The sequence below is a fragment of the Mytilus galloprovincialis genome, chromosome 4 (assembly GCF_965363235.1).
Source record: "Mytilus galloprovincialis chromosome 4, xbMytGall1.hap1.1, whole genome shotgun sequence".
NCBI lineage: Eukaryota > Metazoa > Mollusca > Bivalvia > Mytilida > Mytilidae > Mytilus > Mytilus galloprovincialis.
Window position 1 is genome coordinate 56,914,904 of NC_134841.1, and position 144,179 is coordinate 57,059,082.

The 144,179-nt window shown below is 31.8% G+C and overlaps 2 protein-coding genes and 1 long non-coding RNA gene across 5 annotated transcripts in view; 1 reads left to right on the plus strand and 2 right to left on the minus strand.

Annotated features, from left to right (window-relative positions):
* Positions 1-17,197: 17,197 nt before the first annotated feature.
* Positions 17,198-38,435, minus strand: LOC143072509 (transmembrane protein 128-like). Of its 2 annotated transcripts, none has more exons than XM_076247457.1 (4): positions 38,365-38,435; positions 27,965-28,178; positions 26,934-27,101; positions 17,198-21,576 (listed from the first exon to the last, which is right to left on the minus strand). In XM_076247457.1, the coding sequence occupies exons 1-4, from the start codon at positions 38,396-38,398 to the stop codon at positions 21,471-21,473; spliced, it is 522 nt and encodes a 173-aa protein (XP_076103572.1). In that variant the 5' UTR covers positions 38,399-38,435; the 3' UTR covers positions 17,198-21,470. The 2 variants fall into 2 exon arrangements, with proteins under 2 accessions (XP_076103572.1, XP_076103571.1); XM_076247456.1 differs by having other exon boundaries at positions 38,290-38,431.
* Positions 38,436-38,500: 65 nt separating this feature from the next.
* LOC143072508 (sideroflexin-1-like) lies at positions 38,501-93,326 on the plus strand. Of its 2 annotated transcripts, XM_076247453.1 has the most exons (12): positions 38,545-38,563; positions 38,689-38,826; positions 61,165-61,326; positions 67,511-67,687; positions 70,476-70,574; positions 76,286-76,361; positions 77,247-77,332; positions 78,912-79,039; positions 79,748-79,797; positions 81,256-81,299; positions 86,382-86,429; positions 89,841-93,326. In XM_076247453.1, exons 3-12 carry the CDS (start codon positions 61,169-61,171, stop codon positions 89,932-89,934), a joined length of 960 nt encoding a protein of 319 aa, XP_076103568.1. In that variant the 5' UTR covers positions 38,545-38,563; positions 38,689-38,826; positions 61,165-61,168; the 3' UTR covers positions 89,935-93,326. The 2 variants fall into 2 exon arrangements, with proteins under 2 accessions (XP_076103569.1, XP_076103568.1); XM_076247454.1 differs by lacking the exon at positions 38,689-38,826 and having other exon boundaries at positions 38,501-38,563.
* Positions 93,327-142,297: 48,971 nt separating this feature from the next.
* The window catches only part of LOC143072510 (uncharacterized), a 3,441-nt gene continuing 1,559 nt past the window's right edge, over positions 142,298-144,179 (minus strand). Inside the window, exon 3 of the long non-coding RNA XR_012977214.1 lies at positions 142,298-144,148. This is a non-coding gene — a long non-coding RNA (uncharacterized LOC143072510). The remainder of the gene's footprint in view (positions 144,149-144,179) is intronic.

Here is a 144,179-nt window from a genome sequence, read left to right on the forward strand (position 1 = left end):
CATCGTCCGAAGACAACTTTATAGAGTTTACGTGAATGGATCTCTTTTAAATTTAATAAGAAGGTTCAATACCACAAAAGGATGGTTGGGTTTGATTTTGGGGATGATGGTCCCACTGGTTTAGGAATAAGGGGACCAAAAGGGCCTCAAAAACAAGCATTTTTCTACTTACAGGATAAAAACTTATATTATGGATTACAGATGTGTTGAGGTTTGTGATTGGATAACAACACAGAGATGTCAGTATATATTCAGGAAACTGCGGGGTATATACGACATTTTTATCCCCAATTGGAACCTCAAAAACGTCATCATAACATCAGTTACTATTGACGTAGTCATAAGCTATCAGACTGTCAGAGGCTCACAGAGGGAAAATAATGACGTGCTTCAGTCAATAATACATTTTTGATACAAAATAACGCAATTTACACTTTTAATACTTTAATTTAATGTTAAAAGTGTTATTATAAATTATTACATACACGATAAAATTATGTTCACAGCAAATTAGAAAATCCTTCACGTATGCCGAACATACTAGGTTGGGTTTTTTCAATATATATGTGTTTTCAACAAATACCTGCACTGAAAAATAACATTAAGTCAGGGGTAATCCGTAATATATGTGTAATTCAGGTCCCAGAAAGGGTATATACTGTGACATTCCCGGCTTAGGGCTTATATCCCCTTTGCCTTCGACAGACAGTTTAGGATTTAAGGGCCCAAAAGGGACCAGAAACGAGCATTTTTGTGGTTTCTGGACTATAACTTGTGTGTAAGAGTATGGATCTCTCTGACATTGTACCACAAAGTTCAATATCATAAAAGAAAGGCTGGAATTGAGTTTGGGGGTTATTGCCACATTCATGCAGGAATAAGGGACCATAAAAAGGGACAAAAACAAGCATTTTTCTAGTTTCCAGACAATAACTTGTGTATAAGTGTATAGATTTTTCTGAAGTTGTACCACAAGGTTCCATACTACAAAGGAAAGTCTGGGATCAAGACTTGGGGTATTTTTTTCCAAAAGGGATAGGGGATTGGGGGTCAAAAAGTTTAGGGGGTTCCAATTTTTTTTAAGGGTTTTAATTTTTTTTTCAAAATTTTTTAAATTTCAAATTTTTGAAAAGTTTCAAGAAGAAATCTTTAATTGCTCAGTATTGCCCAATAGATTTGTAAGACCTTGACATTTGTTTTGTGTCAGAAACCTGTATTATGTCAAAAATTTGATCACAATCCAAATTCAGACATGCATCAAGCTTAAATATTGTGTTCAAATTTGCCCCAACTGTTCAGGGATCAAGCTCTGCGGTCGTATCAGGTTGTGGTCATATCAGGCTGCGCACAGCAAAGCATTTTATTTGATTTATATTGCAATAAAAGTATTTGATTTGAATTGATTTGATATAATAACAGCTATCAATAATGAATATTCATGCAAACTGCTTAGTTATACATCCTAATATGGTTTTCTTAACTGCTAATAACTGCTGTGGAATACTATCAGATATGTCAAAAGTTGCTATACAAAGATACACATGAATGTTACACTCAGTGTACAAGATATGAAAGAAAAATAAATTCTTTTATTTAACTGTAAGTCTTTGTAAAATTTCAAAAAGTTGTTACTAATTTATATTTGTAATTAGAGCAGTAACTATACAATCCAATAACAGACTTGTTACAGGAATATAAAAAAAATTGTGAGTACTTTACCTGACCTTAGACCCCTTACTAATTATGTAAGTGGCCGTAATAATAGAAACAATTAAATATGCACTTTTAGTATCAGGGCTTTTAAAAAAAGCAACTTATTTAATAAATATTAACTAATAAATATTGTCTATTGTCTATTTAATAAGAGTGGTTCATACTAGAGACTATTAATACGACCTTGACTAAGTGATTTTCAGATTAAAATTTATTTCATTTTCATCATTATTTTATAACCAAATGTACTATTTTCTCTATGTCTATTATGTTTAATGTGGACCAAAAGTATTTCATTACAATCCTGTCAATATCAGATATTCTATTTGAATTTTCCCCCTTTTTGGGGGTTTTCTGTATGATTTGTCAGAATATACACAAGCATCTGTAACTTCAACTTACTGTACTGCAGGTGTGTGAAAGTATTCCATTTAGCCTAAATTAATTTTATAATTGACAAAAATACAGTTTTTCACTAGCAAATATTTACACACAGAATTGGAGCCAAAATGCATTTGAATGTTTAGAATAGCTGAAGGACTGCTAAAAATATGAAGAACTAATTTTAGCAGTTCAGTTTGACTTGGGATATAGTTAAAAATTTCTATCATTTGGTCTCTTTTGTGGAGAGTTGTCTCATTGGCCATCCAGTCTGATTAAACCTATACTGGTTTAAATCAGACTGATTGGCAATCATACCACATCCTTTTTATACTAACTTCATTTCAATAGATTTGGTCAAGCAGTATTATCATTAAAACCCTTATTTAAGCAGTAACTAAGGCATATCTTGTTCAACTTTAATGTCAAAACCATCAAAATCTAACTTACCCTAAATTTTATGGTCCATGACATTGCCTTGATATTTCATAAAGATTTGTTTAAGCTGTACTTGAAACCTGGAGTGGAAATTATAGTTCTAACAGAAGTACATAGGGATGGATGGACATGTGCATCACTATATGGCGCTCTTTATAGTAGGGGTTTATCATAGGTTTTGTCAAATTAATTTTATTTATGAATCTATTCACACACAAAAAATATAAACAAGTCTAAATTGAAAACAAATTTCAAACATGATTGCGTTGGATAATAACCGCAATTTTTATACGACATTACATGTGCATGCAAAACAAATTTCTTGGCAGAGGGGTCTAAATACAGCACAAACAGTATTTTCCAAAAGACCAAAACATTTTTACTAGCAGGTTGAACAAGACATGTTCTTAAACCCTGCTGACTGCCATTTGCAATTGCCAAACAAACAGCTCACCAGATGTACTAAAATGAACCTTAATTACCAATTATCAAACAGAAAACAGAAAACAATAAACTAGCAGATAAAATGGTATACATATACCGGTACTCACATCTGGCGTATTAAATTATAAGCCTGGTACCTTTGATAACTATATTTATAACCTTAACTTCTTTCCCTCAAAAATATAGGCTTAAAAAAACAAATGTTTCAATTGTTTTACATTTGTCATTTCAAGGCCTTTTACAGATGACTTTGCGGTATGGGTTTTTCTCACTGTTGAAGGCCGTACTGTGACCTATGGTTGCTAGTTTCAGTGTCATTTGGTCTCTTGTTGAGAGTTGAGTCTGAATGGCAATCATACCACATCTTATTTTTATCAACAACTCACACAGCTTGAAGGACATAGGATCTTCATATTAGTCTTCTTTCCACTAAATACATTTAACCTTTAACTCCTTAAAGAAAAACACAACACAAACTTATGTTTGTTGACTAGCTCGAGTACAGCATATTGTGAGCTGCCAATTTAATAAGACAAATAATAAATATAAACATACACTATACAATATGAATTCAATAACTTGTACCGGTACTAGAAAAATAATCTCATGTGAACCTTATGCATTTGAATAACTATACAATACAATACAATACAAATATTTTTATTGGCACCAACTCATTAACAATAAATGGACTATGGCATAACATATAATTATATTAATTGACATGGTAGAATAAAAGGTTAGGCAGCAACCATTTGATTTTCTGGGGGGGGCTATGGTTTTTTTTGGAAAAAAAAGTTTGTTTCCAGTTTTTGGAGAAAAAAATAATTTGTTTTTGATTCTGAGAAAAAAAAATTGTTTGTTTCACCCTCAGCTGCCACTATATGTAATGCTAAAATTGAAAGAAAAAAATTGTTTTCGACTTGTCGCGAAAAAAATAGATTGTTTTTCGCCGCAGGCGAAAAAAAAAGTTTGCACAGAAAAAAAAACCATAGCCCCCCCCAGAAAATCAAATGGTTGCTGCCTTACATAACATATGCTAGAATAAAAAGTTACATATTGATGTATCATCTCGGTTCACTATTTTTTATATTTAGACACTCTGCTATGAAAGAGGAAGACAGTCTAAGTAATAATGCTGAGCTATTATTAACCAATAAAGATATTTTTTCATCAGTGGTAATGTTACGATGTATTTGAAATACAAAATGTATAACATTTATTTTATTTTCTAATATTTCTCGTTTTGAAGTAAATCTATTACATTTTAATAAATGTTGTTCACCCTCAATTTCCCCATTTTTACAAACAGGACAGTATCTTTCCTCTCTAGGAATGTTAAGATGTCTTCCCCTATCAATCATTAAAGAATGTGCACTTATGCGTATTTTGCATATTGCTGCTTTATCATTTAAATTGTTTAGTGAATCAACAAAATATGATGGTCTTTTAACAATTTTGTAGACTTGACGAAAGAAGCTGAGCTTAGAAGATTCTTGTATGTTTGCATTTTGATTTTGCAAGCACTGATCATAAGGCAGCAACCATTTGATTTTCTGGGGGGGGCTATGGTTTTTTTTGGAAAAAAAAGTTTGTTTCCAGTTTTTGGAGAAAAAAATAATTTGTTTTTGATTCTGAGAAAATAAAATTGTTTGTTTCACCCTCAGCTGCCTCTATATGTAATGCTAAAATTGAAAGAAAAAAATTGTTTTCGACTTGTCGCGAAAAAAATAGATTGTTTTTCGCCACAGGCGAAAAAAAAAGTTTGTACAGAAAAAAAAACCATAGCCCCCCCCCAGAAAATCAAATGGTTGCTGCCTAAATTCTGTGTTTTACTTGGCCCAAGTGCTGCTTTGTTAAACAACTTTTTTTCAGCAAGATATGAATATCATAATTTTTGTAAAATTGCACTTTGTTTTTATGATCCAGAGGTTTGAAAATTTTGTTTCACAGAAAATTTGATTTACAAGTGTATTTTCTGATAAAAAAATTATGCTTGAAAATACAATTTTATATAAGGGTGGAATTCTACCAAGCTCAGCACGACAAGCATCATTTGAAGCCTTGCAATGAACACCAAGTGCTTCTTTGATAAATTTAATGTGTAGTTTTTCAAGGGGTTCAGAGTCCCTTAAGGATGAGTAAATGCCCCAAATTTCACAACAGTACATAAGTATAGGTGATATTAATGTATCAAACAATTTTTCAAGTAGTCTACATGGATTATTGAGACCAACAGTTTTCTTTATTTTGAAATAGGCCTTTCTTGTCTTTTCCATAAGAACATTAATGGCTAAATTGAAATTACCATTACATTTTATAACAATACATAAATAAGAATAATGACTAACAGTTTCAATACAAGAATCATTGTAAGTCAATTCGTCCAAAAAAGTTTTACTATTTGAATTAAATACAATAACTTTTGACTTATCTGTGTTGTGTTAACTTATAGTTTCCAACAATCGCAATTATCATATACAGCATCAATTAGATATAGGAAGATGTGGTGTGGAGTGCCAATGAGACAACTCTCCATCCAAATAACAATTTATAAAGGTAAACCATTATAGGTCAATGTACGGCCTTTAACACAGAGCCTTGGCTCACAGCGAACATAAAGCTATAAAGGGCCCCAAAATTACTAGTGTAAAACCACTCAAACGGGAAAACCAACGGTCTAATCTATATAAACTAGAGGCTCTCAAGAGCCTGTGTCGCTCACCTGTTACTGTATTTACTGATGTCGGCCATCTTGGTTGGCAGGCAGGGTTATTAGACACTTTTTTAAAATAGATACACTTGTAATGATTGTGGCAAAGTTTGGTTAAATTTGGCCCATAGTTTTAGAAAAGAAGATTTTTGTACAAGTTACAAAAATGACGAAAAGTTGTTCAATATTGACTATAAAGGACAATAACTCCTTAAGGAGTTCTCTGACAATTTTGGTCATTTGACTTATTTGTAGATCTTACTTTGCTGAACATTATTGCTGTTTACAGTTTATCTCTATCTATAATAAAATTCAAGATAATAACCAAAAACAGCAAAATTTCCTTAAAATTACCAATTCAGGGGCAGCAACCCAACAACCAGTTGTCCGATCTATCTGAAAATTTCAGGGCAGATAGATCTTGACCTGATAAACAATTAAACTCTGCCAGATTTGCTCTAAATTCTTTTGTTTTTTAGTTATAAGTCAAAAACTGCATTTTACCCTTATGTTCTATTTTTAGCCGTGGCGGTCATCTTGGTTAAATGGCCGTGTCACCGGACACATTTTTTAAACTAGATACCCCAAAGATGATTGTTGCCAAGTTTGGTTAAATTTGGCCCAGAAGTTTCAGATGAGAAGATTTTTGTAAAAGTTTACGGACGACGGACGCCAAGTGATGAGAAAAGTTCACTTGACCTTTCAGGTCAGGTGAGCTAAAAACAAGAAACGAGAAACACGTATAAATTACATAAACAAACGACAACTACTGCACATCAAAAGGTGTAAAGCATTAGCAGCGGGATTAAAACGTTTTATAAATGGTACCAAACCTTCTCCCTTTTTCTGAAACAATTAAAATCTCAACTCAATCAAAAAACGTAAATTAACACACTATGAACGAATAAATTTGATCTGCGATACCTGAATGCAAATGCACAGTTAATTAAATATTTAGAACAAACATACAAGGCCAAAAAGCAAACAAAAAAGTCCAAACAAAGCCATGGCAAAACACCACTGCGAAATATTTAACCTTTCGGAAATAATCACTTTTGAAAAAACGGTTTTCATAATATCTACAGGTAAATGAAAAATAACTTTGTCGTTTTAGGTATATTACTTCTGTGTATAAAATTCTTCCAATAATTAGGAATACCAAGAAAGTTATGTCATATGAATACATAATTTAACACTAGATACAAATTGGGGTGAATATCAACAATAAAACTATACAATTAGAGCTATTAAGCTAAAACTTCCCTGTACAGATTTATGAAGAATAATCTTGAGGTTCATACAAATGTAGTACGGAGAAGTCAAATTTAGAAGATATTCCAAATAATCAAAGCTGGTATATAGACAAGATCCATATTAATATAAAATAATAAAAAAGCATTATTAAAAGTATCAACAGGTCGAATTAACAAGAAAATATGATTTTCGTAGTTACTGACAGCTAGTTAAAAGCCAAAAACATTTAATAATAAAAAATCATGCATCAGAGACTAAAATCAACTAAAACACATCCCAGGGATTTAGTATTTTAATGTCATGAACAGTCAGAGAAGACATGACTTGTGCAATGCCAAAAATATAAAATGAATCGACAGGTATAGTAGGATAGTGAGGAGCAACTTCTTTACAGATAAAAATTAACGTGTTTGTGTCTCTATACATCCCGCCTCAAAAGAAGATACAATTTAGTTATGTTTTAATTTGCTAATGACAAAATCAATATTAGTGCCAATGTAAACTATATTCAGAGATCTAATTACAAAATTGGTACGATAACCCTTACTTATAAGTTTGTTTAAAAGGATCACATAGCAATTTCCTCGCTTTATGTACAATATGTGAAATACCATTTTTAATAAGTTTTCTACAGGTACAGCCAAATATACTAATCAAATCTGATTGCAAAACCAAAACATAGTCTCAGCAAATCATACCGTCTTAAAGCAGAAAGAAAGTTAGAATAGATAATAATATTTATTAAAAAATCATTTAATTTTGGCCCTTGAGAAACACTCAGCATACAAACGGAATTTTGAGTTCCTGCCTGAGCAAGTCAGCTTGCAACCTTCAGTGTAAGGAAGAACCTACCTGCCCGACAATGTGCCAGCCGGGGAATGTGAAGCGAGGGTTCTCCACTTAGGTGATGAGACTAGGCGTCTCATCGGCAGCCAGATAGTGCAAGGGTCTGCCTGGGGGATAGCCCATGTACTAGTGAAGTAGCAGCGGTCTATAAAACTGGCACTGGAATAAATTTGATAAAATTTGCCCCCGAAATGCTTGGGGATGAATGAAATTTTAGAAATGACCAGTGATAAAATTCCATTAAGGTCCAAAAACTCAGATGGAAACTATTTTGTGATGATATTTTGTTCCATTCATATATGTACATTTGAAAATTTAGAGTATGTGTGGTGTCTGTGTCTCATCCAAAATTGTTGGTCGGAGGTAAAACATATTGTCATCTCACAGTACAATAGTAACCAGATGCTCCGCAGGGCGCAGCTTTATATGACCACAGAGGTTGAACACTGAACGGTTGGGGCAAGTATGGACACAACATTCAAGCTGGATTCAGCTCTAAATTTGGATTGTGATTAAATAGTTGACACAGCAAAGGTTTCTGACACAGAATGAATGTGGTCTAATGAACTTAAAATATTTTTTTTGCCTTTGAGCAATTCGCTATGCTGTTGAATATTAATCCTCTCAAAAAAATGTTTGAAAAAAATTTTCTTTCTATTTATGAAATCTGAAATGAGAAAAATTTAACCCCCCACCTCCCATTTTTTTTCAAATCCCCCTTTCCCTTTTTCCAAAACTGATCTCAATTCAAATTTCTAATGGAGTTTGCAACAAAACTACTCATTTAAATACATCATAAAATATTAAAATGTAAAATCAAGTGCTTGTTATCACTGAATGGTAAAGATTGTTTTAATTTATCAGTTGGTAGTAAAAGTGAATATACATTGTATATTGTATAAAACAATGATTTCAGTTCATTCAACTACTATTCTGGACAAAGAAAGATAACTCCAATTGAAAATTTCTTGCTATTGCACAATATTGTGCAATTAGATATTTCTTGCTATTTTGTGATACTGTGCAATTGAAAATATTTGCTATTGCACAATACTGTGCAATTGAAGATTTCTTGCTATTGCGCAATACTGTACAATTGGAAATTTCTTGCTATTACACAATATTGTGCAATTGAAGATTTCTTGCTATTGCTGAATACTGTGCAATTGAAAATTTCTTGCTATTGCACAATACTTAATATAATAATTTTGGATCCTGATTTGAACCAACTTGAAAACTGGGCCCATAATCAAAAATCTAAGTACATGTTTAGATTCAGCATATCAAAAAAGCCCAAGAATTCAATTTCTGTTAAAATCAAACTTAGTTTAATTTTGGACCCTTTGGACTTTTTAATGTAGACCAATTTGAAAACGGGACCAAAAATCTAAGTACATTTTTATATTCAGCATATCAAAGAACCCCAAGGATTCCATTTTTGTTAAAATCAAACTAAGTTTAATTTTGGACCCTTTGGACCTTAATGTAGACCAATTTGAAAACGGGACCAATAATTAAGAATCCACATACACAGTTAGATTCGGCATATCAAAGAACTCCAATTATTCAATTTTTGATGAAATCAAACAAAGTTCAATTTTGGACCCTTTGGGCCCCTTATTCCTAAACTGTTGAGACCAAAACTCCCAAAATCAAACCCAACCTTTCTTTCATGGTCATAAACCTTGTGTTTAAATTTCATAGATTTCTTTTCACTTATACTAAAGTTATAGTGCGAAAACCAAGAAAATGCTTATTTGGGCCCTTTTGGCCACTAATTCCTAAACTGTTGGGACCAAAACTCCAAAAATCAATCCAACCTTCCTTTTGAGGTCATAAACCAATTGTGTTTAAATTTCATAGATTTCTATTTACTTAAACTAAAGTTATGGTGCGAAAACCAAGAATAATGCTTATTTGGGCCCCTTTTTGGTCCCTAATTCCTAAACTGTTGGGACCTCAACTCCCAAAATCAATCCCAACCTTCCTTTTGTGGTCATAAACCTTGTGTTAAAATTTCATAGATTTCTATTCACTTTTACTAAAGTTAGAGATAAGTGATACCAATATACGACCAAAAAATTTTCAATTTTTGCGGTCGTATAAAAAGTAAACTTGCACCAATTTTGACTCAATAAATGTGGTTTTTTTTAATAGATTTATTTTTTTTTTATATATTTCACAAATAACAAAAATCCTTCCCTAGGTTGAAGCTGTTTCTCGTTTCTCCTAGTTCTTTACAGCCTTTACAATGAACAAAAAACAGCCAACAGTTTGCACAGAAAAGGGGCAAAAAAGTATTAAACAGGCTTACATACTTTGATAAACTATATATAAAATTGTAAACTTTGAATCCAACTTCTCATCTCTGATCATCTCACATTATAGCTACATGTAGCATTGGCAGTCATATGAAAGCCAATAAAGGTATTTAAAAAACATGAAGTATTTTTACATTTGTTTATTTTTTAAGCATATTCACAATTTAGTAAGACTACATTATTAGATGTGTATCTGATTTAGTAGATACTAGATTTCACTTTTTTCTTCATGTCAAGGAACACATTACTGGATCCCACTTTTTTCTAAAAGTATCCCCCCCCCCATTCAAATAATTTTAGGGAGACAAAAAAAAAAAAGAGAAGAAAAACTCGATCCTCCCTCTTGTATAAAATTATAAAAACAAAGCCTGGCCTCTCATTCAAAAAATTAGGAAATTGTTTAACTAAAAAATTTGTAAGGGTTCCGTGGAACCCAGTGTCTCGCCTATTTTTGCTGTAAATTGCAGACTCAACAACAATGAGGGAAAAAATCAATAAAAATATTCCTCTTGTTACATGTACTATTTTATGATTGCAAGAAAATCTAAGTCCATTTAAAAGTAAATTACAGAAAAAACTGAGTAATCTTTTTACAAACTTTACTTCTGGATACAATATTATGATCATAAATAAGCTTCTGTCCAAGTTTGGTACAAACCCAGGATAGTTTAAGAAAGTTATTAAAATTTTTAAAACTTTAACCACAGAGTGAATGTAATGGTTCCCTGGAGAAAAACTAAGTCCATTTAAAAGTAAAATATGGAAAAAATGGATTTATTTATTTACAAAATTTACTTCTGGATACTATCTTATGATCATAAACAAGCTTCTGTCCAAATTTGGTACAAACCCAGGATAGTTTAAGAAAGTTCTAAAAACTTTAACCACAGAGTGAATGTAATGTTTCTCCGCAGAAAAAACTAAGTCCATTTATAAGTAAAATATGGAAAAAATGGAATTTTATTTTTTCAAAATTTACTTCTGGATATTATCTTATGATCATAAACAAGCTTCTGTGCAAGTTTAGTACAAACCCAGGATAGTTTGAGAAAGTTATTAAAATTCTAAAAACTTTAACTACAGAGTGAATGTTTTGTTTCCTCGCAGAAAAAACTAAGTCCATTTATAGTAAAATACGGAAAAAATGGAATTTTATTTTTACAAAATTTACTTTTGGATACTACCTTATGATCATAAACAAGCTTCTGTCAAAGTTTGGTAGAAATCCAGTATAGTTTAAGAAAGTTATTAAAATTTCAAAAACTTTAACCACAGAGTGAATATTTGTTGACGCCGCCGACGACGCCGACGACGACGGAATGTAGGATCGCTTAGTCTCGCTTTTTCGACTAAAGTCGAAGGCTCGACAAAAATTGTAACTATAAATTATTATGTTCTTGAAATGAAGTATATATATGTTATAAATTATAAATTATAAATATAAAACTACTTACATGCACCAATAGGCACTACAAGGCCAGTTGAAGTAAGAATTTTATACATTTTATTTTTCTGTCTCCTTTTGCTAGACCTTTGTGTGCTGATATTGATGATGGAATGCAACTTTCTTCTGACCCAAGAAAAACGATTTTCTTCTTCTACATACTTTAAATGTTCACCACAAATGGTATACTCCTCTGTTTTGTAGGTGTTTAACAGACCGATTTCAGATAACAGAAGATCTGCATTGTTGGATTTTTGGAAATGCTAGTAGAATAATCTGTCCATCACAGATCTTAATCAGTGAATATTTACTAGGCCTAGCTTTAAATTTACAACTCATGCAAGTCATATATGAACTTACAGATTAATTTTTTTCTACTTTTGTGTCAACAGCTTCTCATATGGCTTTTAACTAGGATCTCTTTTGAAAAATTAACAAATGTTCCAAGACATTAAAATCATTAAATTGCAGGAGTTTCATTCACAAGATATTAAGTAAATTTGAGTTTACAAAAATGTTGTAGTTTGTTGCTATACATATGAATAGCTATAACCTGATGTTCTGTTGTTGTCGTTCATTTGTTTCATGAGTGTTTTTCGTTTTTTAAAAAGATTAGACTTGATTTTCCTATTTGAATGGTTTTACATAAGTCATTTGTAGGGCTCTTTATATCTTACTATTTAGTGTGAGCCAAGGCTGTGTATTGAAGACCTTACTTGTGACCTATAAAGGTTTACTTTTAAAAAATTGTGACTTGGATGGAGAGTTGTCTCATTGGCACTCATGCCACATCTTCTTAAATCTATATTTAACAATACAAAGTAAAAATATATCATAAAACTGTCAGTTTTATTTGTAAAATGGTTTATAATAAAACAAACTATTACAAAATAAATTACATGTTCTTTGTACAATTTTATCACAGAATTACAAAATAAAATATGCTAATATACTTTTACAGAGTTATAATCATTCATGTCAGAATTATAGAGAATATTCTTTCTCATATAAATTAGTACATAATGGAAACAAAATTTGTTCATTGTTCTTCCCTTAGCCTACTTCACCCTGCTCAGTCACTCTGTAATTCTCATATCTGGGCCTTTTTAAAAAAAATGTGGATTTTCTTGTACAATCAATATTTCTAAAAAAGTGTAAATATTTTTATCCAATTTTTAGATACACAATTTAGTTTTTGGTGTGTGTAACAAGTTCCAGCAAATTCAATATGAAATTTAGCTACAGAAATTGCTTCCAGTGGGTTTCAAAGGGTCCAAAAACCCCAAAATTGCTTGTACGAAATTGAAAAACTAGTCTTTTTTAAATGCTGGTTTTAATACCCAGCTGAAATTAATATTTTTCTTTTGTTATTATAAATATATAGGTATCACTGCAGGTATGTATACACAAATACAGGGAATTATTAGATTTTATTAGCATTTTTTTTTAATTTTCATTTCGTACTTAAAAAAATGTCAACTACATAACACAAATGAAATAATGTTGCCAATAAACAACTGATTATATCCCGTGTAACTAAGGAAGTGCTCTCTACTTACTCTTCATCCTCTGATGACGTGCTTAAAGTTACAGGATGACATCATTGATTCATTTCATTATAGATTAGTTTTGGTGAGTACAAATTACTCCGTAATTTTATTCTATGTCAACTTTGTAACGGCAAAAACATTGATAAATTTTGGCATAAATATTTTTTTTTACATAAATTATTCAAAGTCTGTAATACTGACTCTAATTCAATAAAAACCATTTATCTGGTAGTATTAGGGTCAAGAAAAACATCCAAAAACCACAAATAGGTCAACTACATAACGGTCAACTACATAACGCAGTGAATCGTTATGTAGTTGACAAAAAGCATTATGTAGTTGACAATGCTGAATTAAATTCACTTTAAAATATGTTTCTAAAAAGTGTTATTTCAACCATGTTAACTGTTTTGAAAAAAGTGTGATGATTTTTATGGAAATATATATCAAGCAAAATGTAAACATTATTAAAAAAAAATTAGGGACCGAAACTAAATCCGTTATGTAGTTGACATATGTCCCATACTTGTTTCTATGTTATTTTTTAAAATATTTTTGTAGTAGCATTTAAGATTGCATATTTTTATTTCAGGTTGTATTGTTGTTAAACTATTCAATTTCACATATTAAAGTTGAAAATTGAATATTTTTTTGTATTGTTATTTCACAACTGAAATATCCACATTTTTTGAAAATGACCCATCTAGGCTTTGAGACTAGAGCAGACATTATCAGCCACGTTACAATGTGTTGGGAGTCTTTATCAAGCTTAATTTCGTCAAGTGTATAACTGTCTATGGGACTGGGAAAAACAGTTATAGAATGATAAACAGATGATTGAATTTTCTACGTATAGATTTTTGTAAAATATCCAGCTTCTCTTAATAATGTGAAGCTTTTCCTCATTTGTCGCACACACTCGATTGTGGCTGATATTTTACAATGTCAGTGTAGTTAACTGAATAATCTATACTTATCTGTCAGAAATAAAGGCAATAATAGAAATGATGTTAATCAGACTGAGATCAGGTCTTAAATATATTTTTCGGTCTTTGAAAAGTCACATACAAGCTTATATATAGGATGCTAATCCCAACAGCACTTACATAATGATATATTATTGTAAAATGGTTTGCATTAAATACAAACAATATTGCTTTTATTTTAGTGCAATCAAAGTAGAATAAATATATTATACAAATACTCATAGTATGGCTTTAGGCATAAGCTGAAAAATTTCTAACATAGTTATTTCATCAATGACTCTTACACAACAAAGTATGATACAGTTCCTGAGATAGAGGCAATCAGGCTTTGCAATCATAAAAATTTCAAGTACAATAACAGCACTCGAACTCAGAAATCAAAATACTGGATTTGCTGATTCGCGAACAAAAGTTGTATTTGTAGTACTTTGAGAACTGAGTTGAGTTTATTCATCTGAAGTCTAGGATTTGAGGTCTATATTTGTTTTACTATTTCTATCATTTTGTCATAAGAATCTGATTCTGTACTCATGTTTATTACGTGAAATGTTATTTGTTTTATTTTCACATCAGTTTAAAATTGAATGAACAAAAAGTAAAATCAAACTGAGGTTCACATTATCCATATTTGAATTATTTTTTTTGGGTCATGTGAGTTAACCGTTACTTAACGGTCACATATGAAATAAATATTAAACATCTTTGTTTCAATATTACAGTCTTACAAAACTGTTACTTTAAATATATAATTTCATATATAATAGAAGTATAAAGATGACTCTTAGCAATTTTGTTGTAAGAGCTACAATATGAAATGTTGACCAAATTCAACAACATGTATTCAAATCAACCCTAAGACAAATCTGTCTGTGTTGTCAAATCTTTGGTTATCTAACTTCCTGAAATATTGAATAGTTTATAGATCTTTCTTTATAAAGTAAATGCATTATTTACTAGTAATCTCTCTTATAAAGTTTGCTTTGTCTTTTGTTTTCAGAAGGTTACCAATTTAAAATGGTTCAACTGTACTTAAAATGCATTTTGAAACATATCAAACTGATCATGTGTAATTATTTTATATGTTAGGATATGTGTAATTATAACATATGCAAATCACAATTGTAACAAAATTGCTCCTAAATTTTGTTTTTTTGTCAATATACCATGAATTAGAAAATATCTGGTAAGTGTGCCATGATTATAATGAAGAAAAGAAAGGAGATTTTCTGCAAGCTGATCAATAAAAAGCAACAATCACTGCACAGTATACTGTAAAAAAACCCTGGTTAAAATAAACAAAAGTTCACAGTCAGCATTAAACTGAGCTGTGAGAATACAAAAAGATTAGCAAACACAAGTGTCCTATCCCAGGTAGTGACAAATGGTATGTGCATGGCCTGAATAAACTCATAGCAAATACAAGTGTCCTATCGCAGGTAGTGACAAATGTTAAATGTATGGTCAGCATTAACACATCATACAAACATGTACTTCCACCCTACAGTAAGTACATGGGCCTTATAAAAAGACAAAATTTACAAATCCATAAAAATAATCACAACTTTGGAAAACAAGTACAAAAAAGAGACAGTTATTCCTTATATTGGATATTCTTTTGTTCAATTTAAAAGCTCCAATTACCATTGGAAAATTTCTTTCCAGTAAATCTCACTGAATTTTAGCAAGCAATGTTAGAAAAGTAATTTTAAACTTTGTTATATACAGTATTTGACCTTGTTTTTAAAATGTCTGACATTTGTGACCTCTTTGATATATCTAGGTGTGACATTAACATGGTTTTTGCAGGAAGATTTGGCTAATCACTTTTGAAGTGATTAATATTGCATCTATTTCTAGATAAACTTAATTCAAACTGTCCTATTTTGGATAAATATCAGTTAAGTGGAATAATTTTCTTAGTAACAGCTGCAAAATGTTTGCTTTACATAATATACAATCTAGTAATCTGTGATTTTGTAATAAATTTATCAATATATATGAACTATAACAACAATCACTTACTAACATTGGGAATTGAACAAAATTTTCATCATGGACTTTAGGTGAAAAATGAGACCAATCGGAATTTATCAATTCTATAAAAAAAAATATGATGATGAAATAATGCTGATGATGAACAAAATCAAAGAATATATCCAAAATGAAAAATTTAACTAACAAATATTCATTTACAGTTTTCTCTCGTGAGCTCAATTCAGATTAATTTAAGATTCACGAATTTATCTACAGTTATGTATCTGTACAAAGTTAGATTCAACAGGGAATGCATCCAATGATATTACGAGAATTTTTAAAATGTCTATGGTTTACTTCTCCAGCATGGCAAAAACTGTTGGGTGTTCAAGTTTTAACAGCTTTAAACTTGATGGGCAAATATGTTAGTGTTGAAGCTTTAAATTCATTTAACTTCATACAAATATGAACAGTAAATTTTCAAATTAAGTCACAATAATGTAATCTACATTTTCAATTCATTTATATTTGGACTCTTAAAGGATTATGGAAAATTTTATTCTGTATACCCAATAATGAAAATAACATTACATTGTGTTGAATTTACATTGTTAAAGACTTTTTGGTGTGTGTTTTTAAAAACATTACCATGAATGCATTAGATTCTGAAAAAATGAATTGATTATTTGGTTAACTCATGAATGAATCTAACTGTTAAGAGCTTCTGAATATGAAATGATTAAAATGATACATGTATGCATATAAAATAATACTGAGGATTATAAAATGATTATTACAACATTAACAACACACATGGTCTGGCATTCAAGCCCTAACTATATAATAAATATCTTCTCTATGGAAAAATAATATATCTATTGCTATCTAAAACTCTGAACTCTTTATTCTAATTGTATAAAAATAAATAAAATTAAGGAATGTCGCACCATCTATTTGAAAAAAAAACTATCTAAATATTTTAAATCACTATCTCCATATCTCCATGAAGCAAGAACATGAGCAAGAATTAAAAAAATAATTTTGTGAGCAAGAATCCACACTTAACGAAAAATATTTTTTTACTTTAACTTAGCAGTTTTTTTTTCATCCCCTTAAAAGGTAGCATGACATCATCAGTTTTCTATCGCATCTGACAGAAAATATAAACCTTGAGAGTGAAATGTAATAACAAGGCAACCAGCATTCTTTTCTGATATAAATAATTTTAAAATATAGCAAGTTTACAAAACCAATAAATGAAATATCCTTTTGACAGGTATTAATTATTTTTTCTTGTTTTTACTGCCACTTATAATAAAAAGAAACAAATACATTTTATTTCACTTTTACAAAATAACTTCTTCAACTTTTTGTTTGCATACTCTAATGCTGAGTTCACACGTAATTCGAATTCGATTCGCATTAACTGATTCCAATTAGTTTAATTCGCATTCGAAACGTTTTACATCTTAACGTCAATTCTAATTCGTATTACAAAGCGCATCAAATTTGCTAATACTGTCTAAACGATGTTAACTTTTAATTCGTATTAACAAAAACATATTTCTAATTTAAATCATAAAGTTCTTATATCAAATCTATACATAGCCGAAAGAATCTGACAGAATTACCATAATAATACTGATCTATCAAAATGTACTTACAAAAAAAATATCTCTGAATATACTTCAGGTGCTTTTTGTTAATGTCTCATAAAATTTAGAAGATAAGTTTGTTTTATTGTAGGTCAGCATCGCAATGATACGATATATATATTTCTAACTTAACATCAGCTTTGCAATGATAAGATATATATATTTTCAACTGGACAATCAATCCACCAATTTAAGTATGGTATAAAATCAGTAATGAAAGAAGAAGTTTAGATTTCTTATTTCAACCAGGGCGCAGCTTTATACGACCGCAGAGGTTGAACCCCTGAACAGTTGGGGCAAGTATGGACAAAACATTCAAGCGTGATACAGCTCTGAATTTGGATTGTGATCAAATTTTTGACATTATATGGGTTTTTTACACAAAACAAATGTCAAGATTTTACAAATCAATTAAAGATTTCTTCTTCAAACTTATTTGAATCTAAAATTAAATAGTTGACACAGAATAGGTTTCTGACACAGAATGAATGTGGTCTAATGAACTTAAAATTTTTTTTTTGCCTTTGAGCAATTCACTATGCTGTTGAATATTAATCCTCTCAAAAAAACGTTTGAAGAAATTTTCTTTTTATTTATGAAATCTGAAATGAGAAAAATTTACCCCCCCCCCCCTTTTTTTTTCACATCCCCCTTTCCCTTTTTCCAAAACTGATATCAATTCAAATTTCTAATGGCGTTTGCAACAATAACTACTCTTAAATACATCATAAAATATTAAAATGTAAAATAAAGTGCTTGTTATCACTGAATGGTAAAGATTGGTTGGTAGTAAAAGTGAATATACATTGTATATTGTATAAAACAATGATTTAAGTTGATTCAACTACTATTCTGAACAAAGAAAGATAACTCCAATTGAAAATTTCTTGCTATTGTACAATATTGTGCAATTAGATATTTCTTGCTATTGCGCAATACTGTGCAATTGAAAATATTTGCTATTGAACAATACTGTGCAATTAAAGATTTCTTGCTATTGCGCAATACTGTACTTAATATAATAATTTTGGATCCTGATTTGAACCAACTTGAAAACTGGGTCCATAATCAAAAATGTAAGTACATGTTTAGATTCAGCATATTAAAATAGCATAAGAATTCATTTTTTGTTAAAATCAAACTTAGTTTAATTTTGGACCCTTTGAACTTTAATGTAGACCAATTTGAAAACGGGACCAAAAGTAAGAATCTACATACACAGTTAGATTTGGCAAATCAAAGAACCCCAATTATTCAATTTTTGATGAAATCAAACAGTTTAATTTTGGACCCCGATTTTGACCAACTTGAAAACTGGACCAATAATAAAAAATCTAAGTACATTTTTATATTCAGCATATCAAAGAACCCCAAGGATTCAAGTTTTGTTAAAATCAAACTAAGTTTAATTTTGGACCCTTTGGACCTTAATGTAGACCAATTTGAAAACGGGACCAAAACTTAAGAATCTACATACACAGTTAGATTCAGCATATCAAAGAACCCCAATTATTCATTTTTTGATGAAATCAAACAAAGTTCAATTTTGGACCATTTGGGCCCCTTATTCCTAAACTGTTGAGACCAAAACTCCCAAAATCAAACCCAACCTTCCTTTTATGGTCATAAACCTTGTGTTTAAATTTCATAGATTTCTATTTACTTATACTTAAGTTATGGTGCGAAAACCAAGAATAATGCTTATTTGGGCCCCTTTTTGGCCCCTAATTCCTAAACTGTTGGGACCTCAACTCCAAAAATCAATCCCAATCTTCCTTTTGTGGTCATAAACCTTGTGTTCACATTTCATTGACTTTTATTTACTTATACTAAAGTTATTGTGCGAAAACCAAGAAAATGCTTATTTGGGCCCTTTTTGGCCCCTAATTCCTAAAATATTGGGACCTCAACTCCCAAAATCAATCCCAACCTTCCTTTTGTGGTCATAAACCTTGTGTTAAAATTTTCGTAGATTTCTATTCACTTTTACTAAAGTTAGAGTGCGAAAACTAAAAGTATTCGGGCGACGACGACGACATTGCCAACATCATACCAATATACGACCAAAAATTTTTCAATTTTTGCAGTCGTATAAAAAGCTAGTTGAACAGACTAAAACCTTATAGTTACATTTTAAGCATCAAGCAATATTACACTTTATTAAGTTTCAGTGACAAATAAATACCACTGAAAATTTATCCCTGATCACTAAACAACTGTACACACAGGGTTTTGACTTGAACCAGATTATTACTTAATTATTGTAATTTTAGGAAATTCTGCACACAGATGCATACATAAGATTTCGGAATGCTATTTCTATTCATTGCAATACTATCATAGTCACACTATTAACATTAAAAAAAAATGCGATAAAGGCTGAATTTACAGTTTATGCTATTAATATAAGTTCAACTAGCATCATGTGACTAATGTCCCCAAAAAACACCTTCAGGGTCGGTCAGGGGCATTAGAGACATCCTGGCAACTGTCTGAAAGTAGTACCATAAGTAGTACGAAAAGTAAACAATAAAAATAAATAGGTCTGTGCATGAGTTTAAACATTTGGACTATTGGCAGAGTTCAATTTCGACTGAAAACTGAGTATTTCACTCTATTGATATAAACAGACTATAAAAAAAATCAAATGTAAAAAAAAACAAAAACGAACACAAATAGACATGATTGTCTGCATCCCCAAAATAGCATAAGAAAAATAGGGATAATTACTGAAATTATGACATCAACGTTATGAAAGAAATGAAAATAATATAAATTAGATATGAGTCAATAATAACTGTAAATCAACATGATGTGAAAATGAAAATTAAATAGTAATATAGTTAGTTTAATTCTATTCTCTTGCAACTATGAAGATGAACTTTATAGAAGTCGGGTTGATTCAATCCATAATTTAAATTTTAACACTAAAAATTCTTCAAAACTCACCCTAAAATATCATGAGCTGAAAATATGCAAGAAATTAGACCAAAAAAAATCATTTCTTCAATCCTAGACCTAAAAATGGTAAAGGAATAAGACAAATTTTCATTTAATAAGTTCAATCATATTAGAAAAACTGTGTTTTGATAGTAACAAATAATGCTGAACATAAGGTTCCAGTATAAAACTACCTGTAGTCCTGTATCAGGAATTAGAGGTACTGTGGATTCATTTATTTTCGTGGGTACTAATTTTCGTGGATTGAGGAAAACTTACATGTTCGTAGATATTTGATTTCGTGGTTTTGCCATTGTCTGCATACAAGCCATAAGAAAATTTGTCATTCGTTGAACATTTAATTTCGTGGTTCAACTGTACCCGTGAAATCCACGAAAATTGGTATCCAACGAATAATAATGAATCCACAGTACATATATATATCATTGCATTATTTATTTATAAAGTGCCAAGTGGAATAAATAAAGGCTTGCTGTCTAACTACCCCAAAGCAAACAAAAAAAAATAATAAACTTACAAACAACCATCCCAAATATTTATCAATACAGACTTTGTCTTTTATCATTATGTAAAACCCTCATATCCAAGTCTAAATAGTAAATACTAATAATACATTTTTAAAACAAAAATTATCCTGGAATCATGCAGTTGATTTACAGTGAATTAATCAATTGATGCAATTTTTAACAAATAAAAAGATAAAATTGATCAAAACAACACAGAATAAGGATAAAATCTTTAACACTTCTGTTGTCATGCTGTGTCTTCCTGTAGCCTGTTTATCAGCTCATCAAAAATTTGGTATCATTGCCACCGTCACAACAAAACCCATGAAAAATGTAAATAACATAAATGGGGTGAAAATACTCCATACTGGCCACAATCCAACTGTTACACTGAAAAATACAATGAGAAAATAATTTTTTTTATACTCTTTGTTAAATAGAATAGTGTGATACTTATTACTTTATTATAGAAAACAATATGTTGACCCTAAGATGTTTGTTTCAACTGTGTGATGTTGTGCTGCTGTCTCACTAGCATTTATCACTTTCATTCTTTAATTACAACACTGCCAACAGCTTATGCAATAGGTTATATCTTGTCACAAAAATTGTCATAAAATATTCACCATATCCTTTTTTATTTGAGTTTATTGGTGGAATGCTGTTTCCTTGATGTTTACTACCAGATATATAACCTTTATTCATATATCAACTTATCAAATATTGTCAAACTTATAATGAAGCTATCTAGTAAACTTATACACAATGACATCCATACTTTTCTGAGTAGAATGTAATTACTGATTTTTCAATTCAATTCCTAATAATAATTTCAACAGCTCCTGTAAAAATACAGATAAAATGAACATTATTTGCCATTATTTATGAAATTTCTTCATTAATTACCAACTACTGTAAGGAACATTCTACATGGTCTAAAAGATGACAAAACAAAAACTAGATGTGTCAAAGCGACGCGAATGGCCCTGTCTCAAAAATTTGAAAAATCTGCAATTTCAATAACACATGTGGACACAAACATGATGGTAGTCTCACATATCAAAAATCAGCTCAAAATCTTGAGGCGTATAGAAAACAAGAGGCTCTCAAGAGCCTGAATCGCTCACCTTAATTCTTTTGGTTAAATCTCTCATCAATGATTATTTTGGCTTTTCAATTTATTTAAATGTTTTTTGGATCGTCCTATTTTCTTCAAAAGCCAAAAAAAATAATCATTTTCTCCTATGTTCTATTTTAGCCATAGGAGCTATGTTTCTTGACATACAAGGAAATAAAATATAAAATTTATACTAGATACTCTGAAACTCATTTAGCCTAAGTTTGGCTGAAATTGATACAGCAGTTTCAAAGGAGAAGATTTTTTAAAGCAAGTCAACATGATGAACAAATTGTGAAAAAAGTCTTTAAAGGGCAATAACTCCTTAAGGGGTCAATTGACAATTTTGGTCAACAGGTTGTCTGATTCATCTGAAAATTTCAGGGCAGATAGATCTTGACCTGATAAACATTATTACCCAACGTCAGATTTGCTCTAAATGCTTTGGTTTTTGAGTTATAAGCCAAAAACTGCATTTGACCCCTATGTTCTATTTTTAGCAATGGCGACCATGTTTGTTGATAGATCATAACTTCGGATACAATTTACAAACTAGATACCCTAAGGAACATTCAGTTAAAGTTTGGAAGTATTTGGCCCAGTAGTTTCAGAGGAGAAGATTTTTGTAAAAGATTACTAAGATTTACGAAAAATGGTTAAAAATTGACTATAAAGACCATTTCCATCATGTTGACTTATTTGTAAATCTTACTTTGCTGAACATTATTGCTGTTTACAGTTTATCTCTATCTATAATAATATTCAAGATAATAACCAAAAACAGCAAAATTTCTTTAAAATTACCAATTCAGGGGCAGTAACCCAACAACAGGTTGTCTGATTCATCTGAAAATTTCAGGGCAGATAGATCTTGACCTGATAAACAATATTATCCCATGTCAGATTTGCTCTAAATGCTTTGGTTTTTGAGTTATAAGCCAAAAACTGCATTTGACCCCTATGTTCTATTTTTAGCAATGGCGACCATGTTTGTTGATAGATCACAACTTCGGATATAATTTACAAACTACATACCCTAAGGAACATTCAATTAAAGTTTGGAAGTATTTGGCCCAGTAGTTTCAGAGGAGAAGATTTTTGTAAAAGATTACTAAGATTTACGAAAAATGGTTAAAAATTGACTATAAAGGGCAATAACTCCTAAAGGGGTCAACTGACCATTTCCGTCATGTTGACTTATTTGTAAATCTTACTTTGCTGAACATTATTCCTGTTTACAGTTTTTCTCTATCTATAATAATATTCAAGATAATAACCAAAAACAGCAAAATTTCCTTAAAATTACCAATTCAGGGGCAGCAACCCAACAACGGGTTGTCTGATTCATCTGAAAATTTCAGGGCAGATAGATCTTGACCTGATAAACAATATTACCCCATGTCAGATTTGCTCTAAATGCTTTGGTTTTTGAGTTATAAGCCAAAAACTGCATTTGACCCCTATGTTCTATTTTTAGCAATGGCGACCATGTTTGTTGATAGATCAAAACTTCGGATACAATTTATAAATTAGATACCCTAAGGAACATTCAGTTTAAGTTTGAAAGTATTTGGCCCAGTAGTTTCAGAGGAGAAGATTCAAGAAATAGTTTACGACGACAGACGACGACAGACGACGGACGCCAAGTGATGGCATAAGCTCACTTGTCCCTTCGGGACAGGTGAGCTAAAAAGTCTGTACAACTGTGATTTCCAACAATTTTTAAAGTTGCAAACCCTTAATTTTGGTAAAAATTAGCGGAGCAGAACACAACTTAAACTTGATCTGTATCTCATCATGGTTAGCTCACATACCAAAAATCAGCCCAATATCTGAAAGCATTTAGAAACCAGATGCTCCACAGGGCGCAGCTTTATACGACCGTAGAGGTCGAACCCTGAACAGTTGGTGTAAGTATGGACACAACATTTAAGCTTGATACAGCTCTGAATTTGGATTGTGATTAAATAGTTGACACAACATAGGTTTCTGACACAGAATGAATGTGGTCTAAAAACTTAAACTTAAAAATTTAAATTGGACATTTACCTATTATGGTCCAATATTCAAAATCTAAATACATGGTTAGATTCAGCATATCATAGAACCCCAACAATTCAATTTTTGATGAACCAATTTGATAACCGGGCCCAAATATTAACAAGAGGCTGTTAGAACGACAGCAAACCGGATTTATTAACATTTATTTGTGTCCTGGCAATATCACAAGAACCATAACTGATGAATGCTGAAAGTGAAAATCGTCAATATCAAATTTGACCTCCATTTTCTAGTCAGTATCAACATAAATTTGAAAAGCTTAGATTGAATGGTTCATTAGTAAATGCAACAACGTGAATGGAAACACCATTTTACGATCTTTCAAGAACCATAACTCCTGAACGGTAAAAGTCAAAATCGTCATTATTAAACTTGACCTCTATTTTGTCATCAGTAACAACATATAAAAATTTCAAAAGCTTTGGTTGAATGGTTTATGAGAAAATGCACGGACACGACTGGAAACACCATTTTTCAATCTTTCAAGAACCATAACTCCTGAACGGTAAAAGTCAAAATCGTTATTATTTTACTTGACCTCCATTTTGTCATCAGTAACAATATATTAAAATTTGGGAAGCTTTGGTAGAACAGTTCATGCGTAAATGCACGGACACGACTGGAAACTCCATTTTTCAATCTTTCAAGAACCATAACTCCTGAACCGTAAAAGTCAAAATCGTCATTATTGAACTTGACCTCCATTTTGTCATCAGTAACAACATATTAAAATTTGGGAAGCTTTGGTAGAACAGTTCATGCGTAAATGCACGGACACGACTGGAAACTCCATTTTTCAATCTTTCAAGAACCATAACTCCTGAACGGTAAAAGTCAAAATCGCCATTATTGAACTTGACCTTCATTTAGTTGTCAGTAACAACATATTAAAATTTTAAAAGCTTTGGTTTAACGGTTCATGAGTTAATGCACGGACAACATTTGATTGCCGCCCGCCCGCCCTACATCCCCAAATCATTTATCGACCTTTTTGTCACAAAAATCCGGTTTAAAAATCTAAATAAATGGTTCGATTCAGCATATTGAAAAACCCCATATATTCAATTTTTGTTAAAATTAAGCTAAGTTTAATTTATTGGACCCTTTGGACCTTAATGTAGACCAATTTGAAAACAGGACCAAAAATCAAGAATCTGAATACACGGTTAGATTTGGCATATCAAAGAACCCGAATAACTCATTTTTTGATGTAATCAAACAAAGTTTAATTTTGGCCCCTTTTTGCCCCTAATTCGTTGGGACCAAAACTCCCAAAATCAATCCCAACCTTCCTTTTGTGGTCACAAACCTTGTGTCAAAATTTCATAGATTTCTATTTACTTAAACTAAAGTTATACTGCGAAAACCAAGAAAATGCTTATTGGGGCCCTTTTTGGCCCCTAATTCCTAAAATGTTGGGACTGAAACTCCCAAAATCAATCCCAACCTTTCTTTTGTGGTCATAGACCTTATATTAAAATTTCATAGATTTCTGTTTACTTATACTAAGGTTATTGTGCGAAAACCAAGAAAAATGCTTATATGGGCCCTTTTTGACCATTAATTCCTAAACTGTTGGGACTTTTATGGTCATTAACCTTGTGCTTAAATTTCATAGATTTCTATTTAATTTTACTAAAGATAGAGTGCGAAAACCAAATGTCTTCGGACGACGACGACGCGAACATGATACCGATATACTTCCAAAAAAATTTCAATTTTTTGCGGTCGTATAAAAAGATCCGTATAACTGTGATTTTTAAATATTTATAAAAGTCCAAAGCCCCAAATTACAGCAAAAATTAGCGAAGCAGAACGAAACTTAAACTTCATCTGTAACTCATCTTGTTTAACTCACATGCCAAAAACCATCCCAATATCTGAAAGCATTTAGAAAAAAGTCTCTATAACTGTATTTTCAAGAATTTTTGAAAGTCAAAAGCCTGTAATTTCGGTAAAAATTAGCGGAGCGGAAGGAAACTTAAACTTGATCTGTCACTCATCATCGTTAACTCACATACCAAAAATCCGCCAAATATCTGAAGGCATTTAGAAAAAAACTCGGTATAACTGTGATTTTCAACAATTTATCAAAGCACATAATTTTGGTAAAAATTAGCGGAGCAGAACGAAACTTAAACTTGATCTGTAACTCATCATGGTAAACTCACATACAAAAATCAGCCAAATATCTGAAGGCATTTAGAAAAAAACTCTGTATTATGGTTTGTTGTGGAATGACGGAATGACGGCATTACGGAATTTCAGAATTTAGGAATTACGGACAAGGGTAAAACTATATGGCACCGACAACTTCGTTGCAGGGCTATAACAAGTGCAAAATTATTTATTAATAGTAAACCAAATCTCAATGAGATGACTTACCGGTAAATTATTTCTTTATAAAAAGAAAAAAAATTTGACCTTTAATTCCAAACTACTGTTTAATTTTAGGACAAAAAGCTTTCATTGCAATTCATTAATTGCAAATCTGACATTTTCCAGACCCAAGGGGTCACTGCCCATCAACTTATGATATTGTAGGATATGATTTATGTTGACTTCTTACCACACTCCTCCCATTATAAAAGCTCCTGTAGCTATAGGTATTGCTGCAGGACAAGTCTTTTCCCAATCATCAGAACTCATTTTCTTAATCCAGGATAAATAAACAATTAGGAATCCTGCTATTCCAATATTGATCAAAATCAAAATGGCACCAATGTTGAACCATAATCTATAAAATTATAAAAGAAACTCTAAGGTAATCTCTGGATTCAGTGATTTAGATATCTAACCAATTTAATCTAAGCTATATATAATTTACATTGATATCCCTTTGATTCAAAACAAAATGAATTAGATATCTGAAAAGTTTCAAAATAAAATCTGCAATATGTTAGATAATATTTAAATATGGAATCTGCTTAATTTTGGACATAACTTATATAGCAGGACCTTTATTTTCTCAAGACTTGACACAATGTAGATCCATTTATATCTTAAGAAAATATATACACATCCATTAAGCAACTTGCATGTTCGTATAGATCATATTCTTACGAGGGATTTTTATATTTTTGAAAATAAAAATATAGTGTTCAGTGCAAATACAGGGTTCTCACTAAGCTAAGGCAAATCCATGAGGGTTGGACTCATGACAATCAATCTCGAAATGGTTAGTCCAAAGATGCATCAAGATTGAAAAGTTCGTATAAAATGAATACACATAGTGACACATCATCATGATCATCATTTAATATCAAAAGTTTAAAAGTTATCTGAATTTATTGACACTTCATAGCTCTACTAGGTCATAAGGACTAAATTAATAAATTAAATTGCAAAAAAGTACCTTCTTTTTACTGTTGGGCTAAAAATGATGAGTCCCTTGACTTGCCTTATAAAATCCCTAGTGAGAACCCTGAATATAATGTCGCAAAAATGTAAAATTGGAATATTTGAAGTTTCTTTATCAAACTGTGTCAAGCAAACTTATACATTGCTAAATTATATCACTGTGAGGTGGGTTACAAAAGGCCAAACATGACATAAAGTATCTATGAAAATTAGATGGTTTATAGTATATTTTATGCGTACCTGTTTACCCTGGGATCATACCTCACGGCAACATAGAAATCTGTGTAGTAAAACAATGCAATAGAACCTATGAACCATAAAATATTCTGTATGCTGTATGGATAGTCTTTAGTTCTGTATTTTTCAAACTTTTTCTCAAACTTTTGCTGTGTCTTACTGTCCATATTCTGACTCAAAGTATATTTTTCATTAGGCTTCTCTTTGTCTAGAGCATCTAAAATAAATAAATGCACGACTTAATTGAGTCATATGTCTTCACATAGTCAACAGCCAGGGTAATATACTTTAATTTATTATTTTGATAATCATAGACGTTAAAAACATAAAGGAGTAGGGGCTTTAAGGCCTGGTTTTGGCCCAAGAAAATAAAAGATGTAATAAATGTTTCAAATTGGCACATAATGTTTTGAAATGCATATGGTAAAGAAATATAAAGGAAAATCATCAAGATTTTTATCTGATGACATCACAATTACGTCATAATATGTACTGTTTTCACAAAAACAATGAAAATACAGAATTTATGCAGTTTTCTATCTTTATTTCTGTTGTGGAAACATCGTGCGCAGCCAAGAAACAACAAAATAATTTAACAGAATCCTTATTATAACTATTGACATTATCTCACCAAATATACAGTTGTTTCTTGGGTGCGCACATACTTTTTCAATCTAAAATATACTTAAAAAATTTGATGAAACCAGATGCTCCACAGGGCGCAGCTTTATACGACCGCAGAGGTTGAACCCTGAACGGTTGGGGCAAGTATGGACACAACATTCAAGCTGGATACAGCTCTAAATTTTGATTGTGATTAAATAGTTGACACAGCATAGGTTTCTGACACAGAATGAATGTGGTCTAATGAACTTAAATTTTTTTTTTTGCCTTTGAGCAATTCACTATACTGTTGAATATTAATCCTCTCAAAAAAATGTTTGAAGAAATTTTCTTTTTATTTATGAAATCTGAAATGAGAAAAATTTAACCCCCCCCCCTCCCCCCCCCCCCCATTTGTTTTCAAATCCCCCTTTCCCTTTTTCCAAAACTGATCTCAATTCAAATTTCTAATGGAGTTTGCAACAATAACTACTCATTTAAATACATCATAAAATATTAAAATGTAACAAAAGGTGTTTGTTATCACTGAATGGTAAAGATTGTTTTAATTTATCAGTTGGTAGTAAAAGTGAATATACATTGTAATTGTATAAAACAATGATTTAAGTTGACTCAACTACTATTCTGGACAAAGAAAGATAACTCCAATCAATTGAAAATTTCTTGCTATTGCACAATATTGTGCAATTAGATATTTCTGGCTATTGCGCAATATTGTGCAATTGAAAATATTTGCTATTGCTCAATACTGTGCAATTGAAGATTTCTTGCTATTGCGCAATACTGAGCAATTGAAAATTTCTTGCTATTGCACAATACTGTGCAATTGAAGATTTCTTGCTATTGCTGAATACTGTGCAATTGAAAATTTCTTGCTTTTGCACAATACTTAATATAATAATTTTGGATCCTGATTTGAACCAACTTGAAAACTGGGCCAATAATCAAAAATCTAAGTACATGTTTAGATTCAACATATTAAAGAACCCCAATTATTCAATTTTTGATGAAATCAAACAAAGTTCAATTTTGGACCCTTTGTGCCCCTTATTCCTAAACTGTTGGGACCACAACTCCCAAAATCAAACCCAACCTTCCTTTTACGGTCATAAACCTTGTGTTTAAATTTCATAGATTTCTATTTACTTATACTTAAGTTATTGTGCGAAAACCAAGAATAATGCTTATTTGGGCCCTTTTTTGGCCCCTAATTCCTAAACTGTTGGGACCAAAACTCCCAAAATCAATCCCAACCTTCCTTTTGTGGTCATAAACCTTGTGTCAAAATTTTATAGATTTCTATTCACTTAAACTAAAGTTATAGTGCGAAAACCAAGAAAATGCTCATTTGGGCTCTTTTTGGCCCCCAATTCCTAAAATGTTGGGACCAAAACTCCTAAAATCAATCCCAACCTTCCTTTTGTGGTCATAAACCTTGTGTCAAAATTTCATTGATTTCTATTCACTTTTACTAAAGTTAGAGTGCCAAAACTAAAAGTATTCGGACGACGACGACGACGACGCCAACGTGATAGCAATATATACGACGAAAAATTTAAATTTTTGCGGTCGTATAAAAACAAGGAAAATTTTACAAAATATGCAAATTAAGTCATGATTTGTTGCCATGGTAACTTGTTCAGTGTCAAATTTGTTTTTGTTTATCTGAAAAGCTTGAACCTTAATCAAGTTTTCAATAATTTAGGAGTATGTATGATAACTTCTATATTTGCAGTAATTTTGGGCCAAATAAGGGCCTTATTGCCCCTACTCCTTTAGATATGAAAAGACGAAGATGTGGAGTACACATCAATGAGACAGCAAACCAAGGACACACAATAAAACAGAAGACATCTCTGAGACATATCTAAGATGAATGCAGGGCTCACACTACTTCAGAATCATAGCTATATGGAGAAGTGACTTCTGTTTTTGAAATTGAGAGGAAAAAGTGGTGAGATTTGAATGAGAAGTGCTTGTTCACTCACGGCACTTCAAAGATTGGTTTTATTATACATGTAATACAAACGGCCATATGTATCTTATTTTTTTATATTGTTCAATTTGCACCTGAGAGTACAATAAAAGTTCAAATTCAAAATTAATTAATTTTATCACATCTAGTTGCTGTAGTTGCACAATCGTATTAGTCCTCTTGCCCGAAAAACAACCAGTTATATATATTTACAGATCTAACATTGCTGGGTTGATGTTTAGACGAGTTGTATATATATATTTCGCTAAACAAATTAGCTTCATCAGGCGTGTGCATCTCTCAAGGTGAAATCGGATGCATGACAAAAAATATTTTTGTAGCTAAATCTAAACAAGAGTTGAGGAAAAGTGTAACATATTGATTGATGTTGCATAAAATATGTTTGTAGCTACAACTACATGAACTTGGAATAAAAGTTTAACACATTTATAGATGTTCGATTAATTGTATGAATTTCTATAAATTAATTTGTATGATTTCAAGATTGCACATGCCTGATGAAGCTAATTTGTTTAGCGAAATATTGCGTAGTTCTATTTAACATCTAATAGAACTTTTTAATGTATTAATTAGTGTGTTTAAGTTATATTCTTAGACATTTATATAATTTTAATTCAGTAACTGTATCAGTTTATTTTCACAAACTGATCCACGCTTAAATAGATTGAATGTTGATTGTTGCTATTTTTAGACAATATATATATACACATGTATATATATATATATCCTTATCTAGCAAAAATTAAAAAAGATTTTGTTTATATCAAAAAGGAAAAGAAAGTCGTTAGATCAATTAAAATTCAATTTAAAATGTACAGTACAGATAGAGATTTATTATTATGGATGCCTTAATCCATCTAGATGTCAGACTGGTCCAACAGTTGTTCCAGTGTAATTATTGCGAACCCAATTGAACCTTTTCATAGATTCACCTGATAACTACCTGTCCATTTAAACTTTTGGCAGTTCTATTGTCCCATTGAACAAATACAACAGGTATTATTATACCTTATGTATATTTCAAACAATTCTATTGGGTGAAACGTAATCACGTGACATGGAATAATTCAGTTAATTTTCATTCAATTCAAGGAAGGACGAATAACCCTAAAGAATTTACACCCGCGGTGAATAACCCTATTATTCACCGGTGAATAACCTTTTGAGTTTGTTTATTTGTACTTGAGTTACCTCCAATAAAAATCACGTCACAAACGTAAATAAACAAAATGGCAGCGTTCACGTTACACTGGAAGCCCATCGAGAGACGAGGAAATACGGCATTGGACATAAATAGAGCTGAGAGTGGCAGCAGCCGATGATGTCACTTATAAACGGTCCTTTTCAGGGCCATCAATATCTTACAAAGATTCTACTTTTGTTGTATATTCGAGAAAATCGAACACAAATGTATTTTCAAACGTCAGTCTGTGTTCGAAATGCACTTCCACTGTTAGTTCGGTATAATAAAACAATTGTGGCCCCTTAGAATCGATGAATATCCAAAATTGTCAACCCTGAAAAGTTATTTCACTTCGGGCTGCGCCCTCAATGAAATAACCTTCTCGTGTTGACAATTTTGGATATTCACCTCTTCAACGGGCCATAATTGTATATTGTTCTCTGTATAGTTTATTCACTCAGACCTTTAAATTTCTTCTAAAAGAAATCTATCATTCATTGATTAATCTACCAGACCAAAACTCCCAAAATCAATCCCAACCTTCCTTTTATAGTCATAAACCTTGTGTTTAAATTTCGTAGATTTCTATTTACTTAAACTAAAGTTATAGAGCCAAAACCAAATGTCTTCGGACGACAATTTTTGAGGTCGTATAAAAATTAAGGATTAAATGAAAATGTATGTACCCTTTTTTTGTTTCAATGTTAAACATATGGAAATTTTATAGAAAATCCACAGCCTTTCCCCTTGTATTCTAATTTTAGTTCATTTATATATTGTGGAGTTTAGAATGACAACCATTGTCACTGAACTAGTACACAATTTTGTTTATGGGCCAGCTGAAGCAGGCCTCCACGTGCTGGAGTTTCACACTGTGTTGAAGACCCATTGGTGGCCTTCAGTTGTTTTCTGCTCTTTGGTCGGGTTGTTGTCTCTTTGACACATTCCCCATTTCCATTCTCAATTTATATTTGACAATTAAGAGCTAGATAGATAAAGGGTTCTTGAATAAAGTGTTACATGTGTAGCAATGATTTCATTATAACAAGTTTATAAAATAAGATACAAAAATGTATTGGTTAAAATAAATATAAATATGGCCCAATTCAAGTACAGCTTGTAGGATGTGCTCAACTTAAATAATTTAGCACAAGTTTTTTTTTAGAGTGTTTAAGACTATTTGTAAACAACAAACAAACACTAGCACATCTATGTTTAAAACTTTAAAACAAAAATATTTGCAATAAGGTCCATGTATTTTCTGAAAAATAATTGGGTTTATTTGCCACAAAATCCCCATTTTCAATAAAATGCAATAAAACACATTATTGCTTAGAACGAAGTTTCCCTTTGTACCAAATGGCACATCTCTATTATTCATTATTATATATTTGCACTTAAGATATAACAGTCAGGGGTACTAATTGAAGATGTAAAAAAAACATACTTTCATTTTGTACATGTACATAAGTTAATTATAAAGTTTGAATAATCTCCCCTTAATTTTCTCAAAAAATCACTTGTAAGTGATTTTTTTTTACAATCCCACAAATATTCTCAAGTTTCGAAATGTAAAAACATGCTTTTAATGATTTTTCCCAGGTTAGCTAATAATTTTTTATTAGAACTCAATTCATCAAAGAAACTGATTGTGCAAAGATCTTAATATTCTTATAAGTATTTGTGCAAGGACTTCAAAAATTGCTCCTTGCGGCTTTGTAAATCAGCAGTGTTCTGAAGATAAAAGACAAATGTGATTTTCATTGTCCATGAAATTAGACTTAAATGATTAATAAAGACGTCTGCAAAGGGCAGACAATTTAAAATTCTATTAGAGCAAATAATTCCTAAGAATTTAAGAAAAGAAGATAGGATGACTTTTCACTTACATGTACATGTATATAAGTAAAAAATCTGAAGGTCTAAGTAACCTTACTAAGCCAATTTTTTTTACCTATACTTATAAGTATCCTAAAAATTTACTTATATGAGTATATTTATATTACTTTTATGAGTATTATAGTAATATTACTTCTTCAAGTAAAAAAAAATAGTACCAGGTCTGATGTATAATTTCACTTTAAAATAAAAAAAAATGTTTTACACATGTCTAAAGAACTGTCAAAAGGAGTCATTATTCAAAAAGAAACCAATGAAAAGGGTGCACACAATGTGGGGCTCAAATGTGAAAGGGGCAAATATGAATGGAATCCGGGTCCATTCGCACCCAATCGTGTTTGCGGCAGGGATGGGGTCGATTACTTTAAAATGTAATCGATTACATTACAATTACACCCTTTTTCATATGTAATCGATTACATAAGATTACTTTTCTTTAAAGTAATCATGATTACTTTAGATTACATTGTATATTGCAATATCAAAGTTTTTTTTATAATTTTTTTATCCTCACAAAAAAGCTAATTTTGGACTTGGTGATTTTTTTTAAAGCCTTAAATTATTCATCTTAATTAAAAGAGTTTATAGACAAGTACGTATACAGTGTAACATGTGTAATTTGATAAAATAGCTATTACAGACAAGTGCATGTCCTTTCTCTAAAGATATAAGTTAACTTTATTTTTTTTCTACAAATTTTAACCAACTGCCTAATTAACCTAAAACCTGAACAAATAAGGAAAAATTAATTAAGTATAGTTTTATTGTCTGTTGGGACATAATTGACACATCAATTAATGTTTTTACAGGTGTTAATCACCACTTCCATTTTTTTTAACAAACAATAGGTGAGCTTTGATATTAAAATTTTATTGTCTTAATAACAATATCAATAAAGTTAAAAGTGGTTGATTGTCATTCTTTTGTTTGAAATTTTTTAATACCTTATCTAATTAATAATTATTGTCAGGTGAAAACACAAAACAGCTTTGTAACTTAGGAAAGTATATACATTTCTCTTTAAATTAAGAAACAGTTTATTTTAATAAAATATATTTTGTACTAATGAAACTTCTGATATGATGTAAGCGGCAAGCAGAAAATAGGGTTAAAACGTCATTTCTTTAGATTGTAACATAATAGCTGGACATTAAAAAAGTTCAGGTGTTCAGTCGAGACTATCAAATCATTCATATTTTGCAGATTATCTTAAACCTCTGGTTATGCACATTTTGAATACCAAGTCATTTTGAAATAAAAAAAATTGCAATTACATATTTTTTCTTGCCGATTCTTCCAATCCGATTATTAGTCCTTCCAAATTACTACTTCTTACACATAACGAAGATAATTCCAAACTTATCTACCATGATCGTTTTTGATTTTTTTTCGATGAATTTCGTGTGATGTCCGAGTCCGAATCCGAACAATTCTGTAATACGAAAATGCAGGGAAATATGTTGAATTTGTATAAGTTTTAGGTCAAAAACTCTAATTTATGCTTATTTAATGTTACAAGTTACACCGTATTTTTGCCGTTTTCTATATGTCCGTTTCATGCTGTATAGATTAAATTTTAATTTAGCTTACTATTAATGTGGATTTTAATGGCATGCATTTATTATTTTATCATAAAAAAATTCTTCTTCTTATTTTTATTCAAAAATATCTTAAACACCATTGTATAGAACTATTTAAAAAGCCCATTTTACAGTTGCCGTCAACTTTGTGCAAGCCGTCTTGACACAATTCGTAAAATATATATTTATAACAAAAACTCCGGAGATTTTCATGAAAATTTCAGACATGAAAATAGAAAAGCAATATCTTTGTTATAATACAACGAGTGTCAACAATTTGTTTAAAATAAAACTAGAGGGTCTAAGGACCCTGTGTCGCTCACCTGATATTTTTATTTACAATTGATGCATGATAAATGCAACTGTTGTACTGTCTTTAATTTCAGAGATATAATACTAAAAAGTGCGTTTGAAACCTATGTTTTATTTCAGCCATGTGGGCAGGCAGGGTAATCATACACAGTGGTCCCTGGATATCCTAGTGGTGATTTAAACCAAGTTTGTTTTAATTTGACAGTTGTTTCAGGGGAGAATTTTGTAAAATTTATCTAAGGAGAAATGCAAAGTAATGAGAAAGTTGTGAAGTTGTTTTGTTGTTGCGCAACCCCCCCGCTCCCCCTTTGCCAAAAAAACCAAAAAGGTAATAAAAAATTATCATATAAGGGCAATCTATATCCTATTAATGATTTCTGCAAAATTCAGTTGATTGTGCCAGGGTTGTATAGCCAGCTGATGTCGTAAAAAACTCTCTTTTGTTGTTGCAGATAGATCTTGACCTGATAAACAATTTTTCCACATGTCAGATTTGCTCTAAATGCTTTGGTTTTTGAGTGATAAACCAAAAACTGCATTTTACCCCTATGTTCTATTTTTAACCATGGCAGCCATCTTGGTTGGTTGGCCAGGTCACCTGACACAATTTTTAAACTAAATACCCGAATGATGATTGTGGCCAAGTTTGGTTTAATTTGGCCCATTAGTTTCAGAGGAGAAGATTTTTGTAAAAGATAACTAAGATTTACGAAAAATGGTTAAAAATTGACTATAAAGGTCAATAACTCCTAAAGGGGTCAACAGACCATTTTGGTCATGTTGACTTATTTGTAGATCTTACTTTGCTGAACATTTTTGCTGTTTACAGTTTATCTCTATCTATAATAATATTCAAGATAACCAAAAACAGCAAAATTTCCTTAAAATTACCAATTCAGGGGCAGCTACCTATCAACGGGTTGTCCGATTCATCTCAAAATTTCAGGGCAGATAGATCTTGACCTGATAAACAATTTTACCCATGTCAGATTTGCTCTAAATGCTTTGGTTTTTGAGTGATAAGGCAAAAACTGCATTTTAACCCTATGTTCTATTTTTAGCCATGGCGGCCATCTTGGTTGGTTGGGCGAGTCACCGGACACAATTTTTAAACTAGATACCCTAATAATGATTTTGGCCAATGTTTGGTTAAATTTGGCCTAGCAGTTTCAGAGGAGAAGATTTTTGTAAAAGTTAACGACGCCGGACGCCAAGTGATGAGAAAAGCTCACTTGGCCCTTTGGGCCAGGTGAGCTAAAAATGGGATCGAAATATGCAGTCTTCACCAAAAACTTTTTCAACTACTAGTCCGAAGACCAATATTCTGACATTTTTCTTATTGGGCCAAACAAAATTTGGCAAAATCTTACAAGTCCGAATGAAATTTTACTAGTCTGGGGCATCGGACTAGTGGCTAACCGTGCAGACTGAATATGATAAATATTGTTTAAACAAAATGAATTGTTTCAAAGAGACTAACGGGAAATATGTCAAAATATAAAGCACGACCAAATTGTTTTACTTGCGACAAATGATTGACAGGTGTGAATAGATGTAGAGGCTCCGACAGGGAAAGTTGTATCAAAAGGAAAATAACAGTTTATTCACAATGCCTATACATATTTTATAAATACGATATGTTGGCCTTATTTTTAGAATTGTGTTTCTAATAATAACATATAAAAGAACAGGACGTTAAAAGGGGGAAATACTATAACCATCAACGAAAACTCTTATAATTTACGGGATTGATGTCTCAACAATTTGATTTAAACTTCGACTGAAAACAGTCCTGGTTGTTATAATTTTGAATTAGATGAAATATTTACGGTATACAAATACAAAATAGTTTATTAGCACAAAACTATTACAATAATTGGCAACACAATATATTGTTAAAATCGTCTTTATTTCATTTTCAAATTATAAAAAAAAATCCCAAATTCATGATATTTAATTTGAATTTGAATTTGAATTCTTTCTCTTTGAATACAAAACAATATTTTACATTTATCTATCCTCCATAAATACTAATATATCTGTACAGGTAAAATTTAATTCTAATCAAGCTGGAACAGATTGATTTACGACCTTCCACTTGGATATTGCACAGGTTAATATCACAGCAGGTGTTTATTACACTGGGACAACAACTGTCCGACCAGTCTGACATCTAGACGGATTAAGACATCCATAAAAATAAGTCTTTACCCGTACTGTACATGTATGTGCTAATATTTAAATTTCAAGTGTTATTCGGTCATTACAAGTGTTATTCGGATAATAACAGTGTTATTCAGTCATTCATGTTACCCCTGGCCTTGTTGTAAGCTAACAGGAACAGGTAATAAACGTAACTGGACAAAAAGTTGCATACCCGGATCATCTATAATTTGCCATATCAATTATCATGTTTAATTTTGTGTGCATGACTCAATATATATTGTAACGTTCCGCTGTTTACTTGTCAGGATATACTTATACATGTAATTGCTATGCTTATACCGACTCGAAATAAAGCTTTATGACTTATGAGCCACAAGAAGAAGAGTCACTGTTGAATATTTTTTGTTATGATTTAATTATTGTATCTGTATCTGTATCTGTAGTGGTACGTGTAGAATCCTGTTTAGGCTTTTATACACGGTGAAACACATTATAACACATTGTTAAACAATTCAAAGGGATTTAAACATTTAAGAATTGAAATTAAAGCACCCTAAATAAAATTAACCTGGGTCTATAACTTCTAAATAAGCCCCGGCAATTTTTCTTTGAACCCGATGTCTGATATTTTCCATATTAGTACAATCAGTCACCAACAAATTTTCGGTCTCTGCCATTTTTTATTTTCCAATAAATATTCTACCCTAATCTTCTATGCGTTTGAATAATGACAGAGAGACGAACAAATTTAAGCTTCAAAAAAACTTTGATTTGATATTACCCGACAGACGACTGTCAATATTGACTCAGATTCTGCATTTGTACTTTTCATCTTGTATTTTGTAAGTAAAACTAGTTGAACTCACGACCAAAGGTAATAATAAAATACTTTTTTAGGAAAATACTTACCGGGGTAAGTAAAATTATATATAAAAATCTAACCATAAACATTTTTATGCACTAATAGATGATTCTCTAACGAAGTAAACTTGAAGGTGGATTCATTGACAACCAATCAGCATACCACCCGAAGGACACACCTCCAGTTGCAACATCACAGGTGTAAATACTAGAAAACTTGATATTGATATAAATCAGAGTTCAGGTCAGTATTTAGTACATTTTACATACCTTTAATTTAGTAAATTTATCTGTTTCATTGAACAAGACTGTGACGAATTATTGCATCATTTTATAAACCTTCAACAAATGACATATTTTTTTTTATAATACATGATTTATTTACAATTAAGTGTTAAATTGCCTTTATGCAAATGATTTTTTAAGCTGTGGAGAGAAAGGTATTCATAAAACCAGATTTGTCTACCCTTGCTCAATTTGCCTTTTTTTTTTTGGCACTGGCTACACATATTAAATGTTACATGAGGGTCTGAAAAAGGGGGGGGGGTCTGTTATTCTGTAAACATTTAATTTTCACCCCTTTTTTCTCTAATCTTCAAAAAATTACAAGGCCGTAGCTAGGCATCTTATTTTAATAATTGAGCCAAGCGAGGGTATGAAATGAATGGTGCAAAATCCTGCATTCTAGACATTTTTAGAGAGTTTGATAATGTTTTGAATTTGGACACTTTTTATATAAATTTTTTATATTCTAAGACTTTTACTAACACCAAATTTTTAACAAGTTTATTTAAATTTATATGTAAGATAATCATCCAAATATCACTGATCTGAGTCTGCTGCCAGAACATATCTAACAAACATGGATTCAGTATAGTTTGCCAAATTTTTCTATTGACGGTTCAGTCAAATCGTTTCAGAATCATAATTGGGTCTGCTGATATCCTTATCGCGATGAACATGGAGCATGGCAAGACCGCACAATTTCTTGCCACTCATGCATGCTCTTTTCCAAGTTTTCAGTCGTTTCAGGGCAGTCTATGTTTCTAAAGGTAGCACATTATCAACAACAATGATCAATGTCTTCTTCCAATTCCTTCTCCATCAGCAATTCGTTAGCAGCATCGGTAGTAACAGTTTTGTTTGCAAAAGGGAATTAAGCTTTGCTGTAAGCACCATCATATAGTCGCAGTTACAAAATATTAAACTTGTTTTTATGCTGACAAAGGGTAGACAAACTAGGGATAGAATGAGATAAGATACAGGTATATGATTCTATCTATAGAGTAAGTATATCTGATATGGGTACAGGGGAAATTGGAATGGAGTTTTTGACGTTTACATGTAGGTCTGTAATTTCCAATTATTTCTGGAAATAATTGGTGGTATTTTAGTTCCAGAATCTATAAATTTAGGGGTTAGGGGTTGGGGTGTCCGATTCCGAAACCCCGAACATAAAGAAACAAAATTCCGTAGTCCCGAATAAGTAAAGACGAAATCCTGTGTTAAAGGTTCTACCATTCCTCAATAATATAAAATTGGAATTTGGGATATTCTTTCAATTTTTAGCTCGCCTGGCCCAAAGGGCCAAGTGAGCTTTTCCCATCACTTTGCGTCCGTCGTCGTTAACTTTCACAAAAATCTTCTCCTCTGAAACTACTAGGCCAAATTAAACGAAACTTGACCACAATCATCATTGGGGTATCTAATTTAAAAAATGTGTCCGGTGACCCGGCCAACCAACCAAGATGGCCGCCATGGCTGAAAATAGAACATAGGGGTAAAATGCAGTTTTTGGCTCATAACTCAAAAACCAAAGCATTTAGAGCAAATCTGACAAGGGGTGAAATCGTTTATCAGGTCAAGATCTATCTGCCCTAAAATTTTCTTCGGATGAATCGGACAACCCGTTGTTGGGTTGCTGCCCCTGAATTGGTAATTTCAAGGACATTTTGCTGTTTTTGGTTATTATCTTGAATATTATTATAGATAGAGATAAACTGTAAAAACCAATAATGTTCAGCAAAGTAAGATTTACAAATAAGTCAACATGACGGAAATGGTCAATTGACCCCTAAGGAGTTATTTAACTAACATTTTCCACTGAAACTACTGGGCCAAGTTCATTACAGATAGAGACAATTGTAAGCAGCAAGAATGTTCATTAAAGTAAGATGTACAAACACATCACTATCACCAAAACACAATTTTGTCATGAATCCATCTGCTTCCTTTGTTTAAAAGAGGGACGAAAGATACCAAAGGGACAGTCAAACTCATAAATCTAAAACAAATTGACAACGCCATGGCTAAAAATGAAAAAGACAAACAGAAAAACTATAGTACACATGACACAACATAGAAAACTAAAGAATAAACAACACGAACCCCACCAAAAACTAGGGGTGATCTCAGGTGCTCCGGAAGGGTAAGCAGATCCTGCTCAACATGTGGCACATAGACCAAGGTGAGCGACACAGGCTCTTTAGAGCCTCTAGTTAAGGTTAAAGAAACATGGATAAAAACTAATCCATGCATCTTTCATATTATTTATATTTTATTTATCCGTAAAGAGAAAGATTAAAGTTCGTGAAATGAATACGCAGACAGGACTGCATGCCCCCTTGCGATGCCCAGTATACTTGATTTGTCAAAAGTTGGTGAAACGGAGAAATAAATACAACTGCCCCCTTCCAAAGACCAGTACTTGATTTGTCAGTCTACTTATCGTTTTTGGATTGTACCAATGAAGTTATATGCAATACTCATTGCAGGCTCTGTTCACAAAAATAGTTTACTAGAATTATTCCTTCTTTACCTTCGGTGTTGCTTTTCCTTTTTCTGCAATAGCCTGTTTTTAACTAGAGATCAATGATGATTATTGTTACTAGGTTAATGTAATTGAGAAACTTCACCCGTTGAGATGCTGAGTTATAATATCCTGAGGAAGAATAGTTTAAAAGGAATGATGACAAGTTATAGAAATCAAGGTTGAGACAGAACAACAAATGACTATTATATTTATATAGATGTATACAAAAAAATAATCAGTGTCGAAATTTTAGTGAGGCAATTGCCTCACTTGCCTCAAGGGTAGCTACGGCCTTGAAATTAACCCCTTTTTTCTCTAATCTTCAAAAAATTAGACCACACATTTCTCTTATCTTCATTTTTTTTGGCCCGTTATTTTTTTTAAGGGCATTATTCTTTAATCATTTAACCCCATCCAAACCCTCTTACATGGAAATGTAACAATAATAAAATAATCATACTGGTAGAGAGGGTTCTGCCTGTGCTTTCGTAACAGGACTTCTGACAGCATACTGACAATACAACGAAACAATAAATTCAATAAATTAATGACAGGTATAAGAAACCTAAAAAATGACTAGTGATGACAATTTGCCAAGCAATGTATAAATTGCTCATATAACAAACGACAAAAATTCATAAAACAGTTTCATATTTAATACATTAATAAACAAAGAGAATATAAATACATAAATATTGCGTTATCTCCATGTGAAAATTTAAATTCTTTAGAATTTCCATACATTTCGAACTTCCCCTGAAAAATACCCATAACAAGTGAACCAATTCAATGAAGCGTTTGGCCTTAGAGCTATCTAATTGAATAAAATAATATGATACTAGAATTTGGAGGTGTCCATTTACTTAAAATATTGAGAGCTGTTCACTAGTCGTCTTTAACTAAAATATTATTCAATCAATCAAGTTATGATGTCAACCTTCCAAGACAAAATAAATATACCCACTGGTTCCCACCGACTTTGTTAGACTAGATCATGAACCTCGTATTTGCATAACGGGAAAAAAATCGATCCATTAAAAAAAAACCATTGCATTAATTCTATTCCCAGAGCAATATCCGAAACACATTTTTCAATATCATTGACCAGTTCCAGACCCAAAAATAAAACATGCAATAAAACAAAATTCTATTCCTGAGTTAGGCACGAACTATTCTGAAGATTGACAACATTTACTAAAAAATATCCTTTGGATTAACCATCTTTCTAAATATCGCTATCAAAATGAACCCCATCTGTTTATAAACCTGAAATCATGAAATATCTAGCTAGTGTACAATTCTTTCTATTTTTTTCTGAAACCGAAACATTAATTAAAATTTTAGAACTGTTTGAATATAAGACAGAAAAGAAATATATCAAATGTTAAGAATTAAATATTTAAGTCAAACGTCGAAATACAAAATAAAATATAATTTTAAAGTACAACATACCAATAAGAAAGTTTTCCTCAATCTAAAGAAATACTGCCCTGTTGAGGTTTAAATATATCCAAGTCTGGACATTTAGTCTCACGCACGAGAAAAACGATCCCCACGAATAAAATGACTGGACAACTATAGTTATAATATCTAAAAATAGAGAAAGGGGAATTTACGATGACCCATAAATGTTACAATATATCCCTTTTTGAAGTTAAGAAACTTTCAATGTCTGTCATTATTATACAAAATACAAATACAAATATTTTATTGGCACAAACTCAATTACAATAATTGGCAACGACCCATACAACTAGTATACTAAAATGTAATAGCAATGATATCGATGCAGCAATTAAACAATACTACATAGCATATCATTGTGCACATTTCGAACAATGAAAATGTGCAGTTATAAATATCAATATATATAGGTTAACTTAATTTGTAAGAATAGACTACTGACATAAGTATATTGTATGTTATAGCTTTAAATTGTTCATATTACTCATTTATAAGTACATTTCAGAGGTGGATTTATTTATGTGAAAACATATTTTTTTAATCTTGCAATGTTTATATCATATTGTGAAGGCAATTCAGTAATGTTAACATTTGCCGAAATGTTGAAACTGATGGAATCAGTGCTTTCATTTTCCAAGTCCAGATATTTATGTGATCGTAATTTCGTTCTTATTGACCAAAAAATTGAGCATCAAAACTATAAAGTTTATGTTTAAGACCACTATCCTGTATGCTTTAAAAATAGAAAAATCAATATAAAGATAAAGAAAGATAATCGTATCGAAATAAAGTATAGGTGTTTCAAAAAATTTAATGAAGGTGCCTTTTGTACAGACTTACATCAAACCCCTTTTTATATTTTTGAAATGGAAGATGCTATTGATATTGCTGTCGACAAATGGACTAAAAGAGTAAAAACATTTAAACAAGCGGAATGGTTCAATGAAGAAATTAAAAATTCCATTCAATATAGGAATATGTATCATTCAAAAAAAGATTGGGTAAACTTTAAAAAGTAGCGTAATAAAACAACGTCGTTAATATTTAATGCAAAAAAGGAAAATTATCAAAACGCTGTAACTAGTTCCAAAAATAGTAAAGAACTTTGGAGTCTTTTTAAAGAGTTAAATCCAAAAGAGGATAATATTTTTCCACCTAAAATGCGGTATGAAAGTCAATCTGTTTATAACAATCAAGATATTGTTAATACTCATAATGCTCATTTTTCATCCGTAGCTGAAAAACTTGTTGGAAATAATACTTTAGATATGGATTTTTCTATGCTACAAAATTTTACTAGTAAAAAATTAACAAAAACTGAAAATTTTAATTTAAAACTCATTTCCTTTGGAGAGGTGTGTTCTCAACTAAAACATCTTAATATTAATAAATCTGCAGGTTTAGATGGAATTGGTCCCAAATTTTTAAAGCTAAGTGCAGAAATAATATTGCCATCATTAACTTTTTTAATAAATAAAAATATAACTTCAAATCGTTTTCCGCAAAAATTAAAACTTGCAAGAGTTACTGCTATACATAAAGGAGGACCAAGAGATATTCCCTCAAATAATTGTCCGATTTCAATTTTAAATACCATATCTAAAATTTTCGAGAGACATGTATGTACACAGTTATATGAATTCCTAAACAATAAAAAATTGTTACATATCGCCCAGTCAGGTTTCAGACAAGGTCAACAGCGCTAACTAAACTAATTGACGAATGGTTAAAATATTTAGATAATGGAGAAAAAGTTGGTAGTGTTTTTAGATTTCAGCAAGGCTTTTGACCTTGATAACCATGCCATACTTTTATAAAAGTTAAAATTTTATCATATTGGAGAACATGTTATAGACTGGATAAAATCATATTTGCCTGAAAGACATTAAATCTGATCAATCGTTTGTATAGTATGGAGTAATATATATAAATGATTTACAACTTCATGTTAAACAATCCAACATGGATTTATATGCTGATGATTCAACATTGCATTTTCATGATAAAATCATTGAAAAAATAAACAGCATATTGCAAAATGATTTAAATGCTCTAAAATCTTGGTGTAACATTAACAGTATGAAAATCAATGCAAAAAAAACTAAGTGTATGAAATTGGGTTCAAAACAAAAACTTGCACAATTATGTATTACCGTCAACAAAACATGTATTGAGAATGTCCATTCTTTCAAATTACTTGGAATTGACATTGATGAAAATTTAAGCTGGGAAGATCATGTTAATGGTATATGTAAAATTATCTCATCTAAAATATCCCTTTTATATAAAAATTAAACCAAAAGAATAAAATACCAACAATCAATTCTAATGTATAAAATTGTAAATGGACTAACACCTGATTACTTAGCAATGCTAAATATTGATGATGTGCAACACCACAACTTACGATTTGTCTCTAATAATGATCTTTTTGTTCCAAGACCAAATACAAATTTTTATAAAAAATCTTTTCATTATTCTGCAACAAAAGTATGTATAATTTACCACACGAAATAAAAAAATGTTTTATTACATTGGTTGCAATGAATTACATTGATTTCCCAGTCAAATAAAAACCGATAATTTCACATGTGAAATAAACATGGTTATTTCACTCTCTGACGTCATACAAAAATAGGCGTTGTCAAGACGTCGATAACGTCTGATCAAAACATGCGTAGGAAAAACATATAGTTCCTTACATTTTCTACATTAATTTCATAAAAAAAGAGCCATTTGCCAAAGTAATAAAAAGAATAACTAATCAAAGAATTCAAATATTGAAAAATATTCAACTCGTGACCGAACAACACTGATAATTAACTCATGCGCTACGCGCATTCGTGAATTAATGTGTTGTTCGGTCACTCGTTGAATATTTTTCTCTATTTGAATTCTTCGATTAGTTATTCTATAAGTAATGTGGAATTATTCAAGAAACATTGTTATAATAATTTTCTTGAAAATTATATTCAAGTCAAATAATTTGATTTCCTTTAACAAAACTTGATCAAATATTGCCATTTATGACCATTTGTATATTTGAATAATTGAATTGTGAATATACTAGTAATATATATTGCAATATATATTGTATTTTAATGTATGAATGTATGAATGCTAACTGTATGCAAGTATTTTGTTTGAGGGCCTCAATGAAAATTAGACTAGTTCTAATTAGTATTATTATTATTATTATTATTATTATTATTATTATTATTATTATTAATATTATTATTATTATTATTATTATTATTATTATTATTATTATTATTAATCTAGCGTACATTCGGAAGTGCATAATTAATATGTAAAGATAAAGCAATGTATCCAGCAATTAGTCTCCAATGTAACAATAATTTTATTATTATTGTTACATTTCAATGTAACCATGACCAATGCCTATTTTTTTGTTTTGATTGATGAATATTTGAAATACTTGTTTTTGTTTAAAGAATTTTTAATATGAACAAGAGGCTCTCAAGAGCCTGAATCGCTCACCTTTTTTTGCTTAAATCTTCCATCAATGATTATTTTGGGTTTTCAATTTATATAAATGGTTCTTGGATTCTGTCATATCTTCTTCAAAAGCAAAAACAAGAGTGGACACACTGAAATGTCTTGTTTGTTTCGTGTTCATAATATAATTTATGATGAAAGTATAAAAAAACATTGTATACCCCAAGAATTACATTATTGCTGTTTACAGTTCTATTTTTAGCCATGGCGGCCATGTTTTTTGATGAAATGGGAATTAAAACACAAACTTTATTCTAGATACCCTAGGAATCAGTCAGATGAAGTTTGGTTTGAATTGGTTCAGTAGTTTCAGAGGAGAAGATCTTTGAAATAGTTTACGACAGACGGACGACGACGGACGCCAAGTGATGGCAAAAGCTCACATTTCCTTTCGGAAAGGTGAGCTAAAAATGAGGGAAATATATATAAGATCATATACATGTACATGTATATGTCTTTGGTAAAATAAAGTGCAGGTATATGAAAAGAACAAACACAATTAATAAAACCCAGAATCCAACAAAATGAATTGGCAAGGATCAATATGAAGTTGACTACATTTTTGTTGAGCCTTCAACTTTAGTTGAAAAAGCGAGACATAACAATCCTACATTCTGTTAGCAGCTCAGATGGCGTCCACAAATATTATTTCTGTTGTTAAAGTTTTTGAAGTTTTAATAACTTTCTTATGCTACCCTGGATTTCTACCAAACGTGGACAGAAGCTTGTTTATGATCATAAGATTGTATCCAGAAGTAAATTTAAAAAAAATAAAATTCCTGTTTTTCTGTATTTATTTATAAATGGACTTGGTTTTTCTGCTGGGAAACATTACATTCACTTTGTGGTTAAAGTTTTTGAAATTTTAATAACTTTCTCAAACAATTCTGGATATGTACCAAACTTGGACAGAAGCTTAATTGTTTATAATTATAAGTTAGTATCCATAAGTAAACTTTGTAAAAAATAAATTCCATTTTTTCTGTATTTTACTTATAAATGGACTTAGTTTTTCTGCCAGTTAACATTACATACAGTCTGCAAATAAAGTTTTTAAAACATTTATTAGCTTCATAAACTATCCTGAATTTTTACCAAACTTGGACAGAAGCTGCTTATTTTATAAACAATCAAAAGACAGTATGGAGAAAAAATATCTTTATTAATATTTTTTCCTCATTAGCTCACCTGGCCCAAAGGGCCAAGTGAGCTTTTCTCATCACTTGGCGTCCGTCGTCCGTCGTCATCTGTCGTCCGTCGTCCTTAACTTTTACAAAAATCTTCTCCTCTGAAACTACTGGGCCAAATTTAACCAAACTTGGCCATAATCATCATTGATGTATCTAGTTTAAAAAATGTGTCCGGTGACCCGGCCAACCAACCAAGATGGCCGCCATGGCTAAAAATAGAACATAGGGGTAAAATGCAGTTTTTGGCTTATAACTCAAAAACCAAAGCATTTAGAGCAAATCTGACATGTTATACATGACATAATATGGTTCATCAGGATAAGATCTATCTGCCCTGAAATTTTTCAGATGAATCGGACATTTCGTTGTTGGGTTGCTGCCCCTGAATTGGTAATTTTAAGGAAATTTTGCTGTTTTTATACGACCGCAAAAATTTTAATTTTTCGTCGTATATTGCTATCACGTTGGCGTCGTCGTTGTCTTGCTTCTTGCGTCGTCGTCCGAATACTTTTAGTTTTCGCACTCTAACTTTAGTAAAAGTGAATAGAAATCAATGAAATTTTAACACAAGGTTTATGACCTCAAAAGGAAGGTTGGGATTGATTTTGGGAGTTTTGGTTCCAACATTTTAGGAATTAGGGGCCAAAAAGGGCCCAAATAAGCTAAGCATTTTCTTGGTTTTCGCACTATAAGTTTAGTTTAAGTGAATAGAAATCTATGAAATTTTGACACAAGGTTTATGACCACAAAAGGAAGGTTGGGATTGATTTTGGGAGTTATGGTTCCTACAGTTTAGGAATAAGGGGGCCAAAAAAGGGCCTAAATAAGCATTATTCTTGGTTTTCGCACAATAACTTTAGTATAAGTATATAGAAATCTATGAAATTTAAACACAAGGTTTATGACCATAAAAGGAAGGTTGGGTTTGATTTTGGGATTTTGGGATTTTGGTCCTAACAGTTTAGGAATAAAGGGCCCAAAAGGTCCAAAATTGAACTTTTTTTGATTTCATCAAAAATTGAATAATTGGGGTTCTTTGATATGCCGAATTTAACTGTGTAGTAGATTCTTAATTTTTGGTCCCGTTTTCAAATTGGTCTACATTAAGGTCCAAAGGGTCCAAAATTAAACTTAGTTTGATTTTAAGTAAAATTGAATCCTTGGGGTTCTTTGATATGCTGAATCTAAAAATGTACTCAGATTTTTTATTATTGGCCCAGTTTTCAAGTTGGTCCAAATCAGGGTCCAAAATTAAACTTTGTTTAATTTCATCAAAAATTGAATAATTGGGGTTCTTTGATATGCCAAATCTAACTATGTAAGTAGATTCTTAAATTTTTGGTCCTGTTATCAAATTGGTCTACATTAAGGTCCAAAGGGTCCAAAATTAAACTAAGTTTGATTTTAACAAAAATTGAATTCTTGGGCTTTTTTGATATGCTGAATCTAAACATGTACTTAGATTTTTGATTATGGGCCCAGTTTTTAAGTTGGTTCAAATCAGGATCCAAAATTATTATATAAAGTATTGTGCAATAGCAAGAAATTTTCAATTGCATAGTATTCAGCAATAGCAAGAAATCTTCAATTGCAGAGTATTGTTCAAAAGCAAGAAATTTTCAATTGCACAGTATTGCGCAATAGCAAGAAATCTTCAATTGCACAGTATTGTGCAATAGCAAATATTTTCAATTACTCAGTATTGCGCAATAGCAAGAAATATCTAATTGCAATTTCAATTGGAGTTATCTTTCTTTGTTCAGAATAGTAGTTGAATCAACTTAAATCTTTGTTTTATACTATATATATAATTAATATTTCAATTGGAGTTATCTTTCTTTGTCCAGAATAGTAGTTGAATCAACTTAAATCATTGTTTTATACAATATACAATGTATATTCACTTTTTCTACCAACTGATAAATTAAAACAATCTTTACCATTCAGTGATAACAAGCACTTTATTTTACATTTTAATATTTTATGATGTATTTAAATGAGTAGTTATTGTTGCAAACTCCATTAGAAATTTGAATTGAGATCAGTTTTGGAAAAAGGGAAAGGGGGATGTGAAAACAAATGGGGGTGGGGGGTTAAATTTTTCTCATTTCAGATTTCATAAATAAAAAGAAAATTTCTTCAAACATTTTTTTGAGAGGATTAATATTCAACAGCATAGTGAATTGCTCAAAGGAAAAAAAAATATTTTAAGTTCATTAGACCACATTCATTCTGTGTCAGAAACCTATGCTGTGTCAACTATTTAATCACAATCCAAATTTAGAGCTGAATCCAGCTTGAATGTTGTGTCCATACTTGCCCCAACTGTTCAGGGTTCAACCTCTGCGGTCGTATAAAGCTGCGCCCTGCGGAGCATCTGGTTGGTTATTATCTTGAATATTATTATAGATAGAGATAAACTGTAAACAGCAATAATGTTCAGCAAAGTAAGATCTACAAATAGGTCAACATGACTAAAATGGTCAGTTGACCACTTTAGGAGTAATTGCCCTTTATAGTCAATTTTTAACCATTTTTCGTAAATCTTAGTAATCTTTTAGAAAAATCTTCTCCTCTGAAACTACTAGGCCAAATTTAACCAAACTTAGCCATAATCATCATTCGGGTATCTAGTTTAAAAAATGTGTCTGGTGCCCCGCCCAACCAACCAAGATGGCCGCCATGGCTAAAAATAGAACATAGGGGTAAAATGCAGTTTTTGGCTTATAACTCAAAAACCAAAGCATTTAGAGCAAATCTGACAGATATAAAATTGTTCATCAGGTCAAGATCTATCTGCCCTGTAATTTTCAGATGAATCAGACATTTCGTTGTTGGGTTGCTGTCCCTGAATTGGTAATTTTAAGGAAATTTTGCTGTTTTTGGTTATTATCTTGAATATTATTATAGATAGAGATAAACTGTAAACATCAATAATGTTCAGCAAAGTAAGATCCAGAAATAAGTCAACATGACCAAAATGGTCAGTTGACCACTTTAGGAGTTATTGCCCTTTATAGTCAATTTTTAACCATTTTTCGTAAATCTTAGTAATCTTTTAGAAAATCTTCTCCTCTGAAACTACTGGGCCAAATTTAACCAAACTTGGCCATAATCATCATTGGGGTATCTAGTTTTAAAAATTGTGTCTGGTGATTCGGCCAACCAACCAAGATGGCCACCATGGCTAAAAATAGAACATATGGGGTAAAATGCAGTTTTTGGCTTATAACTCAAAAACCAAAGCATTTAGAGCAAATCTGACATGGGGTAATATTGTTCATCAGGTCAAGATCTATCTGCCCTGAAATTGTCAGATGAATCGGACATTGGTTGTTGGGTTGCTGCCCCTGAAATGGTAATTTTAAGGAAATTTTGCTGTTTTTGGTTATTATCTTGAATATTATTATAGATAGAGATAAACTGTAAACAGCAATAATGTTTAGCAAAGTAAGGTCTACAAATAAGTCAACATGACCAAAATGGTCAGTTGACCACTTTAGGAGTTATTTCCCTTTATAGTCAATTTTTAACCATTTTTAGCTCACCTGGCCTGAAGGGCCAAGTGAGCTTTTCTCATCACTTGGCGTCTGGCGTCCAGCGTCGTCGTCCGGCGTTAGCTTTTACAAAAATCTTCTCCTCTGAAACTACTGGGCCAATTTTTACCAAGCTTGGCCACAATCATCATTGGGGTATCTAGTTTAAAAATTGTGTCCGGTGACCCGGCCAACCAACCAAGATGGCCGCCATGGCTAAAAATAGAACATAGGGGTAAAATGCAGTTTTTGGCTTATAACTCAAAAACCAAAGCATTTAGAGCAAATTTGACATGTGGTAAAATTGTTAATCAGGTCAAGATCTATCTTCCCTGAAATTTTGAGATGAATCGGACAACCCGTTGATAGGTTGCTGCCCCTGAATTGGTAATTTTAAGGAAATTTTGCTGTTTTTGGTTATTATCTTGAATATTATTATAGATAGAGATAAACTGTAACAGCAAAAATGTTCAGCAAAGTAAGATCTACAAATAAGTCAACATGACCAAAATGGTCTGTTGACCCCTTTAGGAGTTGTTGACCTTTATAGTCAATTTTTAACCATTTTTCGTAAATCTTAGTTATCTTTTACAAAAATCTTCTCCTCTGAAACCACTGGACCAAATTAAACCAAACTTGGCCACAATCATCATTGGGGTATCTTTAAAAATTGTGTCCGGTGACCTGGCCAACTAACCAAGATGGCTGCCATGGCTAAAAATAGAACACAGGGGTAAAATGCAGTTTTTGGCTTATCACTCAAAAACCAAAGCATTTAGAGCAAATCTGACATGGGGGTAAAATTGTTTATCAGGTCAATATCTATCTGCCCTGAATTTTTGAGATGAATCGGACAACCCGTTGATAGGTTGCTGCCCCTGAATTGGTAATTTTAAGGAAATTTTGCTGTTTTTGGTTATCTTGAATATTATTATAGATAGAGATAAATTGTAAACAGCAAAAATGTTCAGCAAAGTAAGATCTACAAATAAGTCAACATGACCAAAATGGTCTGTTAACCCCTTTAGGAGTTATTGACCTTTATAGTCAATTTTTAACCATTTTTCGTAAATCTTAGTTATCTTTTACAAAAATCTTCTCCTCTGAAACTAATGGGCCAAATTAAACCAAACTTGGCCACAATCATCATTCATCATTTAGTTTAAAAATTGTGTCCGGTGACCTGGCCAACCAACCAAGATGGCCACCATGGCTAAAAATAGAACATAGGGGTAAAATGCAGTTTTTGGCTTATCACTCAAAAACCAAAGCATTTAGAGCAAATCTGACATGTGGTAAAATTGTTTATCAGGTCAAGATCTATCTGCAACAACAAAAGAGAGTTTTTAACGACCTCAGCTGGCTATACAACCCTTACACAATCAACTGAATTTTGCAGAAATCATTAATAGGATAGATTGCCCTTATATGATAATTTTTTATTACCTTTTTGTTTTTTTTGGCAAAGGGGGAGCAGGGGGTTGCGCAACAACAAAACAACTTCACAACTTCTCATTACTTTGCATTTCTCGTTAGATAAATTTTACAAAATTCTCTCTTGAAACAACTGTCAAATTTAAACAAACTTGTTTTAAATCACCACTAGGATATCCAGGGACCACTGTGTATGATGACCCTGCCTGCCCACATGGCTGAAATAAAACAGGTTTCAAATGCACTTTTTAGTATTATATCTCTGAAACTAAACGACAGTACAACAGTTGCATTTATCATGCATCAATTGTAAATAAAAATATCAGGTGAGCGACACAGGGTCCTTGGACCCTCTAGTTTGTAAATCTTAGTAATCTTTTCGAAAAATCTTCTCCTCTGAAACAACTGGGCCAAATTTAACCAAACTTAGCCATAATCATCATTGGGGTATCTAGTTAAAAAAATGTGTCCGGTAACTAGGCCAACAAACCAAGACGGCCGCCATGGATAAAAATAGAACATGGGGGTAAAATATAGTTTTTGGCTTATACAATGTAACTCAAAAACCAAAGCATTAAGAGCAAATCTGACAGGGAGTAAAATTATTGATCAGGTCACGATCTATCTGCCCTGGAATTTCCAGATGAATCGGATAATTGGTTGTTAGGTTGCTGCCCCTGAATTGGTAATTTTGAGGAAATTTTGCTGTTTTTTTGTTATTATCTTGAATATTATTATAGATAGAGATAAACTGTAAACAGCAATAATGTACAGCAAATTAAGAACTAAAAATAAGTCAGTATGACCAATATAGTCAATTGACCCTCTAAGGAGTTATTGCCCTTCATAGTCAATTTTTTACAATTTTCTTAAAATTTGAAGATTTTCAATAACATTTTCCACAGAAAGTACTGTTATAGATAGAGATAATTTGTAGAGCCTGCGATTCACAGCAAAAGTAGGCGAGACACTGAGTTAGGCGAAACCCTTTCACATTTTTTCTTTTATGAACCATAATTCATATTTTTTTTAAGTCATAAAATTTCAGAACCCTAGGCTATATATATAGTACTGCTATATTATCATATTTTGCATAAATAAGAAGACGTGGTATGAGTGCCAATGAGACAGCTCTACATAAAAGTCACAATGTGTAAAAAGTTATCAATTATTTTAAACATAGATATGTAAAACCCATCCAGACCCTCAAACATCTTAATCCTAAAGTTTTATTCCATGCACCTAATACCATGTATAAATAATATTGCCTCAGATCAAGATGATTTATATATGTTTAGTTTAAACATATTTATTTGTAGTGGATTGGGAAGCAAGTTTTGCAACTTATATTAATCCCTTTCCACTTTGCAGGTGCGAGTGCTGCCTTGTCGAGGCTTTAGCCTGCTCTTTTTGAAATCTACAAGGGTGTCTTTTATGTACAAGAGATATGGCTCCTGGGGGTCCTAACCCAGGACAAAAGGGGGGGGGGAAGGTGGGGGTTCCAACTACATGTCCCCATTCAAATGCATTGATCGTTCAAAAAAGGGGGTCCAACCCCCTCCCTCCTTGGATCTGCCACTGAGCGGATAGGGTATATAGCTAAATAATACATTTTGTATGGCTTCATCCATCCATAAAGTCTGTTTGTTGCTAATTTTATCACAAAATATACCTCAGAGGTTTTTTATCGTTCGGCTGCTGTCATGTTGACATATGTGAAATATCTCAAATACTTAAAGCCTCTGGATCACAGCGGGTGCCATATTACCTATTATTTTTATTCTTAAACATGCTTTGTAAAGTAAGCAGTCATAGGTTAAATGCTGAAATGTACACTATAAATGACCCAAAAATTACTTGTGTAAAACAATAAAAAAAAAATAAAAAAAACAAAACCGATCCAATATAATATATAAAAGGAGAAGAAATCTATCTAATAAATAAAAACGTATAAAGGTTTGTATATATAGGAGCCAGCTGCCTGTATTTCAGTGGCTGTCGTTTGTTTATGTGTTACATGTTTGTTTTTCGTTCATTTTTTTATATAATGAAGGCCGTTAGTTTTCTTGTTTGCATTGTTTTACATATGGTGACCTATAAAATCATTTTATGGTACATAAAAACATTTTTGTCAGGAAATTATTCTTATCAAGAGTAATATGAAACTGTAAATTTGCATGGGGTTGTCTAAATTTTTGATTACAGGCAAAGATCAGTGGGGTCATCTCTAGATCAGGGTCAAGATTAATTACTAAATGATTGTTTAATGATATTTAATTGACCATTGAGGATTAGGGACATGTTATCTCTTCACATGTGTTTAAGCCAGCATTCTCGCAATTTCACTGAATGCTAGCGGACGCCATTTTAGTTTTCTCAAGAAAAGTGAAGATTTTTAATTTCCCACCCACCTACAGCTTTGATTCTTTAACAGATTTATAATCATAGGTATTATTTTTTAAATCAAAAATTTTGAATTTCATATGCTGATGATTTCAATCTTTTATTGTACAATATTTGTTTGCTTATACATTTTGTAAGTTAGTTATTAAGGGTGGCGGTATTTATTTCCCACCTTTGCAAATTATTGTCATTTATTCAGTTTTGGTTTATTACATAATTGTTCATAATATTCAGTTGTATTATGTTTTTATGGTTTCTGAATAAATGACCTTTATCGCAAACCTTGTGTTAGATATTTTGCAAATGAACTCGAATCCTTGACGTATTTCCTTCTCACGTCATCAGTTTAAAAGAAAAATTTGGCTGACAAAAATGTTAATTTCTGTGTCATTTTGGTCTCTTGTGGAGTGTTGTCCCTTTGGCAATCATACCACATCTTCTTTTTTATATTAGATCCAACGCTGCAATTTTCACAAAACATATCAAAGTTTCCACCTCGTCACACATACATATAAAAAAATGTACAAATGGCATAACATTATTACATTTTATTTCCTAATGCATGTAGAGCAAAACTTTGGTTAGCTTGCTTGCTTTGTTTGTATATTGTACAATCATATTAGGATAACAACCAATTTAATTCAAATATAAAATATACAATATAATTTATTTACTCACATGAAACAAACCGGTCTGTGGTATTCAGTACGTAGGAGAAACTGGACGATATTTATCTAAACGCACTCAAGAACATCTGTATCGTTTTAAAAGACCCAATAAATTCAAAAGTATCATTTACCAACACCTTAAGAAGCACAACCATCCTTTTAAATATTTAGCAGTTCAACCTTTAGAAGTAGTAAATAAGCAGCCTAGTGAATCGCATTCAAAGTTTGTAAGATCACGGAATATAATTGAATTAAATTGGATTAAAAAATTACAGACAGTTTACCCTCTCGGTCTAAATGATAATATCATGGGAATTGGTAATATATCTAGAACCAATTCCGTTAACATTTTGGATATAGTTTCTAAAACTGTTCGTAAAAAACGTTCTCACGGTCGTAGAACAAATCGCAATCAAAGAAAATTTCGGGCCAATCATACCAATATTTCGGACCTAATTTCTATTTCAAAAAACAACGGCAGACATTATCTGTTAACAAAACTCTGTTCGTTACCGGTTAATAAGTTAAATAAAATTTTGGAGGATTGCAACACAATTTCATATAGCAGTCCTAAGTATGAAATTGTTCAAATTATTATGGCATATTGTTATTCTAAATTATTTCCCAAAATTGATCGCCCTGAAGATCATAAAAAACATTTTATTAAAATTAAGTATGTCAATAAAGGCTTTGATTTTGTAAATATTGCCGGTATATTTAACGACCATTCTGTTAAAGAACAAATTCCTGGATATTTTGACAATACTGAGCTACCTCTTATTTGTTATATTTACAAGAAATCTACCCGGAAATTTGTGTTTAATTATAGTCAATTGTGTAAAGATGTTAATATCAGTGAAAATACACCTAATTCGTGTAATTGCAGTAATTCCGAATATATTTATGGACCCATTTCCCATGTTATAACAGGAGATCTTAACATCGTTCAAGACCGAGAGTTAAAATCATTCCTCAGTAAAGGACCTAAATATCGCCCCCCCCGTCAATTATTAATTGGAATGAGTGTTGTAATATCATCTACGACTCACTCCATACTTACTGTATAAAATGGATAAAACGGGAAAAAGCTGACAAAAAATCTTTGGACTCTTTTTTTAATTCAGTAATGAAGATAGTTGATATACGTATTCAACATTTTAAAGAACATTTTACTATAAACAATAACCACAATAAACCTATTTCTCGTATCAAACATAAACTAAAAGAACTAGCCAAGTAATTTGTTTTTGTCCCGGCAGATAAAGCTGCTAATAATATTATTATTGTTTAACGTAAATTTTACATTGAGGTTCTGAAAAAGGAAATCACCAATTCACCAACATTCCAACTGACTCTATTTTCAGAAAACGAAATCTGTAACAAACATAAACTTTTAGCCACTGCTTTACAAGCAGAGCCAAATACAATGAAAGTCCCAACTATGTATTGGCTTCCGAAGCTACACAAAACCCCTTACAAATATAGATTTATTTCGTCTTCAAGCCATTGTTCAACTACTAAATTGTCTATTCTTCTTACCAGCACACTTGGTACAATTAAAAACCTGATAATAAATTGTTCAAATAAGGCCTTCGAAAATAGTGGAATAAATTACTTTTGGAGTGTCAAGAACTCGTTGGAAGTACTTGATAAATTGCATGCTTATATTGGTGATTTTGAATCTGTTCAAAGTTTTGATTTTTCTACCCTGTATACCACATTGCCTCACATTCTCATTAAGAAAAAATTCACACACCTAATTAAATGGGCATTCAAAAAATCAGAATGTGAATATATATGTTCAAACTCTTTTAGGTCATTTTTTAGTAGCAATAAACAAAAAAACTATGTTAATTGGACATGCTTTGATACTATATATGCCCTTGAATTTTTACTAGATAACATTTTTGTTCGCTTTGGGGATTCCGTATATCGTCAGATTATCGGAATTCCAATGGGGACTAACTGTGCACCACTTATTGCGGACCTGTTTTTGTATTGTTATGAGTTACAATTTATGACAAAAATAAGCAAAGACCCATCGAAACAACATCTGATAAACAAATTTAATAATACTTTTAGATATTTGGATGATATTTTGGCTCTCAATAATGACGACTTCAGTATGTATATTAATGAAATTTATCCTGTTGAACTTACTTTAAATAAAGCTAATACTAACAATGACCACTGCCCTTTTCTCGATCTTGATATCTATATCACTAATGGAAAGCTAAATACTAAAATTTATGATAAAAGGGATGATTTTTCATTTCCTATCGTTAATTATCCGTTTTTAGATGGTGACGTTCCCTTGTCACCATCTTACGGTGTTTATATATCTCAACTTGTACGATTCGCTCGTGTATGTAACACTGTTTTAGATTTTAACGAGAGAAATTTATGTATTACTGAAAAATTATTACACCAGGGTTTTCGATATCACAAACTAGTCAAAACATTTACTAAATTTTATCATCGGTATAAAGACATCATTCGTAAATATAGCTCAACATGCAGACTTCTAATACGTTCAGGTATTTCACATCCAATTTTTTATGGTAATATTCTTTATAAAGCACAAAGGTGTCAGTATTCACCTCAGAAACTTACAAAACCTTTGAATAGACTTATTAAGAAGGGATATAATTACGATACTGTTGTCAAGTCATTAAAGATTGCATATTTTGGCGTTAATATTGAGTCATTGATAAGGTCTTTGCATCGGAACTAAACACATTTATTCTAAAAACAGTTGTTGGCATGACACGGGTTATGTTCTTTTCATATATGTTATGATGGTATGATACTAAACCCCTAACGGGAAGGATTGTGCCTGATGTTCATATGATGAAATCATAATCTTTCAGTCAGTTGAATTGAAGTCTGGAGCTGGCATGTCAGTTAACTGCTAGTAGTCTGTTGTTATTTATGTATTATTGTCATTTTGTTTATTTTCTTTGGTTACATCTTCTGACATCAGACTCGGATTTCTCTTGAACTGAATTTTAATGTGCGTTTTGTTATGCGTTTACTTTACTACATTGGTTAGAGGTATAGGGGGAGGGTTGAGATCTCACAAACATGTTTAACCCCGCCGCATTTATGCGCCTGTCCCAAGTCAGGAGCCTCTGGCCTTTGTTAGTCTTGTATTATTTTAATTTTAGTTTCTTGTGTACAATTTGGAAATTAGTATGGCGTTCATTATCACTGGATTAGTATATATTTGTTTATGGGCCAGCTGAGGGACGCCTCCGGGTGCGGGAATTTCTCGCTACATTGAAGACCTGTTGGTGACCCTCTGCTGTTGTTTTTTATTTGGTCGGGTTGTTGTCTCTTTGACACATTCCCCATTTCCATTCTCAATTTTATAAGTTAAACTATGCCTATATATGTAGGACTCAAATCCATGGTGAGTTCCAAATCTATGGCAGATTCCTAATCTATGGTAAATGTGACGTCATGCCATTCCAAATCTATGGCAGATTTTTTACAATCCTAATCTATGGCAAGTTTTGTAGTTTCCTAATCTATGGCGGATTTTTATTGTTTCCAAATCTATGGCATTTTTTTTGCAAAAAGAAAACAATGCAGTACATATTCGACCAATGACTTGTCTTACGAAAGAGGAAGTATACGACAACGGGAACATGTCTTTAAACATTTGTGAAATAAGCATTCCATAATGGTCAACCAAAAAATGTCATAAATTGTAAATTCATAAACCTTAATACAGACTTCAGGATGAAATGGTGTGCTCTGTAAAAAATAAACATTTTTTTAAACTGTGCATGGTATCTGTTTAATCCATTCATTAAACCAACTAATAAGTCGTTTAACAAACAAGAAGACCGCTTTTTATAAATAAAAATAAAAATAAATAAAAAAGTAACAAATAAAAACAAAATACAGTTTGAATTTTGAAATAATATTTATTTCAGCGATATCGTTAATTCATCTTTTTTATTTGATGTGGATTTAAATCAAATTTGTATCCGGTAATTTGATCTTTCACATTATAAACTTTGCCAGCCGTAGACCGTAGAATACTACCAGAACTCCTTTTAAAAATATGCGATACTGAAAATAGCGGTGCCCTTATTCATCGCGGGCATTGACCGGTACAGCACATCTTGTCCCTCTTCGGAATAGTAGGTCACATTTTCCTTAAAACCACCGGCAAATTTTTGTCAGGAAAATAATTTCATCTTGAATGGTGTTCAAATCTATGGGTTCCGCCATCGTTAGCTGAAGCGAAGATGTAATATGGCGTTATTCAATTGTGACGTTATCTGTTACTCTCTCCCCCAGATCTGCCATAGATTTGGAGGAAACAAAAATCTGCCATAGATTTGAGTTGTTTGGCGTTTGTAACGTCACATTTACCATAGATTAGGAATCTGCCATAGATTTGGAACCCGCCATAGATTTGAGTCCTACATATATATTGTTTAAAGATGTCAATATTACTTTCAAAGCTTGTATAAACAACGATACACACAAAGCAAGCAAGCCAACCAAAGTTTTACTTTGCAAGCATTAGGAAATCAGCTGTAATGATTTTATTCAGTTTGACAAATGTCCGAGCCCGTTAAAAAACGAAAACAAAATGAAAAAACAGTTGCTGACTTCACTACCTTCAAAACAAAGAGAACAGTTTGGAAGTCTAATATTCTGAAATGTGACAAAAATAAATACTTATAGATTTTGTTAACACTGCCATGTATGTAAATATTTCTTCGCCTTTTTTACGAACACAAAATTCAAGGATCACACATTTTCCTTTGATTATCTATACGGAAATTGCTGTACTCGTGAATATTAGCACCGGCTTCTATCGACGGCTTACTTTACACTTGTAAGTTTGTCTCATGGGTAATTGTGTTTTTGGCTGTTGTTTCGTTGCTGTCTGGTGGGCGAATACATGCAATCTCCGTGCCATCATCAAACATATTATTGGCTATATATTGGGTAATTCAAACCCTTTTCTCTTCGCATAGAAACAACTCTTCGTTAATCTGAGCATAGAAGGAATACTTTGTAACAAGAACAATAAATGTAGGATACACAAAATGAAAAACTAAGCGAAATTGTGAATCCTGCATTGCACATAAAATGTGTTGTATTTCAGTAAATAACATGTGTTCTCGGTTGATTGTAAACACGTAGTAGTCCATCATGCATTGTTACTCATTTAGTGGATTGGTCAAAAACCTAGGTAAAAATAAATTGCGTCACATGTAAATAAACAATAACATGTGCCTGAACATTAATTAGTATGCTAATTTATGTTTTTCCATATAAGGTAGTGGTCCAGACCTGTTAAATCACCTGTTGATAATAGCTCTAACAATACCTATTGTACAATTTAAATGGACAAATTGTATTGACAATTTTTTTAACTGGTCTGGCAATAGGTAATTCACAACGGCAAAGGTTATTGGATAAGCACAGTAAAATTTTTGACATCACATTGTTTAATATCATGAACATACACAAATCTAGGAATTGTAGAAACAGTATTAGCAATTTAAAATTTCATGTTTCTCTATACAGAATAATGCAGACTGAGAAAAGAATAAACCTAGAGGAACCTCGGTATGATCAAGGAACATTTACTGGTAGAGCCAGGCATTTTTTTATAACAACCAATCCATTTAATATACTTGCAACCTCACAACAATTAGAGGATGCAAAAGCAGTGGTAGAAAGATATAGGTAGGTATATAGAAAACATAATTTTGATATATATAGAACTACATGTAAAGGTGTCCGATTCCCCCAAACATGTCCATAATATGCAATATTACCGAAACGTATCCATAATATGCAATATTACCCAAACGTGTCCGATTTCATAACCCCAAAACGCGTCTGATAATTGTTATTCGCCCAAATTTGTCCACTTTTAAATTCCAGAATATCTCACGTCTTTTTACATGTATGTCCATAATGACATCAATAACGTTCATGGCAGTTCTATGATGGGGACACAGTTGATTACATGATCATTTATAAGAATTAGTGTGTTCAATGCAGGTTGTTAATGATTATCATAACTGAAAATTTAATCTGTAGCATATGCATGAACTTTTGACTGAAATTGCTTATTGTCCAGTTGCAAGTATTGCATGCTCATTAAGAGCGAACATACAAATAATTTTAGTACAGTTAAATTAATCATTTACTATGTAAATTATTGTGTACTTATTAACTTCAAGAATATTGCACGGCAGGCTTTCAGTAGAATTGACCTCCCTTTTTTTAACAGTTCTGGTATTTTAAAATTAATTTTAGGTAACAAGCATCACTAAAGACACAAGAAGAAGAGACATAACGTCCAGTGTCAAAATATTTTATTTGGTATTTGAACGACATCATGTTAACGATATATACTGTATGTAGGTTCTATTATCATACCGGGAATTTAAGACTAGGCTTTAATTTTTTACGGTTATTTGGGATTAACACTAGTAGGGATTTTAATCTAAAAAGAAGAAATGCGAGTAAAAACTAATTTGTTTATGACCTCAGTAAGAAACTACTTCAATTTCTGTTATGGTATAGATACTGTTTAAAATAAAAGTTGCTGAAATTTAAAAAAAAATGTTGCCTTCCAAAATACAACTGATGGCACATTATAAAAAGTGAATGCTACAAAGCTTTTAATGCTCAGAGAAAAAGGCATAAAGTGATTTATTTTTTTATCTTTTAATGAAATAGTAAAAGATCGTAAAATGAGTATACAATAATAAAAAACAATAACCACATAACCTACATATTTATAATAAACACAAGAATGATAGTTCCAGTAAAAGAAAATGCTTGATATGGACATGTTTGGGTGAATAGACACATTTGGGCATTTATACAAATGACGCCTTTTTACAACTAAACATGTTTTGCAGTTCTTTGACGTTGATGTGGACACGTTTGGGGGAATTGGACACATTTGGGGGAAGGACACATTTCTTAGTGTTGCATATTTATTGACCTTTTTTTATATGATTATTTTAATATTAAGTATTGTACAAGTATTTTTATATTTTAATCTATCACTCTTTCAGAATAGTCCCTTATTCATGTACATATATCATTGTTTGTTGGGAAAGAAGACAACTTTTAGTAAATCTTAATGTACATATATATATTCAATGCGAAAACATTTTTTTTTATTACAACTAGACCTTTTGTGCATTTTTTTAACATCAATAAGGCCATTTGTTTTCTTGTTTGAATTGTTTTACATTGTCATTTTTGGGCCTTTTATAGCTGACTATGTGGTATGGGCTTTGCTCATTGTTGACGGCCGTACAGTGACCTATAGTTGTCAATTTCTGTGTCATTTGGTTCCTTCTAGAGACTTGTCTCATTGGCAATCATACCATATCTTCTTTTTTATCTTTATAGCTTGCTGTTTGGTGTGAGCCAAGGCTCTGTGTTGAAGACCTTATTTTGACCTAATCCTATAATGGTTAACTTTTTAAAACAAATTATGACTTGGATGAAGAGTTGTCACATTGTCACCCATACCATATCTTCTTATATGAGACAATATTGGAAAAAGTCTAATTTCCATGTTCCATCTTTCACCAGCAATTATTTTTTTATTCAACCATCTTTTTGGAAAATTTTAAGTTTCAGTATTAGCTAGAGTATATACCGGTAATGCATCAACTTTTGCCCTTTAAACATTCTTTCTTATATTCTTTCCAATAATATAATAATTTAAACAAGTACACACCCGTGATATCGCGGGTCGGTGACTGAATTAAAATATATAACTATGCCTAAGCCTTATTTTAGTAATTGGTATTGTCATCTGATAAAGTCATGTCGATTATAAGATACACAGTTTTCTCTGCTTTCAAATCTTTCTGTTTGAACCCGTCGACCTTGAACTTATCAATTATTGGAAATATTAATTATTTGGAAAACAAAATTCCAGGCTATCCAGGAATGGGGTATTTTTTAATCAACAGCATTGTCCTATATTAGTTATCTTAGAAAGTCTTGCTGATTGCTGAATAAAGCTACAATAGGGAACAATTTGACAATGATTGAATTTAGTAGTGTAAGCCCTTTGATTATGACCCATGTATATAGCATAATCCTAAATACACCGTTTGGTGGTGCGCCTGTCAAATACGGAACGTACAGATAAGGTAATAGCTAACAGGTGAATATACTATTGGTATCGGTATCTGATTAGACCGGGAACTTGTTAATTATTGGCAATATTAATAACGTGGAAAACAAAAGGGTCTGGAGTGGTGTAATTTTTAATCTACACCATTGTCCTATATTAGTTATATATAGAGTTGAATTCTTTGATTTGTCGTTTTTTTCCCGATGTCGGCTGACAAATTAGACCTCGTAATTTTAGTATTATAGATGTTCAACCCCTCCCTCCTGTTACCACTGGGTTTTTCACCAGTGGAAATGTTTGAAAGACCAAGATTTGACTTTTTGTAATGCAATGAGAAGAGCATCAATTCCTGAATGTATGACTCCACATGTATAGGCGATTGGCAACCAGTTTGAAAAATCCCAACTCCCCAAAGATTTTAGAGAAGAATACCCTTAATATTGTTGTTCTCTCCTGTTACAGCCTTTTTGTGTACCTTCTGAGAATATTCCGTTGTCAGCACTATAACAGTACATGTGTTTTTATAGTATCTTATTGATATGTAGATGGAAGTAAACTTCAACACAATTTGAATAAAAGGACAAAAAGCACTGTGCAAGTCCTTTCTGTTACGTTCTGTCATGTTACCTGATAAAAAGTAACAGCATAGCCATAATCAGTAACAGGAAGTATGTTAAGATAATTTCACTGATGAATCACAAAGTCAATCTACTATATGCCAACCATTTCATTTAATATAAGTTATGAAATCATATTAAATAAATCTCAACATAATATATAGTATATTGAATGAAAAAAAAAAACAGGTTTTTAACTTTTGATAACAGCAGAGAACATTGTGCAATTCAAGTATAGTAGATGGTAACAGAAAAGAATATTTTAGAATTTTTCATTACCCATCCCTAGATTTTCCATGCAGTTCAACTTTTTCCATGATAAAATGATGGAAAATGATGGAAATTTCGTTTTTTTCCATGATTTTCCATGGAATTGCATGGAAAAATAATCCATCTCAGATGGAAAACTTATATGGGTTACTTATTCCATCATTTTCCATGATAAGATGGAAAACTTTCCATGGAATTCCATGGAAAAAATACTTTTTGGATGGAAAATGGAATGGAAAGTAGACTAATAGAACTTTGTAGATGGAAAAGAGGATGGAAAGTGGACTTAGAATATTTTTGAGATGGAAAAGAGGATGGAATCTTGACTTAGAATATTTTTAACATGGAAAAATTATAGAATCTTAACTTAGAATATTTTTGAGATGGAAAGTCATGGAAAAAATGTACACAAATTACATACATTAATTCTTTATCATCAATTAGACAGTGAAAGAAATGTAAAGTGCCATCTGGTTTTCATTGGTCTTTGTGTAGAAGACAGGAAGTGATATGACCATACAGTGTGAGGCCAAATGTAGGGTAGAACATGGATTTATACATTTTTGTGCAATTATTATTACTTAAAACATAAAAATGGTAAATAAACATTATAAATGGATAATCTTTTATTAAAATATATATAAAATATCCAAGATATACGTAAATAACAGTATTCAATTGGGGCTCTTTTAAAAGAAATCAGATAACTCCTCATACATCCCTCAACACATTGAAAATTTGAACTTGCAATGGATATGCAGGCAACAAACAAAGATGTCTTCTCTCCTGAACAAAATGCAAAATTTATATTGGACTTAGATTAAATAGTTCCAAATAGTTCTTGACATCGAATAGTGCAGATTTATTCTCTGATGACTTGCATTCACTGTTGGATTTAGGAGCATATTTTTTGGTAAGTACACTGAATTAGATTCTACCATTTTGAGTGTGTGCAAGCTCCTTTAGTTCAACATAACAACATCATGAAAACACCTATAGAAGATTTTCATTTATAATTATAATGATTGGGTATTAAGACAAGACAAACTGTATATGGTGTATTATAATAACTAATAATCCACTAATGAAGTAATTTGGTTATAAAATTTAAGATCCGTTGAAATTGGTGGCCAAATGAGAAATAGATCAATAAAAGAAAAAAAAAGTGTATCTTTACAGCAAACTGCAGATCAACACTAAGTTCTAAATATATGGAAAATACCAATGGAAACATTTATATACAATAATTATGAAAAAAATAATTATTTAGGACAAAGACTAAAGTTGTCAATCATTATTAATAATGTCATTATTTAAAGAATATCTCTTTATTTATAACAGTTAAATTATTTTTAGGTATCATGAGGAAGAAATGAAACTCCAATAAAATGGTTAATGCTGTTCTACAAGATGGATCTACTGAAGCCTGGTGTTGACATAAGTGACATTTATAACCTTAATTTCTTGATATAAAGGCAGTGCAAACATATACCTATATTGAAAGTTTTTGCTCGTTTATTGTATTTATTATAATACATCAAATGAGTTTGAATTTAAAAAGGTTAAAATGATGGTTGAGTCTATTGCTTATTACTGACCATTGCAAGACTCAAAAGACCTAACAAAACCGAAAAAAGCAAGGCACCTAGTTTTTTTTTTTACCTTCATCATTACAGATACGGTTAAACAGGGTATATTGTCAAAACGTTAATTTGAGCAATTCATTTTATATGGAAATGATGGAAATATTTCCATGGAATTCCATGGAAAAAGAAATTCTATGTAATATATTTCCATGGAATTCCATGGAAAAACATCATGGAAAATACTTTCCATGGAATTCCATGGAAAATGTTTCAGATGGAAATATTATTATTTCCTTTTTTCTCTTTTTATTTTCCATGGATTTCCATGGAAAACAGGTTCCAATACTCCATGGAATTCCATGGAAAAATATTCCATGGAATTCCATGAAGTTTTCCATGATAGATGATGGAAAATCTAGGGATGGGTACCTAGGCAGATTTTCCATCTTGCAAATACAGTTTCAAAAGATAAATGACATTGTTTGCTATTATCTTCCAATTGTGACCAATTTGAAATGATGTATTTTTCTTAAACTATGAAATAATTAAAGCACTTGTTTTGAAAAAAAAAATCCTTCCTGTTACCAACACTGTCCTATTACTTGTCCTGTTACTCATGATTCTTTCATGTTACCGACATATCAGACTATATTTTAGTATATTTCTTAACCTTTTGTATTGAAAATGCTAAAATAGATAATTGGCATTTCATTTTTTAATAAGCTATTGCAGGATATACCACAAATAGTATCTTTAACTTATTTCTTATTCCCATTAGAAAATTTATAAAATTTACTTTGGTAGTTCATGAAAGAACTGGAATTTGTTTGTACCATTTTTAAAATTACAATTATTACCTTATTTCACAATTGTTTGAATTACAAACAACAGTTCCTATATCCTTAATGTGTGTACTTTGATTTGAGCTATTAAAATACCGGTTCAAAAGACATTTTTTTTGGAGTTTTCCTATACCAAAAATTAGACATTTTCAGATATTGTCTCATATATCTATAGACTATAATATGATAAGGACTTTGTACATGAAGTGCTAGCATACTACATTGTAGTAATATTTTTATTTTGGTCTATTTATTTGTATTACAAGATTTAAGTCTGAGGAACATAAGCCGATAAAAAATTGTGCCACCAAGCTTATCCTTTTCAATGGTAATATGCAGATCATAGACTATGGATGAAGTCTCTTTTCAAATATTTTACTAAAACATATACAGTTATGCTACAATTTCATGCTTTTTCAATGTATTATTTACTTTTAGAAAAGGGGACACATTAGGTGCACTCAATGTATCACCTGATCAGTTGTGGCAGGCAAAACATTTATATGATTCTGCTTACCATCCGGATACAAAGGAGAAAATGTTCTGGGCAGGAAGGATGTCAGCTCAGGTTCCCATGAATATGATCATCACTGGATGTATGATGACTTTTCACAAGTAAGTTAGATTAGATTTTTATACTACTGATAACGTGGATTCATTTTTATTTGGGATTTTGTGGATACATTTGAACCATGAATTTAAATGTTCAAAAAGTAAAAAAAATTGGCTAGTATTTACTTTCAGGTGTCTGATGTTAACAGGTTTAACTGGTGTTTATACAAAATTCTCAGAAATGATCCTGAATATGTTTAATTGTCATTTGTTCCATGTTTGCATTGTGTTCTGATTCTTTGTAAATATTTTTCGGGTAAATTTATTTCTGTTTGATGTGATGCTGTTCTAATCTTATTTTAATTGTCTGTTGTTTATACTGTATCTTTTCTTTGGTAATCTGTTATGTAATAGGGAATTTCCCGGAAATGTGTGTTAACACCTGAGCAAACATCCAACCTCATATCTTTTTGCAAATTCTTTGACCTGACAATTAAACCATCCTAATGTAACTTTCTGCCCTATATTTCAATTTTGCAAATAAATGTGTCAGTGAACAAAATCCCCAAAGTCACACATAATGAGTTCATAGTAATTCATAGTAATTTAAATAATTTAATTACCCCTGATTTCTTTCAGAACACACCATTTGAACTCATGATATGTAAAATTAAGGATTTATTGCTCACATTATTATCGACCTAATTTTTCCTGCGATGACCTATCTTGTAAATAAACTCCTGGGAAATACTGTGTAGCAATGCCATTGGTATCCATGTTTGAATTAAACATAAATCATAATTTAATTACAACTTTTATTTATATATATACATCACAATTATAATTTGGCCCTTGGGGAAACTACTCAGCTAAAAAATTTAATTTTTTGCTCCATGCCTAAACCAAGAGCCTAGCTATGTGCATACTGAAAGTAGCAAAGTATAGACCCCTGGCTTGACATCACACCAATCCAATTGGAACGATGGTTCAAAATAAATGCATGAGGCTATGAGGAAGCCTATGAGGCTATCATTCCTAGAGGCTATCATGCCTATGAGGCTATGAGGAAGCCTATAATGAGACAATCAGGAAGCCTATAAGGAGGCTATGAGGAAGCCTAGAAGGATTGATGTTGAATTGGTGTTGGAATGAATTTGTATGTAATTTGACAGTTTTCCCCAAATTCTTGGGGGATGAGTGAAATTTTTGAAACAACCAGTGATAAAATTTCATAAATGTCCATAACACAGATGGTAACAGCTGATGACATGATTTGGTGGATTTTATTGATATTTAATGAATGGCTATTATCTATTTTGAATTTATTGAACCATAAAACTAATTTTTGACTCTTCACATTGAATAATCCGCGAAGCGGATTATGTAAAATGTGAAGAGTCAAAAATTAGTTCTATGGTTCAATAAAATCAAAATAAATTATTGCCATTCATTATAAATAAATTTCTATCAAAAATAAGGCTCAACGAACTTTTTATATTATGTATATTAACAATAACAATGTACACACATGTTGGCGTATGAATACACAACGTCAGAGTGGGCGTGTCGCCATCAAAATTGACAACATTGAAAATAAAACTAATAATTTTAACCAATCAGAAGACAGTAAAAATACCAAATTTATTTATTTGGTAATGAATAGAAACCATAAATAAATTCCATATATACAATATTTTGTTTTTGGTAAAAAGATATGAAAAATTCATGTAACTTATCTATTTCTCAATTATGTGAATGCTAAGTCTGACTTGTTGCATTAAATTGATTTAAAAAAAGAGAAACTGGTCTTATGCTTTCTAGTTTTTTATGCCCCACCTACGATAGTAGAGGGGCATTATGTTTTCTGGTCTGTGCGTCCGTCCGTCCGTTCGTCCGTCCGTCTGTCTGTTCGTTCGTCTGTCCCCCTTCAGGTTAAAGTTTTTAGTCAAGGTAGTTTTTGATGAAGCTGAAGTCCGATCAATTTCAAACTTAGTACACATGTTCCTTATGATATGATCTTTCTAATTTTACAGCCAAATTAAACTTTTGACCCCAATTTCACTGTCCACTGAACATAGAAAATGAAAGTGTGATTTTCAGGTTAAAGTTTTTGGTCAAGGTAGTTTCTGATGAAGCTGATCAAGTCCAATCAACTTGAAACTTAGTACACATGTTCCTTATGATATGATCTTTCTTATTTTAGTCAAGTTAAATTGTTGACCCCAATTTCACGGTCCACTGAACATAGAAAATGAAAGTGTGAGTTTCAGGTTAAAGTTTTTGGTCAAGGTAGTTTTTGATGAAGTTGAAGTCCAATCAACTTGAAACTTAGTACACATGTTCCCTATGGTGTGATCTTTCTAATTTAATGCCAAATTAGATTTTTTACCCAATTTCACGGTCCATTGAACATGTAAAATAATAGTGCGAGTGGGGCATCCGTGTACTTTGGACACATTCTTGTTCTCACATAAAATATATTATCTCATAAGAGATATTCAAATCATTAAAAATTCATGTAATTTCTTCTGAAGTACAGGTGTATTGTAAATGTAAGATATGCAAACACACAACTATAATGTCACGTTCATTGGAGCTTATTTTCTCTAACCAGAAAGTCACTGGCAAATTGTTTCTTTCTATTTGTTGATATAATGAGAAAATTGGACAATATTTTTATCATTTATTGTACAATCTTTAAAATTGTTATCATCGAGGGCACAAAACTTACATAACAAAAGCAATAAAAAAAAAATTAAAATACCAAAAAAGAACATCTAAACAGACAGAGTGACATCTACTCACCACAAGGATAACCTTGATATTAAGAAGTAAATCTGATATATTGCAGGTCCCCACAAGGCATCATATTTTGGCAATGGTTTAATCAGAGTTTTAATGCTGTAGTAAATTACACAAACAGAAGTGGAGATGAGCCTATATCTAAAAAGTAAGTTACAATACTTCATACTTTTTTTGGTTTGATTCATAATACAAATGTTTTTTTCTTTATCATTGAATGAAGATAATCAATGCTTAGGATATAACTGTATTGTATTTTAAGCTCCGATGGCATCAATTGTGGATTTGATGGCCGCAAATTAAGTTTACTGGCGACGCGTTAGCGGAGACAGTTAACGGGTATTTGTGACTATCAAATCCCCAATTGATGCCATCAGAGCTTAAAATACAATATTGTTATCTCCATTCTAATGAAACTGACAGAAAACAACGTTAAAACATGTTTTTAAAATCTGTCATATGCCGTCTTGCGCGTACATCCCATAGCATCAATAGTCAATTGATGCCATGTAAATAAGTGACGTTATCCAATCAAAATGAACGTTACAAACATTGTTGCATTAGAATTTAAAATATTCTAATGAAAAAATACTTCTTACGTTTGAGAATTCAGAATTCTACCTAAGTTCATATGAATGAAAGTTGAATTTAAAGGCTTTTTATGTTTTGGGAGGCGACTTTCCTGATATGGAACTTGCGCCCTATTTAATGGTTTTTTATGTCCACTGGCAAATTTAAATGGATATTCAAAATCAAGATGATAATTTTGTTACTGTAATGTGAATATAAGCCGTGCTTTGCACTAGGCTGACATACCAACATGCTGGTGCACAAGGTAACAGTAATTGCGAACCCTATGATACTTTTCCATAGATTCACCTGCAAGTTACCTCTTGATTTAAACTTTTGCAAGTTCTATTGTCCCATCTAACAAATACAATAGCTTTTGTTCTCTGTGAAGTTTATTCAACAGGACCTTTAAATTTTTTCCAAGAGAAATCTATCACTCATTGATTAATTTACCTGAACAAAAAATTGAACTGTCAATGATGAAAATACATGTACAAATAAGGAATTACAAAACTGCATGTGATGTTGTATTTATTCAATATCAATAACACATTTTCAATTTATTTGATATAAACACTGATATAAAAATTAAAAGTTGATTTCTGATCAAATTTCAATATTTTACCTATAAAAATTTGCTTTTTTAGTGTGTTCACAATTAAAATTTGAAAATGATAATGTTTGAATTAAGATCTTCATAAATGTATTCTTTATAACTGAATAACCACAAAAAACATGCATATTCTTTGGAACAGTAGTAAAAAAAAAAAATCAGAAATAAACTTTTTATAATTGAATCAGTGTTTATATTGAACAGATTGAAAATATATTATTGATATTGAATAAATACTGTATCACATGCAGTTGATGCCAGTTTATACATGTTTTTCAATCAACAAAGAGGATATTATTTTGGTCAGGTAAATTAATCAATGAGTGATAGATTTCTCTTAGAAGAAATTTAAAGGCCCCAAATGAATAAACTACACAGAGAACAATAGCTTTTGTATTGATTCAATGGGACAGGTAAACTTACAAAAGTTTAAATACCTTGGTCAAGAGCAGACCGCTCTGTAGTAAACTTCGTTTTGGTTCGCAATAACAGGTAGAAATGTTACTCAGCACAATATTCTAACTTCAAACAAGCCTGTCTTTGCTTTAATCTGGAATGCTGTTTGTTAAGAATGAAAGCAGCAAATCCTAATTTTCGTGTTTGGTTTGACCACTTGGAGAATTGAGAACTGAACCCAAATATGATGAGTTGATAACAAGCATCTGGGCAGTAGGAAGGTTTTGTCAAGAGGGGGTGCAAAGGGGGTGGATGTGGGAGGGGTAATGGATAATCCAATTTCAGGGTTTTATGTGTTTTCAGAACGTTAAATACATGATTATCCATACTCTTCCAATAAGCTTTTAAACGGTTAATAGGCTGATATTTAATTGAAGAAAACGTAGACACCATTGATCGCACAGAAGGTACTTTTCATTTTAACATGTTAAATATATATATAACAGTGGTACCTTTCAAAGTTAACATTTAGATTTCATATATATGATAAAAACAATGCACACATCACTTTTGTTCCGTAATTATTTCGGATAAAATATATTATTCTTATATACACATAAACCTACTGGCATTTTATCATGATCTATTTGGAGATTTTAAAGACAACATGGTTTCATATGTCTTTCAAGTTTACTTTTATTATGCACACATAATGTGTTCATAATTAAAGTAAACTTAATAAGACGAATTCCATGAATGACGTACGTGTATCTTATTACAATATGATGGATTATAAAAAAAACAAGCATCTTTTAAAATCCTTAAAAAAAAACATAGTTGATTCTCTCTGAAAATTTCTCAATTTAAGATTTTGTCCTTTGACGGATACATGATAAGCTTGGCAAGGGGCGATTCTAATCCCACAAATCTCATTTTAACACCCTCCTCGGTCGCCTTTATATTCGCCTGTCCCAAGTCAGTAGTATTTTGGTCATTGGCGAAGCATTTAATTTTTTATAAGTTTTGGAAAAGGAATACCAACGATACAAGAAGCATTTTTTTAATAAGAATTTGGGAAATTATGCTGTGCTTTAAGGTTAAGGCTTTTGGGTTTAACTTTTGTTTTATTTGACCTACAGAGCTGTAAGTAAGAAGTTCTTGTTCTTTTGAGAAGTAGTTTACGTTGCCAGTTCTAAATAACTTTTTTGTGTTACATTTAGTAGATAGGGGATTGTGACTGTCTTCGTGTCATATTGGGTCTTTTTTCAACATGTTCTATGTGATAGAAAAAAAGATTAAGCTATTAAATTGTATGTCAATGTCACATCTATTACAAGTAGTTATTTAACCCTTACCAGAATACGGCGTATTGGTGCAATTTTGACGCATTACTTAAAATTTCCAACATATTAAATGAAAAAAAATATCATTTACATTGTACTAATTACATTTAGCATTCGTAATTTAAACGAAACTGTAGAAAAATATTTCTTCTTTAAAATTATATCTCATTTTCTCGCTTTGTTCTTTCTGCTTTCCAATATTTAAAATAAATCGTATTACACTCCCAAATTGAAAGACATGTTTTGACAGAATAATAAAATTAAAAACTGAAATTTCGAAAAATCGTAGAAAATTCAGAAATGTTACCAGAAACTAAAAAGAAGTGCTTAATGCTTAGTATAAGGTTTCAGCATCATAATGATGAATCAACTATTTTGTTTTGCACTTCGTAGTTGTCGAGCTTTTAGAGAAAAATCAAAACACTGTATTTTTTGTTTTGCAATCCGGATGGAACTCAATCAAGTTTCAAGACTGAGGTCTATATTAATAAGAATTTGTATGATAAATATTACAAACATATGTTCGATGAGGCATTAAAATGATTTCTAAGTCCTTGCCGTTTCACGGAATAGTCTCTTGATTTTGGGCTTCTCACTCCTTTATATCTTCTCAAGCAAGATGACCCCGTGAATTTAAAAGATCGATCTATATGACAGGAAATGGACCTCCATCATGATTCTTTATATAACGAGTCAGACATGGATTATAGGTGTATTCCTCGAATGCCAACATTTTATATGTTACCTATTCCTTGAATGCCAACAAAAATATTTCAATAGATGTTTATATAATAACAATAGGTGTTTTTATAAGTATTTAACTGTTAAAAATAATTAATGAACTTTATAGAAATGCAACATTTTATCACTTTCTCATAAGGAAAAATAGTAGATTTTAGGGGTAAAATTATAATGAATTTTAAAGAAATAAAGAAAATTAAAACGTTTTATTACTTTTTATCAAAAAAATATGTTTGGAATGAATATGTTAATATCATAAGAAATATTAAAATTTTTAATGAAATTTTAGTTTAATACAATTTTTTCAAACTAAAAAAAGGATATAAGAGAATTGTTTAGTTCCATATCATTTTAAATATTTTATTAGTTAATATAAACTATATGAAGATTGCAGTTGTACAATTAATTAAATTTAAAAAATAACTAATATAAAAAAAGAAGATGTGGTATGATTGCCAGTGAGACAACTATCCACCATAGACCAAAATGACACAGACATGAACAACTATAGGTCACTGTACGGCCTTCAACAATGAGCAAAGCCCATACCACATAGTCAGCTATAATAGGCCCCGATAAGGCAATGTAAAACAATTCAAACAAGAAAACCTTAATGGCCTTATTTATATAAAAAAAATAAACGAAAAACAAATATGTAACACATAAACAACCAACAACCACTGAATTACAGTCTCCTGACTTGGGACAGGCACATACATGAAAAATGTGGCGGGGTTAAACATGTTAGCGGGATCCCAACCCTCCCCTAACCTGGGACAGTGGTATAACAGTACAACAAACTATAAAAATCAGTTGAAAAAGGCTTAACACATCAGATGGACAAAATACAAGTGGACGTGGCTGGGTACTTATACATCCCGACACAAAAAGACGCAATGAACAGATCTGAGAGTACTCGCAGTTATCTGACAGCTAGTTCAAAGCCAGTTAATTTGATAACTTCTAAGCTGGAAACTCTACAATAGTTTCAAGAAAATTCATGAAATATGGTAAAAAGAATTCAGATGAGTTGCGAACATGACAAACAACTAAACAATGTTATTTTACGAATCACTTACAATAAAAAAGGTTGTAATTATATAACCAAGAAAAATATCCTGAACAAACTGAAATAAACAAAATAGTAATCGAACACGAGATACAAAGTTTCAAGAAATTTAATCAGTCATATGGTAGGATATTACAGCACACACAACTATAAAAATATTGAAAACAAACCTTCAAAGTCCAAAGAGTCTATTGTAAAATGTGTGCAAACTGGAATTCCTTACAGTCCTGACAATATGCACATATTGACTTTGTGATGCAACACTTTTGACAGTTTCATTTTAAGAGAATCCATTCTGTTCAAGCAGGAGCAGCAAAATATGATTTTTAACAACTTCACAAACATGAACTAGATTTAGCTAACTGTATTTACCTATCTGTTTAATTAGTGTGATTGTTTTGATAAGCATGCACTTTTGTTGTGATAACTACTTGCACATATATTCCTTGAACGCCAACATAATTTTAAAGGTAAATTGTCGGTAGATAAAAGGATGTTGGCATTCAACGAATAAACCGGATTATTATCTGGTATCCCGTGTGATCTCAATATACAATTCCTTGACCCCAATAAACAATTTTGAGATTAGGAGAATCTTTACTACAAGGCTACCATACGTACTTCTTTGTATAGATTGCAAATATGAGTTGGCAGATCTAATGTAATTTCTAGATAATAAAATTGAGAATGGAAATAGGGAATGTGTCAAAGAAACAACAACCCGACTATAGAACAGACAACAGTAGAAGGCCAGCCATAGGCCTTCAATGCAGCGAGAAATTCCCTCACCCAGAAACGTCCTTCAGCTGGCCCATAAACAAATGTATATGCTTGTCAGTCAGTAATAATGGACGTCATACTAAAGATGATCTCTCAAACTGTATCATTATTCTGTGACAGAAAGATCACGGTAACCCGTCAGCGTCGAGGACAACTGCTCATCCATGCCTGAAAATTCTTCCAATGTTTTTTTTTTTTTTTTTGAAAGAGGGGGTGCAATCACACCCGACGGCCTTGAGCATGCTGTTAAAAATTGCATTGCTTAAAAAAAGTAATTGTCACATCTTTAGCCAGATAATGGATTTTAGCAGTGTATTACAAATAAGTATTTATAACCATTATTTCAGACAGTTGGGCTTATCTTATGTAGGAGCTTCAGCAGGTGCTATTGGTACAGCTATGACTATCAAGAGTCTTGTAAAGGTACTTATACATTTCTAACAAATAACAATCAAACATACATTCATAACTTCATACAATTATCTGAAAAAACTGGACATCTTTTCCATCCTTGGATCACAACCATTGTGCCATTTACTCATCAACCTCATTACAATCTAATGTATTTAATACAACTTTGAATTTATTTGAAATGGGTTAAAACAAATAAACTCAGAACCTCTCAGTATTCATTGATATGTCTAAAATTAATACTTGAGCTTATATCAGAATGACATTGAATATTTATTAGCAATTTTATCTACATTAACTTACCACCTCTCTAATTTGTATATTTTATAAGTAAAGAAATGTTTTGTTGATACTAATTTTTAGCTGACTATTCCGAAGGAAATGTGAGCTTTTGCCATCACTTCTTGTCCGTAATCTTCCATCGTCATCGTCCTTAAGGTGTAAAATATTTCAAACATCTTCTTCTCTGAAACTACTGAACCAATTCCAACTAAACTTAAGCTGAATGATCCTTAGGGTAACTAGAATAAAGAATGTGTTTATTTTCTGTTTTGCCAAAAAACATGGCAACTATGGCTAAAAATCGGGTATAATGCAGTTTTTTTGCATATCTCAAAAACAAAAGCATTTAGAGCAAGTCTGACAAGGAGTAAAAGTGTTCCTATTGTTAAGTTCTATCAACCAGAAATAATCTATTAATCCATTGTTAGAATTGGTAATTTTATGGAAATTTTGCAGTTTTTGGTTATCTTGAATATTATTATAGATAAAGGTAAACTGTTAATAGTAAAAATGTTCAGCAAAGTAAGATCTACAAATAAGTTTTATATAATCAAAATTATCAATTGACCCCTAAAGGAGTTATTGCCCTTTTACACAATTTTCTTTTACTTACAGAGATTTCCACCAATTGTTGCCAGATTTGTTCCTTTTATTGCTGTGGCATCTGCTAATTGTATTAATATACCAATGATGAGAAGTAGGTAAGTCAATGGCATATGATAACTCCTGCTAACAGAATACCTATTCCTATGATTTGAATTAGGTAAGTCACGGGCAATAACTGTTGATTTCAGTCTACCTATACCTATGACATGAAGTAGGTAATTCAAGGTCAATAACTGCTGCTAACAGTAAAGCAATGATGTGAAGTAGATAAGTCTAGGGCAATAACTGCTGCTTACTATATACCTATTCCTATACCTATGATGTGAAGTAGGTTTGTCAAGGGCAATCAATAACTGCTGCCAACTGGTTATACATACCAATGATCAGAAGGAGGTGAATACTTATAGATTATAACATGGCATTTTCCATATTGGCCCTGTTTCAGCCCTAGACTCCCATATTAAGCCAGAGGGCTTTAGCCTGAGGGTTTGATATGGGTTGAAGACTAATACCAGGGCACATATGGAAAATGACATGTCATAATCTATTTATGACATATTTTCAAGCTGTAGAAAAAAGAGAGCTAATATCAAATTATGTTTAATGGTTTCAACAAAAAATCAATAAATATTTGAAGAAAAAGAATTCTTGGCACGATATGGGTTTTGACCCAGAGGGCAAATAACCAACTTATAAATAGTTTTTAATTGACAGGTTACAAGAATTCAAAGTTTGGGGATTAATATGGATTTTCGAGGGCTGATATTGATATTGGCCCCAAGGGTAAATAACCAACCTTGATTTCCGGCTATTATTGGGCATGCAAAAACGTACATGTGAGAACAAAATGTTTGATAAAGGACAATAACTGCTGCTAATATACAAGTTTACCAATGATGAAAAGTAGGTTAATGTACAGCTTGTAAGAAGAACAATCTTTGAAACAGGTGACCACCATTCTTTATTTTAAAAGCAACACCTCAGCTTCAATACTACAAGAACTAACTACCATTCAATTGCTCAAACTTAGAATAGATGATAGATGGTCAGATATAAAAATGAATAATGCCACACTGTAGTAAGGTAAAGAACTTACATTGCAGAGCTGTTACTCGTGACAATGAAACTGCTTAGGCATACGTTTTGGATGTTTGGTAAAAAGAAACCAACATTTTAATTTACAGTGCTTTGTCACTGAGACTAACCATTGCTAGTTGCTCTGTATATTTCCAGTATTTGTCTATTCATTTTTGGTTATAACCTTAAAACATATCTGACTATTAATTTTTGGTTATAACCTTAAAACATTTTCCTAGGAACATGCAATTCGTAAGTATAATGCATATGGGTAGTGGAGTAGCAATTTTGTAGTTAAAGTTCAATCAACACTAAAAGTAGACTGTTGAAAGGAGTGAATACAGTCATAGATTTCATTAGTAGAAATAATATCTGGTTTAAATGTTCATCAGATGGTGGTTTCAGAAATTAAAAAAATTACGAAATTTCATTAAGGTGAAGTACCACAAATAACTACCTGGCAGGTAAACATACTGTTTTGGGGCATAGTGATTTTATTTTCTTACTGAAGATTTTAAAAGTATGACATAGTAAAAAATATGTGTTGATGATACTTAAGGGTATTAATTATACATGCATGACTTGTATTTATTACAGGGAATTATTAGAAGGTATACCTGTGTATGATGCTGATGGCAACAGAGTTGGAGAATCTAAAAAGGCAGCAGAAAAGGCCATAGCGTTAGTTCTGTTTTCTAGAATTTGTATGGCAGCTCCTGGAATGTGTAAGTGTATTACATTTTAATATTGAAACAAATTTTATTATTCCAGTAATTGTTATAAAACATGTGACATGTAGGGGCCTTGGTGGCCAAGTAGTCTAAGTAGTATTTTATTCGCTAGTCAGTCAACACTGAAGTTGTTAGTTCAAACCACGCTCTTGTGGTTGCACTTGACTCAAATCTTAATTGACTCAGATTGTCAGTTTTCCTATAGAAGGTCAGGTTTTCTCCGGCACTCTGGCTCCCTCCAACCATAAAAACTGACTGCCACAAAAAAGCCAAAAAGTGGCGCTTAAAAGTGACATAAAACATCAACAATCAATCAATCAATGTGTCATTTAAGAATGATACTAACAAAATATAAAATATATGACATAATTGACATTAAAAAAAAATCATCTCTTTAACAATAGAGTCATGAGTGCAGTGACACATGCAGGTGAATGAGGCATAGGAGAAGTTTTAAAAGTTCTGTTTATGATGCCCTGGAAAAGGTTATCACAATTAATTGTTTCTATAGATTTGATGAAGTAATTTGGTGTTTTACAGGATCATATGTTGAACTGTAGTAAAGAAGACTGAATCTTTGTCCTGGTCATTTAAATGATCACATAGTGTATTATGACAATGAAGCTTTTATTTGTAAATCTCATAACTGTATTGTGAAATTGTGATAAAATAGATATGTAGAAATATTTTTTTATTTTACAGTAACCCCACCATTTATAATGCATGCTCTGGAAAGCAAAGCTTTCATGAAGGTCAGTTAATATGACTTTTATATGTGATAAAAAAGCGTTTTTCATAAATTATGTGAACCAACACTAACTTACTCCACAGACTAGTTTGACATCTTTTTCTTCTGCTCTTCAAAAAAGTACAATTTGTTAAGCTCAGTCAATTATTGAAATAGCATCATGTGCAATATCATTTTCATATTCTATTTATAGTTGTGTTTCTCATTTGAGGTGCATAATAGTCCATTTGCCAATTTGATTCTGTTATTACACACTTTTTACACGAATTATCTCCCTTTGTCACCTGTAGACTGGTTCTATACCAGACAAAATTGGCTATTGCCAATGCAAAGCATGATGAATTGAAAGTGATGTATCGGCGGTTTACTCACTTTTCATGAAAAGTAATTTCTGATGTCAAAAGTATTAAGCTGAACAACAAATTAATGTAATTAAAAGATTTGAAAACATTAAAGATTACTCACATTACGCACAGGTAAATTTTCTCTTTCTGCTAGCTCTCCATTGTAAATAAAAATTAGTGTCTCTCATAAGGGAGACAACTTTTAAAATAGGGATCTCTAAACACAGGGTTAATAACAGTAATTGGCAAATGGAGTATAAGGGATATTGGCCAATATAATTTTCTCTGAAGTTGGGAATATTTTTTAAAGTTATAACTAGAATGACTATGAAGTACTGATAGCATGATAACAGCTCCAGAATATGAGCTGCATAGATTTTAATTTAGTATTTGACCTTCAAATTAGAGCATGTTTTTCGTTCAGATATTATTGCAAAGCTGTTATATTGTAAATGGCTAAATCTCTTTTAGCTTATCCATATATATTTTAAATTCAAAAAAATAAATTAAATACAAATTACTCCATCTATGTGTATGCATATTTCATCTATTTATATGTAAATGCTTATATAATAAACTGCAGTCAAATTTTTAAGGTGCTTATCATATTCTTTCAATTGTAAAAAAATATATATACATAAATATCTAGGAATTGGTTGCTGTGGGAGTTAACTACCCTTATATCTAATCAGTTGGTGCTGCATTTCATTTTATGCAGCTAGAAACACCATGTCTATTTAAAGGGGAATAATCCTTACATAAATTGATTGTCTACCATATTAATTTCTCTTCCATGTGTTCAGTGTTCTATTGTGATGTATTTTATTTTATTATTTCATTGTTATAACACAAATCATTGTAATCATTGTATGAAATTTAAAACCCACAAGGGTCCATAATTGGATTATTAAAGTATTCTTATTCTTATTCATATTCTTTAATATTGTGATTCAACTGATTCAATATAAGAGCAAATGTTTATAAAATATAATTTTGATTGTTCTGTAATGATGACAATTATATGTACTACAGTTTTATGAAGTAAGAAAAGGGAAACTTATGTAAAAAATCAAATAAACACATGAATTTTCAGTCATATTATTTTGTTTTCTTTACAGCCATGGTTGAATGCTCCAGTGCAAATTGGACTTGTAGGATTTTTGTAAGTTATTGCGAACCCTATGATAGTTTTCCATAGATTCACCTGCAAGTAACCTCTTGATTCAATCTTTTGTAAGTTCTATTGTCCCATCTAACAAATACAATAGCTTTTGTTCTCTGTGAAGTTTATTCAACAGGACCTTTAAATTTTTTCCAAGAGAAATCTATCACTCATTGATTAATTTACCTGAACAAAAAATTGAACTGTCAATGATGAAAATACATGTACAAATAAGGAATTACAAAACTGCATGTGATGTTGTATTTATTCAATATCAATAACACATTTTCAATTTGTTTGATATAAACACTGATTTAAAAATTAAAAGTTGATTTCTGATCAAATTTCAATATTTTACCTATTAAAATTTGCTTTTTTAGTGTGTTCACAATTAAAATTTGAAAACTATAATGTTTAAATTAAGATCTTCATAAATGTATTCTTTATAACTGAACAACCACAAAAAAAACATGCATATTCTTTGGAACAGTAGTAAAAAAAAATCAGAAATAAACTTTTTATAATTGAATCAGTGTTTATATTGAACAGATTGAAAATATATTATTTAAAATTGAATAAATACTGTATCACATGCAGTTGATGCAAGTTTATACATGTTTTTCAATCATCAAAGAGGATATTATTTTGGTCAGGTAAATTAATCAATGAGTGATAGATTTCTCCTAGAAGAAATTTAAAGGTCCCAAATGAATAAACTACACAGAGAACTAGGTCTTTCCTGTAAAAGTGATGTTTTCGTAATGTACTTTGTACGACCTTTCGTTCGATATACGACAAGCATACCTTCTGAAACTTTTTCGCTTTTAACACTTAATGACCTCATCCGCCTACATTTTTGAGATCGGAATTATGATATATGTAACATAGAGTAGATGAGCTTTCATTTGATATGCGACAACGCCATGTTTAAGAAAGTTTGATTTTTGCACTTAATAACCCTATCCAACTAATTTTTGGAGGTCGGGAATTTGAAATATGAAATGTACGCTTTATGTTCTTTCATTTGAAATGCGACAACCTTACCATCTGAGAAATCTGAATTTTGCACTAAATGACCCCACCCTTCCACCTGGGATGAAAAAGAGGTTTAAAATTTTCATTTTTAAATAGAGTTTATTGAGACCTTCAATTTGATATATCAGATGACCCCATTTGACAAAGTGCCAAAAATGATGCAATATCAACGATATAAATAGAAGTTATGAAACTTATAAAGTCAATGCAAAACATGAAAATTTCAAATTGATTTTTTTGGGTGTTTTTTTCAAAGGAATGTTTTTGGTATTTGTTCAAACATATAACTATGTTAACTTCTTTAATTTCTTTAACATTTTCAGTGGTAAGCTTTTGTTGATTCAGAAATACATGCCGCCGCTTGCAAAATTTCAAACTGCATTATCTCTAAAACGACAATAGATATCTCAAATCTGTTAAATGGTAAATGATCAAAAGTTAAAGGACAACATTATAGAAAAAGAATTTGGACAATTTCAAAGTTTACCAAGGTTGCAATTAATCATCAAATAAATGATGCAATACCAAACTTGAGAACCGAAAGTCGTAGAGACATGGGACTATCACCATTCAACTCAGGACCACTTGACCTTTCAAATATCATAAGGTCAAGGTCATAGTATAATGTGAAGGTCAAGGTGAAATGTCGACATGACCTGACATTGACCTCAAATTGAAGGTCTTGAATTACTGATCATCTTTGCAGTTTATAGTAGGTTAATATCTGTTACTTTTAAAAAGATATACACACAATACTATACTTTTACAAATCATCCCGTTGTAACTTTTGAACAGACAGTCGGACACTTTTGACCTCTGTGTATAAAATGTAGAGCTCGTCGAGAGGAACATTTTATACGCTGTAAGTATGCAGCAAACTCTTATCGTTTTCTTAATATGCAAGCTTGAAATTGCAGCGTAATTTTTTTTTGCACTTAGTGACCTTTGACCTTGGGTGCAAATTAAAGGTCACATGAACTTAAGATTATTGGTGTAGGTCCCAAGTCTTTACAACTTCCGGTTCTTGAGATACAATTTTTCAAAAATTGTGTATATTTTTTCAAGGGAAATAACTCCTTATAAGGGTTAACAACAAAATGATTGTATATGTTTATTATCATTGCCATCTGGTCTTGTACATGTTGCCGTTTTCAAATCGATTCTATCTTGAACACTTTTTGAGAAAAATGTAAAAGAAAGAAATTGCTTCAAGGGGACGTAACTCTCATATGGAATGATGAAATCCTTAGCAGCCTCATATGGTAACACATCATGATGAGATCTAACTATTGTCCAAATAAGGTCATGATATCTTTAAAAACAACGAGGGGGGGGGGGCCATGTCGAAAAAAAACAATAAAATGGAGATAACTTCTTAAGGGGATGTTGAAATCCTACACAGCCTCATCTGGTAATACTTCATGATGAGGTCTACCGATGGTCCATATTTGGTCTTGATAACTCCAATAGAAACGAGGGGAGGCCATGTCAAACAAATGCTGGATGAAAAAAAAAAAAAAACTAGTATCTCAATTGTTAGTAAAACAATTGAAAGGTCTTTCCTGTAAAAGTGATGTTTTCGTAATGTACTTTGTATGACCTTTCGTTTGATATACGACAAGCATACCTTCTGAAACTTTTTGCTTTTTACACTTAATGACCTCATCCGCCTACATTTTTGAGATTTGAAGTATGATATATGTAACACAGGGTAGATGAGCTTTCATTTGATATGCGACAACACCATGTTCTAAAAAGTTTGATTTTTGCACTAAATAACCCCATCCAACTTATTTTTGGAGGTCGGGAATTTGATATTTCAAATGTACACATCATGACCTTTCATTTGATATACAACAACCCTATCGTAAAATAAAATTTATTTTTTGCACTCAATGACCCCATCCAACCTATTTTGGGGGGACGTCAATTTGAAATTTGAAATGTACACTTTATTTTCTTTCATTTGATATGGGACAACCTTACCATCTGAGAAATTTGAATGTTTGCACTAAATGACCCCACCCTTCCACCTGGGATGAAAAAGAGGTTTAAAATTTTCATTTTTAAGTAGAGTTTATTGAGACCTTCAATTTGATATATCAGATGACCCCATTTGACAAAGTGCCAAAAATGATGCAATATCAACGATATAAATAGAAGTTATGAAATTTACAAAGGCAATGCAAAACATGAAAATTTCAAAATGATTTTTTTGTGTTTTTTTAAATGGAATGTTTTTGGTATTTGGTCAAACATATAACTATGTTAACCTCTTCAATTTCTTAAACATTTTAAGTGGTAAGCTCTTGTTGATTCAGAAATACATGCCGCTGCTTGCAAAATTTCAAACTGCATTATCTCTAAAACGACAATAGATATCTCAAATCTGTTAAATGGTAAATGATCTACAGTTAAAGGACAACATTATTGAAAAGAATTGGGACAATTTCAAAGTTCACCAAGGTCACAATTAATCATCAAATATATGATTTAATACCAAACTTCAGAACCGGAAGTCGTTGAGACATGGGACTATCACCATTCAACTCAGGACCACTTGACCTTTCAAATTTCACAAGGTCAAGGTCATAGTATAATGTGAAGGTCAAGGTGAAATTTCATCATGACCTGACATTGACCTCAAATTGAAGGTCTTGAATTACTGATCATCTTTGCAGTTTATAGTAGGTTGATATCTGTTACCTTGGGCTTATTATATAAAATGTAGAGCTCGTCGAGAGGAACATTTTATACGCTGTATGTATGCAGCAAAGTTTTATCGTTTTCCTAATATGTAAGCTTGAAATTGCAGCGTAATTTTTTTTTGCACTCTGTGACCTTTGACCTTGGGTGCATATTAAAGGTCACATGAATTAAAGATTATTGGTGAAGGTCCAAAGTCTCTACGACTTCCGGTTCTGGAAATACAATTTTTCTAAAATTATGTACAATTTTTTAAGGGGAATAACTCTTTATAAGGGTTAATAACAAAATGATTGTACATGTTCATTATCATTGCCATCTGTTCCTGTACATGTTGCCGTTTTTAAATTGATTCTATCTCTTATACGTTTTGAGAAAAATGCAAAGGAAAGAAATTGTTTCAAGGGGATATAACTCTCATAGGGGACGATGAAATCCTATTCAGCCTCACATGGTAATACATCATGATAAGATCTACATTTTGTCCAATTAAGGTCATGATATCTTTAAAACCAACGAGGGAGGGCCATGTTGAAAAAAATCAATAAAAGGGAGATAACTCATAAAGGGGATGATGAAATCCTTAACAGAGTCATTTGGTAATACATCTTGGTGAGGTCTATTGATGGTCCATATTTGGTCTTAATAACTTCAACAGAAACAAGAAGCGGGCATGTCAAAAAAATGTTGGAAGAAAAAAAAGAAAAAAAAGAAAAAAAAAACATTAGGAAAACAATAAGGTCTTTCCCATGTAGGGGAAAGACCTTAAAAAACAGGAGAAAAACAATAAGGTCTTTCCTCGTGGAGAGGAAAGACCTTAAAAAAACATTAGAAAAACAATAAGGTCTTTCCCATGTAGGGGAAAGACCTTAAAAAAAAAACATTAGAAAAACAATAAGGTCTTTCCCATGTAGGGGAAAGACCTTAAAAAAAAAAACAGGAGAAAAACAATAAGGTCTTTCCTCGCGGAGAGGAAAGACCTTAAAAATAGCTATTGTATTGATTCAATGGGACAGGTAAACTTACAAAAGTTTAAATACCTTGGTCAAGAGCAGACCATTCTGTGGTAAGTTTCCATTTGGTTCCCAATAAATCTGAACTAATTCTTTATATGAATAAATCATCTGCTCGATATATATGATACTTTTTTTTCAAACTTTTTTGTTTAAAATATGTGATCAATCTTTATATTTTGACTGACAGCTGATAATGTAAAGTAACAGTTAGCATAAATCCTGATAATCAGTATATATTGAGTACACAACTAGTCATTACAATTTCATTTTATATTTGTTTTGCTGTTAGATAAAAACTAGATACTTTATTTTTGTTTATTTTTAGTTTGTTGTTTGCCACTCCATTGTGTTGTGCATTGTTTCCACAGAAAAGGTATGTTATTTTGTCACATCTGACATTTATTTAAATCTTATATTATTTATTATGACACACTGATAATTTATTTTCTAATTGAAAGATGGTTATGACAGTTATGTAAAATTTCACTCAATCAACTTAGCAAATATATAAATAAATGACATAAAGATTATACTCCAAATATGTAAAAGCATTTTTGTTTTTGTTTTCAAACTTTTTGTCTTTGTTTTAAAATAAGAAGCTGTAATAACACGATTTTCTATACCTATTCAGTTTACTTATGGTGAGTTATCTCCCTTACATATTATTGATTCCTTTAAAAAGGGACATTTATAAACATCAATCTGGGGAAAATGAAGAAAATGAAGTAACCTGACCATGCAGATACAATGTTGCTGAATGAAGAGAAACATTGAATATTTTGTCCCATATTTTTTATATATTTTTGTATTGCCTGATTTCTAAAATAGGAAGTGTATAGCAAATGGAAAGTCTCTCTGTCTCTATTTTGTATGTGCAACTGCTGCTACTTCATATTTTATTTCTTCATTCAAATGACTTTGGTCCAATTTTGACATGACATGGACATTGTCATACACACAATGTATACAGTACACATTTATAACCAACTCCTAAACCTGTGAAAATATTCCTGATTTTTCTCTCGAAATCTTTTAACTTTTTATGCCATTCATCTTTGCTAGCCAAGGATAGCAGGAATATATATTTATGAGGTACCGATTTCCGTTGGTCCCAGATGTAACTGCTTCCATTCAATCAAAAAGGTGCCTATAAGATAGTCATGTGTGAATGTAGAAAATGTAAACACTAGTCTTTACTTCAAAAGATATGGTAATATATAGTGACTCTTTTAGAATACTTTATCGACCAATTGAAGTTCTGGGTAAATTGATTTGCTATATAAATACAGAACAGAACAGAACATATTTTATTTCCAATTAAGGGCCCACAAGGGGCATACAGAGTATACATGAATAAGGCAAAAGAATATTGATTTGCATAGATACATAGATACAAACATTTTTTTTTTACATACAGTTACAATACAATTACTAACTCATATTCACTTTAATAAATTTACCAACAGCATTAAGGACCTGATTGTCTTCACAGTTTAATAAATAAATAAATTTATACTGATTATCAAGTATAAAAAAATTTGGAATTCTTTGGCAAACAAAGTCAAAGAGAGCATCTCTATCTGATTTAAAATTTTCACAGTTAGTTAAAAAATGGATTTCATCTTCAACACAGCCAGAGGAGCATTTTTTGCAAATTCTTTCATTTCGTGGAATATTTGAAAAACGACCAACTTCAATTTGAAGCTTATGAGCAGAAATACATAATTTGCATATAGATCTTCTAAAATCAAAGTTCTTAATTAAAGAAAGATAATTTTCATAACCAAAATTCTTAAATTTCACATAGTTAAACAGTTTTCCATCAGAAGCTGTATTTTGGCTAGCATACCAATTGCTAATATATTAGTGTGAATTAATTTACTAGATATGTTTAAAAATTTATATTGTCCGAAATGTTTTACTTCTTGTTTAATTTCAAAAACTTCTAATACTTTTTTAACAAATGAGAACCAAGAAGTTATGTTAGATTTGTGAAGCTCTTGGCTGCATTTATAAGCATCTTTCAATAGACTGAATTCAGTCGTAAGATTTTCAAATCTATACCAGTATTTTACAATTGACTTTACAATATCATAATGTAAGGGAAAATGTCCCAGTTCTGATAATACAGCAAAATTGACACTCCTTTTGTGTACACCAAGTATAAATTTAGAAAATTTAACATGGAGATTCTCACACTTAAGATTTTTAAAAATATTTTCAAGATTAAATAAGGAAGACTGTAATTTATTACAAGAGACATTATAACCTCCCCATACCTCTGAATTATATAACAGAATGGGTTTAAGGGTATGATCAAAAATATGAACACAAGATTTTATTCCAGGAGACAAATTGATAAAATCCTTTCTAAGTTTATAGAAGGCCTTAAGAGCCTTATTATAAAGTTCAGTTTTAGCTAGATGAAAACTTCCAGATGCAGTAAAGTGAACACCTAAATATTTGTAATGAGCGACACAGTCAATCAAGTTATTCTGCAGTCGAAAATTCTCCTGAATTTTCCTTCCAGCCTTATTAAAAATTATGACTTTAGTCTTTCTAATATTAACTTTCAGGCACCAGTCAGCACAATATTTTTCTAGCTGATCAAGTCTACTTTGAAGCCCTGTGGCTGATGTTGACATAATCACAATATCATCCGCATACATCAAACAATTTAATTTCTCTGAGTTTAGGGAAACTGCATCCAGACAGGAGTCAAGATAAGATGGGAAGTCATTTATAAAAATTTTAAATAATGAAGGACTCAAGTTGTTTCCTTGTCTTACACCTAATTTGATGCTAAAAGGGTCAGTGAGAGAAGCTCCAACTCTTACACATGCTTTACTATTATTATACATATCTGATATAGTATTATAAAATAGAGTACCAACTTTCATATTAATAAGCTTCAGTTTAAGACCTATATGAATTACACTGTCGAATGCTTTGCGAAAGTCTACAAAACAAGTATATAGTCTACCCTCTTTACTGTGACAGTATTTGTCTATCAGTGTTTTCAAAATAAATATATGATCTGAAGTTCTGGCATTTTTTGTAAAGCCAATCTGAGAATTATGAATTAAGTTGTTTTGGTACAAAAATTTGTCAAGTCTTGTATTCAAAATATTGTTAAAAAGTTTACCAATTGTACTAGTAATTGTTATACCTCTATAGTTAGATGGATCACAAGGATCATCTGATTTAAAAATTGGCGAAATAAAACCATCAGCCCAAATCTTTGGGTACACACTATTCTTGAGGCACAAATTAAATAATTTATATAAGCAACCTATCAAATATGACTGACTATATTTTTTACATTTCATTTGAAATCAAATCAGGTCCACAGGCCTTGCCTGATTTTAAGCTCGCAATAGCATTAGAAATTTCTTTTTTACTAATATCATTATCTAAATCATTAAAAACTAAAAAAAAATCTTTGTCATTCAGGATCATTTCCAACTGGTTAAGTCGTGAATAAAATGTGTTATCAATTGCAGTGTGAAGATTACAGAAGTGATTGGCCCATGTATCAGAATCAATTTGTGAAGAGCAGTTTTCTTTTTTGCTATCCTGAATGTCATTTATTAATTTCCAATACTGCTTAGGGTTTTCAACTCTAAGAGTATCAATTTTTTGTAGCATGGAATTGATAAATTGCTTATATTTAACTTTTCTACATTTATTATAGATTCTAAAATATTTATAGTATCTGCCTTTAATAACAGGATTTGAATGCTTGATTATAAATGTAATAAGTATATGAACTTTTCTTTTACAGTTCCATGCGTATAAACCATATTGAAAAAGAACTGCAAGAAAAACTTTCCGCATCAAGTCCACATGATTGTGTCTACTTCAACAAAGGGCTTTAATAACAATTTTAGACTTATTGTTTATAAAATAGCTGAGTTACAACTGAAGCATAATGTGTGATAACTGATATGCCAAAATGATATTTTGATGTTGATTGTTGAAACTGAGTACTAGGAGATGTGACTGTCATTTAAATAGCTTAGTACATGAATAGTTTTTGTCTTGGTACAAAATGTATAATGATTAACATGCTTTTTTGTAATACCAAGAGAGTAAATTAATGATTTTCAGTCTTTTAATTCAATTTTCTTGCATTTTGATTCATCTGTCATTATCAGTTTTAAAAATATTTAAATTTAACCAAAAAAAATCAAAATCTCAATGCTCTAAATAAAATTGCATTGCTTTAGATGAATATAAAAAAGGTAGTGATTCAGGGTTTGTGTTTGTTGTGGCTTTAATCATACTTACAAAGATGCAGTTATAACTGTTATTAAGAAAATGAGCATGATATTTAAGAATAGATAATCATTAATTTACATTCTCTTCTTGCCAAGATTTGTTTTTATTTTCAAGATTGTTATTTGCAATCAATTGAATCTGACAGAACAAACTTCAAAATTTTTAACAAATACTGGAGGTCTGGCATCTCAAGAAATTTTTCTACCAAAATATCTGGTAAAGAAATGTTAGTTTGTAGTTTATAATTACTGGTACTCTCAATATGCATTTGCAATATATTTCAATTGCAGTTTTACAATTAAAATCATACATGTATATACAAATTCGAGTTTAGATATGAGAATATACTGCAAAAAATCCTTTCCACATCGTACTGGTACCTTCTTTTTATAATTTTGCAAACATCAAATAGACATACAATTATAAATTTATGGTTTTGGTTTTCCGCAATGTCTAATCTGACAAAAACATGCAATCTACACAAATTATTTCAACCTATTCACAGCTTATATGCCAACTTATGCTTGATGTTCTGTAACTGTTAAATATTACATACATAAACTCAATATCCTGTAACTATTATATTAACAGAATTATGATAAAATAATAGCCATTGATGAAATTTATTTAGCCTTCATTTTTTGGAAGGAGAAATAGATCTAGTCTTAAAAATTTCATAAGATGTCTTAGAAAATTATATTTGAGACGAAATATGGAGGAACAGATTTATATTGTCTTATTTTGTAAAAATTTTACTGTATTTATGTTTTTGATAGTTTGCATTGGTATATATATATATTATATTTTGATTTTTAAATTTAAGGTTGAGGGAACTGACTGAAAAAAATTTAAATACTGCACAAGAAGACCTCTAGAACATAAAGTCATAAATTTACTATATAAAAAGAGTCAGTTATCAAGCGATTGTCAATCATACCATTCTTTTTTTATATTCAAATTTCGGAATTTTTTTTTAAAGATAATTCTTATTAAAGATTGATGTGCTTGATTCACAAATTTTCAAATGTCATTCTTTTAGTTTACATTAAAGGAAATCAGTTATTGTAAATATGAAGGTTTTTTTTCTTGATGAAAGCAGCAAGACTACCCAGTGTTCCCATTTACAATCATTACGAAACTGGTGTTCCTTGTCAATTTTAAGATTGAACTCAAACACACCTTGCCAAGAACTGGATTCAAACTTACATCATAAATTGACAGGTTTAATATCTCTGAAGATGAACTACTTAGACCATTTGATAACCATGCTCCCCAGTGAATGATGTTTTTTCATTAAATTTTGTAATGTTTTTAACACTATTTTTTATATGACCTCAAACATTTTTTTGGGATCGTATAATGGTATGATGTCGGTGTCTGCGTCGTTGTCCAAAGACAAATTTGGTTTCCGGACAATAACTTTAGTTTAAGTGAATGGATCTCTTGAAATTCAATAAGAAGGTTCAATACCACAAATGGAAGGTTGGGATTGATTTTGGAAATGATGGTCCCAAGGGTTTATGAATTAAGGCCCAAAAGGGGCCCAAAACAAGCATTTTTCTTCTTTCTAAATAAAAACTAGTGTATAAGTATTTCTATTGCTGTGACATTGTACCACAGTGTTAAATACCACAAGTAGAAGGTTTGGATTCATTTTGGGGGTTATGGTGCCAACAGTTTAGGAATTAAGGGCCAAAAAGGGGCCAAAATCAAGCTTTTTTGTAGTTTCTGTACAATACCTTGTGTGTAAGTGTATGGATCTTTCTGACATTGTACCACAAGGTTTCATATCACAAAAGGAAGGCTGACATTAGTTTGGGAGTAATTTTCCCATTTATGCAAAAATTAGGGGCCAAAAAAGGACCAAAAACAAGCATTTTTCTAGTTTCAAGACAATAACTTGTGTTTAAGTGTATGGATCTCTCTGAAATTGTACTACAAGATTCCATACTACACAGGAAAGGCTGGGAGTAAGTGTGGGGGTAATTGCTCCAAGGGGGGTCCAATTTTTTTAAGGGGTTCAAAAAAAATTTCTCAAAAATTTGTCAAATTCAAACTTTTGAAAAGTTTCAAGAAGATATCTTTAATTGCACATTATTGTACAATAGATTCGTAAGAACAGGACATATGTTTTGTGTCAGAAACCTATATTATGTCAAAAATTTGATCACAATCCAAATTCAGAGCTGTATCAAGCTTGAATGTTGTGTCTATACTTGCCCCAACTGTTCAGTGTTGGAATTTTGCGGTCGTATAAAGCTGCACCCTGCAGAGCATCTGGTTGAATTTGTTACTATTAGGATTTAAAGCATTGCAGTTTTAGACTTGTATTTAATTCATTAGAATTCATCATTACAGTATTAGCAATTATTATTGTTCAAGCATATTAAATTTTTATTTGTGTTAAATTAAGAGCTTTCAATTTGACTGTATAGTCCTGGAACTAGATCTGAATTGTGAAGCTCTGTGCTCATTTAAAGTACTTGACTTTTTATCAGAATGCTATTTCTAATTTAAACATGAATGTGAAATTCTGATTGTTTTCATCATTGCTTGGTGGAAAAATTTGTAGAAAAATCTTGTTTGATAAATCAGTATTGGTTCCATTCATGTAATCTTATGAATTGTATTAAGCAACAAAAGAAGTCTGAAATGTTCAAAAAATTATTATATTTTTCATATGATAAATGGAACATTGTTTTTTTTCATTAAAAAATTGAAAATAATCAGATAGAAAATCATGCTAGTCTTGTGACCATATTACGATTTCTGTTCAGAATATTATTCAGAAAGTCTGAATTTGTATGACATTTATTTTGATAAATAATATGAAAAATCTTTGAATTTTTATCTACAATTCATATTTAGACAGAAAATATACACTTTTCAACACTCACACTTATGTATGAAACACTTTTCATGTTTGATAATAATTGATATCTTCACTGATACAGTTGTTGCTGTTGATAAATAAAATTGTTTTAATTTACATTAGTTTTTTAAAAATCCATGAAATGAGGTCAAGGTCAGGTGAACTTTGTCTGATTGCCATGTAGACCTTGCAAGGAAGCGTTATACCAAATAAGTTATCTTATAAATCATAATAAGTAGTGTTGTCAAATAGCATACTTTTGCCTAACTGTTTACTCGGATAATTGTTCGACGATTAACCGGTTAACCGGTAGTTTAAGTTGATGTTTGAAGGCCTTATCTATAGTACCCTACACATAGATATAAAAAGATGTGGTGTGAGTGTCAATGTGACAACTCTCCATCCAAGTCATAAATTTACATTTTTATAGTATGATGAATTGAAGCTTGTCCTTTGGCATTATAAGGCTTGTCTGTGAGGATTCCTGGCGACGTTTTACTATTAATAATCCTATACATCGTATCAACTATGACGTTTGTACTTACTTTTTGTATTAAATTCAGATTGAAAAATAAAAAAAAACTTCTTGATTGTGTAGAATTGAATATGTCTGAAACAAATGATTCTTTTATTTTCACTTGTTGTCTCCGAAAATAATGTGGAGTGTTTCAATTTAAAATATTTAATATAAAAAAGAAGATGTGGTATGATTTCCAATGAGACAACTGTCCACAAGAGACCAAAATGACACAGAAATTAACAACTATAGGTCACTGTACGGCCTTCAACAATGAGCAAAGCCCATACCGCATAGTCAGCTATAAAAGGCCCAAAAATGACAATGTTAAACAATTCAAACAAGTAAACTAACGGCATTATTTATGTAAAAAAATGAACGAAAAACAAATATGTAACACATAAACAAATGACAACCACTGAATTACAGGCTCCTGACTTGGGACAGACACATACATACATAATGTGGCAGGGTTAAACATGTTAAAGGGATCCGAACCCTCCCCTTACCTGGGACAGTGGTATAACAGTACAACATAAGAATGAACTTTTAAAATCAGTTGAAAAAGGCTTTACTCATCAGATGGACAAAAATACAAGTAGACTTGGCGGGGTACTTAAGCATGTTCCTTGTACTATCAAGTATACATTGATTACATTCACAATTATTTAGTTAGCTTTTCATTTAAAGTATGACAAAGCCTTGCACGACGAAAGTTGCATTTTCAGATGTAGGTCTACACAATATTCGATCAAAATTGAAATAATGAAGTAAATCGTAAAATTCTATCAAATTATTGATTTAAAGTTACTGTTAAAAAACATGTATACTAATTATGTTTCCTTAAGATCTTGCCCAGACTGATAAACATGTTCTAATTAATTTTATATTTTTGAAATTAACAAATCAAATCAAATCAAATATTTTATTGTCATATAAACTTTACAGTTTGTGACTAACATATATTAACACAATAAACACAATAAACATATATACATATTAAACATACACAATAACAACAGCATCAAAATTTATAACAACAAACAAGCTGTTGAGTCCCTGCCCTCAGTTATAATGACTTTTTCAAGAAGGATCCTAACTTATTTGTTTGTAAAGGCGATGATGGATTTAGTAAATAATGAATTTTTCTTCTTCATTTAAATTATTAAAGTTATTATTTTCAGTACATATGTGATGAAAAAATTCATTCCTTAGAGTTTTATTATACTCACAATAGAGTAAAAAATGTGTCTCATCCTCTAGTATTTTACATTTATGGCAAAGCAATCAATATACTGGAAAATTGATCTGACCGATTAATTACCACGATGATTATTTTTAAATAAAACACTATTTAATGATTTCAATACCGTGGCACATTTATATCAAATCTATTAAAAATGAAAAAAAGTATGGTTAACCTGTAATCCTTTTTGGTATTTGGTATTCTGTCCTTCAGACGGTTAACCGTTGACAACACTAATAATAAGTAAGAAATTCACAGTTCATCAGTTGTTAAACCATGAAAATGAAGTCAAGAACACAATGGACATATATAAAAGAAATAAACTTCCAAACTAGTCTAGTCAAATAAAGTTTTAACCTCAAACTAATTGCAACAGAAAATCTTTTAGTTCTAATTTATTAGGCGAGTGACATTTTTCAGAAAAGACGCTTAGTTAGTGACTTTAATTCACCCACCTAACACACAGCTGAATTTTTTATATGGTATAGTATAATATCTGAACTTCCTTTTTTGGTCGGTCGTAAAAAAACGTACGGTGCAATTTTTGTAAAAATTTAATTAAATTCGAGAAATAATTCAAAATTGAAAAATGACCAACAGTGTTGAAGCGTGAAAAATTAACATGTAGCTTTATTTTCTGTTGTCACAATGCAAAAATTATGTATGTTTAACATGTCAATGTATAAAAAAAAATACTTTTAAAAAAAAAAGAAATAATTTTTGCGAAAAAAAAAAAGAATTTTATGACATTTTTGGAACTTTTTATAAAAATGGTGCCAATTTTCATATTTTTTTTCATTTCTTAGATATTTTCGGCTTGAAACCCAAATTAATGATGTTTGTATTATTCAAAAGTTCATTACTTGTTTAATACATATTGTTATCACTGTATTATTCTGGATTTTATACACTTTTACACACTCCCCCTTTTCAATCAAATTTCCTTATCGCTTTCTCTGTTAATTTCCCTCAAGTTAACGGACCTAAACGCTTCGAAAAAAAAGAGTATGAATAACCATGAAGGCATTTTTATTGGTACAAATATTACACAAAGTATAAAAAAAAATTAAAAGGACCATAGAACATGTAGAATCTGAGATGTCAACGTTTTTTCTTGGTAGAAAACCAATATCTTATTATTCTAAGTCAATTTGCACTTTCAAAAGGCAGAGATTATGAATAACTATTGAAAAACACTTCAATAAAATTGAGAATGGAAATGGGGAATGTGTCAAAGAGACAACAACCCGACCATAGAAAAAACAACAGCAGAAGGTCACCAACAGGTCTTCAATGTAGCGAGACATTTCCGCACCCGGAGGCGTCCTTCAGCTGGCCCCTAAACAAATATATATTAGTTCAGTGATAATGAACGCCATACTAATTTCCGAATTGTACACAAGAGACTAAAATTAAAAGAATACAAGACTAACAAAGGCCAGAGGCTCCTGACTTGGGACAGGCGCAAAAATGAGGCGGGGTTAAACATGTTTATGAGATCTCAACCCTCCCCCTATACCTCTAGCCAATGTAGAAAAGTAAATGCATAACAATACGCACATTTTAAAATTCAATTCAAGAGAAGTCCGAGTCTGATGTCAGAAGATGCAACCAAAGAAAATAAACAAAATGACAATAATACATAAATAACAACAAACTACTAGCAGTTAACTGACATGCCAGCTCCAGACTTCAATCAAACTGATTGAAAGATTATGATTTCATCATATGAATATCAGGCACAATCCTTCCCGTTAGGGGTTTAGTATCATACTATCATAACATATATGAGAAGAACATAACCCGTGTCATGCCAACAACTGGTTTTTTAATAAATGTGTTTAGTTCCGATGCAAAGACCCTATAAGTGAATCAATATTAACGCCAAAATAAGCAATCTTTAGTGACCTGACAACAGTATCGTAACTATATCCCTTCTTGATAAGTCTATTTTTAAAAGGTTTTGTTAGTTTCTGAGGTGAATACTGACATTTTTGTGCTTTATAAAGAATATTTCCATAAAAAATTGGATGTGAAATACCTGAACGTATAAGAAGTCTGCATGTTGAGCTATATTTACAAATGATGTCCTTATACCGATGATAATATTTAGTAAATGTTTTGACTAGTTTGTGATATCGAAAACCCTGTGTAATAATTTTTCAGTAATACATAAATTTCTCTCGTTAAAATCTAAAACATTGTTACATACACGAGCGAATCGTACAAGTTGAGATATATAAACACCGTGATATGGTGACAATGGAATGTCACCATCTAAAAATGGATAATTAACGATAGGAAATGAAAAATCATCTCTTTTATCATAAATTTAGTATTAAGCTTTCCGTTAGTGATATAGATATCAAGATCGAGAAAAGGGCAGTGGTCATTGTTAGTATTAGCTTTATTTAAAGTAAGTTCAACAGGATAAATTTCTTTAGTATACATACTGAAGTCGTCATTATTGAGAGCCAAAATGTCATCCAAATATCTAAAAGTATTATTAAATTTGTTTATGAGATGTTGTTTCGATGGGTCTTTGCTTATTTTTGTCATAAATTGTAACTCATAGCAATACAAAAACAGGTCCGCAATAAGTGGTGCACAGTTAGTCCCCATTGGAATTCCAATAACCTGACGATATACGGAATCTCCAAAGCGAACAAAAATGTTATCTAGTAAAAATTCAAGGGCATATATAGTATCAAAGCATGTCCAATTGACATAGTTTTTTTGTGTATTGCTACTAAAAAATGACCTAAAAGAGTTTGAACATATATATTCACATTCTGACTTTTTAAATGCTCATTTAATTAGGTGGGTGAATTTTTTCTTAATGAGAATGTGAGGCAATGTGGTATACAGGGTAGAAAAATCAAAACTTTGAACAGATTCAAAATCACCAATATAAGCATGCAATTTATCAAGTACTTCCAAAGAGTTCTTGACACTCCAAAAGTAATTAATTAACAACTAAAAGTACGCAAAAATGTGTCAAATCTAATATTTTCCCCATGAACTTGAACGTGGATATGTCCACCTTTTAAATTTCCTACCGTTTTAACCATGGCATACAGTAGAATTATTGATGGTGCAAAGGAGTCTAAAATGGCCCACTTTTTTAGCGTAAATTTCAAATTCGGATTTATTGACCAATATCACGATAAATTATAGCTAATACATTGACTAGATAGGATATATAAAGCCATTTTGTTTAAAATTTTACGTTTCTGCGTTTCATTATGACGTCACAAGTTGTACTCATATTGATTTTTCACGAAAAAATCAATGAAAATGGGTAAATTTCCAAAGATTATTTGACAGGAAACATAGAGCGCATACGTCGACAACAAAGATCTTTTAAAATAATGTTTGTGAAGACATTTAATATGTCTTATTTGAATTTTAAGCTTGTCGACGCCTGCGCTCTACGTTTCCTGGTCCTTTATTTGGTTGAAATCCCGCTGATTTTGTCAAATTTCACCAAAATCCCTTAACTTGACCGTTTTGGAATGTAAAAATCGTTGTGTTAGAATTAAACTTTGACAAAAACAGCTCTGTAAGGGACGACATCAAAAGATCAATGTAAGATAAAAAACTTAATTCAAATAGTTTGGGGGTGGGGGGGTTGAACGGCTGCAAGATTTGGTTATCCGACATTGATTTTTACATATATCCATATGGGTCAATCAATTTTTCCCAAATTAAGTTTAGAGGGGGGTGGGGGGGTCAGTGAAAAAACTATGTGAATTAAGTTTTTTATCCTTCATTGAACTTTTGATGTCGTCCCTAAGTGTTTAACTTTTTCACATGTCTTTAGGGCAACTTTAAACAATTATTGTCTTGTAACCATGAACTTTATAATTGGGGCCAAATATGGCACTTACCGAACTTACTCCTTTGGTCAGTATTTTAGAGGAAGCATAATGTATCTGCTAGGGCCACGTCAAGAGCCTGTATGTTGACATGCTATAAATAATCTAATATATGGGGATATCTATTCATTCAATTGACAAATTCTGAATTCTTCGTAGATATTTGTAATACAATAAATGTTCTACCTCAGGTGTATATATTAGCTAAGCAGTAATATAAATAGCAGTATGTGTTTTTAAATATTCTTCGAAGTTTTACTTGGTTTGAGCGTCACCGATGGGTCTTATGTAGACAAAAAGAGTGTCTAACGTAAACAATCGATCATATGCCTGATATCTTTCAAATTAATTTGTTATTCATTATGGTTATCGTTAGTTGCTTTTTATGATTTTTGCTTTTTTTGTTTTAGAACCTTTATAGCTTATTATATAGTGTTGGCTATTGCTGTTTTATGCCATACGATAAGCTATAGTTGTTTACCTCAAAGCATTTAGTCTTTGGTATACAGAGATCATAGTGTCCTTTTAATCATACTTATCAAAGGTACTGGGCTAATAATATGATAGCATCAGGCTTCTTATTCTAAATACTGATTAACAATTTAAGAGGAGTAATGTCAGAGGGTCAAAGATGACCTGACACTTCGTTGTATTCTAGACATGGAACAACTGTGAGCTGTTTACAAGTTCTATAACCAGTGGGAATTATGGTTGGCGATGCACCCTGTTTATTGTGCATGTATATTTTCTCTTATTAAATATATGTACCTTTACCAGCAGTTCATGCTCTTACAGGTTCTAACAGCTCATCATCTATCTTTGTTCCTAAGAAAACTTAAAAACTCATTTTAACGCTTTCGAAATCATCAATAGATGGCAGGTCTATCACAAATTAAACAAAATTCATATTGACACGTATATCGGTGCTGCAAGAAAACTCTAAAGTGTCGGAAACCAAAAATAAGTATGTATAAGTCTTATCAAGACGACTTGAGCAAGTTACATACTATCAGACTTCCAACCAAAAAGATTGCCATCCTGTCACGCCTACCACCAAGTGCATCATCATTCAAACTACATGCTCTGAAAGCTGGTAAACAAAGACATGGCGTCATAACAAACAAATACGGCAGTAGGTTTACCCAAGTATGAGTACGGATGATAAAAGTGGTATTAATACATCATTCTTTCTTCAGGATTTGATAAATTTGTTCTTGTGAAGGAAAAATATATGCATTAGGGAACTGGTGCATGTACTGAAATCATTGTGAGCCTCTGTTACACAGAATTATGTCAGTAACATCAAAGTATCAGGAATTGTTTCAGTAAAGCAAAAGCCTCAGGCTCAGTTTTAAAACTGTCTAATTGTAAAAAATCACAAAATAGACAATTGCATTATTTGTAATAAATTAGATTTATTTCGTTTCTTTTAAAAAAATAGACTATTCACAGAAACTCCTCGAGAATGACAAAAAAAAACTATATATAGGTTTAGCAGAACTATATCCCGCAAATTCATATTAGTTGAATAATATCTATATATATCTAAGTTTTGAATACTGGTAAGACATTTATGCATTAAAGTGTTATTAAAGTATATTATTCCAAATGTCAAAATAAAGATCACCGTGGGACCTAACTTTAGTTTGTAAATCACTGCATTCTAATTTTGCATCTAGGGTCAGTTTCACAACAAATTTTACGACTAAAGCTGGTTGTAAGTCATGAATAGTTCAGTTTACTTACGATTAATATTGTCTTAAGTTTTTTTGTGAAACAGACTTCTGTGTCTGAAGTTTGGTAAACCTTAGTTTTGCAGCTATATATGTCACGGGCAGGATTCCATTATGATTGGATCCATATCATAGTGACCTGATTTAGTTTATGACCATCCCCTATTATATGATGTATATGCATACTTAGAGTTTGAAAGCCCATGTGCAACGGTTCAAAAGATATGGACCGGACACAAAGCAGACAAGCACAAGTCAAACAATGTTTGAAAACTTGACAGCTCAAATGTCAATGTCAAAATGAACTGATTTAATTTATAAAAAACCACTTGCCATTCAATCATACATCTCGGAACTAAGTGTGTTTAACATCAGTTCTAAAGTTCAAAGCAATGCGTTTTATATTTGAAATCATTGGTTTTTGGATGAACTATATATATGTATACATGTATAAGTTACCTGATTTAATTCGACACGGTCAGCAAACAAGTTGGGACTGATGGACAGACAGACTTAAAATGTGATTCATATATCCTCTTTAACTTTGCTTGTGGTTGTATTAAACATGTAACATAGTGATTTCCAATCTTGACAAAGTTTGTAGGCTGTTAACAAACAGGAGACTATTGTCACTGTTAATGTGACAAAGACGTATACTTTTTACTCTTTATTGTGTTGTTTTCTCTCCCTTTTACTCGTCGAACTTACAAATATTTCATCATATTTTTTTATTTTGCATGGCACACCATCAATTATAGTAAATATTAACACATTAAAGGTCAAATATTTGTTATTATACGTCGTTTTTGTAGAAAGTACCATTTTACCTATAGCAGAGTGAAAACGTCAAAATGACGTCAATTATCGCCAAACCATAAACGATATGCAACTAAGAATCAGAGAGAAGTTATCATAGTATCGTGTAAAATAAAATTTGAATTAACTATATTACCAGCTGCTTCAAATAAGATAATAATAATACAAAAGTGTTATTCTTTCAATTTTTTATGAATGACCTTTGACCCAAATCTAAAAAAAATTGCACCATATTTCACTTTTATGACCGGGAAAAATGGAATCTACACATGTTTTTCCTTCGAATGATATATAATATAGCTGTGTGTTAGATAGGTGCATTAAAATATTTTTTAGGTCTGAATGTCACTCGCCTATATAGCATTAAGGCTTAAATATACACAGAAAAAGTCCCATAAAATCTAACTTGAGGAAAACTCAAAATCAGCATTTACAGAAATTAACATTGGAAGGGGAGATAACTCTGCAAAAATTAGTCTTTTTTTTGTGTCAGTTTTTGGTTGATTTTCTTAAAATTCTTGTAAAGTATGATACTTTGATGGGGTTATACGTTCATAATTGACTATATCATATAATCTTCTACTCTTGAAATGTACAAAACTGAAGTGTTATGGGTATTTTTTTTTTGTGCACTTTTCATTAAAGAAATTGCAAATTTGTGGCTATGTGACCATTTTGAAAAACATAATGTGAAAATTTGGTATTGGTTATATCTGTAAATAATATTTGTTCAGCATCTACCTTGTTGATAGAAACTTTAAACCACAAAAAGAAGAATTTATGATTAATAATTTTTATTAAATTTGAGATTCTTTACCTTGACTTGTTAAAAAATCCATAATGGGTCAACTAATGAATTATGGAATCTATGTTGTACACGCCTGGTAAACCATCTAATCTCAACGGGCGCACTTGTTTCTAGTAAGCCGGTCATGCGCCGGTCATGTGACCGGCGTACGCCTATTCGTGCGAGAAACAAGTGGAATGGCTTATATACCGGCAAATCTAACATGGCTGCCCAAGGACCAGTACTACCAGCTATAATAGGTTATGGTCTATTCCAGCTGTTTGAGATAGATGAAGAAGGAAAATTGCAACTATATCTTTTACAGACTGAATTGTGATATTTATTAAACGTTCACAACTGTAACAAAAACGTTCTCAAGAGCGACAAAGCATGTATACGTTGCTCAATTACTTACAATTAACAATTAACAACAGGATAAATATGATAATAATAATAACAATAAATAATTTATTTATAAAGGGTGACTAGAATTAGTTACAAATACTTATCTTCCTTGAGACCTCGGCAATTCTAGTACAGTATATAAATACAAATGTTAGTTTGTTTAGTTAGGTTTTATGCCGTTTTTAGCGCGTTTTGGCTATTTCGCGATGATTAACAATACAGTTTTAAATGAACAAATTCGGTTCTTACAACAGTCAGCCATGTTTTTCGCCGCTTAGCCGGTCAAATCAAACCGGCTCGAGCGGCGTAAGCCGGGCATGCGCAGTGCTGAATATTTTTACAAACACGTGTCATGCCGGTTTGCCGACGGCTAACGGCGTAAGCCGTTTGCTAGAAACAAGTCCTACCAACCAAAATGTTGAGACGGAAAAAAGTATTCTGGCACTTCCTGTTGAGTCTTTCTGGTTCAAAATATCCAAAATAAACACAGGGTAGGTCGATTTTTCGTCAATTTACTGAAAATCAATGACTTTTTTGTAAAATAGGAGAATGTCATGCCATAGATAAATGATAATTGTAGCTAATATGTCTCTGTTTGGTTAAAAATATCTGAAATTGAAGTCACAATCACTTTTCTCCTACGGATTATCATGTTTACTTTCTTTGAATCCGATAAAACTGCTATGATATTAATGACCTAGCAAGAAAATATGTCAATTATTTGTGTTTTTTTTTTATGCTTTACGATAACCACGTCTGTAAATTGCAAAAACATTTTTTGTCAAGCCTATTCTAAGCAGAAAAATGAAAAATTCTAAATGGTTGAGATATAAAGGTACTGGTTGAGTCTTTCTGTCACAATGTTGAGACTTTCTGGTAACTTTGTGTCATAAAGTATATTATTGTTAAAATATTGGCGCTGAGGTTTCAAAGTTCAAATTAACTACGACTAGCAATCCTAAACGCATGCAATATTACTATATAAAGACAAAAACTGCTAAAATAGCTATGCTAAAGTTTAATTTAAATAATTAAATGTAATTTCTGTTGTAAAAATAAAGTTATTTCCCAAAATGAACAACGAAACTTTATCAGTGAGCGGTACTATTCGAGTTTACCTTTTTGCGGTTAACGTGATATATATGTTTTCTGTCTGTGGTAAGTTAAAATCTAAATACTGATACAATTTCAAGAATTGCCGATAGAAAAATGCATGCTTTACAAGTATAAATAAGATTATTTTACAATATTTATTTATTATTATGTTTTAGATGATTTCGATTCCTAAAAGACTTTATTTAATGTCGAAAATGCTTACATTTATAAAGAAATAAAATAGTTAAAAACTATTCAATCGAACAGACCCCCTTTTCTAGGTTTAATTTTTCATACAGGATGACTTCTTAATGGTGGTGATAATCTATTTGTTAGTAAAATATGTCATTTTTGTCATTATATTACTTATCACAAAAAAATTTATCGATTTTGAAACTGCCGCTTTATGCAGTCCAACTTAGCGTAATAACACGTGTTGTATTGAAATGATTATAACTTAGATTGTTTGTTTACAACTGTATTCAGGGCACATCCTTAATATTTGGTAATATTCAGCAACATTTATAGTATACCCCAGGCCCCGTTACACTAGGCCATGATCGCACTACGATCTCTAGACTATAAAAAATAATGCTTTTGACGATTGTACTACGATTGTGTAGATCGCAGTATTGTCGTGGTACGGTCTTGAGGTCTAGAAGATCGTATTGAGAGTAGCCAACATGTTCAAAACAATCGTGATATGTCGTTGCGAAATCCTGTCTAAGTAGGAGCGCGTAAAGGTCGTAGTCCACAAAGATCGCTGTGCCATCGTATCTTGAGCGCGATTCAAGTCGCAGATACATTTACTGCGCTATACGATCTAACGTCGATGTTACTGCTACCTTAATACAACCACAGGCGCGGATCCAGAGGGGGGGGGGGTTCCGGGGGTTGGAACCCCTCCCCCTTTTTTTTGGCCGATCAATGCATTTGAATGGGAGCATATAGCTGGAACGCCCCCCTTTTACTCTGGGTTGTGAACCCCCCCCCCTTTTTAAAATGGCTGGATCCGCCCCTGAACCACTAGACTATACCGTATTAATGCGACCCAACCACTACGACTATTCTACGGTTTTGCTTAGCAGTTCCGAAGACCGTATCCTTTACAAAAGTCGATTCTAGTACGATCAAGCCCGGTGTCCTCATCACGCTATTCTTAAGACCTGACTACGATCATATTACTACGACGATTTCCAGCTCTATAGTCGTTCTCATTGTCATTTTCACATAAAGGTATAAAAGCTCTCTAGGTTTTGTATGTATGTATTTTGGACCTCATGTCTCTTTTTTCCAACGGGCCCAACCATGAATGACACATTTCATTGTGTCATTTCCACTATCTTTCATTTAAGAATTGAATGCTCTTTTTTGTAAATTTATTGGGGTGTAAAAGCGTTGACCGAAGTACATTTTGTATGAAGCGCGGAAGCGCTTCATACTTAAAATGTGCACACGGTCAACGCTTTTACAACCCTATAAAGTTACAAAAAAAGCATTCAATACTTATAATTACATTTTTACCTATAGGATCATGAAAACACGCCTTTTATCAAGTTTTTATTTCATTTACCTGTGCACTTTATTGTGGGACCTCGTGTCATCATGAATGAGAAGTTTTAATGAGTGATACAACAGCTTAAGAAATAACACATGATGTGCCGTTAGCCAATCAGAATAACGTATAGTAATGAAACATACATCTAATGTAATTATTAAAACATCGTTATTTGATCTACATTGACCAGCAATATGTTGTGATTCAGGTTGGATTGGTCGGTCCAACATTTTTACTGGATCAGGATAACGCCCGAGGACCTCTGTCTCTACCACTATATATATTACTACTACTTCTACTAGTATGTTTTTGTTCCAATGAAACAGAAAAACGATAAAATTATTGAAATCAATACAAAACGAAAAAAATACCGGATTTTGGTTGAAAAAAGGGGGGCCTGTCCACAAGAACTTATGCGCAGAATAAAGGTGGTGAGAAGAGAACGTGGTATAATCGTAGCAGGATCGTTGTATAGAAGCGGAATGAGGACGTTGTAGCAGAAAAAAAACCATGAAAATAACGAATTTTCCGTGACATTTTATGCCACTTATACCACGACCTCAACACGATTTGAATTTATTTTAGATCGCCGTGAGCGTTGTGCGATCGTGGTCTAGTGTGCCGAGGGTATTCTCAATATCCGCCCGACATTTATTAAAAAAAGGGAACTAACAGCTAGGAAATTTAAGAGTAACTCAAAACGATTTTAAGGTGGTATGGGTGTCTTCCTCCATCTTGGATCGTAAAAAAACAGAGAACCAAAGGTCCAGACTTTCTATTAAGTCAGCAAAATTTGATGCAGGAATGCAGATATTTAATGTGAATTTTCATTTTATGTCCGTTATGTAATGAACAAATAAAACGGACTTGTAGTATGCCGAGAAATGGTAGGGGTTGAAAAGAATTAGAAAACAAATATCAGAATAAAAAGCCAATAACTTTGCCTGATCATGATTTAGAAGATCATATAAAAAAAGAAGATGTGGTATGATTGCTAATGAGATAACTCTCCACATGAGACCAACATGACACAGAAATTAACAACTATAGGTAACCATACGGCCTTCATTAATGATCAAAGCCCATACCGCATACATGTAGTCAGCTATAAAAAGCCGTAAATATGCATGATACTAAAGAAAACCAACATACCAATAATTTTTTTTCCTGACGCGATTTTCAATTGGTGTGTATCCGTTTTATAATCAATTATCGTTCTGTTATCCTTCTGTTCATGTCCGTCTCGCATCCGTTTTATGCTTTATATGTCCGGTAAAGATCGTTAGTGAACCTGTCTACCGGACCTCCAACGGATGTTTAACGGACGAGTAACAGATACAAAACGAACACAGAACGGACGAGTATTGTAAACAAAAAACAGACGCCTACTGGACACTTCATCCGTTGAACGTCCGTTCAAAGGTTTTTAACATGCTAAAATTTTTCCACCAGACCAACCGGACGTCGACTGATAAAGTTGATACTGAACGGAATGAAACAGATATGTACGGTCGTCTATAACGGATAACAACACTTGTTTCACGGAACGAACGAATTGAAAAAAAGTTATCCGTGCGGCGTCCGTTCGCGCTATCTGGTAAGGTGTGACCGGAGATTTAAGCACATGTTACACCTTTTTTTTTTTTTTTTTTTTTTTAACGATAACAAATTTTGTATTGCATGTTACACCTTAACGGATAGCGCAAACGGATTATACTTTTTACAATCCGTTCATGTCCGTAAGACGTTCGTTAATTTCAGTTTCATGTCCGTTCAACATCCGTGATATCCATCAATGTCCCTTCTGTCCGGTGGACAATTTTTTATATGTCAAAATGCACTGTTTTTATGTTATTTATATGTTTTTATATTCGGTCAAAAGCTCCTTAGAGCTTGTGTTGCTTATTTGTATCTATGCCGAATCAAAATAAAGTTTTCTTATCTTATCTTATCTTATCTTGGAGAATTTCGAGAATGTTCAATACTATGAATTAACGGACATTCAACTGATGAAGTGTCCGTTGTACATCCGGTAGTCGTCCGTTTTTTTTACGGATGTGCATGCGTTCTTAAAGAGTGACAAATCTTAGCTGCGGGATAATACCTTGTATACTATAAATATATATATAAATAGAGTATGATTGCCAATGAGACAACTCTTCACAAATGACCAAAATGACACAGAGATTAACAACTATAGGTCAACGTACGGCCTTCAACAATGAGCAAAGCCCATACTGCATAGTCAGCTATAAAAGGCCCCGAAATGACAATAGTAACGAGAAAACTAACGACCTTATTTATATAAAAAAAAAATGAACGAAAAACAAATATGTAACACAAAAACAAACGACAACCACTGAATTACAGGCTCTTAACTTGGTACAGACACATACATACATAATATTGCGGGGTTAAACATTTTAGCGGGATTCCAACCCTCCCCTAACATTGGACAGTAGAATAACAGTACAACATAGGAACGAACTATAAAAATCAGTTGGAAAATGCTTAATTCATCAGATGGACAAAAATACAAATGGACGTATATATCAATTTCATTTTCAAAAGCACACACGGCGTGTCAATCTAGTACAAAGGAGGGTTTATGTTCATATAACATTCATGTTTACATTTCATGTACTCGTCCTGAATATGCATTTAGTTAGAAAATGAGTATTTTAATGACTCATTAAAACATCAATACTACAATCTGCGCAGTTTTACTCCTGTTCATGTTGATTAAAAACATAGAAAAAAACGTAATAGAAAAATAACTGACCCACTGACATTTTACTTTGTGAAATTGCTAGAAACAGTACCTATGCAAAAGTAGCTGTGTATAGTTAAAGTTTAGTGCTGATGTTAACCCCCAGCACTGCAAATGTAAAGTATAGCGATGTAGATTTCGAAAAGCTAGCTATTGCGATGTCAAGTTAAGCGATGTAGGAATAAATTTTAGCGCTGGAGATATGAAGTACAACATTATTGACTTTATAGCTTCTGTGCAAAACTGCTTCTCAAACGCTAGACTATTAATCTCCAGCGCCAGAAAAAACACAGCTATTCACTATTAACTATTCACTTTAGTACAACCAAAGGTCTCTTTAGAAGCTGCCTGTCATAACTATACAGACACGAATAAAATGACAGTTGAAAAAGATAAGATTAAAATGACAGTTGAAATGTCAAACAATATACGGCAAGTTTATGAATTTTGGCGGTTGTACATTTGTATGTATAATTGATACTAAGCTAGTTGAAAATTTCAATCACCAGAAGATCTCAACATTGTTCCAGAATATCTCAACCGATACCAGAAAATCTCAACATGATCTACTTCATAACATATTTAGCTTAATTAAATTATATTAGTAAAGAAAAGGAGCAAGCTGTAATTTTATGATTATAAGGTTTTAGAAAAATACTAATTTACTGATATATACGTAGTTTATCAATGATTTCACTGTAATTTTGTCAATAGCCGACTGCACTGGCCACATTTACCTGCAGGAGAAAAGTCATTCCAATGTCATTTTAAATCATATTGGTCCGTGTTATACACGAAACAAATCATAATTCAATTATCTATGGCATGACATTCTCCTATTTTACAAAAAAAGTCATTGATTTTCAGTAAATTGACGAAAAGTCGACCTACAATGTGTTTATTTTGGATATTTTGAACCAGAAAGACTCAACAGGAAGTGCCAGAATACTTTTTTCCGTCTCAACATTTTGGTTGAGATTAGATGGTTTACCAGGCGTGTTGTAGCTTGATAAAAGATATGAAAACACTGTACTGTTTTATTATGCATTCTTCAGGTAGAAATTATTGTAAAATGTTAATTATATAGGTGGAAGTAAGGTTGTAAAAGATCAAAATCTGGAATGAATAGAAATTGATAACAAAGTATTGTAATATGGATGTGTGAATAGGGCTCATCAGTAGGTGTTTCACACATCAATATTATAAACAACAAAAAAATGAAACTCAATTGGTTGACATCAGGGGAATGAGTTTCTGGTGACTGCGCAAATAAAAATTTAATCTCAAACTTCGAAAAATTTGTACTGCCTATACCCCAACGGCCAGGTTGACTTAGTCTTAATTGTGAAAAGTTGTTTTAGAGATAATTTTGAATGTTTGATAAACATAAATTTCATTTATAATGAACAAAATATTCTAATGAAAAAAATCAATTTAATGTGTCGGTATGGCCTTGTGAGTTTCGTCCCTTTAGTACATCTTTTCAAGTTACATTTGAATACTTTTATAGACATGTATTGATGACTCATTAAGTTAAGTTTTTAGTTTAACCAAAACGTGGCTAATGTGGCTTAAAATATGGTTGAATAGTGGATTGTAGCAGTACTTGTGGATGATTTAATAAGAGTTTATGTGAAACAAAATGAATGAATTATATGATTAGAATTATTCAAATATTCTTTGAAGGAATAATACTGCTAACTGATCAAAAGATAATAGACTCTATAAATATGATAAAGGTTCTGATTTTGTATGATTATAGTTTGTAATATTTGATATAGTTTGTTCCTAGAACAATGTATTTCTAATTATTAATTGATAGGATTGCCTAAGTTTTAGATTTTTAGTGGGCAGTTTATATTTTTTTATATAAAAATAAGCAGAATTTTTTATATTTTTTATACATGTTTTTTTTTGTCAATAATGAACTTTTTTTTTTCATTTCATTGAAAGGCATAGTTTTATCTTAAATGAATTTTATTTGTCTAAACAATTTCTTAACAATGCAAGTAACTTCAATTTTGGCATGGTGGACACCTCAGTTTTTTTTAGAGGAAGTGATATTAATCAATGCCGACAAAAATATATAATAAAATGGTACAGAGATAAAATTTCAAGGAAGTTCTTTGGATTTATGATTTAATGTGTGATTATTGAGGTCAATGTGTGAGTATGATTTATAGTGGACTTGCATTTTTGAAGATATGCATTCAGGAAAATCTATTTTACCTGGGTTTTCTTTAATATATGAAAAAGCACAATTAGTCTCCTTGAACTTTGAATTGTGTTATAGGAAAAGTATGTAATATATCATTGAAATGATAAAGAATTTTATCGAAAATATAATGATTGAGTTACAAAAATCGGACCTTGAAGTTGTCGGGGAGACAAAAGACATGAATGGATCATAGGGGTAAATGTATTCAAACTCGCACAACATTGTTTTTTCTATTTGTTTTTATTTTAGACAAAAGTCTATTGAAGAGAACAAATGACTTTATATTTATACAGGAACATATTTGAATGCAAAATACCTTGTTGATGATGAATTCTGGACCTAAAGAACAAAAATCTTTTTATGGTCCCGTATCAAAGCTGTCGGGGCCATATAGTTTTATCCTTGTCCGTGATTCCGTAATTCCGTCATTCCGCAAAAAAACCATTATACGGAGTTTTTTTTTTAGCTCCTTGAGATATTGGTTTGATTTTATAAAGTATGTGAGTTCCGCTAATTTTGCCGAAATTACGGGCTTTGGACTTCGATAAATTGTTGAAAAAACAGTTATACGGATTTCTTTTCTAAACGCCTTGAGATATCGGTCTGATGTTTGGTATATGAGTCATGCGCATAGCTACGTTTACGTCAAAACGCCCGGGCGTACACTTGAATTTTTAAAATAAAACAAATAATCGACATAGAATAAGAAAATCTGGTCAAAAGCACATCAGCCTTGTGCTTCTCAGTTTTTTAATGGATTGTAATTTTGAATAAAAATTGGGACTAAATTTACTCAAATAAATCATTTAATATACTAGAACACACCCGTGATATCACGGGTCCGTGATTGAATTAAAGTATATAACTATGCGCAAGCCTTATTTTAGTATTAGTATTGTCATCTGTTAAACATGTTAAAGTCATGCCAATTATAAGATACACAGTTTTTCTCTGCTTTCAAGTCTTTCTGTTTGAACCCGTCAAACTGTAACTTATCAATTATTGGTAATATTAATTATTTGGAAAACAAAAGGTCCTGGAATGGAGTATTTTTTAATCAACAGCATTGTCCTATATAAGTTATAAGTAAAGTTGAATTCTTTGCCTCGCTGTTTTACGTCATGCCCACTAACATATTGAAAACTGTACCTATACGCCTTATTTTTAGTCCAGATTTTTAGTATTCGTATTGATATCTTAGAAAGTCTAACTGATTAAAATACTACAATAGGTAACAATTTGACAATTTAGTAGTGTCAACAAGGCCGTAGCTAGGCATCTTATTTTAGTGAGGCAAAATAATTGAGCCGAGCGAAGCGAGGCGAAACTTTTTTTTGGAGGGTATGAAATGAATGGTGCAAAATCCTGCATTCTAGGCATTTTTAGAGAGTTAGATAATGTTTTGAATTTGGACACTTTTTATATAAATTTTTCATATTTTAAGACTTTTACTAACACCAAATTTTTAACAACTTTATTTAAATTTATATGTAAGATAAACATCCAAATATCACGGATTTGAGTCTGCTGCCAGAACATAGAACAAACATCGATTCAGTAGAGTTTTCCAAATTTTCTATGGCCGGTTCAGTCAAATCGTTTCAAAATCATAATTTGGTCTGCTGATATCCTTATCGCGATGAACATGGAGCATGACAAGACCGCATAATCTCTCGCCACTCATGCATGCTCTTTTCCAAGTTTTCAGTTTGTGTCAGGACAGTCTGTGTTTCTAAAGGCACATCATCATCATCAACACAATGATCAATGTCTTCTTCCAATTCCTTCTCCATCAGCAATTCGGTAGCAGCATCGGTAGTAACAGTTTTGTTTGCAAAAGGGAATTAAGCTTTCCTGTAAGCACCATCATACAGTCGCAGTAACAAAATATTAAACTCGCTTTTATGCTGACAAAGAGTAGACAAACAAGGGATAGAATGAGATAAAATACATGTATATGATTCTATCTATAGAGTAAGGATATATGGGTACAGGGGGAATTGGAATGGAGTTTTTGACGTTTGTACATGTAGTTCCGTAATTTCAAATTATTTCTGGAAATAGTTGGTGGTATTTTATTTCCAGAATCTATAAATTTAGGGATTAGGGTTTGGGGGTGTCCGATTCCGAAACCCCGAATATAAAGAAACAGTCCCGAATAAGTAAAGACAAAATCCTGTGTTAAAGGTTCTACCATTCCCCAATAATATCAAATTGGAATATTGGATAATATTCTTTCAATTTTTAAGGTTATAGAAACATGGATAAAAACTAATCCATGCATTCATGTTTAATATTATTTATATTTCATTTAACTGTAAAGAGAAAGTTTAAAGTTCGTGAAATGAATACGCAGACACGACTGCCCCCTTGCGATGCCCAGTACTTGATTTGTCAAAAGTTGATGAAACGGAGAAATGAATACACAGACAGGACTGCCCCCTTCCGAAGACCAGTACTTTATTTGTCAGTCTACTTATCGTTTTTTGATTGTTCTAATGAAGTTATATGCAATACTCAGACTCTGTTCACAAAAAAACTAGTTTACTAGAATTTCCTTCTTTACCTTCAGTGTCGCTTTTCCTTTTTCTGCAAGAGCCTGTTTTTAACTAAAGATCCATGATGATTATTGTAACTAGGTTAATGTAATCGAGAAACATCACCCGTTGAGATGCTGAGTTATATCCAGGAAGAATAGTTTAAAAGGAAGGATGACAAGTTATAGAAATTAAGGTTGAGACAGAACAACAAATGACTATTATATTTATATATATGTATAACAAAAAAATAATCAGTGTCGAAATTTTAGTGAGGCAATTGCCTCACTTGCCTCAAGGGTAGCTACGGCCTTGGTCAACCCTGTGGTTATGACCCGTGTATATAGCATATTAATCCTGAATACAACGTTTGGTGGTGCGCCTGTCAGATGCGGAACGTACAGATAAGGTAATGGGTAACAGGTGAATATACTATTGGTATCGGTAGCGGACTCGACCCGGAACTTCTTCATTATTGGCAATATTAATTACGTGGAAAACAAAAGGGCCTGGAGTGGTGTAATTTCTAATCGACACCTTTGTACTATATTAGTTATATATAAAGTTGAATTCTGTGATTCGTCGTTTTTACGTGATGACGGCTGACAAATTGGACCTCGTAATTTTAGTATTATAGATTTGTTCGAATCTTTTGTAAAAGTCTGAATCCACTTTGAATTCTACCTTCTTTTCTAATATTTAAAGCAATTCACTATCTGCTCAGATTCGATATGCTGTTTGTATTTTTGTCGAGCCTGTGTTTTATGTCCCAAAAGCGAGACAAAGTGGTGTCAATCATCTTCGCTAGCCAAGGGTTACGATCCACTCCCGCTCTCTTCACCCTTGGCGGATTGAGATAAAATTTCGGAGACACAAGGTAAGGATTTTTATTGGTTGCAGTCAAAACTCGCTGCATCCAATCAAAATGCGCATATAACATGATCACGTGTAAATGTAGAAAGTGTTTGTAAACAATTGCCACGTGTTTTTTGTGCAACAAATCTTTACATTCCTAAACATACGACTATATTTAGTGCAAACTTGAATGTTTTTAATCAACAAATAGAAGTTCCTGTGTATGTTTCATGCACAAATGCATGAATGTTGACGTATGTTTTCATTTCCGGCTTTACCAAGTGTGTAGAATCTAGACGCTACCGTGTTTTTACCTCCAAATTGAAGAGTTCAAGTGCTACCATTGGTCAAGAATAATGTATTCGGAATTGGCGCGATTTTTATCTTCCGATAGATGGCGCACCATATTGTTATCACAAATGTTGGCTCAATCCGCCAAGGGTGAAGAGAGCGGGAGTGGATCGTAACCCTTGGCTAGCGAAGATGGGTGTCAATATTTAGGTTTCCGAATGTGGATAAATTCTTTTAAATGACTCTCCGATCGTGAAATTTTACGAAAGTTGGACAAAAACTGTTTATGATCAAAAGAGTATTGAGAGCAATATGATAATGCAATTATATCTTTAATTTTCCCGCATTTTAAGGATAAAATGTGTTTCTTTCTGCAATTAATCTGAGACTACTATAACACTATAACACATGTGTTATAGTAGTCTATAACACATGTGTTATAGTAGTCTATAACACATGTGTTATAGTAGTCTCAGAATTAATAAGTGGTCGCAGTTTGGGCTTACATTTTGTTTTTTCTTCTACTTGTCGAACCTTCATCGAAATTTATGAAGCTTTTTCTATGACTAATGTCTAAAGCTAAAATTTTAAAAGCATTTGTTTTCGTTAATTTTTCGGTTCTTTTCTGATAGACAGATAGCTGGACTCTTCTTTTCGCAATTACATGCTCAATTTATAAACCTTCATAGATTGTCGTGAAAAATTCCAGATCAAGAAAAAAATATCAAAAGAAAATTTTTTTTTTTTTTTAAATCCCTGTTAAGGAATGATACATTGATTCACTTTTTGTGGAAGAAATCCTAGGCGTTCCAGAATTTTTTTATATTGCACCTCTTAGAAATATTTTTTTTTCGTGTTCATTAAAAGGTGCTTTTGTTGATTATATGCTCACTCACGGCACCATTTAAACTTATTTAAAAGTAATATTGGTTTGGACGTTTTCTCTAAAACCAATGACCATAAGGCTAGCTTCCAGTTTAACACGATGAATAAGTTATCATATTACAAAATTTAACCAAAAAAAAACAAAAAAACATTTAGATTCAAAAGTATGTTGTTATCAATGATTTTTTACTGACAGGAATCATTATGGTATCTCATTCTCGATAGCTTTCGGGGGCTTCGTCCCTTTCGAACCTACTACCAACAGGTGGTGCTTTGACATTGAGCGGTTGGCACCCCTCATATCCCTCGCCAAAGGTTCGCGGGCGTACACGTAAAAATGACACAGCTACGCCACTGTGAGTTCACCATGACGAGTTACAGATCAAGTTTAAGTTTCGTTCCACCCCGCTAATTTTTGCCAAAATTACGGGCTTTGGACTTTGATAAAACTTGTTGAAAATAACAGTTTTACGGAGTTTTTTTTCTCAACGCCTTGGGATATTAGTCTGATTTTTGGTATGTGAGTTCACCATGATGTTTTAAAGGTCAAGTTTAAGTTTCGTTTCGCTCCGCTAATTTTTGCCGAAATAACGGGTTTTGGACTTTCTGCTCTGCTGATTGTTAAAATTAAATTTTTACCCAACAAAAATGGATGCCGGGCTCCAGAGTCCTCTAAGCCGGCTACTTTATACAGATTTTTTTTTCAAAATCACGAGATTAATAAGTGCTTCGAAATATCATACATACATTTTTTGTGTGATTTCTTACAGGTGTAAGTTCTTTGAAATTGAAAAGACCGATTTTTACATAGCGATGATCTTGAGTTCATTTCGATGTATTGCTATCGCCTAAATTTCCATTAATGCATAATTTATGCAAATTAGTTTTGGGATTTTAACCGATCTATAAACATGATAAATACGCGCACATAAACTAGTGCAAAATAACATTCCTTATCGTTTGTTTATCTGTATATTTCCGGCATTTGGTAATCTGTTAAAGACGGTGACATAAACGTTTACCAAAGCTGCACCAAATTCTCCTTCCATAAGGAGTACCACATAATATACGCCTGCATTTTTGGGTAAGTTTTTGCAACCACTAGGTCGATTTTTGTACTGGACGTTTCTTCTCAAATGGTATCACCAGTCCAGTAGGCAGCAGTTGTATCTATAACATTGCATAGCTTTATATATAAATACATCATGAACCTGACACAATAGACCACTTTCTATATTCTCATATATTTCTATATAAGCGGACTTCCGGTTCGAATAAAAATGAATGGTTACTCGTATCCTAACTTTTAGAAAAATCGAATGTTTACAGAAAAGTGTCCGTAATGCACTTGTATTGCACAAGTAGAATAGTAGAATAAAACGATATACAACTGGATGGAAATCATATATATATGCAACTGCTATTTTTGATATAACATATAACAACAAATCAGTGTATCACTACAACCAGAGACATATAATACAATATTGTATTATATGTCTCTGCTACAACATAAAAGTTATTACGGTGAAGTTGAATTTTCTGTCATTTGTTCGACATCCACACAATTATGGCCGCCATGGTTAAAAATAAAATATAGGGATAAAATGCAGTTTTTGGCTTATAACTCAAAAACCAAAGCATTTAGAGCAAATCTGACATGGGGATAAAATTGTTTATCAGGTCAAGATCTATCTACCCTGAAATTTTCAGATGAATCGGACAACCCGTTGTTGGATTGCTGCCCCTGAATTGATAATTCAAGGAAATTTTGCTGTTTTTGGTTATTATCTTGAATATAGAGATAAACTGTAAACTGCAATAATGTTCAGCAAAGTAAGATTTACAAATAAATCCCTTTAGGAGTTATTGCCCTTTGTAGTCAATTTTTAACCATTTTTCGTAAATCTTAGTAATCTTTTAGAAAAATCCTCTCCTTTAAAACTACTTGGACAAATTAAACCACACTAGGCCACGATCATCATTGGGGTATCTAGTTTAAAAATGTGTCCGGTGACCCGGCCAACCAACCAAGATGGCCGCCATGGCTAAAAATAGAACATAGTGGTAAAATGCAGTTTTTGGCTTATAACTCACACCAAAGCATTTAGAGCAAATCTGACATGGGGTAAAATTATTTATCAGGTCAAGATCTATCTGCCCTGTAATTTTCAGATGAATGGGACAACCCGTTGTTAGGTTGTTGCCCCTGAATTGGTAATTTTAAGGAAATTTTGTCGTTTTTAGCTCACCTGGCCCAAGGGCCAAGTGAGCTTTTCTCATCACTTGGCGTCCGTCGTCCGTCGTCGTTAACTTTTTACATTTTGAACTTCTTCTAGAGAACCACTGAATGGAATGAAACCAAACATGGCATGAATGTTCCTTATGAGGTGCTGACCAAGTGTTGTTACTTTGTAGCCGATCCATCATCCAAGATGGCCGCCAGCGGGGGACTTAGTTTAACATAGGTCCTTTTGGAAATGGCATACAAATGTCTTCTTTTAGAAAACCACTGAATGGAATGAAACCAAACATGGCATGAATGTTCCTTATAAGGTGTTGACCAAGTGTTGTTACTTTGTAGCCGATCCATCATCCAAGATGGCTGCCTGCGGGGGACTTAGTTTAACATAGGACCCTGTGGGAAATATATCCAAATGTGTTTCATTTACAGAACCACTGAATGGAATGAAACCAAACATGGCATGAATGTTCCTTATGAGATGCTGACCAAGTGTTGTTACTTTGTAGCCGGTCCATCATCCAAGATGGCCATCAGCATGGGGACTTAGTTTAACATAGGACCTTATGGGAAATGCATACAAATGACTTCTTTTAGAGAACCATTGAATGGAATAAAACAAAACATAGCATGAGTATTCTTTATGAGGTGCTGACCAAGTGTTGTTACTTTGTAGCCGATCCATTATCCAAGATGGCTGCCAGCGGGGGACTCAGTTTAACATAGGACCCTACGGGAATTACAAACAAATGTTTTTTTTTTAGTGAAACACTAAATGGAAGAAACCAAACATAGCATGAATGTTCTTAATGGGAAACTGACCAAGTGTTGTTACTTTGTCGCCATTGCAACATCCAAGATGGCCGCCAGTTGGGGGGGGGGGGGGGCTTAGTTTAACATAGGACCCTATTGGAAATGCATACAAAAGTCTTCTTCTAAAGAACCACTGAATTGAATGAAATCAAGCATAGCATGAAGGTTCCTTTCCTTATGATGTGCTGGCCAAGTGTTGTTACTTTTAGCCAAATTTTATATTTTTTATATGATTTCAAAAACCCAAGTAGAATCAGGTCAGCGAAACAGGCTCTTGAGAGCCTCTAGTTTGTTATTATCTTGAATATTATCATAGATAGAGATAAACTGTAAACAGAAATTGTGTACAGCAAAGTAAGACCTAAAATAAGTCAACATGACCAAAATGGTCAATTGACCCCCTAAGGAGTTATTGCCCTTTATAGTCAATTTTTAACAATTTTCATAAAAGGAGTAGGTTCAGTAAGACCCCTTTTTGGCCCCACAATATAGCAGTTTTAGAAAATTGTGAAAATGTAATCGTTAGGATATTTATTGAAAAGTAGAATACTTCTGCTACATAAATATGGGCTGTTTTTGACAATACAATGCACATATATCGGGTACTAGTATCCTTTAGGCATGCTAAATTACTGAAATCTTCACAATTTTAGCATTTTAGTTAAATTTTAGACGGTTTCCGTCTTAAATGAAGGTGGCCGAATTCGTGTTCATTCATAATATTGAAATGTAAGTTGTATTTGATGATAATATATAATATATATAAAGGTTGAGGATGAACACGGATGCGGCCACTTTCATTTTTGACAAAAAGCATCTGAAAAGTGACGATTTTTGGCATATTTGATAGATTTTTCATATTTAAGCTTGAATAGGAGCGTTTTTAATGACTAAATCAGTTAAAATCTTTCACATAAACTAATTGAATCAATTGTAATAGACACTTAAGTGTTTAAAAAGTGTATGAAATCTTTCGTTAGATGAACTTGAAAATTGAGGCCGAAATCGGCCCTTACCGGACCTACTCCTTTGTAAATTTTCACTAACACTTTCCACTGAAACTACTGGGCCAAGTTCATTATAGATACTAAGAGATAATTGTAAGCAGCAAGAATGTTTAGTAAAGTAAGATCTACAAACACATCACCATCACAAAAACACAATTTTGTCATGAATCCATCTGTGTCCTTTGTTTAATATTCACATAGACCAAGGTGAGCGACACAGGCTCTTTAGAGCCTCTAGTTTTAAATTGTTATTTGGATGGAGAGTTGTCTCATTGGCACTCACACCACATCTTCCTATATCTATATCGACCTTAGTACTGTTGCACAATAGTTATCAAAGGTACCAAGATTATAATTTAGTACGCCAGACGCACGTTTCGTCTACATAAGACTCATCAGTGACGCTCTTATCAAAATATTTATAAAGCCAAACAAGTGCAAAGTTGAAGAGCATTGAGGATCCAAAATTCCAAAAAGTTGTTGAAAATGTTTGTTATCGTTCAATCTGATTCTCAAGATTCATGGAAGATGCTGTTTTTGCTATGAGATTTTGGTTGATGATTAATATTTTGGCTTAAACGTATATATCAATCAGAACGGAATAAGTATGAAAAGACCAAACAGGGTGTACTGCTTCAATAAAGGGATACGCTGATCAGGAACATATATATTGTTAGGTATACTGTTCCCAGCACTGATCTACGCTGGGCAATGCATATTGCAAATAATTTTTTTTGCGTAAACCCCTGAGGGTTTACGCAGTATATATTGGACGATATCTGTAGTCTATCGGAACACCGGATGTTATTCCGAACACTTCTGTTCTTTCTATGACCACCTTTCAAATACATGCGCAATAGCTTCTATGACCACCTTTCAAATACATGCGCAATAGCTAACTAATCTGTTGAATAAGCATTAGCATCTTAAGTTGCTATAGAGATATTTTACGTATGATCTGAAATTTATTATGATATAATATTTCCTTGCACACGATTACAAGCTGCTAATATTAACCTACATGCGTGTATTTTAATTAAGAGTCAAACGTTGAAACCAGCTGTGTTTAGATAAGATTTCATGTAAACAATGCGATTTATATTCTGAACGAGAATAATTAAAAATACAATCTTTAAAAAAAAGTATAATTAGTAGCATTTTATTTTAGATTTTAAGTTTAGGGAAGATGTACATGATGTAAAAAGCAAGCTATTTATTTTTTTATACCGTGAAATTAAAGGGAAGTCTTTCTTGCATATGATTAAATTACAGTTATTATTTGTGATTAATTATTGCAACTTTAATAAAAAAAAATTGGTAATTAAAAATGTAATTAAATAGATATTGAATATGAAAAAATAAAATAAAACGGAAACCTACAACTAAAATATATTAAAAAAAATACCCTTGACTATGCAAATTTTCGTTTTTCGTTTGTTAATACCGGCGTTTTGCATTTGCGCCGATCTGCATTTCATTTGCGCCGATTTTTTCTTTCATTTGCGCCGATTTTTTTTTTTCATTTGCGCCGATTTTTTTTACAGGTAAATAACAGGTAAATTACAGGTGAAATGATATAAGAAGATGTGGTATGAGTGCCAATGAGACAGCTCTCCATCCAAGTAATGTTATTTTCATTTATCATTAAAGAACTCTTCCGTTAGCCAGTTGTGCATATGTTATGAATTGTCAATCAATAATTTTATGGACGCCATCACGAATTGGTTGACCGTTATGGAATGTGTACTTGAACGTTGTCTAAGAATATATGACATTTGTCATCAGAAGGAGCGTCAGACAATGTCAAAAGTGAAGCAGTTATCGATTTCATTTAGGGAAAGGAATGGTAACCCGAAACATTGGGATAGCCATTTACCAATTGCAATGTCACTTGATTTGTCTTTATACTCTGTGATTAGTCAATGTAAAAGTATGAATTTACCTGTAACTTACCTGTAAATCCAATTAGGAAAAAATATAAAATCGGCGCAAATGAAAAAATAAAATCGGCGCAAATGAAAGAATGAAAATTTTCAAAATCGGCGCAAATGTCATACGCCCGTTAAAACATAACATGCAAACATTAATTTGTTTCTAACTTCAACCTGTTTAAGATTATTTTTTTCTACGTTTATAAAAGTATGTTTTTCAACAACATGAGCATGAATTATTGAAAGTTCAAATAGGGTCAGAAAAGAATTATTAAACGCTGTTTCTACTTCTGTAGCAGTTAGAAAATAACAACAAACGCCTCAAAACGTTTTCAAAACTTTAGTTAGAAACAATTGCACCCTAAAAGTGCCGCCTTTATCATAAATCTTAAAATTAATCATGCATGCAATTTCGGTAGACTTAAAGGGTCAGCGATAAGATATCAAATGTCTATTTTCAGATACCGAGTGATGACAGATGCAGATCGATGCATTACGTTTGCGCGCATTACCATTACATTTGCGCGCAAAAATCATTACGTTTGCGCGCAGCTTTTGATTACAATTGCGCGCATTTTTTTGACAGGTAAACCCAGGTAAATACAGATGATAATACTTATTTAATTATAATTTGTTCAATTATTAACAAGTATAAGTTCTCATTCCGTTAGTGAATATGTGACCTAATCTGTAAATATTATATTAAATATTGATCAGTAAACCAAAAATAAAAAAATATATGAAAAATAACTGCTAAAAGTAAAAATCATAATTTTTCCTTTAATTGTATGTTAAAAGTCTTAAACTGTAAACTTCCCATGTAAAAGTCAAAATAAAACCCGTAAAACTCTTTTATAAAAACACATAAAGACTTAAAAAATGTATATAGTGTATATAATGTTGTTGTGTTACGATTGTTAATTTATTGTTAATTTATTCTTCAATTATTTTATTGGTGGTGGAACTGTTCGACATACAAAGTATGGTTACCCTATAAAGGGTGTAAAGATCCAGAGAAGAAGAAGAAGTTAGTGTTAGTCCCCAGCTCACCAACGATGAGGTTGGAGTTGGATTTCGAGAAAGATAAGTCCGTTTTATTATGCACAAGCACTTAATCCTAACAAAATATATAAAGATAAAAATTATAAAATGCTAAAACATACCTAATTATATTTAAGGTTAAAGTATTGATAAAATAAGTGTGAATATATAATTGAACCTTACTTTAATTGTTGAGTGTTAATAGATCTATTTTGTACTTTATGGTGCACTTTATAATAATACCAAGGACACAAGTGTTTAAGATTATTAGAATACAAGTTTATTGCTTAATTATTATTAATTTGTCAGAGAAAAGGATTTCTTAACCGGTTAAAAAAATCAATATCTTAGCCAATTTCTTACTTAAACACTTTTCCAATTAATTTCAAATTTCAAAATCAAAGTTTGTTCAAGTAATATCTTTGCATATAAATTGATACATTGTATGTGTCTGAAAGTTTCAAAAGATTCTTAATTTTGAAAGGCTATATGTATCTTTATTATTTTGTTATACCAGAGCTTTTGTATTATCTTAAATAAACTTGCCATGTTTGTTTAAAATAAAATTATTGGTATTAAATTGCTTTGTTTTTTTGCATTTACTTTTTCTTTCACTTAAAATATATAGGAAGATGTGGTGTGAGTGCCAATGAGACAACTCTCCATTCTAATGACAATTTAAAAAAATAAACCATTAATGGTCAATGTACGTCCTTGAAGGGTTCAACACGGACATAGCCTTGGCTCACACTGAACAAACATAGAAACACCAAGAAACTTGACATTGAATGACATATATAATTGGAGATTACTTTCTCTAGATTCAACTGGTTTGAGTTAAAAAAAAAAATCAATATTGGAAATCATTTTTTTCACTCAAAACAGACTCGCTTTAAAATTCAGAAGATGTGGTATGAATGTCATTGACTCAACTCCCTTTCAAGACACAATGTGGTACAATTAGGCAAAATGTAAATTTACAGGTTACATTGTTTTCTTTCAATACAAACCATCTCAGTGATCAGTAGGTTATACAGTGCACCCAAATGACTAGACAAGTATAAGAGAAGAAGGATAGGTCAATATAAGAAACCTACCAGGCTACTTCAGTTCAATTTAAATATTTAGATTATTCTAATGAAATAATCAAATGTCAGAGAGAAATTTTTTAAAGTGGTAGGAATACCAAAGATAACTCTCCAGTAAGATACAGTGTAGTTAAAGTAAGGAATAACAGGTTATAATACAGCCTTCAATATTTTGCTCACTTTGAACTGCATCCTACTAAGGGTACCAAAAACACTGTTATAACAATTCAAACAACATGCTTCTGACTAAAACATGTGCTTATGAATATACCTGTTTTAAAAAATCTTACATACATACCATAAAACATTACTGTAACTATACCATGTAAAAAACACTGTTTAAAAGTTAATGAAAGAACATGTTCAAATATAAAAGGAACACCTTACAATTTTCATAATTGTGAATTTTCCTTGTTCAAATAACTATGAACATACACTACAGCTCAGGTTGATTCTGCTTTGTCTACCGGCCCACCAAAGGAGTGGGCACCGGGTGGGCAAAAATTCTACCTTGTCCACTCTGCCCACCCATAGGAGTGGGCATGTAGTTCCTTTTGTTTAATCTAAAAAAACATGCAAGTACAATCACTTGAAAAAAGCAGATAAGCATTTGTAATCAATATTTTTACAAAAAAAGAGATTATAGCTAGAGTGGGCACGGGTGGGCAGGTGGAAAAAGCAAAATCAAACACAGGCTGTTGTGTATCTCAAATTCCAATAAAAACAGCTATTAAGTTTCACGTATTGCATTTCTTTTTTATAAGCACAAAAATCATTAATTTGTTATTAAGCCTAGAAACCAACTCTTTTCTTAAAAAATATCTAATATTTAATACCAAACATGCATTTTGGGTTTACGATTGCATTTCTTTTTTTAAAGAAAGCAACTCGTTCTTCATATTTCCGATTGTACTGACGCAACGTTAGATGGGCCTTTTTCAAAAAATGTGGATTTTCTTGTACAATCAATATTTCTAAAAAAGTGTAAATATTTTTATCCAATTTTTTGATACACCATTTAGTTTTTGGTGTGTGTAACAAGTTCCAGCAAATTCAATATGAAATTTAGCTACAGAAATTGCTTCCAGTGGGTTTCAAAGGGTCCAAAAACCCCAAAATTGCTTGTAGAGTGGGGTGCTCATTTTCGCCATATCTTTCCATGTTTTCTACAGTTTATGTTCAGGTCTATATGTTTTTGAAGTATACTGATATTTCTATATGAAGATAACTTCAAGTGGAAAACATTCCTAAGCTTGAAAACATGTTTGTTTGAAAATAATCATCTGTAAAGTTAGATTAAAAGGTGTTTGTTTCCTGATGTTTTGTCAATGGGGGACACATATTCGCCGTTTTTACACATCTATTCAAAACCAAATAACTGCAGCTTTATATATTTATCAAATAAATTTCATTATAGATGAACAGCAGACATTTCAAAGGTGTAAAAAAACAAAAATTTAGGCATATCAGTCAAAAAAATGCTAAGAAAAAAATCTATGAAAATCCTGTTTTTCATTCAGGAAATTGACCGAAAATCGTTGTCCGTTTTTCGATCTTTTGCAGTAAGTGCCGTAATTTTGTTTAAGTTTAAAAAATAATCATATTTGTTATACATTTATAATTTATTGGCATATTTCTTCAATTTCGGCCATCCTTTGAAGTGTTTACACCTCAAAATCATAAAACGGCGAAATTGTGTCCCCGGCGAATATGGGCCCCCCACTCTACGAAATTGAAAAACTAGTCTTTTTTAAATGCTGGTTTTAATACCCAGCGGAAATTATTATTTTTCTTTTGTTATTATAAATATATAGGTATCACTGCAGGTATGTATACACAAATACAGGGAATTATTAGATTTTATTAGCATTTTCTTTTACTTTTCATTTCGTACTTAAAAAAATGTCAACTACAGAACACAAATGAAATAATGTTGCCAATAAACAACTGATTATAATTATCCCTTGTAACTAAGGAAGTGTTCTCTACTTACTCTTCATCCTCTGATGACGTGCTTAAAGTTACAGGATGACATCATTGATTCATTTCATTATAACGTGACGGTACCCAAATTGCACCTATTTTGACAGTTTTTTTGTCTACGTTTTTTTATGATAAAGACACAAATGTCCATTCTGTGTTTATTTTGTAGCCGTATCCTTCTTTATTATAAAGGTACACCAATTTGATTTTTATTCCATATGGAATCATAGAAAAATTGGTCTAAACTGACCTCCAAACCATCAATGATTCTGAAATGAGGAGTACCCAAATTGCATCCATGCTTAAATTCACATCGTCAAAAGTCTAATAACAGAGCTTTTGTTTAATTTCTTCAAATATTTTGAACAATTGGATATTAGTCCATGCTTACTCTTCATTATTTTTTAAATGGGATACTTGTAACATATTGTATTTGCTCATTTTAAAAAGATGACGTTTTAATGACGTCGCATGGCGACGTTTCAGTACATTTTGCTTTTTCAGTAAATATACTTCATCTGTTGATAAATACTGTGAACGTTTTGTGCATATCTAAATAGTTTTACATATGTTGAAAGATGTGCTTAGTATCAAATCATAAAAATACAAATTGTTTAGTCTCTATGAAATCTTGTAAGATTTTCGCTGCTAGTTTTGCTAAATAGGTGCAATTTGGGTACTCGGTGCAATTTGGATACCGTTACGTTAGATTAGTTTTGGTGAGTACAAATTACTCCGTAATTTTATTCTATGTCAACTTTGTAACGGCAAAAACATTGATAAATTTTGGCATAAATATTTTTTTTTACATAAATCATTCAAAGTCTATAATACTGACTCTAATTCAATAAAAAACATTTATCTGGTAGTATTAGGGTCAAGAAAAACATCCAAAAACCACAAATAGGTCAACTACATAACGGTCAACTACATAAGGGATCGGTCAAAATTTATCGTCACATAGGACCGGTGCAAAAAATAAAAACATTTAATAAAAGTTACAATCCTATAGCTTTCTGACTGAAAAAAAATGATGTCCTATGTCAACTTAGTAATAAAAAAGTTGTTGTCCTATCCTAATTTTCCAATGTATTGTAAATAAAAGTATACTTAATAGAGGCATTTTACATATGTTGTCTTTATAATATGACCAAAAGAAACAGTTTCATGTTTTCTTTTGTTGATTCACATACAATTACAGGCATGGCATTATCATAAATTATACTATGAATATAGCATTGAAAAAAACAAAAACATTTCATAATGCAATCAAACCACAAATAGGTGTTTGTTAAACTGAAAAATTAATGAAGCTGCATGTATCTTATTATAGAATTTTATCAATACCTTTAAATATGAATTATAAAAACAAGCTTCAGGAGAAACATGAAACTCAATAGCATTTGGTTTAACTCTCTATATATATTTTAACCTGAAGACCCATAGGTTGCCTTGGAATGTGTTTTTTATTGGGAATGGTAATAATTGCTTTAACGTTTTCCCATTTACAGAAAATGTACCTGATGTAACCCCCGAATGTTTGCTACTTTGTTGGATGATGTAATGTACATCATGTACATGATGTATGTTTGTTGCACTTCACCATATAAGTGAAATTAAATTTTACAGCAAAACAACAAAAAACTAAATGACATGGGATTCAGTAAGCTTGATATATATCTAAGATAGCTGCATAGTTTGATGAAAATCCAAGTTGAATTTAAAAAGTTATAAAAAAAATTAAAGTGTACTATCTCTATTTTGTTCGAACTGCAACTTCTAGCTTTTTTACCTAGATTTATTTAATTCTTGAATTTGACAGCAATACAACAAAAAACAAAATGACCTGGGATTAGTAAGCTTAATGTATATCTAAGATAGCTGCATAGTTTTATGAAAATCCAAGTTGATTTGAAAAAAATATTAAAAAAATTAAAGTGTACTTAAAGTGTACTATCTCTATTTTGTCCCAATTGCAAATCCTAGCTTTTTTTACCAAGATTACTTTAATTCTTAAATTTTACAGCAATACAACAAAAAACTAAATGAAATGGGATTCAGTAAGCTTGATATATATCTAAGATAACTGCATAGTTTGATGAAAATCAAAGTTGATTTGAAAAAATAATTAAAAAAATTAAAGTGTACTATCTCTATTTTGTCCCAATTGCAAATCCTAGCTTTTTTTACCAAGATTATTTTAATTCTTAAATTTTACAGCAATACAACAAAAAACTAAATGAAATGGGATTCAATAAGCTTGATATATATCTAAGATAGCTGCATAGCTTGATGAAAATCCAAGTTGATTTGAAAAAATTATTAAAAAAATTAAAGTGTACTATCTCTATTTTGTCTGAATTGCAAATCCTAGCATCTAAGATAGCTGCATAGTTTGATGAAAATCCAAGTTGATTTGAAAAAATTTATTAAAAAAATTAAAGTGTACTATCTCTATTTTGTCCGAAATTGCAAATCCTAGCTTTTTTTTTAACAAGATTACTTTAATTCTTTAATTTTTTAGCAATACAACAAAAAACTAAATGAAATGGGATTCAGTAAGCTTGATATATATCTAAGATAGCTGCATAGTTTGATGAAAATCCAAGTTGATTTGAAAAAGTTATTAAAAAAATTAAAGTGTACTATTTCTATTTTGTCCCATTGCAAATCCTAGCTTTTTTTTTACCAAGATTACTTTAATTCTTCAATTTTACAGCAATACAACAAAAAACTAAATGAAATGGGATTCAGTAAGCTTGATATATATCTAAGATAGCTGCATGGTTTGATAAAAATCCAAGTTGATTTGAAAAAGTTATTAAAAAAATTAAAGTGTACTATCTCTATTTTGTCCGAATTGCAAATTCTAGCTTTTTTTTACCAAGATTACTTTAATTCTTTAATTTTATAGCAATACAACAAAAAACTAAATGAAATGGGATTCAATAAGCTTGATATATATCTAAGATAGCTGCATAGCTTGATGAAAATCCAAGTTGATTTGAAAAAATTATTAAAAAAATTAAAGTGTACTATCTCTATTTTGTCCGAATTGCAAATCCTAGCATCTAAGATAGCTGCATAGTTTGATAAAAATCCAAGTTGATTTGAAAAAAGTTATTAAAAAAATTAAAGTGTACTATCTCTATTTTGTCCGAAATTGCAAATCCTAGCTTTTTTTTAACAAGATTACTTTAATTCTTTAATTTTTTAGCAATACAACAAAAAATTAAATGAAATGGGATTCAGTAAGCTTGATATATATCTAAGATAGCTGCATAGTTTGATGAAAATCCAAGTTGATTTGAAAAAGTTATTAAAAAAATTAAAGTGTACTATTTCTATTTTGTCCCAATTGAAAATCCTAGCTTTTTTTACCAAGATTACTTTAATTCTTCAATTTTACAGCAATACAACAAAAAACTAAATGAAATGGGATTCAGTAAGCTTGAGTAAGTCGGCGGCGGCAGCGGCGTTAGCTAACTTTTTAAAAGCTTTATATTTTAGAAGGTGGAAGACCTGGATGCTTCATACTTTGTATATAGATGCCTCATATTACGAAGTTTCCGTCAGTCACATGTCAAATGTCCTTGACCTCATTTTCATGGTTCATTGACCACTTGAAAAAAAAGTTCAGATTTTTTGTAATGTTGAATTCTCTCTTATTATAAGTAATAGGGTAATTATATTTGGTATGTGCGTACCTTGCAAGGTCCTCATGCCTGTCAGACAGTTTTCACATGACCTCCACCTCATTTCATGGATCAGTGAACAAGGTTAAGTTTTGGTGGTCAAGTCCATATCTCAGATACTATAAGCAATAGGACTAGTATATTCGGTGTATGGAAGGACTGTAAGGTGTACATGTCCAACTGGCAGGTGTCATCCAACCTTGACCTCATTTTCATGGTTCAGTGGTTATAGTTAAGTTTTTGTGTTTTGGCCTGTTTTTCTCATACTTTATGCAATAGATCAACTATATTTGTTGTATGGAATGATTGTAAGGTGTACATGTCTAGTGGGCAGATGTCATCTGACCTTGACCTCATTTTCTTGGTTGAGTGGTCAAAGTTAAGTTTTTGAGTTTTGGTCTTTCTATCTAATACTATATGTCATAGGTCAACTATATTTGGTGTATGGAAATATTTTATGATCTTTATGTCAGTCACGCAGGTTTTATTTGACCTCGACCTCATTTTCGCGATTCATTGCTCAGTGTTAAGTTTTTGTGTTTTGGTCTATTTTTCTTAAACTATAAGTAATAGGTCAACTATATTTGTTGTATGGAAGCATTGTTAGCTGTACATGTCTGTCTGGCATGGTTCATCTGACCTTGACCTCATTCTCATGGTTCATTGGTATTTGTTTAGTTATCTTGGTTAATAAGTTTATGTGAGTTTTTAATAAAGCTTTATACTTACGACTATCAGCATAATATCAATGATTAGTAAAGAAGGCGTGTGCACTCTTGTTATTTTTACATATTGTATATTATACTTGTTATTTCAAGTTTTGTTATAAATGTATTTAAAAATTATTTCAAAGTAATCGTTTGAAAAAAAACTTGTGTCCTATGGATATTATCTGTGAAAAAAAGTGATGTCCCAACAAAAGCAATTCCGGAAAAAAGTATCTGTCCTACTGCACTTTGCACCGGTCCTATGTGTAGATAAATTTTGACCGGTCCCTAACGCAGTGAATCGTTATGTAGTTGACAAAAAGCGTTGTGTAGTTGACAATGCTGAATTAAATTCACTTTAAAATATGTTTCTAAAAAGTGTTATTTTAACCATGTTAACTGTTTTGAAAAAAGTGTGATGATTTTTATGGAAATATATATCAAGCAAAATGTAAATATTATTAAAAAAAAATTAGGGACCGAAACTAAATCCGTTATGTAGTTGACATATGTCCCATACTTGTTTCTATGTTATTTTTTAAAATATTTTTGTAGTAGCATTTAAGATTGCATATTTTTATTTCAGGTTGTATTGTTGTTAAACTATTCAATTTCATATATTAAAGTTGAAAATTGAATATTTTTTTGTATTGTTATTTCACAACTGAAATATCCACATTTTTTGAAAATGACCCAGATATTGCTACTACCACGAAAAATAGCGCTATATAAATATTTGATTAAGGAAATTTTCTTAGATAAAAAAATAAGCCCTTGACATTATTTGAGAGTATGAAGGTCTTGTGAAACAATGATAGTCCGTCGGAAGGGGGCGATAAATGACAGACCCGTGTTTTATTAAGAGAGAGCAATTTCTCTAATTGTTGTGCTATTTTCACATTTCCTGACCGGTGTGAGAAAAATATTTATTACATTGGTTGCAATGAATTACATTGATTTCCCAGTTGGATAAAAACCGATAATTTCACATGTGAAATAAACGTGGTTATTTCACTCTCTGACGTCATACAACAATAAGCGTTGTCAAGACGTCGAAAACGTCGGATCAAAACAAATTGTCAATGCGTAGGAAAAAGATATAGTTCCTTACATTTTCTACATTAATTTCATAAAAAAAGCCATTTGACAATGTAATAAAAAGAATAACAAATCGCCGTATTTGAATATCAAAAATAAGACAACGCGTGCTCGTTTAATCCATGCGTCGTTCGGTCACGCGTTGTCTTATTTTTGATATTCAAATACGGCGATTAGTTATACTATAATTCTCCTCACTAGTGAAAAATCTGTTCTCGGCAAATGATTAGTCGAAATTTGATTATGACGTCTAAATGTTTTGTTTTCTTCTGAATTTTCCTATTGTGACGTCATGAAAACAGGCGACCATGCCTGATGACGTCGCATATAAAGAACACAAGTTTCTGAAAATCTTTGAAAAAGAAGGATAAAAATCATTAGAGAAACAGATTTCTACACTATAACTCGTGTATAACGACATTTCTCCACTCTCGACAGTTAAATTTTAGTTATTTAAAGAGTAATAAAATTTAACTGTCTCGAGTGGAGAAATATAGATTCCTACACTGCAACAAGTGTATTACGATATTTCTCCACTCGAGACAGTTAAATTTTATTATTTAAAGCGCGAGGCTTGCCGAGCATTTTAAATAATTAAATTTAACTGTCGAGAGTGGAGAAATATCGTAATACACGAGTTATAGTGTCGGAATCTGTTTCTCTGATGACTTTAATCATTCTTTTTCACATGTTCAAAGATTTTCAGAAACTTGTGTTCTTTATATGCGACGTCATCAGGCAAGGTCGCCTTTTTTCATGACGTCACAATAGAAAAATTGTGAAGAAAACAAAACATTTTGACGTCATAATTAAATTTCGACTAATCATTTGCCGAGAACAGATCTTTCACTAGTGAGGAGAAATATTTTTCTCACACCAGTCAGGAAATGTGAAAATAGCACAAAAATTAGAGAAATATCGTAATACACTTGTTGCAGTGTAGGAATCTATATATCTCTTGCACATAAAAGTCACCCTTTTAGATTTCGAAAAGAGCAGGCTAAGGGCCCAGAGCCGGATTTAGGGGGGCCTGGGGGCCCGCCCCCTCCCGTTTTGGGAAAAAAATTGGTTGCTTATATAGGGATCATTGAAGCGTGACTGGAGCGGGCCCCCTCTTAGGTCAGTCAGTGGGCCTCCACTTATGAAAATTTCTGGATCCGCCATTAAAGGCTACAAGGAAGCACTCGCACCCTCAAAGTGGAAACGGATTAATATAAGTTGTAATAACTTGTTTCCCAATCCACTATGAATAAATATGTTTAAACTAAAAGAAAAAGCAGCAGAAAAGACAGTGGTTTAAACTTTTTTTTTAAATATCCTGTTTCAATCAAAAGAAAGAGAAAATCTCTTTGCTCCAAGGGGATACTAATGTAAATGAATATTATTTTTCCGTTTTAATTTAACTGTACTTAAAAAAAATATGTGCCGCTTCTGCATTTCGGTTCTATACGTAGCAAGTCAAGCAAACCGCTCATATAAATTATGCTGTATGATTGAGCTGCACGAAATAAAAAAAAGTACGAAGTTATTTATACAATGCATGAAAAATAACGTCAAAATAACGTTACCAAAACTAACACCAACACCGTACGCGACGTCTAAGGAAATTTTCTTAGAACTGCTGAAATGAACATTTCAAATTATATATGAAGATAAAGATTGTTTCTTAAATTTTCACATTATGATAGAGAAATAATAAAAATATTATATTCGTAGGCTTCGGAAGGCACAGATTATCAGAAAAAACGTTCACTTAACGTTGTCTATGGAACGCCATGACTGTCTTCTGATGTTGATTGTTTAATATGTTCGGTGCTTTATGCATTATGTTCAGTAGTATGTATATTATGTTCAGTAGATATCCTATTATGTTCAGTAGTTATAACATTATGTTTAGCAGTTTTTACATTATATTCGGTGCTTTGGTAATTATGTTCAGTAGTTTCATTATTATATGCAGTGGTATTTAAATTATGTTCGGTACTTCTGACGTTATATTCAGTACTTTCGACATTATGTTCAGTAGATTCAATATTATTTGCAGTACATCATGTAATACCTTCAGTAGTCCCGCTTTCTTTATATTCAGTAGATTATTCATTATGTTCAGTAAAAGCATCTGTATTATATTCGGTTCGTTCAACTTTATGTTCAGTGGTTGTATCATTATGATGATGTAGTAAAAGTGGTTGTATCATTATGATGATGCAGTAAAAGTCGGGAAGTCAATAACGGAAATTGTCGGAAAAAAACGAACGCGGATATTTTTGACGGACGTTTTATTCATGAACACCTTTACGTGATTAAATGAAAATGAAAGAAATGGAAGCAGTTTTAAATCGGTGTGGTTTACGTGTCCAAGTTGGCATTTTTCACCAGGAAAAATAACTCCTGACTTAATTTGTAAGTTGTCGCTACAAGATTTCGCATATTTAGGTATTATCGACAGGAGAAAAATAATGGAATAAAGAATAGCTTGTGTTCATTTCAGCAGCAATATTTTGACTAAGATAGCTCGAACAAATGCCTAACGGATTACTTTTTTTCAATCCGTTCATGTCCGCTAGACGTCCGTTCTTATCTGTTAGACGTCCGTCCATACCCGTTGCATGTAAGTTTAGCGTACGTGTAATCCGTCGACGTCCGTTCTGTCTGGTGGAAAATTTTGAGCATGTTCAAAACTTTGAACTGACGTCCAATGGATAAAATGTCCGTTGAACGTCCGGTAGGCGTCTGTTTTGTACGGTACTCGTCCGTTTCGCTTCCGTTTTGTATTCGTAACGTGTCCGTTATACATCCGTTTGAGGTTTGGCAGATAAATTCACAAACGGACTTCTAACGGATAAAACGGATGTTGAACGAATGTGAAACGGACTTCTACCGGACGTATAACGGATTAAACGGATGATGAACCCATCTTAAACGGATAAATTCCAATTGAAAATTTCGCGTCTGAAATGCCAATTAGCCTTTCTTTAGATTCATGAATTCTTATTATTCATAATCGATCTTAGAGTAAGGGCACGTCTTCACAATCAAGCAGCTTTTATTCAGTTCAGACACTGCCCTTTGGCGGCACTAGCTTGTGGTATAACGGATAAAATTGATGTTGAACGAATGTGAAACGGACTTCTACCGGACGTATAACGGATAAAATGGATGATGAACGGATCTGAAACGGATAAATGCCAATTGATAATTTCGTGTCAGGATTGTCAATTATGGGTACGTCAGATTTCTTGAGGTTCATGAATTCTTATTATTCATAATCGATCTTAGAGTAAGGGCACGTCTTCACTATCAAGCAGCTCTTATTCAGGCAAGACACTGCCCTTTAGTGAAAGCTTGAAGTACAAACCAAAAACCTTAATTGGCTTAAATTTAGAGGGGGATACAAAAGATTTTAAGTTTTCATGAAAAGAAATTAGGAGCCGCAAAGCACCCACCACCTTTAACCGGTACAAAAAATGAGAAGTCTCTTGCGTAATTGTCTCTTTTTATTTTGTTATTCATTGGAACGCTTTATATCAAAGGAGAAAAGGGGAGGGTAAACACACAATTGATCATGCCAAGAAATTGCCTCCGTTGAAATTCTGCAAACGTCCCATAGAGCAAATTACATGGATGATTAATATTGACCATTTGTATATATAGCTGTGTTCTAAATGATACGTACATGAAGGTCCTAAATTAATTTGTTGAATGAAATCAAATCTTTAAATACTAATGGGTGCCGTAGGAGATCGACCGGAATTTTTAGCTCGGATTTCTTGGCATGTAACAGATAGAAAACTCAGGATTAGAATTCATAGAACAAAAAAGGGGCAGTGGCAAATATTTCATGTATATTTTGAACACAGAGAGAATTACCCCGGCACCCTTTGCCGTAAAACTTTCTTTTTCTTATTTGTGCCTTCGGACTTAGGCTATTTCTTTCTTTGCGGGCGTATACTCCAAGCAAACAACATGCATGTGTATAACGGCACTTTAGATTTTCGTATTAAATAAAGAAAGTTGCCGGTCCGGTGCATGAACAGATTGGTTAGAAAGCAATGTGTTAATTTTAATTAGATTGGAAAGCTTAATTCAAGGGTTGAAAAAAAAAGAGCACAAAGGGGGGGGGGGGGTAGTCCACAGGGAATGTTTTTAAAACAGTTAAATCGATTTCAAGCAGGGATTCCAGTGCTTCTTTGGGAATGAAAAACTTGTTATAACTCTTAGTCAAAATATTGCTGCTGAAAATTACAGATGATTATTAACATGAACCAAAAGCATACACCAGAATATTTATGTAATCTTGTACCTCCTTGTAAAACCAACTACCCGTTGCGAAATGGTCATGATAGTATTGTTCCATTTTGTAGACTTTCCCTTACTACTGAATCGTTTATTCCCTCTACTATACGTGAATGGAATAAACTTGATCCAAAAATTCGCAGTGTCGACTCTATTTCTAAATTTAAGAAAGAATTAAAAAACGATAGTCTATTATGTAAAATTGAAACGTTTTATTTGTACGTCCCAAGGAAATTAAATATAATCTTAACGCAATTGCGATGTTCCGCTTCATTCTTAAACAATGACCTATTTAGAGCTAATATTATAGATGATCCTTCTTGCCATTGTGGGTCCGATATTGAGGATGTCTACCATTACTTCTTCGTTTGCCCAAAATACACATTATGTAGAAAAACCTTATTCCATAACCTTAACTGGCTATCTGAAAACTTTGTTTTAGATACAAAACTATTAATTTGCGGACACTTGGAACTTTCGAACGAACAAAATATTCAAATTTTCAAACATGTTCAAAATTTCATAAAAAGGTCAAACAGATTTCTTATGCCTTGATAGAGCGTTATTATTACTGACACGGAACGTCATCATTGTCATCAATTCACAAGTCATCGTCACAGATTTATACGACTTTTCAAACTTTCTTTTTCTCTTTTTACTCTCTATCCTCTTTGTTCACCTATCAAAGCTAGTATTATACTGCACAAATTGTATGTTTTATATGCATGTCCATTATATTATACTATTATTGTAACTTTATATTGTATTATGGAGAAGACTTCATAAGTATGATTTACTTGTGTCTAATCCATTTTGTTTTGATTCAGCAAATAAAATATGTTTAAACTAATTGCTGCTGAAATGAACACAACCTATTCTCAATTCCATTATTTTTCTCCTGTCGTTCATACCTAAATATGCGAAATCTTGTAGCGACAACTTACAAATTAAGCCAGGGGTTATTTTTTCCTTGTGAAAGATGCCAACTGGGGAACGTAAACCACACCGATTTAAAACTGCTTCCATTTCTTCCATTTTAATTCAATCACGTAAAGGTGTTCATGAATAAAACGTCCGTTAAAAATATCCGCGTTCGTTTTTTTCCGACAATTTCCGTTATTGACTTCCCGACTTTTACTAAATCATCATAATGATAAAACCACTGAGCATAAAGTTGAACGAACCGAATATAATACCAATGCTTTTACTGAACATAATGAATAATCTACTGAATATTAAGAAAGCGGGACTACTGAAGGTATTACATAATGTACTGCAAATAATATTGAATCTACTTAACATAGTGTCGAAAGTACTGAACATAATGAAAAATGCACTGAATATAACGTCAGAAGTACCGAACATAATTTAAATACCACTGCATATAATAATGAAACGACTGAACATAATAACCAAAGCACCGAACATAATGTCAAAACTACTGAACAAAATGTAATAACTACTGAACATAATGTAATAACTACTGAACATAATATACATACTACTGAACATAATGCATAAAGCACCGAACATATTAAACAATCAACATCAGAAGACAGTCATGGCGTTCCATAGTTGTCCCATGTAAAATGTTCACGCAACTCTTCGAAATTTTGCAGGAATTTTCTATGATGTGATATATTTCAGTACTGGTTTACATGGCCATCTCATTATAAAATTAGCATAGATACTTTGAAAGGAATATGTATAAATGACTGTCCCAGGGAAAATTTAGTTAGAAAACTTGAAACATTTCAGTTAAAAGAATAAAATTTAGACATATAATTTATTAAATTGTAAGCACGATCGTTTTTCCCTTGAGCGGCCCCCAGACCCCCTGCCGATTGGTGCCTACAGTTGACTGAATACCTAGCTACGCCCCTGTTCATCACTGGAAATTCTTGCTAAGTACTTCAATAATAGACATCAATAGGATGCTGAGCTAGTCCTGCTCTTGCAGCTATATTGACAGATTGCATTTGCACAATTTCTCCACTTGGCTTCTATCAATCATTGCTAGAAGATCAAATTTACTCATGTCTTTAATTTGTGCTCGTGACGTCTATCAACATACGATCATTGAATATATGTAAACGTCATAATTACAAACAAAATATCAGTATGAGAGCAAAATTTTATATAGATAAATGATTGTTATATTTTTCCGACTGTGCGAGGGCTATATAGTCGGTCAACATGGTCAAGGTCGTTAAAAACTTCCATCATCGCTGTCTATGCAAGCAATCTTAAAAGTATTGATGCAGTGACCTATCATGTATTGGCATACAATAATAGCGCTGTACAAGGGATCGACTATATTCTGCTACACACATATATTATCTATCTTTATTGTTTGATTTACTTTCTAATTGTGGTAAGTTGATAATCTAATCTGGAAATTGAATTAAAATGTATGCTTAAAGCTAACAAATGTTGTCATCCTCATATGCAATTTCGTCTGTCTTTTCGGTAATTATACTATTTTGGAGTAGGGGGTGCTATTTGGTCCATTGTTTAACTTGATTAATATTCGATACATTTTGTAGAATAATGTTGGGTAACTTACTTTCGAATCTTTCTTTCTTTAGGCAATTCTTTCATATTATTGACCCTATTTCTCTGTCGCTTGTATTTTAAAATATCAGATTGTGTATTGGAATTCAAAGCCTTTTTTCTTAAACGATTTCTAATGCTTATTTCTCTTCTAAGCTCGTTATTGAACCATGGTTTTTTCGGGTGTTTTTTTTTTTCGTATGCATGTTACTTAACTTCCTCGCAATGTTCAAAGAAGTTACAGTAAATATTTCACATAGTTCATTAACATCCCTGTCAGCGAGAAGAAGTGCATATAGTGATACAAATCCGTTTCATTCATTATTTTCAAAAAATCGTCTTTATCCATCTTATCATATATCCTTACTTCTCTTTTGAAAGTGCGTGACCTTGCTGATGGACACTTGAAAGAAATATTACTGCAGCATTTTGATCACTAAAAATTATTTTCAAAGGTATTATTTAAAACATCTGAAAAATAATATGATATACAGCCACTTATTATATAGGGTCTAAGAGTGATTCAAGAGTGTATTAATATTATCAGTTACTCTTGTTGCTTTATTAAATACATTTCTTAGATTGAATAAATCCCAAATGTCAATAAGTTTGTAATTTAAATGAAGAAGAAAAAATTCAATATTTACTAAATCCATTATCGCCGTTACAAACAAATAAGTTAGGATCCTTCTTGAAAAAGTCATTAGAACTGAGGGCAGGGGACTTGTTTGTTGTTAAAAAAAAAATTTGATGCTGTTGTTATTGTGTATGTTTAATATGTATGTTTATTGTGTTTATTGTGTTAATATATGTTGGTCACAAACTGTAAAGTTTATATGACAATAAAATATTTGATTTTGATTTGATTTGTTATTATTGACATTAAACAAATCAGAATTGAAATCACGAGTGACCAATATATTTCCGTTTATTTAAAAGGCAGTTCGAACTTTCTATTGCATGATTTAATCGTGCACAGAAGTTGGTGTCCGCATTCGGTGAACGATGTGAATGACCGAGAAGGAAATTTACCTTTAGCTCGTTATTCAACCCAAAATGTTTCATCAAAAGGATTTTCTTACGGACAATACTCTAGAATCCAAATGTGTTTCAAATACATATTAATACAGCTTTATCGATCTCAATACAACTGATACATCTGGAACTAGAAGGTGTATCCGATATGTTATTTTCATCCAGCAAACAATCTTGGGATTTATTGACTAGAAAAAAATAGTGAAAGAACACAGAAGGAGCAATATGTAAGTTACATTTTATTATTTCTAAATATGTATAACAGTGATAATTCTTTTCCTCTTGCAATTTAGTGCTGACTAATAGGATGACAATAGTATTGGGGGGGGGGGGGGGGGGGGGGGTAAGGAAAAGGGAGGTCACAGTGAAAGTTTTAAAGCTTGGAATAGTTTTGTAATTCTAAAATTTTTCACATAATATACCCATTACTCAAAATGATACTCGTTGCTTCAGCTTGTTGCTGTTGAAATAATTTTGATTCAAAATCAAATAATAAATATAATGCAGAACTACTTGTTTGTTAACGATGTCCTTGTACTCTTTAAGAAAAACTGATAAAAAAAATAAGTCAAATTACGATTTTGGTCTATCTTCAGGCGTGTATAATTTGGTTACAGAAACAAGCCATAATAATTTATTCTTATGTTGTACTGTTACACCACTGTCCGGTGTAAGGCGAGGGTTGGGCACCCTTTTACATGCATAACCCTGACTGCCATATTCTGTATGTGTCTGTCACAAGTCAGGAGTCTGTAATTGAGTGGTTGTCGTTTGTTGTTAGATTTATTATTAGTTTTCTCTTTCTAAAAGTTATACATGATTTTTCATTTCGGGGCCATTTAAAGCTGACTATGCGGTATGGGCTTTGTTCGTTGTTGAAAGGCGTACTATGAGCTATAGTGTTTCATATTTCTGTGACATTTGGTACCTTGTGGAGAGTTGTCTCATTGGCAATCATACTCCTTTTTATTTTATGTTTGATGTAATATTGTAAGACGGTAAAAGTAGATAATTGTGCTATGCTACTATGGTCTAAGTATAACGATTGAAGACACTGGCTAGTACGGTTACTTGGAAATTAAGAAAAACAATATTGTTACATTGGAGACTAACTGCCGGAATGCAAGGTTGGGTAAGGAAACGATTAATTACGAATGTTACAATAATTGAGTCTACGGTTACATTGCGTTATTGTTACATTAATGTACTTCAATGTACCTAAATCTGTAACATGTTTCAGTATAATGTTTTGAAATCAGAAACATGATATAATGTAATATAAAAACAATATATTTAAAAAAATCTGTTTTCTGTTTCTATATTTAAACAAACTGCCGTCAACGATCATATAGGCCTACCGGTAGTTGATGTAGCAGCTCATTCCTTTGTAGATCTGCAAAATCCATTCACTACAAGGTTCACGTATCAGTCCGATATGTGGTTTAATTAGAACAAAAGAATTCGACCTCTTGTGTTTAGAAGGTAGAAAAGTGAAACAAACTTTGTATACGGTTGTCAAGATGTCACAAAAGTAAAGTAATTATAAATATTTGCATTCACGTTGTTTAATTTTCATATTGTACAATTGTTAACAATGCAACTTGCAAACAATCGTTTTTAAAACGACCATAAGTCAAGCTGTTACGTCATTAACGGGGTCTCCTTAAAAACTGCTACTTTTTTTTGCCCGACATAGAAAAAATCTGGGGAAAATTACAAAAATTGAGAAATGAATTGTCAATCGTTTAAGACCATTCCCAAAGTGGCACACCTAAAATTGACATTTGGACGCAATTTCAAAGTTGGATGTTATATGACGGGGTTTTGTTCATAAATTTACGCATCGAACACACCCGTCCTATATATGTAACATCACATGACTTTTAAGTGATTAAAACTATTTTTTTAGCTCACCTGACCTAAAAGGCCATGTGAGCTTTTCTCATCACTTGGCGTCTGTCGTCGTCGTCGTCGTCGTCATCGACGTCGTCGTCTGTCGTCGTTAACAATTTTTCAAACATCTTCTCCTCTGAAACTACTGAATGGATTTGAATGAAACTTAAAACGATTGTTCCTTAGATTATCCTGCACAAAGTGTGTGCTTCGATTTTTGATCCGTCAAAAAACATGGCCGCCGTTACTTAAAATAGAACATAGGGGTCAAATGCAGTTTTTGGCTTATATCTCAAAAACGGAAGCATTTAGAGCAAATCTGACATAGGTAAAAATGTTCATTAGGACAAGATCTATTCGCCCAAAAATTTTCAGATGAATCAAACAAACCATTGTTGGGTTGCTGCCACTTAATTGGTAATTTTAAGGAAATTTTGCAGTTTTTGGTCATTATCTTGAATATTATTATAGATGAAGATAAACTGTAAACAGCAAAAATGATCAGCAAAGTAAGATCTACAAATAGGTTAATATGACAAAAATTGTCAATTGACCCCTTAAGGGGTAAATGTCCTTTAATGACAATTTTTCACAATTTGTTCATCATATTTGCTAACTTTAAAAAATCTTCTCCTCTGAAACTACTGAATGGATTTGGATGAAACTTAGCATGATAGTTCCTTATATTATTCTGCACAAAGTGTGTGCTTCGATTTTTGATCCGTCAAAAAACATGGCCGCCCTTACTTTAAATAGAACATAGGGGTCAAATGCAGTTTTTGGCTTATATCTCAAAAACGAAAGCATTTAGAGCAAATCTGACATGGGGTAAAAATGTTCATTAGGTCAAGATCTATTAGCCCTGAAATTTTCATACGAATCAAACAAACCATTGTTGGGTTGCTGCCACTTAATTGGTAATTTTAAGGAAATTTTGCAGTTTTTGGTCATTATCTTGAATATAACTGTAAACAGCAAAAATGATCAGCAAAGTAAGATCTACAAATAAGTTAAATATGACCAAAATTTTTTCACAATTTGTTCATCATATTTGCTAACTTTAAAAAATCTTCTCCTCTAAAACTACTCAACCAAATTCAACCAAACTTCAACTGAATGATCAGTAGGGCGTATAAAATAAAGTTTGTGTTTTATTTTCTATTTTGTCTAAAAACATGGCCGTCATTCTTTATTTATAAACAGTAAGTCATATATATTTGTAATATTGAAGAATTGTTAGCTGTACATGTTTGCCTAGCATGGTTCAATATGTTCAATAAGGCATTGTTTACCAGGTGAGCGATTCAGGCTCTTGAGAGCCTCTTGTTTAAATAATATTTGCATGTTTGACATGTTTTTTTCTTAAACAATTACATTTACATCGACAGTCATAATTTCTGTATTATTCAAAAAAAGGTATTGTTACACATTTTGTTATATCTTAGTTATACAGTAACCCGGATTGGTTGATCATTGTGAAGTTGCATATATTTATATCGTTGTAGTCCTTTTGTTTGTGTTAACCAATTGTTGCTCGGAATTTTTTTTATACATCATTTATTGATCTTGTAATTTCTTGTAATTTAGTTTGCGTCTTATTTCTTTGGTGTCATATTTTGGCTATGTTTGTTTTCGATCATACAGTATAATAAGTCGGTAGTTGCCCTCGAATGGATTTTTTTTTATTTCTTGTGACTCTTTGCGTCTTATTTGTTGATTGCAGTTGGTTTTTGTTTTGTGTCATGTGGAGATATGGTGTGATTTTGTTTTTCTTTTGATGTATTTGCATCTTAGATTGGGATTGCATCTTTCGAACGCTATGTGTTATTCTTGAACGGATAGCGTGTACTCCTTGAACGCCATGGAGTGTTTGAATCTGGAACATGTCCTTGTGAGCAAATTTGTATGCCGTTACGCGTTCTAAGCCTTGTAACACTTCTGGAACGCTCAGACTGTGTTCCAGAAATATGTGTTAATATCCAGAACACATAGTGTATATTACTGGAACACAATTTTACATGTTCCAGAAAAAGTGTTATATTCTCTGAAACATTATTGTGGTCTTGTAAAACAAATATTTCAAGTGATTAAAACGTCTTTAATTGATTAAAAAAGAAAACATTTAAAAAAAAGTACAATAAAATGTGAAATATTGAAGCAACTTTAAAATGACAAGTTAGAAAAGTTAGAAATATAAGGCCTAAATTAAAATATTGATTGTTTGCCCTTTTCCGACCGTATATTTTGAAACAGGGTAGGTAGGTAGGTAAAATATTTTATTTTTTTCCCAAAAAAAATAACTTGACTCGGTATATTTTTTTGTCATGGGTAGGCAGGTAGGTATAATATTTTATTTAATAGATACAAAATCTGCATAATGTCATTTTTGTCTGTTTTGCTTTTGCAAATAAGTTTTCTGGGACTATTAGTTTTGAAAAAAAAAATATCGCGTAGAATGTGAAGCTAATTCATATGCACTACAAATATCAAAATATAGAGCCGTGTCGCATATTTTCAACGTTTATATGCCTGGAACTTTTGAAGAGTTTGAACTTGCACTTATATTCTGTACTACGTACATTGTACTGTCACGGAATAGAAGATCCTTCATAATATAAGTCCCAAATGGAAACAATATTCTGGAATATTATTTCCACTGGAATAAATATTACAGAAAATTTTCCTAACCTGCTAACGGAATAAATGATATAGACTATTGTTCCAACAGGAACAGATAATATGGCATTGTTTATAACAAAGTTTCCATTGGAACTTCTGTTAGGTGGAAAAAATATACGTTGACAGTAAGCTTACCTAAAGGGTAAGATATGTCCGGGAAGACATACATTACTAGTAGAAAAAGTCCCTAGAGTGTTTAAAATTTCGTGTGTGCCTTTGTTTCCAATAAAAATGCTACAAGACTTAAAACTCAATTGTCACGTATTTTACATCGCATTTATAAATAATCTGTATGGAAAAATTGGCAATTTTACTGCCAAATATTCTCCACTTTACAGGCTTTTGTCACCTTTGGTCCATGTCGGATAAAAATAATATAGCGGCATCGTTAACATAATCATCCTGATCTGCTGATCACAAAAGGTCATCCCTACATAGAATACAACGTCCGTTTACAAAATAGTTTGTACACACGTTGATAATTTTGTATCAAACGAACTTTTTTAAAATGAACTCTGCTCTTCAGATATAAAGGTACAGAGTAATGTACGTCATTTCATGATTTCAGAAAGCGTTCAACATCGATTTCAAACATATGCTTTGAAACTTCAACTGTTCAAATGCAAGTGTTCATGTCAAATGCTCACGTGATACCAAATGGACTGGACCTTATACGTTAAAAAGATAAAACCCGAGGATTCCGATAAAAAAGTTTTGAGTGGGAAATACAAATATAAGATTTTTAGTAGGAACGAAAAAATAAAATAAAATATAATCTTGCTGGTAAATACAAATAAAAGATTTTCAGGCGGAACAAATTTATAGGGTCGGTCGGTAAAGGGCAAACAAACAATATTTTAATTTAAGCCTAACATTTGTAATTTGTAAAATGTGTCCAAATATTTACTCATAAACAAAATGTTCGTCATATATTTAAAATTATTATGTTACAACAAAGTCTAGTGTCTTATGAACACAGTGTAACTCATCGTTTGCAACTTCTTAAGTCAAGCACTGTTCTGAATTTCTTGACAAAATACTGATGCCACTGGCTCGTTTATCACCAAAATGTTCCATAATCCACTGTCTGCATAGCACTCAGATGGTCAATATCAAACATAAAATACCCTGTGTATATGCTGCTAGTAGTCGAGTTGGTGTTCATGTAACACTGCTTCCTTGGACACTTTTAAGCATAATTTGAGTCGCCTACAACTGATTTTGAGCTTCCATTTTTAGAGGATTCGTCTATTACTCTTTAACCTTGTTATCCATTAACCGTAAGTTCTAAAATGTAAAATATGAAGTGTATGAGTAA

Bases quoted from the DNA above. Each gene is read 5' to 3' on its own strand.
- LOC143072509 (XM_076247456.1), bottom strand. From the start codon at position 38,398: ATGGCAGAGACCGAAAATTTGTTGGTGACTGATTGTACTAATATGGAA. The intron at 28,179-38,289 runs GTTAATTTTATT...TATTTATTTTAG, and splicing joins TTTAGAAGTTATAGACCCAG to ATGCTCTAGACAAAGAGAAG. The intron at 21,577-26,933 runs GTAAGAAGTCAA...TGTATTTTTCAG, and splicing joins TTTATAATGGGAGGAGTGTG to TGTAACAGTTGGATTGTGGC.
- LOC143072508 (XM_076247454.1), top strand. From the start codon at position 61,169: ATGCAGACTGAGAAAAGAATAAACCTAGAGGAACCTCGGTATGATCAA. The intron at 67,688-70,475 runs GTAAGTTAGATT...GATATATTGCAG, and splicing joins TGTATGATGACTTTTCACAA to GTCCCCACAAGGCATCATAT. The intron at 79,798-81,255 runs GTCAGTTAATAT...TTTTCTTTACAG, and splicing joins AAAGCAAAGCTTTCATGAAG to CCATGGTTGAATGCTCCAGT.